The sequence below is a fragment of the Liolophura sinensis genome, chromosome 4 (assembly GCF_032854445.1).
Source record: "Liolophura sinensis isolate JHLJ2023 chromosome 4, CUHK_Ljap_v2, whole genome shotgun sequence".
NCBI lineage: Eukaryota > Metazoa > Mollusca > Polyplacophora > Chitonida > Chitonidae > Liolophura > Liolophura sinensis.
The window spans coordinates 15,669,799-15,811,275 of NC_088298.1; the positions used below are offsets into that span (position 1 = coordinate 15,669,799).

At 37.4% G+C, this 141,477-nt stretch overlaps 2 protein-coding genes across 2 annotated transcripts in view; one reads left to right on the forward strand and one right to left on the reverse strand.

Moving 5' to 3' along the window:
* Nucleotides 1-19,953: 19,953 nt before the first annotated feature.
* On the forward strand, nt 19,954-91,699 carry LOC135464965 (band 3 anion transport protein-like). The gene is given in 25 exon segments (XM_064742551.1): nt 19,954-19,974; nt 41,634-41,732; nt 58,707-58,940; nt 58,943-59,033; nt 60,141-60,358; nt 62,074-62,590; nt 63,163-63,256; nt 63,620-63,807; nt 64,508-64,647; nt 66,464-66,647; nt 67,373-67,508; nt 68,515-68,595; nt 70,770-70,947; nt 71,300-71,602; nt 72,129-72,318; nt 73,451-73,663; nt 75,608-75,756; nt 76,833-77,027; nt 78,730-79,002; nt 79,800-79,892; nt 80,870-81,036; nt 81,477-81,730; nt 82,574-82,743; nt 85,070-85,243; nt 86,735-91,699. Coding segments are annotated over 24 exon segments (4,380 nt in total). The 5' UTR covers nt 19,954-19,974; nt 41,634-41,678; the 3' UTR covers nt 86,819-91,699.
* Nucleotides 91,700-104,055: 12,356 nt separating this feature from the next.
* LOC135464444 (uncharacterized) overlaps nt 104,056-141,477 on the reverse strand; it is a 62,149-nt gene continuing 24,727 nt past the window's right edge. The window contains exons 6-17 of the mRNA XM_064741870.1: nt 138,372-138,479; nt 135,729-135,943; nt 123,166-125,288; nt 115,764-115,839; nt 115,286-115,386; nt 113,827-114,972; nt 113,513-113,599; nt 107,190-107,317; nt 106,918-107,068; nt 106,040-106,237; nt 105,467-105,541; nt 104,056-105,028 (exon numbers count right to left, since the gene is read on the reverse strand). Of these exons, the coding sequence (XP_064597940.1) occupies nt 104,939-105,028; nt 105,467-105,541; nt 106,040-106,237; nt 106,918-107,068; nt 107,190-107,317; nt 113,513-113,599; nt 113,827-114,972; nt 115,286-115,386; nt 115,764-115,839; nt 123,166-125,288; nt 135,729-135,943; nt 138,372-138,479 (4,498 nt within the window). The 3' untranslated portion in view covers nt 104,056-104,938. The remainder of the gene's footprint in view (nt 105,029-105,466; nt 105,542-106,039; nt 106,238-106,917; nt 107,069-107,189; nt 107,318-113,512; nt 113,600-113,826; nt 114,973-115,285; nt 115,387-115,763; nt 115,840-123,165; nt 125,289-135,728; nt 135,944-138,371; nt 138,480-141,477) is intronic.

Sequence of the window (141,477 nt, forward strand, 5' to 3'; positions counted from 1 at the left end):
AAAATGAACTTTGTACAGGTAACTGTTGCAATATGGTGTACATCATGGTTAAAGATGAAGTAGCTAGGTGTGTGTGTGTATATATATATATATATATATATATATATATATATATATATATATATATATATATACACACACCTAGCTATACACACACCTAGCTATATATATATATATACGCACGTGTGTGTGTTTGTGTGTGTGTGTTTGTGTGTGTGTGTGTGTGTGTGTGTGTGTGTGTGTGTGACAGGTGTAAGATTATCATGTTCATAAATTTATCTACACAATAAACCTGTTAATACCATACAGTGTGACATGCCTGCAAAAATTCTTGTCTAGAAGGTGAAGTATCAGTGGGTTAGGTCCACACTTACTTGGGAGAAGTCTGATTCTTGTTATGGACTTTGTCACTGTTCAATCAACCAATCACAAGCCTCTTTCCATGTGTAATTTGCATGTTGTGATAGGTCAGGGTTTTGGTTTGTTTTTTTTTTTCAGGTCTGATAAGCATTCATGTAAAACGACATGAATACATGTTAATATCATGAATAATTAAGCCAGATTTCATCTGATTACAGTGATAAAAACACCAGTTTTTTTTTTTTTCAGAAAGAAAAATTGTGCTTTCTTTGTTCTTTCTGGATGTTATACAGCTGGCTAAGGCTTACCCTTAAGGACATCAATTTACACGTCAGCCAAATTTGAAAAGCCGTAACATGATTATTTAAAGGATTATGCTAAAAAATATACTTTTATGAAATTTTGGCTAACCCTTGATTCTTTATTCTACACGTTGCATGAATACTCTTCAGCAATAACGTCATAAGCAAAGATAACTGTTCTATAGTTGTTTTTTTTTTGTTCCAGTTGGACATTTTCCCAGTATTGTAGCATTCAATATTTATGAACGACTCAAAACAGCCTATATTCCCTTCAGGTTATGGAGTTATTGCTACCACTTACAGGTTCATGATCAGAACATGACTTTCTGAATTGAAATTTTGAAACGATATTTTCTCCTTCATATCTTCATGAATAAAGCCAGTAGGTGCAAGTAAAATGGCAGGTTGTCACCTGCCCACAGTATCAAATTGTTGACAGTGCTTTTTGATCACAGTCGTGTTATTAAAATAACTGAACTTTAAACATCAGTTTTCCCTAAATATCATTAATGCAAACATTTTCAGTGTCACCAGTGTTTTGGGGTTTGTTTGGGGTTTTTTTCGCACACAATTGGTCGTTTTCCAGAATTGTAGGAGTTTCATGTTTTGGTATGCGGTCACAGGGATGGCTGAGATTCTGCAATGGTATTCGAAAAATGTTTTAATGTGCTATGGAACAAATGTGGTATGCTACGATATAAGAACAGAAAATTCTGAAATGCTGAGTGCTTCTTGTTGCTGTATATCATGCTTGATAATAGAGCCATAATAATGAATTAACTGATAAATAATAAATAATTAGAACACTAAATTCCTGTCAAGGTGCTCACTTTTTTTCCCATCTTATGAGTTAAATTGTTGAATTCAGAATATTTTTTTTGCAGTATATGTCAGCTCTACACTGGGAAGTCTATCTATATAACTTCCTGTTGCTGTACTTCCCTCCCAACTTCTAAATGCCACTCAAACATATGTCGGCTCTTTTATGTATTTTGCTCTGTCGGTGGTTTACATGTCGCGAAGACTGCTACAGAAGTTGTTGCTGTTGTTGATGTCATGTTAGTTTATTCTTAGTGCTACGATTCACATCATTTCTGTCAGTAGATTTAACTCTGGTTTGAAAACCAACCATGTTGAAAGTTATGCCTAACTTTTCTTGGCTAAAATTTGTCACTGGTTTGATGGGTAAAATTTGTCACTCGTTTGATGTGTGCTTCAAAAGTGTATAGAAAACTTTTCCGCTGATAATTATCTGTCACAGTTTGTACAAACGTTTAATATGTGTACAGATGTGTACATTCTATACAAAAAAATGTATGTTGTATAATTCTATACATAAATGTACATTGTATAATTCTGGAATATATGAGTGTGCTTTGTATAATGCTTTGTACAGGTCTAAATGGAATTTTGTTTAAAAACAAAAATCTGTTATATTTCCACTACCATTCCTCTGATTGTAACGTCAATGCTAACAGGTACATGTAGGAGGTGACAATGTTAACTTCCTGTAGTAAGACAATAAGAAGCTGCAGTGGTTAATTGCTTTGAGTCTTCTTGGGTCGCTTTCGCTCAATCTTTGGTTGTCAAATGTACATATCAGTAGTGTATATTTTAGTAGAAATATTAGCGTTTACACAAATTGCTACAATTATGTGGAAAATAAATTCAGTCCAGGTTTGGAAATTTTTTTAAGCACAGGATTGTGTTGAAATACTTAATTTGTATACCTTTTAAAGTAATTTGCATGTGCGTAGAAATTGACTTGCATACATTTAAACATCTAATTTGCATAAGCGATCCATTGATTTGCATATTCCATGCCTGTACTGAAAGCGCAATGCATCTATTTTTAATACTGTACAATACTAATGTTTCTATGTGGATCATATGTCCACTGCTACAATATAATAAAGTTTAGTGAAAATGTACCATTACCTAAAACGCTGTGGGATGTTTTCTTTCATTTTTCTTATAATTTGACCCCTTCGGTCAACTGCGTCCTCCTCGAAGTTCGGAGACCTGGGTCGGATCATACCAAAGGTTTTAAAATTGGTACTTGTTTCTGCCTGGCTTGATCCTCAGCAATGAGAGGTTAGAGGAAGAAATTAGGCCCAATTGGCCGGGTGTCAGCCTATTGTAATCTGGGTGGGGTGTCATGTCTGGTGTTTTCAGCATGATACTTCAGTGACGACAGCGTTTGTCGGCATGAATTGTCCCAGTCTCAAGAAGGTACAGTGTATATATATATACACCACACACCTGATGACTGAAAAATTGTTGTATAAACGGGAACGTACATATATTCCTTTGTGTTTTCTTCTTTTGTATATCTATAAATACTTATTTGATACACTATAACACGGGATGCCCTGGTTCACTCCCAGCCTGGGACAAAAGAAAAAAATCCTCTGTGTCTTATAACCGGCTTCCAGCAACCTGAGGACAACCTCCCATGGTCCTCTCCGCCCCCCCCCCCCCCCACCCCCGACTCTGCCCGCCAGTGAAACACCATAAATATGTTCGACCTGCTACAAGGTAACACGGTGGTGATTTGACCGATGTAACGCTGAGACCGACGTTTAACGCGAATTAATCCATGAAACTAACAAGCAAATCTGGACCTGGATGGCTATGCGTGGCAGGCAGATTCTGTGAGGTTCTTTTGGAAGTGAAGTTTCTCATTTGCTAGGCTGTCACTCAGATTTGTTCCTCCTCAGATAGTGAAAGCCGTCATACTAAACCCTAGTCAAATAAATGATATATATAGGCCTACTCATTTGATTGGTATTTATATGAGCCTTATTCAAGAATTTTTCACTTATGAGAAGTCAGATTGATGAGTGAAATAAAACCTATTGGCCCACTGATCAGGTAGCTAACAAAACCGCTCTACAAAGCTGTCAAAACGCTGCGTCAAGCCCATTTACCCACGTCACTGCTGGTGAGGTATCTCTTCACTGTATGTTGTCATAGAATTTGCACCAGGCGCAGTTTGCGACTTCTTCGGAGAACGGACCCCAGGGGAACAGTCGCAAATAGATAGCAGTTACCTGGCGTAACTTCCATGTCAATTTATAGTGAAGAAATATGTCGTAAATGTACTCGGCGTCTTGTTGCCACAACCTTGTAAAACGGGCTCCCGACGTCGTCAACATAACGAGAAGTGAATACAAACCTGCAATCTCGGTCTTGGCGTTACTTTACCAACACTAGAGTTGAGGTGGCGGTGTACAGTACAAACAACCCTTTCGATGGCCCAATGGTGAGAGCGTCCGCCTCGAAGCCGGGAGCCCAGGGATAAAACCCGGGTCGGGTCATACCAAAGACTTTAAAACGGCACTCGGTGCTCCTGTGCTTGGCGCTCAGCACTGAGAGGTTAGAGCAAGGAAGCAGGGTTGGTTGGCCCGGTGTCAATATTATGTGACTGGGTGGGGTGTCATATCTGATGTCATGTCCGGTGTCTTCGGCATGATTGTGCCTGTGCAGTGCTCCAGTGCGTGGGGGCAGCACGTTGGCGACAGGGGTTAGAAAACACAATATATGTGTACACGCACCTAATAGTTCCTCGTCGCCATATGACGAGGAATGATGTTAACGGGTTTCTTTTTCGCTCTGCAATAGACAATCCATTGAAGAGACTCCACGATCGTCCGAGTCGCCGGTTTCCTATATCCATTAAACTGACCCCCATCATCAATATTGTCGGAAGAGAATTAAAAGTGTATTCATTATTTTCATATACATATATATTAAGTGAAACATTGTTCAGCGCCGCGTTAAGAACCAATCATACAAATAAATCATCCGTGCAATCTGTCAATCAATAAATAAATGAAATGAATCTATAGTATTGATGACAATAGGTGTAATATTTGGGTTCTGACATTCTTAGACATAGGAATGCTGTGATGCTTGCTAATTATGCCGAATTTTCATAACTTTGAAAATATTTTTAAACCTCAACAGTTTGAAAAACATCCCGATCCGTGGTTAAGCTTTGCATATCTAATGATTTCCGGGATTCCCATGCGTTGTTTGTTGGTTTCCGTGTAAGCCCCTCCAAAAAATGTCCGAATTGTTAAGACTTTGCGTCCTGGAACTTGTTGTGTTACCTTTGACCCAGTTCGACCACCGGACCGGTGCATAAGTTTAGCATATATTTAACGATTTTGTTGATTCGGAAAAGCTCCATGCGTAAAGCTTAAACATGGTCGAATTGAAAGTTCTCTGAATTTCTGGTTTATCTTCAATTCACTTTGCGGGGAAATATCGTGCCCATCAACGGTTGCAGTGGTTTAGCAAATTTGCAAAATTGCCAGAATGTGGAAAACAACACTACACTACGTTATTATACATTATATAAAGAAAATATTATCAAACCACTATAGTGCACGGAAAGGTCTGACAGCAACCTTCGGATGGTCGTGGGTTTCCTCCGGGCTTCGTATAAATTCGTATCAGTGAAATATTCTTGAGTACAGCGTAAAACACCCATCAAATAAATAAATAAACCAAAGCACCATAGGTCTGCCAACAACCTGCCGATGGTCGTGGGTTTCCCCCGGGCTCTGTCCGGTTTCCTCCCACCATAATGCTGGCCCCCTTCGTGTAAGTGAAATATTCTCAAATGTTCTATACTCACAGCATTTATTGATAACCTCAGTGTTTCTAAACAAGCCTGGAGGTGTGTGAAAACCTTGCAGGAATGCGGTAACCCCGTCAGCCAACCGGTCCTGTAAAAAGATTTCTATATCAGGTGCTGCAAACATGCTGCAATGGGGTATTAATTCCGGCGCAATGGAAACTCGGCTCCAAACTGGCTTGACTGCTGTTCTCTTGTAATACACGAATGCTGCGTAACCAGTTTGCTCACAACAAATTGTCATCGCAAAGGCAAGAGAGAACAATTTACTGTACAGACTGGACCCGAAATACTTCAGGCGGGAAAGCTTTCCCCATGCATTCATGCATACCTTCCGAATCCCATTTTGTTTTCCTTGACTGAGAAACATGAACTGTTTTCATCCATACAGGCTCTTCGCGAGTTATGAAAGAATCATATTTAATATCCATTGTTAAAGTAAAAAAAAAATGCAGAAGTTAATGGGGTTTAAGCACTCCACCGGTAAAGGGTTCTACGCTGATGACATCACAGGTTTTCACGCCTTATATTAGAGATGTATGCAGAAAGTCACGCATCGGCAACCTGCGGATGGTCGTGGGTTTCCCCCAAGCTCAGCCCTGTTTCCTCCCCTCGTAATGATAGCCGCCGTCGCACAAGTGAAATATTTCTGAATACAGCGAAAAACACCGATCAAATAAATAAATAAATAAGCATAAATTATATGGGCATTTGCCTATACCTTTGATATCAGTGCGACGCATTAATCAAGACTGTATACTCTTTTACAATTTTTATGCCTACACGGGCATGAGAATTTTCCACCAATTGGCTAATTTCAGACTTTTTTTGTTTAAAATGTGAAAACCAAAAGGTAAAAGTAAGATTTCATCAGACGTGGTGATTGTTAATGAGGTAGAGTAATTTGGAGGTGAGGTGAGGTTTCTGACAATCAATTCCCAGGCCTGCTGAAAACACACGTATTCCACTGTGCATAATGTGACGCTTAAGAACAGACAGACTCAGTTTTAGTTTGATATTTTTCATGATGATGTCGCGTGAAAAAAGAGCTGAAATATCGAGTCAAAATGCATGATACTTTCGGTTTTTCGGTGTTACGCACCTCATGTATTTAAGTTAACTAATTAGCGTGACGTCTGTCCAATTATCGCCTGAAGAATGTTTACTACGTGGTTCTGGCGCGGATTGCCAAGAGTATTCGATCAATTCCAACCAGTAGTTTTCCGGCGCAAATATCTCTAGCTGTGAACTTTATTGTGTGCTTGATTTGTTTGTGGGAAATCCCGTGGTTGTTTGCTAATTCTCCTGTAACACGCGACTCCAATTACGTCACAGCGTTCCGCGCTCGTGCCTGGTACGTCAGGAGTGCAAATTAACGGCGAAGGTCAAAATTGAATACCTTGTGCGAACAAATTCTTTGAGTTGTTGAGAAAGGTGAAGACGTGTGTTTCTGATGAAAGCGGATGAACGTGACGTGCTCAATGAACGCTAAGGATTTAAAGTGGGACTCTTTTGAAAATACAATGCACTGAATTAAACCGGGATTTACTATCCGCGACGGATTTCTTGTCTTCTATCACACACTGTACACTACGATATGGTTATTCACAATGCAGAAGATAACGGCTTTTTGAAGGCACTGTGAATTAAGTTATTGGATTTAAAGTCAAACTAAGCCACCCATTAAATCGGTGGATTCACTGAGTATCAACGATTAAACACAGTCCGTTAACATAATCGGATTGCATTTGTGGATTTTCCTGGGAGTTTTATTTCAAACAAACATTATGATCTTTAACCTTGTATGTTCTTAAGACTGAAAACAACATAGACGTATATGACGTAATAAATGTTTGATAAGATTACAACAGCTTTTAATGGCATCACAGCGCTCAAAATTGTCCTCTTTGAAGGGTACACACACAAAAAAATCTTTTAATTTTAACAGAATTCCTAGCTGTTGCCTGAATGATGCTAGAATGTATTCTGTTATTGTAACAAAATATTCTATCGCATTGAACATAACATCCCCTTTGTATAATAGAAGCCTTATGAGGTGTTAGTACAATATACTCATTTAACAGAATAATCTGCTGCAATAGCAGAATACATTGTAGCATAACTCAGACAACAGACTTTATGATAAATTTATAACAGATAATTTGTTTTTAGTGTATCTGTACATACAATGTTCGTGCATATGCATATGTAACCCACCTATGCGATGACTGGTGTTTATGTGAAATATTCTATGAACGCATTCAATACAGGGCCTCCGTGGCTCATTTGGTTAGCGCGCTAGCGCAGCGTAATGACTCAGAAGCCTCTCACCAGTGTGATTGCTGTGTTTGATGTTTGTGAGTTCAAGTCCAGCTCAGACTGGCTTCCTCCGTACGTGGGAAGGTTTTCCGGCAACCTGCGGATGGTCGTGGATTTCCCCGGATGTAGCTGGTTTCGTCCCACCAATGCTGTCCGTCGTCGTTTTAGTGAAATATTCTTGAAAATACAAATCAAAATAGAATCAATGGATTAGCGGATTTTGTTCTCCTTTAGTACGTAGTCAGACGGCTCTCAAATACCACATCTCTGTATCAAAGAGACACGAGCGCATTGATTTTCCTTATTATTTATGCAATAAATTTGTCAACTTAACCTCAAGAATATATATACCCTAATTTCGCGTGGTGCCGCCATGGCCATGCCATACTTATACTTGCAGGTTGCACTTTTCTTAACAACATATCAAAAAATCAGCCTAGCATGACCACCATTTTCGGTTGTTGGAAGTGATGTTGCATTTTGTTACCTTGGTAAACTTTACAGAGTTTGGTAGTTACACTGGACAAAAAGCCTTCAGTTCTATCCAAAACAGACAAAATTCTGACAGATTTTAAATAGGTTCAAAATAGCAGTGCAGACATTTATAGTTTATCATCAAACTAAAATTAAAACATAGTATTACCCAGTCAGTGCTAGTTCACTCTTTACCTCGGACGCAAATCTTGTGCCCAATTACCCGAATTGCCCATGTGTAACCTATTCAAATGAGTTAAAGATGAATCGTTTTCAGTCCAGTATCACTATAGCATTGCCATTGCTGTGAAACCCATAGTTTTGTGTCAAAAATCATTATTTCCTTTCTAACGTTCGTTGTGCCAAGAAATACTGTTTCCTGTAGAAAACCCTGTAAATGTAAAAAATCATTGTTTCCTGTCAAAATTTAAGGGATCTCCGTAGCCGAGTGGTTAGCGTGCCAGCGCAGTACAGCAACACAGGAGCATCTCACCTAAGCGGTCGCTTTGACTTCAAGTCTAACTTATGCTGGCTTCCTCTCTTGTCATTTTTTGGAAAGGTATCCCAAGAACCTTCCTCGGTTTTCCTCGGACTCTGTCCGGTTTGTTCCCACTATGATGCTGATCACAGTCATACAAGTGAAATATTCTTGTGTACAGCGTAAAACACTAGTCAAATGAAGAAGAAAAAACACTTTTGTGTCAAAACCATTGCTTCACGTCAAACCCCTATGTTTTCTGTTAAAAAACGTGTTTCGTGTTGAACACCATTACTGTTTTGTGTCATGTCGATTACCAAAGAACCATTTTGTGGAGAGTTGAATACTACTATGCCTTTGCATTATGTCGAACACCACAACTGTTTTGAGTCGTGTCGAACACCACTATTGTTTTGTGTCGTATCGAATACCACTACTGTTTTGAGTCGTGTCGAACACCACTATTGTTTTGTGTCGTATCGAATACCACTACTGTTTTGTGTCGTGTCGAACACCACTACATTTTGTGTCGTGTCAAACATCATTACTGTTTTGTGTTATATCGGACAACACTGTTGTTCTTGCCGTGTCGAACACTACTGTTTTGTGCCGTGTCGCACACCACTACTATTTTGTGCCGTGTAGAAAACTCTTGTTTTGTGCCGTGTCGCACACCACTAATATTTTGTGCCGTGTCGAACACCACTACTATTTTGTGCCGTGTCGAACACTATTGTTTTGTGCCGTGTCCAACACCACTACTGATTTGTGTCGTATCGAACACCATTACTGTCTTGTGTCATGTCGAACAACACTACTGTTTTGTGCCGTGTCGAACACTACTGTTTTGTGTCGTGCCGAACACTACTGTTTTGTGCCGTGTCCAACACCACTACTGTTTTGTTCTGTGTCGAACACCACTTATGTTTTGTATTGTGTCAAACACCACTAACTGCTTTGCATCCTGTCGGACACCACTATGGTTTCCTCTGAAGCACTTTTGTCCTGTGTTAAACACCAATACCTATCTTTGTTTCATTTATTTGACAGGTATACTCGACGTATACTCAGGAATATTTTACTTATACGACGGCAGCCCATTTATTTTGGAAGAAATGTGGTCTTCAGCAAACAAATATGTCCATGTGCTTTCAGTATAGACAAGCAGCATACTGAAGACTGACCATGAAAGAAGGAAACGCGCCCGGACACACATAAAAGGGTGCGTTTTGCAGTCTTTATCACGTACGATATGTTAATCCCTGACTGAGTTCCGCGTGCCAGATTTCACTGGTGATTGCTCAGGGACTCAAAATAGATGTCTTAACAAGGCAGGGGCAAACCACCAAAATGAGAGATTCACAACTGATATAGAGAAGCTACAACACAGAGAGCAAACCCAGAGCAGCGGCGACTGTGACAGTTGACAAATGGCCACAGTGAATCGGTGAAATACGACTTCTTGTTAATTTATCTCAGTTAGGGTTTTGTTCTAATTGTTCATGTAAATTCCTAAATAGTAACAAACAACAAACAAGAATGTGAATCGGAAAGTAAAAGATGTTGTCATTCATTTCAATGAGCCTGTGTCATTACATTCGCCATATCTGCTTTAAGACTATTTTATCTGTCATGTTGAAATTTTCTTGAAGTTTGTCTAATATCCATTCATCCGTGTGTTTTAAATAGCAAAGTGTTACTCTCCAGAAGCAAATGTGACAAAAATACACAAGATCTCCACAGAGTAAACGTGCTCTACCCGGTTTCCACCCACCATAATGCTGGCCGCGGTCGTATAAGTGAAATATTCTTGAGTACGGCGTAAAAAAACACCAATCAATCAATCAATCTACAGAGTAAACTTAACAAATTTGCACAAGAACAATAATTTGTACCTTGTATACATCATCTTTACGCACAATTTTAATTGTACAAATTTAATGTGTACCTGTGATGCACATCTTGTTTACATCGCGGGCTACACAAACACGTGTGAACAAAAGGGTCCACATTTGCTTTTTGAGTCTGTATTTAAAACAAAATTTGAATAGCTGTGTCAGCTAAGAGGGTTCATAGCTTATCGCTTTATATTTGGCGTTTCCGGTTTATAAAGCCTGACACCTGAGAACTACTCGAATATACTCTACTTACTGTCAAAAAAATAATCTGTTAAAATTTAACAGAAATTCTTTTATCTCAGTGAAGCTAGGATGCACTTTGTTATTGAAGCAGGTTTTCATGTTAAATGTAACACACATGTTCTGCTAATTCAACATAACGATTCTGTTAGACTAATGGGATATTGTGTTAAATATGGCACAGTATTGTGTTATAATAACAGAATACATTCTAGCATCACTCAGACAACAGACTTTCTGTTAACATTAACAGATTATTTGCCTCAGTGTACTGAATGTGTTGTCCGGCATATAGCATCCTTCACCTAATAATGGCTTATTTTCTACGTTATACATTGCTTAGCTCGGGATCAATAGCGGAGAGATAATTAAAACTTTTAAATAGTTCATGTCGCTCTGATTCCCCAGCACTTGGTTGTTGAGTACGGCGTAAAACTCCAATCAAATAAATAAATAAATAAATAAATAAATAAATAAATAAATAAATAAATAAATCATTCTATGTCACGGCAACTTTAACTTTTCATGGGTACATTGCATGCAGGGTCACAATAAGCGGTCGATGTCCATACAGATTTCTTCCACAAGTATGGTATTATTTTAAGTCTGATTGTCACACGTGAGAAAGCTCATCTGTTATTTGTCAAAGGTCGATGCTTTATTCTTCCTATACAACCATACGCTCGGTCTGCACAACGCTTCTTCGACAATATTCGTCGTCGCAACTCTTCGCTGCAAATGGAATAAAATAAATAAAGTAATAGGCTGAAACTTCGAAAACGATAGCAGGGGCGTGGAGCTCGAGGTATGATTGAGACCACGTCCTCGGTGTACCCTACGTCCGCGGAACACACGGAACCGCGACCTTCCTGCATACGACCCGGTTCCGCGGGCACACGAAGGTTAAAACCGTGCCCTCGGCGGGATCACTAAAGACGCCGACGAGATGGTCTCTATCACGCACCATAATTCTCGAGAACATGGCGACAGAAGGCCGTTAGTGCTGCTCTGTTGTGTTGTCTTGCATGAAGTACACTTCGGTTTCCTCCATCCATAAGAATGGATATGCCATAGTGTAAATCAATCACCAATTGAGTCTATCACCAATGCAGTCGCTGTGAGTTCAAGTCCAGCTCATGCTGGCTTCCTCTCCGGCCGTACGTGGGAAGGTCTGTCAGCAACCTGGTGATGGCCGTGGGTTTCCCCCGGGCTCTGCACGGTTTCCACCTACCACAATGCTGGCCGCCGTCGAATAAGTGAAATATTCTTAAGTACGGCGTAAAACATCAATCAAATAAATAAATAAATAAATAAATAAATCTATTTTCTTTGTACGACGTTAAACCCCAAGCACTCACTCTAATTTTTTTTTGTCTTTATCATGTAGGTTTATCGACTCTGTATAACCTGTATGATCATGTCTGGATATTAAAGTGTTACATTTTGCTGTTGATCGCTTCCCAACACTAACACTTCTGTGACTCATTTGTCAACAGCTTCGGACATATTATAGTGACAACACTGCAACTTGCACAGATTTCGTATTATCAATCCGCGCGCTTGCGCACATCCTCTTTGATCTGCGCGTGTGTTTTCAACATGTGTCTGTGTGGATGTGTATCATATAATATTGTAGTATCTTGAGAAAACTACATGTTGAGGGCGAAAAAGTGTTTTATTATATATATATATATATATATATATATATATGTTTCTTCCATGCGTATCTTTTTCTTTTGTTTATGTCCATTTAACTTAATGAATTTCTATTTTTCTTCTATGAAATGCACTAGCAATGTCGTTGTGTTTTTTGGGGTGGCAGTTGGGCGGTAGGGGGTTGGAGTGTGTGGGTTGGGGTTTGGTGAAGGATGGATAAAAGGGAGAGAAGGGACTCTATGCAGAGGAAATGTTGTTTATTTATTTTATTATTGTTAAACACCAACTATACTCAAGAATTTTTCTCTTATATACGATATGCAGGTCACTTTTATAGGTGGTGAAGTGCCCGGGATAAACCACTGACCTTTGACAAGTTACTGACCAACTTGCTCACACGTGATACGTTATACAAGCTGGTAAAAATATGTTTGGTCAAATGACATCGAACCATTGCTGACCAAGATAGATATATCCGTGGCCGAGTAGCTAGTGTGTTAGCGTAGCACAGCAGATTGACCCAGGCACTTCTGCCCACTGCGGCGGCTGTGATTTCAAGCCCAGCGAGTAACACTGGCCCCATCTCTGAGTCGTGCGTGGAAATTTGAAAAAACATCAATAAATAAACATTGGTACATGTAATAAAAAAATTGGCATAAATATTTGTTTATTTGTGTCAATTACTAGAACACATACGGTGAGGGTACAATTCCGGTGTGTGGCAAGGAGTTTGTGAATTTTATCGCTCTCAGTGTTCATGAAGCCTCAGTGGCAATAGGCAAATGAACGAAGCTAATTTGACCATTTTGTGCTGTCAAGCTCGAGTCACGCCAGGGCTATGGATGAATGTTCTTTGGCGATCCGTGGAGAATCTTAGTCTCAAGATTCCGCCCTACTTTCGCACTTTATATACTTTCTTAGTTCTTTGGTGGTGTATATTATACGTCGTTTTGGGGAATTAACCTTGCGATTATTGACCTAGAAGGTCCATATTGGTTGACGGCTGGTATATGAATGCTCTTTCGACGCATAGATTCACAGTAGTTAAGCCAAATATAGTGATACCTTGACAAAACAAGGTGAGCTGAGATGGTTCGTGCATCGGTCCTGATGTTTAAACATCCGTGGCCATCCTGGATGGTCCTTGAAACTGTCTGATACCTTATGTATGTATGTTTTGGGTTTAACATCTGGGTTTTTCAGTCATATGAAGACGAGCAGTAAACAGGTCTTTGTACATACAATATGTCTTCTTGTGGCAGGGCGCGTCCACGTCACCAAATGCTGCCGCCAGTGAAGTAACATGTCTAAAACACCAGATATGACACCCCACCCATTCACATTATACTGACATCGTGCCAACCAGTATGACCCGACCTGGGTCTGATCTCGAGGTCTCCCGACTCTCTTATACCGTAGTGAATCCGTAGTAGCAATGGGGTAGCCGTAATAGGTCCGTAGTACCATGGTAGTACACTGCGGTGGCCATCCTGGATGTATCGCCTTTTTTGGAAGAGAATGACAACACGGTTTAATAATACGGTATCACAACATAGACACCGGATCTAGCACGCTAAGGGCCGCACTGGGCGAACCTACATATAATCCTTGGCCTCCCCATGTAACATAGTGAACACACATTCGCACATGTTGAGGACACATGCACAGATCAAAGCGGTTGTGCACATGCGCACGGATACTACGGAATCGGTGCATGTTGCAATGTTGTCAATACAATGTCCGAAGCTGTTGACAATTGAATCACGGGAGTGGAAGATTTGAAAGGTGATCAACAGCAAAATGTAACACTGAAATATCCAGATATGAATATACAGGTTTTACAAAGTCGATAAACATACGCTACAGAGACAAAGAAATTATTACCTTTGTGACAGTTTGTTTGTACCTTTCAAAGGTCAAAGGCATGGCTGACAGTGAAGATAGGATTTCCTGGGTTAAACCCCACCGCCTTGGTGAATAAACCTGCCATAACCTTGACTTGCCTATCTCTCACAGCTGCACCCCCGTTGACCATCAGTAGTAACACTGTGAGCACCGTCTCCACACCGTTTTGAATCCGGCTTGTTCACAGATATACAACTGACCTAATACAATCTAAAACAGGCCAACGTAGACGTTATTAGCCATACCTTGGTACCCCATAGATCACAATAACAGAATCGTACTGACGCCGTGTTCCTCGTAACGGATTTGATCAGCTTCCCCGACGGGTCCTGTCATGAACCCCGGATCCGCCGTGGGGGCAGCCGTGGTCGTCCCTAGTTCATCCTTCTTAACAGCATGTGTTTGACAGTGCCCGCAATCATGAAGCAATCATAGACTTAAGTCAAAATTTTGATCATTAAATTTGGTATGTTCCTTTCCTTTGTTTTAGCTGAAATTTGCTGTACAATGACTCACCCCAAATTTACGCTGATATGTAGTATTTTGACTTACATCGGAAATAACAATTTTAATGTGATTTTAAATTTTGACTTAAATCTAAGATCGCTTCGTGAACCCTGGACCTGGGGTCTAACTTTCTTTGAATAGTATTTGTCTTCCCACTAATGCGGTGTACATATCTGTGGGAAACAAATAAGTAGTTGATGTTTCCTTACTCAATATGGCTGAGATTTATGGATGCAGTATACCGGAATACCCGATATAAACCATGCACCCGGTGTAAACCACGCACCCTGTGTAAACCACGCACCCGGTGTAAACCACGCACCCGGTGTAAACCACGCACCCTGTGTAAACCACGCACCCTGTGTAAACCACGCACCCTGTCTAAACCACGCACCCTGTGTAAACCATGCACCCGGTATAAAACCACGCACCCTGTGTAAACCATGCACCCGGTATAAAATCATGCAGCCGGTGTATTTTGTTGAGGACCCGTGGAATTGCAACGCATGTCGATTATCGAAAAATTACGCATGCAACCGGCACAAACTTCGACAAGCTGGGTATAGGTAAACACAAACCTACATCCATGCATCAAATAACCACAAGACCTTAGGGCAGATATACAAACCCTATATCCATCAAATATCCTAAAGGGCTTCTATATACTGGCAGTAAAGGAGTTTCTGGCATAGCAGTCTTTTTAACGGGTACCACATTAGCTCATGTATATTAGTTCGCTTGACGCCATTTTACATATTAATCTCTTTGATTTGTTTCAAAAGAAATATATACTATTCGAAAAAAGGATACGATATTATATTCCAGACAGCGCATAAAGATACGTGTCTCGAAAATAGGATTGTATGTACTCGAAAATAGGATTGTATGTATGTAAATATAGAAGGAATACATGCAATATATATAGGCTTTTCACTACGTGCCGCGAGAACCACCAGAAGACACCAATATACATTGTAAAAATTAACATGTTAAATTTTAGAAAAAGTCTGTTAGCAGTGTGATGACAAAATGTATGCTGTCATTGCAGCACATTTTCAAATTCAACATTAGACTAACAGAATGTTATGTTGAATATGAATATTGTTATAATAATACCATTCATTCTAGCATCACTCAGGCAACAGACTTTCTGTTAAAATTCAACATTAGACTAACAGAATGTTATGTTGAATATGACAGAATATTGTTATAATAATACCATTCATTCTAGCATCACTCAGGCAACAGACTTTCTGTTAAAATTCAACATTAGACTAACAGAATGTCATGTTGAATATGACAGAATATTGTTATAATAATACTATTCATTCTAGCATCACTCAGGCAACAGACTTTCTGTTAAAATTAACACATTAATTTTTCAGAGTACACGTGAATCCGACTGAGATGTTTCCATTCAAAGTGCTCCGATTATAGTGCCCTTAATTCAGTTTTACTGATGAATGTATTTAAACAGTTATCTACGATTAAAAATATTAAACGTTAAGGAGTGGAATATCACCTATAGTGTTTGTAATATCGGACATGCTGATTAATGGGGAATCCAATTAGGAGTTTTCTTGTTAAAGATTACTTTTAAGTATTAATATCTTTTAAATACATCAAAAACTCATACAACCCACAACTATTTATTACCTTGTGTTTTTGTGAAATAGGCCTACGTTTGACACCTGCTGAGTTATATAGTAGATGTAACTGTGCTGATGGTCAGTAGAGGATGGAAAATGTCCTTACGTCTTCCACAAATTGGTGTTCAAGTGCGAACGAAAAGAATTTAAGGCATTTTGTTTTTCTCTTGTAAGAGTCAACACAAGCCTGTCCCTGTTAGGCCGCAAACAAGGATCGGACCCGTTTTGAGAGCAGGCATATTTCTGAGGTTTTCTTTCTCAAATTTGCACTCGAGACGGGTTAGAGGACAAATACTGAGTTCACATCACCGTTAGTTCATCCTAGCTTAGGGTAGCAGATTTGAAAGTAAATAAGAGCCATATTTAACCAAGGGACGCAACTCAAACAGTGGAATTTAACAGCCAAAGTCCGTCGCTTTGTATTAAAATGGCAATTATTTTTCAACGAGTTTTTCCTCACAGGCGAGACGTCGCACGAGTGGAAAATGACCATCACCTGTGTAACGCCAGAAACGTGGCCAAATTACGACGTTAACACTCAAGGTCGAAGGTCATTAAATATCTTAATTTCCGTACTTGAGGTCGATGAGACATTCTCAAAATGTTTTCGTCCGGCTTACCGAGAAGTTGTGGGGTTTTATTCTCTTACGGAAGCACGTCGATACACTGTTATGAGTAAGAAATCAAATAAGACACTGAACTTGTTGATAGACGCCTGATAGCTGCAGACGTTATATAGGCCGACATATACCGGGGATCGTACACGTTGAAACAAGCCTACGTACGGTAAAAATCGTACTACTTGAAGCCTCCATCGGTAAGCATGAGAAAAAGAAAATGTTTTTTTGTACAATTTTATTGCGCCAATTGTGATGAATGTATGTATATGTTTAACGTCTCTGTCTATGTACCCTCTACAAAAATATAAATGCACGACGCATTTTTTTTTGTTTTTTTTATTGTTTTCTCTCAGTATTAAATAACGTGTTAACTCGACAATTATAGGGTAAGTATTACTTATCAATTGTGACTTCAATTTACACCACATTTTCACACTTCAGGGCAATAATCCTATGGCAGGGTGAAAACAGAGTGGTAGGTCATCACCGTTCACAGCTCTCAGTACCGAGTGTGCCCACCGTTAGCATCATGAAGAGCTGTGATTACCGACCACTCTGTTTTCACGCTGCGGAAGCATGGTCGTGGGTATCTCCTGGGCTCTGTCCAGCAACGTCACACCATAGGCCTGTATCATGCTGGCCGCCGTCGTATAAGTGAAATAATCTTCAGTATCGGCGTAAAAACACCAATCATGCCGTAAGGTCGATCAAAAGAAGTACTTATGCAAGGACAGCAAGGTTAAAGCATCAATTGAATTGTTTACTTATATTGCAAATATTATGGTAAATGACTGAAAAGCATGTAACGACGGAGAGGACTACATACACACGGGCATGGCTTTAAATACAAATAATATAGGAACGTACAGAGGCCTGTGTGTATAAGCCTACACTAGTACTGCTATATACATGAAATTGTTTATAGTTCGTCTACCGCTTATAAGCATATCGTCAGAAGTACAATAAAAGGAGAAAATGAAATAGAAAAAAATGGCATGCTTACATATATATACAGAACTTCAGGTATTTATTTTTGTATTTCATTGGTTTTAATTTTACCTCGTTCTCGCGCGAGAATACGTCACTTATGCTGGTACATGCATTAACAGCGGTTAGGTTTATGAGTATCGGGTAAACTTGTCCCATTGGTTATAACATGCAATCTATGGTGTTTGTATACGCTATATTCAGACGGAGGTGAGAATGCATATAATCTAGCTCAATTGAAAGTCATTAGACTTAAATATCCCCTCACTTTCTAAATATAAATGGAAAAATGAAAGAAACATAATAACAATACATCCTATATCCGTGACAGTATCTGCCAGTAAACACTGAGCCTTATTATTTTAAATACGGTTCCTTGAACTTTTTGTTCCGCTTCCTGATCTTTTCGGTTATTTCTAATGACAGCTTTTTCCGTTTCAGGAAATCATGAAAGGCTCCACCAAAAGACACGAAATGTTTTTATTTATCATTGAAAAATTATTATATTATTTTTTTATTAGCGATATTACGCTCTTATTACTATTTAATCAACGTATAGGCTACAATTAAACAAGTTACATCCATCCAAGTTTTTCATTCGGCGGATAAAGGATATTACTCAAATCATACTTGCATAGTGCAGTATGGGTATTATACATCATGGATAAGTTGTAAAGTTATATATGACGTTTCATTTACTGCACATAAATTTTTCATTTCTAACACACTGGACACGTCACTTCACTGTTCCAGACTGTATATTTGACTTATTTTATATGACTATAAGACAAACTTGTGCAGGAAAAGCATGCTATAAATTATGCAGGAAAAGCGTGCTAATTAAGTTGGTGTTCGTAAAAAGTAATCGTAGTGATGTATCCAGTGATATATATCTAGGTCTATAGGCCCACATGTATTCTTTACGCATTCGTAAAGTAACGTACTTGTAGAGTAACGTAGCCTCTAACCAATGTAGCCTTTATCCAGGTCAAAATTTTAGCAATCACTCGTCGGTTTTGATCAGTAGCTATTGGCATTCACAGTCACGCGTATCTTTGCTGCCGTTTAATTTGTTTACCAGTGGTACCGTTATTTATTTAACAAATATATATATATATATATATATATATATATATATATATATATATATAAGGCGCGGGGGGGGGGGGGGCTATATTTTTTCTTCAGTAGGCCTACAGCTAGTACTCATGCAACTTTGTGTGTCCTCGTCCACAAAGATTTCAAGCTCAGACATGATATATGTCACGCTTGAGTTGTTCTCACACGTCGGCCGATATGCGTAGCTGCCGTGCGCTAACTATATCGTAACAGATAATTTGTCTACACTGGGTGCGCTCATAGCTTACAAACCCTGGCTTTGCACCTGTCTCGCGCGGCAGTAAATCAAGGCATGCACTTGGCGGGAAGCCTTTGTTTATGTCAGGTGAAAGAAAAACACATTGACTGCAAACGCACCAGGCTGGACAGCACCTTCATTTTTTTCTTTCTGTGAAGCGTTTTGGAATTAATATATTCATCACCCCGGTAGATACTTATCTTTCACAGAAAGCACGTGGTCTACGCATGCTCCAATGTTTACATCGCATCCAAAAATACAAACCGAAGATGGAATCGGAATGGGTGTATGGAAAGCGGAATTTATTATTCTATTGTCCCATTACGAATGATATTTATCCGTGATCAATTGTTGTCTTTGTATTTGTTCCTTAATTTTAGAAGGAATGCGTGTGCAAAAATGTAGAAATAATACCGACACAAAGTAGAATAAGAAAATGGGCCTTTGTGTTTAACTCCGTTCCGCCTTTTCTTCCGCCCCCATTTTTTGTATCAGATGCGTTACTTCCTTGGCAGAGATGTCTGCAAATTTTGCGTCAGAGGTGTAGAAAAACGAAGACAACAACGAGCACTTTCAGGTAAACATCTTTGTTTTCGACGCATGACCTTGCCGAATAGCACGTCGTTGTGGAGAACAAAATATTTACTTTCTCGTAGAGTGTAAACCAGATTGTGTCAGGGGTTTATGAGGCGAGTTTTTAAGCTGCAGAGAAACGAGACCGAACGAAACTGATTTTCGTCCCCTCCACCTCCACTCTCTCTCTCTCTCCTGAAGAATCCTTTTATCTGTCCTTTACACCCAGACGATTAGGCCTGTGCCCAAAATACATTTTTAGAGTACTATTAGGCATTCATGCGTAACGAGTGAGAAATGATGGTGTGAAGGTTGACTGGTCATTTTAGCGTTTACTTTACGTCCGCGTTTGACAAGTTGCCGAGTCATGTCTCCGTGAAATAAACACAGCTCTCATGCACTCGTGAATTCCAACCGTTTGATTGCACTCCAAACAAGGAAGTGCACTTTCACGTGAGAATTGTACGTAACAATTTAGGTCAATTTATATTTCAGGCTTGAAATTTATCCTCTTTATGGAGAAATTTCTCTTTTATTTGTAAAAAAAAGAAGGCATCAGACAAATGTTCATAATTTAATGCAGAAATACTAAAAATGTCAAAATTATGAGGATGATTTATAGTTTCCTCTTTTTCATCCCAGTGTCTGTCTCATCGCTGATATTTGTTTTACAGACCTTGCCTTTAACAACCCAAAGGAATTAATTTATGTAGGGTACTAATATTGTAGTTTTCTCACTTACCATTATGACAGAGCTTACAGCAACCAAATGAATTAGACATTATATACTAGCATGTAGCAATAAAACATACTGATTTGGATTTTCAAAACCCTGGGCATCTGTAATGTTCTCTATCTTACATTTTCTCAATGGGCATCCCCTAGCCAAGGGTATCACACTTTTGTTGGACCACAGTCAGCTTCTGTTATGCTCAAATCAGGCTTTTGTAGAGTGCAAACCTGAAAAAAAAAATTTAACAGGCAGTCATACTTGCCTTCTCAGAGATTTTACACAAGTGTGAAATTGGACTGGAGCTGTTGTTAAATGAAAAATTTATTACAGTGTAATTTATCTAGAATGTTACAATCTATCGGTTACCACGGTGAAGGTCATACAGTCAGTCAATGTGACAACTGCTGCTGGTGTTGGCTGGGCTCGTGTTGCAGAGTAGGGTAACTCTCATCTTAACCAATGCAAGGTTGCCATAGTTACAGTGTAAAATAGCTCCAAATATGTCTGATTTACAGGAAGGCATGTTTATCACTGTTCACGTATGAATTAAAACCATGCGAGAGGCACATGCAGCCACCAGGTAATATCATCATTGGGCTGAGACCCCTGAAGTTCATAGGTGTTATTCACCACTAAATGCTGAATAATAGTGCCAAATGTCATTCTGAGAGAACTCCTGTTTTAAGCCTAACTTTACCTTTAATGAAGTTTTGAGCATCTGACATCAGATGATCCGGAAGTACATGGCACACAACATGTTGGCAGACGTCATTTGGAAAGTGTGTGTGATAACAGCAATGTCATTATTACATTCACTATACTAACAACAGGAATCCAGTAATCAGGTTCTCATCATGACTCCCTTAATCTAAAACTATGGGAAATCTGGGTCCGATTCCACAAAACTATATTTCTGATGTAAGTCATAATTTGAAATACTGTTTTAGGGCTTATTTTGGGGCAGCAGAAATGAAAATATGGACCACTTCATGAGTGTCACCTGAAGGCAAATGTTTCAGAATCTTAACTTCAAGTGCTGAAGTAATCGGCCTCTGCATGTACGGCTCAGTTGGTAGAGCGTCCTATTCGGATGCAGTGGATCCAGGGTCAAACTTGGGTCGCGTCACACCTAAGATTTTAAAAGAGGAAGTTGTAGCTTCGCGGTTGAGGTTCAGCGGTAAATGGATATGGTATCGTGCAACACCCAGTTGACCCTTGTCAGTATAATGGGGCTTGTGGGGTGGCTTACTTTCCTTCGGTAAGTCGTCTCATTGAAGCAGCTCTAGATAAAAGAGCTGTAGAAATGCGTTCTGATACAAGGAGGTTCGTTACATGCACTCTAAGAACTCTGCTGTCGTCATATGATGTTAAACCCTGGGCAATCATTTACTCCAGTGCCGAAAACAGACCATTAGGATAAGAGTTTAAAGTTTGACAAGTCAAATAGCTTTGTGGAAATGGGCCCTGTTTAGACGCCTGTAAAAAAAAAAAAAACATTAACTGATATTATACCCATATTGGGAACCCAAAATCAGCCAGTGCCAGAAGAAACCCCAAATTAAGATGATTCTGTAATTCTTCAATCTTTTGGCATGTTTGCAAGGTGTTTATTCAAGCATATTCTGAAGGCAGTATTCTTTGTTGACTGATAAAATTATACTTTTTGTGAAGCCCTGAAACTGGCCAATCCAACCAATGTAGTTTTGTCTCCGAATCAAAGTAAAAATATGCATAAATTGCACGAAAAGTTGCTCTTTTATGTGCAAAATGATTGAGGAATTATAATAATGAAACTTGAGTTGCAATACCTCTGATGACTTTCAAATAGTATTTCTTGTTATTTTACACTCAGGCCCCTGGTTAATTTATGAGCCTATGTTAAAAAATAGGAGGCCTGTGTTAGAAGACGCGTGTGGAATGTCCAAAATTTGATTGACGGACACAGCGGCTGCCTTTATAGAGCTAGAAAATATATTAATTTGTTTAATTTGATATTAAAACTGTGTAACTGTTTTAGATTTTAGCCCAGATTTTGCTCCTCATAAAAGGGATTCTAAATAAACCAGTTTTGTTTTGCAGAGGTGTAAGGCATATAGAGTTATCTTTCTGGATTTGAGTGTGCTATTATCCATTTAGTTATTAAAGCAGTCAGTCAGTCTTCCCTAGGTTGAAGGAAATAGTCTATACGCCCAAACATTTACCAGGTTGTGTAAACAGTATGATTTGCTGAGGTGAATATCTAGAGCTGCAGTTTCTTTCTTTATCTATGAATTTTCCCACTGGAGGCAAGGTTGAATATCCAGTAACACAGTTTCGTGTGTCCTATATAAACGTGTTATTTAAAGTTGAGTATTGTATTGCACGTGGAATTCTAGGCCTTATTGGGCAGTGTTATAAGTAATCTAAACTTTTCACCTTTACCGGTCAACAAAACATTTCTATAAAACTTGACACACTTGCATATATAAGTTATGAAATTACATTTGTTTGGAGGATAAGTTTTTTTCTTCAGGTTGTCTGAATGCAGTGACACAAAAATCAGTCAAGCGTGAATTTCTTTTTTATTTGCAACTAACATGTGTGCATTTTAAGCAAAACATTGAACAGTGATTAACCTCTGAATGTATATATGTATTTAGGCCTGTAAACAATGTTTATAGAGAAATTAACACATTTAGGGAAGGGGAGGAGCTCACTGAATCAGATGGTTAAATTGAGGGCTGGCTAAGCCGCTTGATGAAAACATTGGGGTCACGTGTTCAAATCTAGCTCTCGCTGTTTCGGCTGCAACGTTGACAGGGGATTTTTAGGCTCATGTAGTAGGTAATGGTCAGTAGTTTCATACTGACCAGTAGAACCACCGTCTTTTAAGTGAATATTTTGAGGTGTAACCAAGCAATCAATCAATTGATCACACATTTGTAGTGTCTGAAAAATTTTAAAACTTTGGCGACATTTAAAAATTCTCATCTACATGTATAGTATTTTTTCACCCATAAATGTAATCACTATCTTGCAAGTGGAATATTCTTTATTACAGAGATAAAAAAAAACAAACTTTCACCAATTAAGTGTGTTGCATGGCTGTTATAACATTATTATTATTATGGGAATGGGATATTTCTTGACCTGGGAATAAGATCAGTTTTCACCCTCTTACATGCATTCATGTGTATTCAGTGGAGTTACCTTCATTAAAAAGTACAGAAAAAAAAAAGAGATGAAATTATCAGTTGAAAGGGCCTTTTTGTTGTACCACTAAGCAGGATCCAGCTGTTAAAATGCCTTATCTGTACATGTACATGTGTACATGTGCCTCCCGTATTATGGAAGGAGGGAAAGTTATTACCCACTTGAATAATAGATTACATGGTTTTTAGTTTGATAATCTGGACTCTGCACAGCCTTAGGTGATAAGAAAAGCTTACATGTCACTTCAATAGCTTGTTACCTAGCTTGTAGGCAGTGTTTATCAGCCATTAAAAAAACAGTGATAAGTGTTGTAGAAGTACCTGTACATGTCACGGTATATATGGATGGTAGATAACCTAATATTTAACCCTCAAAAATTTCATTTTTAGAGGTAAACAGATGTCATTAAATATAACTTTTTGTGCTGAAACTTAAGATATCAAAACAAACCTCATAACACCTCTCTAAGATCAATAGAACTCTCAAAATCAGGTGAAATGTGTATATTTAATGCAGCCCTGGGCAGAATTCTGGGTCATTATTAATATCTTCTGCATGAGGGGCCTCCTTGGGGGAGGGGGTTAGCATGCCAGTGTGGCGCAATGACCTCAGGATGCTGTCACTGTGAGTTAAAGTCCAGCTCATTCTGGCTTCCTCCCTGGCCACAGTGGGAAGGTCTACCAGTTTCCCCTGGGCTCTGCCTGGTTTGCTCTCACCATAATGCTGCTCGTCGTCGTATAAGTGAAGTATTCTTGAGCGCCGTGTAAAACACCAATCAAATAAATAAGATACCATTTGCCTGTATTTATGAAGAAACAGATATAGAGGTGCCGTTAAGCTATGACCTAAAATTAACTTCTAAACTGCTAGTAAGTATGATGTTGATTAGGTCTTTAATTCATAAGGGAATCCTGATGAAGTGGTTTGGATATAAAAATTTGACAAGTTTTTCAAGGTAAAAATAGTGAAAATTGATTCGGTACATTTGTAGGCTTGGATTTCATTAGAAGCTGTATGGTTACTAGCCTGCTACTTTGACGAAATCTTATATTTTACTTCATTTAATTCTGTGTCAGGAAGCTGGGTACTTTCCCAGAGTAGCTCTGTATATAATGGAAAACATGAAGGTTGTGAAAAAACAGTTCATTAGGTGTAGGATTCTGGGTGTAGGTAGTATGGTTTACCCCAAAATTTTATGAGGTTATTTCCCCTTGCCAAATTTTTTTGCGTTACATGTTTTTAACCTGGTAAGCAACTGCATAAAAATGGCTGTGCGTTTTGAACTAGAGTGAATTAAAGCTCAATAATTTAGTGTACGACGGAGTGTGAATGTATTGAATGTACATTCATTGTTTTTATGAAATTCCAAGGCGTGCAAAAGGGAGGTAACTTTTGGATGTTAAAATGGCATTTGCCTCAGTATGAAAGTATATAAGCAGTTACAATGTGCTCTCTTGCGTCATCTTTCATGAACATTTCGAGAGACCTGTTGACTTACTTCAGTTCACGTCCATCTACATCTGTGATGTATGTCTGATGATGTATGGCGGGCGCTCCCATGGTCAGCGCTACGCAATCACCCAGGGGCCTTTCCCCAATGCGGTTGCTGTGAGTTCAAGTCCAGCCCATGTTGGCGTCTTCTCTGGCGGTATGTGGGAAGGTCTTCCAGCAACCAGCGGATGGTCGTGGGTTTCCCCTGGGCTCTTCCCAGTTTCCTTCGACCATAATGGTGGTCGCTGGTGTACAACACCTATCAAAGTAAATAAATAAAATATGTCACATGTGGAAATTTGTCAGTAGTTTTCCAAAGGTTACTGATCTACTCCATGAAACTGGTAGCAAATTTAAAAACGAGACGATTTTGAGTAGGCCGTTGCTGCAACAATCAAATAAATTTTAAAATCAAAATCAGAGAAATCGAATATGATAGGGATAATACATATATAAGTTTATTTTCTCTCTCGTGATAAATGATGCATTTTTTTTTCTCAATCCATTCCACAATTTTTAGTCCTCCAGATGATAGCTTGAGTCTGTGCATAAGGAAATGTGTGTTACAACCTTTCTGATTTACACGGAGCATTAGAGAGCCGACCATGTACACAATGCCTGCAAGCACGACATTGCAAGATATATGTATTTATTTATTTGGTTGGTGTTTTACGCTGTACTCAAGGATGTTTCACTAGCTCCAGGGGAAACACAACCATCCGCCGGGTGCTGGCATGCCTTCCCATGTATGGTTGCACAGGAAGCCAGCGTGATTCCAAGATATAAAAGCTTCATGGCATTTATCTGGCTTGTGATATGCAGTATTCATTTGGGATTGTATAAAACATTGTCTTTATTTTATGCGCAAATATTTTCAATTAGGGCGAAATTGGTACTACTGTTTTCTCTTCCTGTAACACAAATGAACCACATACATGTTAAATAAGGGGCAAAAAATGCCATGTGATATCATCGGCGGCACCCAGTGAATTTGACCTATTAAGTCGGCCTTAAAATCGCCAAGAACAGATTACAGAGAATTTGTGCAAAAGCTACGGATTAAACCCTGGAAAGCTGCCTTAAAACTTGATTTACTGTACTTTGCCTGAAGATGAACATTTTGCTTGATTAATTCTGATTTTGTAAATTTGATTACTGTTCTTAACTCAAAGTTTGGTGCATATAAAAACTGCACTTTCAAAAAATCCTGAAAATGCCACTTTTGCTACCCACACTAAGTTTTGTTAACGAGAAGGTAATTATGATCAAGAAAAATGTGTCACTTGAAAAATGCTAAATTATCGTTATAAGGCCTTTTGATATACTGTGTTATATTAAATATTTAATATTATAATTAATATGTAAAGGTTCTTGTAAAAGAGGATTTTAGACAAACCAAACTTTAGGTTAAATACAGTACTGTTAAATTTCAGTCACTTTGTGTCTTGCATATGAAGATTGTCTCATGTACCACATGACTACGTTACTGGGTTGTAAACTCAGGTGGCTTCATTCCGATTGGTTGAAACAAATTCACGAGATTTACCGTAAGTTTTAGTTTCCATTGTGTCTTTTTTTTTTTTTTTTTTTTTTTTTTTGATCTGCATGTGTGTGGTTAACTTGACTAAGTGCTGGTGCATCTCTATGCGGACATTGCGTCATATAAAAAAAAAAAAAAAAAAAACCGGTGGGAAGTTCCTGTTTCTGCGAAATTTTGTTACATGTAACACTTGTATGAACATGTGTACATATGTCCTGTACATACGCCAGACCAGACTCTTACGTGTAGTACTGAGGTGGACAAAGGAAATGTTGCCGTGCCGAATGAAAAGAAAAACCTGTTTCTGAAAGTCATGTCAAAATAAGATTTATTATAATTTAAATTCAAACCGGAGTGAAATGTGACCTTGGCAAACAGTGCAGTAGCAGGGCTTGGTGACACACATATATAAATAAGCACGTGTGTACATATGATCTGTATGAGGTTCAGTACCATACCCAGTACATCTACCTTTTTACAAATACGACGACAGCGTTCATAGATCTGCAGCTTGGAGTGACGAGTTGATTGCCTACAGAGAAGAGCTGATTGCACGCTGACGTAAGTTTCATCAGCCAGGCCTCCCACCAACACCCCCGCCCCCCCCATCCCCCCGCCCCTCAATCGTGTGAAAAAGAAGCTCTTTTTTAATAATGGTGTAGGATCTATGTGGTACTGTAATTCACCTAAAGTTTGGCCTCTGTCCACTTTCTGAAGCACTTAAGCTCCCTGTTTTCTGACAGGAAATTAATTGAACTGCACAAAAAACATGCGAAATGTGTTGCATTTAGGTGAACTGAAAGTAGTCCGTGTCGTTGTTGTACATGTAGACATCAGGTGATTAATGGGATGGTTAGTGCAGACTTTCACGTTTTGTTTCCTGCTGAACATACAACTTCTTTGGTATAAAATAACCTAAAATTTTTGCCACAAAAATTACATTTTTAGCTCCAATGTGATGAAATATTACATTTTTTGCAGTGAAGGACATCATGCTGCCTTCCAAAGAAACTTCAAAATACATGTGCCTTTTTAAGATCAATAGATCTGTTACAATCAGGCAAAAATGCTCAACGTAGTTGAAGTGTAGGTCGATTACAGATGCACATGTAGTGTAAATTTTATCTAAAATTTTGTTCATGTTAAAAAGTCACTGATTGCCTCATTCTAAAATTTTTGTTCCTCTTATAAAGGTGTTTTAAGGTTTGTTCAATAGATTTTGTGAAATGAAAAGTCCAACTGGGAAAATGAAAATTTCACTGCCAAATGCAAAATTTTATAACATTTATGGCATGCTTCAAAAAATTCACTAAACCTGGCAAATATTAAGGTCAAATTCAGCAGACAGGGTTTTTCCCCAAAACTGTTTCAGATTTAAAGGATCTAAATTTGAGACCAACCCTTAATCAGTGTTTTGTGGAATGCCATGCCACAGCAAATCTTTTTGCATGTTTTGGATATTGGTTAATTTCATAAAAGCGTCTGAAGTCCGCATAAGACAAATTGTGATGTAAATGACTTTATCATCCAGATAAACAGTGGGATAGCTTTCTTCTCTGGGGTATAGTTTCCTTGTTAGCCACCTCAGCCTGTCGGAAATGACGTCAAAAGCAACGGCTCTAATAGGTTTTAAATTCAAGCAACCATCACAGCTTTGTCGTAACATAATGTCTCGATGGATAATGATGTGTTGCCTGTGGTGTTATAATGAACATTTGACGTCACAATTTAGCCAGGTCGTTAATTTTTCTTAGCTCCATCTCTTTGCGATTCAGAATAAAAATTTAGTGGAGGCCCTATAATACAGAGACACGACTTCTGCTCTGTTTGGAGGAATTACGTTTTTTATGCGAAGGTTTTTTTGGTGGTAAGAAAAATCTTTAGGATTTAGCTTTAAAATTGGCTAAAAATGACTGAAATATTGGAGTAGGTTTAGATGTGTGAGGTAGGCTTCTCTTTGTTTCAGTTGGTTACATCACTATTTATTACAGATTTTAATGTCGTACTATCCCATGTTCACCCCTCCACCCCTCCACCCTGCCTACTTTACCCTTTCTGCACCCAGCCATGTCTTAACAGGTCTCCGGGACTGAATACCTGAGATTTCCTAGCTATGCCATGTTAAGAGCCTCAAGGCTGTCCCACGATATGTTGATGAATTAGGCTGACTTGGGGGTATTTTTGGCGAAGTCTAATGTTGACCACACCTGACCCCGTGTTGACCACTTGCTGAATGTATTTACAACATCAAATTGTGTTATTATGGGGTTTTACTTGGTCATTCTAACAGACCTTATGTGTGTGTGTATATATATATATATATATATATATATATATATATATGATAGTTCTGATTTGGAGAACAGGTATATATATGTATAGATTATTGAAGAAACTTGCATTTTATTCTGTGAAAAAAAGTCTCCCAGAGGTAAATATAAAAGTTGAAAACATCAGTGTCCAGTCATTGGCATCAGAACATATCTAATGTGCATGTGCAGAGCATAACTTTTAAATCCAACATGTAATGAGCGAGGTCTGTCAGCACTCTGTGGATGGTTGTGGGTTTCCCCCCACGCTGTGCTAGGTTTCCTCCCACCATAATGCTGGCCATCGTCGTATAAGTGAAATATTCTTGAGTAAAACCAATCAAATAAATAAATATATAAATATAATGAGTGAAAAAAAACTTCTGAGCTGAATGAGTGAGAGCAAAATTGTACATCTATATTTGATGTACATGTAGTTCCTGATATCATACTCTATGGTTCTTCCACTGACTCACAATTAATGTTAATTGATTTCCTTTGCTCTATTAAATTCTTAGATCTGTAACTTTATGACCTTGGGGGGTGTGGTCTTTGTAACATGTGATTGGTGCTCAAGCCCTGGTGCAGGTTTAATGCTGTACTATAAAGGCTTGGACCGGAGCTGCCCTAGTGCCCACTACCTAACACAGCAGGTCCTGGCGCTTTGACATGGTCGCTCTTAATTGTCTGTAAGGTCATCTATTACGGTGTAATTGTACTAGTCGGTCAGGGACCAGGTCACGCTGTATGGCGTTGATTTATTGGATGTGCAGGTCTCGGCTTGTAACTGATGGCCATGGCGACATAACCTGGACATGTTGCCATTATTGCACGCAGCACGTGTCTCTGTCTCCCCTAAGGCCCTATAGTCGTCGTGTTTGAGTAGCTCTGAGCCGCCTCTGCTGTAGTCCTTCATATCTCCGCGCGGTGAAGTAGCCACTGAGGTACAGGTATGAGTACATGTGTGTCGGTGCTGTCTCATGTGACAAGACAATTAAGGTCATACTGAGGCGGATACCTCGTGTGGTTATAACTATACCCCTGTCTATCAGACACGCTTTATTATAACATGGCTACAACTGTATTCCCCCCCCATACCCCCCCCCCCCCAATTTTCCTCAAGTTGATATTGCATGCTTATAAATGTGCTCTCCCGCCACCCCCAAATTTTTCACCAACTTGTGGAATATTGCACAACTCTGTATGTGTAGATATGTTAAAAAAATTTCAGTGAAAAAGAACCCAAAAAGCAAAACCCTTCAAAAATATTCAGTTTTTATATCTTCTTTATTAAGTTTGCATGATGGTCAATGATGTGCACTTTGTATAGGCTTTAAACTTGACACTTAAAAATAACGAGCTATAATAACACATTCTGCTTGTCAGGCCACGGTGGTCATGGTTACAATGACTTGACAAATCTGAAAAAGTCTTCAAATGCATAAAATCCATGTATTAGAAGGTTGAATTGACAAGGGTCAGGGGTGCACTGCAGTTTGAAATGCTTGTCCTGGTTCTATTTTTAGAGTTGGTTGTTGTTGATTTGTGATTCAAAGAATTGCATGGTGAATGGATTGCGAAATTTTCTCCAAAAATGATTGGACCAAAAATGTGCTTATGTAGTTGAACCGCTAGTGCACAGGATGCTTTTTTTTTCTGTGTAAATCTTTCATGTACTTGCTCTCTTGGATATGTTTAGATAGTAGGATGATACCCTACTGGAGAAATATGTTTCAGCTCCAAAAGTAATATTTTATGCCATTTATTTGCCTGTAAAAATATAAAATTTTTGATCATTTACCATAAGCCTATTATTAATATATAGTCTGCATTGTAAGTCTCATTAGTTTTGTATTAAGATGAGACTGGTATTATCATTTGAGTTTTGCTTACCTTATAATATGCTTTTCAGTAACTGGTCCCTTTTAATTTAACAGTTTATGACATACATATCTTTGTCCTCATGTTTCACTGACACCTTTGAAAAGTACTTGTTAAAAAGTCTGTAACAAAACAAGCTCAGAGTAAAAATTGCTGGCACTGTTGGTGCCGTGGTATGCTTTTGCCTATTAATTTTAGAGGAAACAAAATGGTTGGAATGCAGTTTTATGCCTCCCTGGTACCAGCATTAACCTCATTTTATGGCAGATATGACACGGTTGTGATTTACATTAGCGTGGTGAGAAAATGGTCAGGCAAATTGTACCATTGAGAAAATAACAGTGGTGGAAGTAGGAGTGAACCCTGCATGATCCCTAGCTGCAGATTTGTACCTATCAGCATTAATAGGATAGATGGCTTTTCTGGCTAAAATTAGAAGCAGGATGAAAGCCGTATTGACTGGGTGGTGGTCAGAAATCAATCTTGTGATTATTGTTTTTGATCGTTCTAATGGTAGAAGAGGAGCCATTGACATGTACACATCGATTTGTGCTGGCATTTCACTTTCAACTGACCAGGTTTGCAATTGTTTGTTAAAGATGAATGTAGTGCAGGTGCATGCCATGATATTTGAAAGTAAAGAGCTGTGGAAAATTTGGTGAATCTTACATGTATGTAAGAGTTGCAGACAGGTAAGAAATGAAGTAGATATATAAATGTAATTAATAATGTAACATATATGTATAATACTTTTTTCACATTAAAAACAAATGTGTTGATTAAGATGGCAAAAACAGTGCAAAAAGGCATTATTTTTAGGGTGTGTCTAATATTCAGATAGGTCCTGCTCTGTCTGTTGAAAAGAAATGTCATTTGTGATAAGATACAGGATTCATTGCTGTCTACATGTCCATCGTATATAAAACCAATGTTTCCTCTAATACTTGTGTGTTGGTCTATGTGTCCCTATACCGTATGTACCTTAAAAGTCAAGTTGACTGCTGAGGTAGAAAAGACCTCCTGTCTCCACCATCCAAGTACTATTCATGGAAATAATTATAGTGGCTTAACACTTTATATAGTGATGGAATTAAGGAGATAAAATACTTTATAGTAATGGTCGGATGGTTGAACCCTGTCTGATCCCACAGAGAGCTTTCACGCATGACGGTTAGTTGACTCCAGGGGAATATTTATAGCATCGTATTATCCTCTGCTTTTGCTTTCGAAATGTTGGCACATTGTTCACTGGATTTAGACTACTTAGCCTTTTATTCTCAAGCCGGAAGTCTGCATTGAAATGGAAGGTAACGCCATGCAGGGATTCTAAAGGTGTCTTTATGGTTGACTTTCAACAGTCCCGCTGTATGCAGCGAAATGAATCCTGTTAAGATTTATGACTGTTGAGTCTCGACTGCAGGCTGATCTAAGGTGACCTACATGTACCCACAGAAGTAAAAAGATATTTTGAACTTGTACATTCATGTACAATACTGATATTAGTGACAAACACTACAGGACGTGTACTGTATAGTGGGACAAGTCATAGTGTGTGAATGTAATGAGACTGCATTGCTATACATTTTCCTTTTGAATGATACATGTTAGCTTTCAGCATTGTTCATTTTGGACTTTTCCTGAAAATATTTAGTTGATAAGGGGGAAAAGTTTTCAAAGTATAACCGGTAATATTAGTATTAAAGTTTCTTTTCCGTAGAGATTTTTACCTTAAATTGACTCATCTCAAGGAAAGCTTTTGTATCTGAAAATACATTTGTAAATCAAGGTGTTACAATTGATACTTATTTAAGGATTCTCTTTTTATCTGGTAGAGTATTGAGGTCACTCCAACAAAAGATATAAGGCGATGTATGATTCAGTATTTCAGTTTTCTTGAAAATGATTTAAATAAAATGGAAATATTTTAATCGTGCATCGCCTTGTCTCTTTTGTTGGAGTGACCTCAATACTCTACTTTGTGAAGCTTATCACTGGAAATGGAGACTTTTTACCTGGCCTCTTTTAATTTGAGCATACATCATGTAGTTCTTACCTCTGTGCTACCACAACTATTATTATCAGGTGAGGGCAGTGGGAGGGGGATGGTTCAGGTACAGTCACAGAAACATTGGTTACCCTGCTGATGAAAGTGCTTTATTTAGCTTAGTGGTGGTCAGCTGTTTGATGTCAATGATTTGACCCTTGCCTGGACTCTCAGTTGACATGTACTTGTGCCTTTGCTGAATCTTGGCTTTAGTTTATCCAAACATGGAGTATTTTTTTAGCGTTTTTACCTGGATATACATTTCACAGCTCAAATTGTTTGCAATTTCTTAAGGCTTAATTAGTCTTTTTCATTTAAAAAGAAATATATGTCGAATAATATTATAGCATTTGAAGGCAGGATTTCAAATGCTCATACAGTGTACGCCTCTTCGAAATGACGGTATTATACATGTAGATGTCAAATGAAAAGTTACAAACATTGTACATGTACCAATAAATTTCAGGAATTTTCGTGACTCAAAATTTGGGAGAGCATTTAATTTTAAAGTTTGCTTTTGATTCTGATTTTGTAGACATGCTACAAGATTTCAGATACGTCATACACGAATATCCAAATTTTTATACAAAAAAGTACAGTTCATTATGGGCACCTACTTGTAGGTTTGTGCCAAAAATACAGCATATATTTTTTTTGTTTATCTGATTGGTGTCCAACTTTATACTATGCTGGGTCATTTTTTCCTGGGTGCAGGAAACCGGCCTGTGTGCCTGGGATAAACCACCAGCATTTGGCAAATTACCGACAGACATTCCTATATAATAAAAGAGTAACTGTCAATATTGAAAATTTTTAGTCATAATTAAAATTATATTTAATCAACTCTTAAGTCAGTTCTTTGTGTTAAAAAAAAAGTACTGATTTTTGTGTCCTAAGTTGGTAGAGAATAGTGAAACATTAAAATTTACTCAGGAGGTCCCCCTGACTTGTTAAGAGAGCTGTTTTGTAACTTTTCCGCGTAGAGTATACAAGTATTCTTTTATTTTGTAATTCTTTCAAAATAAAATACATAAATACTGTGAATAAATTGTTTCAAAACTTTAAAAGGTATTGAATTGGAGTAGATTGCTGATAGACTTCATTTTATAAAGTAAAAAAAACAGTACCTATAGATAAATTTAAACCTCTGAAAGTATTTCTCACTTTGAAAGTAACCATTTTTAACTTATTCTATTTTATACAAAACTTTTTAAATGTACAGGTGGTGTGCCCACCTACCTGTATAGTTTGTGGGAGGGTGACCATTGCTCAGTAGGTGGTCACGCTGCTATATAATGAATGGGTCAGTCAGCTGATGCATTTGTTAGGACTGACCTATATCCACGCTCTATATACACACAGGTATATCTGCTAACCTGTAATCAACCTGTCCCAAATCTGCTGCAGAATTGTTTCTTCCACTAAAAAAAAAAAAAAAAAAAAAAAAACGATCAGCCATTGTTAAAAGGTAGGGATGACAAAGGTGTTTGGAGTCTCAGTGGGATAGTGCTAAATGTCAAGCATCTGTTTTGAATGGATGAATGAACATGTTGAAGTTTTGGTTTCCCACAATGACATATAAAGGGTCTTTGGTTTAATGGATCACCCACAGTCGTTTCACTTTAACATGGTTTGGCGGAGGATAAACTCTTTGAGGAATACTACAGGAAAAAATGCTCGAGAATATTTCTAGGTATTGAAGTGTAGATGCAGTTCTGGTGGCAGAAGTGACCTCAGAAGTGATCTCTCATAGTCTTCTTTGTGGGCAAAAAAGTCATGAGAAATGAGTGTAAGTACTATATATTAATGAACGTTATTATTTTATTTTATGATTTAACTTTTGTAAATGTTTTTCCTTGAGCATGGCATTAAGCAACCATCAGTCACTCAGTAAGCTGAACAGTTACTGAGCCTGAACATGTCAGGATACATGTACATACACATTGAACATGTCATTCATGTAAGACAACTTGAAGTATGTAAATCATTCATGGCAGCGAGAGTTGATTGATTACTCATCCTCACATTGTTCTTGCCCAAATTCAGGTTAGGATAGTGATCTGCTTTTCATATGCTTGCATGGTGTTTATTCAAGTATTTTCTGAGGGCATTATTCTGAGTAGACTGATAAAATTATACTTATTGTGAAGATCTGATATTGGCCTGTCCAACCGATGTAGTTTTGTCTTCAAAATCGAAGTTTAAAGGTGCTCTTTTATATTTGAAAAGGTTGATGTATATTAAAGTGTAATGAGCTGTTTTTGAGATAAGCAAGAATACCCTTTATGTACATGTATTGACGCAGCAAAAAATTAATAGCGCGTGGAAATTCACGTAAGTATTAAATAGTGAAGTACGTGGGAAGGCCTGTCAGCAACCTGTGGATGGTCGTGGGTTTTCCCCGGGTTTCTGCCTGATTTCCTCCCACTATAATGCTGGCCACTGTCGTATAAGTGAAATATTCTTGAGTTCGGCATAAAACACCAATCAAGTAAGTAAATAAATAAAAAAATGAAACTGTGAGGTAGTCAGATTACTTCAGAACTTCGGGTAGCTTATGGCACATGTACAGGTACATGTTTAATTTTAATACCTTTTTGGATTTATGTGAAAAAGTTGTTTTGAAAGCAGGTTCAACATGTAGTTAGGGTAATTTTAAACTGCAACTGTGCAGTAGTTTGTAGATATATGTAAATTATCATTATTCATTATGAAACGAACCTTAACCTCTAGACTCAGCTTTCCTTTGACATGGCTCTAATATGAATGTTTTCTCGTGGTGCATATATATATGTATAAAGGTCAGGGAAGACACTCGTCTTTTCATATTGGGTTAATGGCTCAAGTTGTAGCAAATAATAGATGTCATTTTTTAATCTTGTTTATGTTAGAGATAAATACTCAGTTAAATCGTTTTTCTGAAGCAGATGCCATATATTTCTCTCTAGTCAGTGGTTGTGTAAGTTGCTGGGAGCCGTCAGATAAAGATGTTTTATTGCTGTCCACAATGTAACAGAAGTACACATTGTTTGGTTTACAAAGACCGGGTTCATTTTTGGGTGAGGATCAGGGACGTACTGTGAACTTTGCAACTGAAAATTTATTGCAGAGGTCAAGGTATTGAGCCTCTCTTCACACTTGTGCAAACAAAATGGTATGGAAATTTGTGAAAATGTATTATATTGTATTTCTGTGTATGTTTGATATAAATATAGTGTCTTTCATACATAATACCTGTACATACAAGCATGTACTAGTAGAATTTGAAAGAGTTTTTATGTATAGAGTTTGCTTGCACCAACATTTTTATAAGATTCACAGTCTGGCCCTTTATGCTGAATCAGCAAGTCTCGATCTATTGATCTGCAATGAAGCAGAATGAAATACGTCTGGTATCATTGTCGCATTGTTAAAGTATGTGCATGTTTGTCATTAACAATCTTCAAGGCCTTATGAAGCCTATCACAATGTGTTTCATCTGTTTTGCATGCGTATGAAAGAGGAGGTTGAATTTAAAAATATGCTGCCCAATAGGGTTCTGGGAGATATGTAGGATAAGGGCGGACAAGGTCAAAATAAACAGTTGTCGCATGCAGGTGTGCTACTTACCAACTGAAATATATGGATCATAGAGAGGGTCAAAATGAAAAGTTACCACATATGAGTGTGCTACTTAGCAACTGAAATATATGGATCATAGAGAGGGTCAAAATAAAAAGTTGCCCCATACAAGTTTGCTACTTGGCAACTGAAATATATGGATTAAAGAGAGGGTCAAAATAAAAAGTTGCCCCATCCAAGTTTGCTACTTAGCAAATCATAGAGAGGGTTAAAATGAAAAGTTGCTGCATACAAGTTTGCCACTTAACAACTGAAATTTATGGATCATAGAGAGGGTGAAAATGAAAAGTTGCCCCATCCAAGTTTGCTACTTAGCAACTGAAATATATGGATCATAGAGAGGGTCAAAATAAAAAGTTGCCCCATCCAAATTTGCTACTTAGCAACTGAAATATATGGATCATAGAGAGGGTCAAGGAGAGGAAGCCAGCATGAGCTGAACTCACTTTGATTGGAGGCTCCTGGGTCATTACGCCGTGCTGGCGTGCTGAGCCTGGTGGCCACGGAGGCCCTCCGGATCATTCTGTACCAGAAGCATTAATAATACAGTACTGTTGTTTGACCGCACATTCTCGGCAGACGGCCAGAGCTATCAGGGTGTGTTTACACACGCCCTAGAATAATAACTCCCAGCTTACACATACACTACACACAGCTTATTACACTTATGGTTAATGCGCGTTGAAATGTTTGCCGACAACAGCTTCGGCGGCTTTATTCATGGGCCTTTCAGTAATTTATGGTGTTTTCTCCCCATTCATTTGTCAGTTTAATATACACATTTTATGTATAACAGTTACTTCATGCACAAACTACAGGGGTGAGTCAAAATGCAAACCAATAAACAGGTTCATGTTCAAATAAATCGCCCTTCAGTGATGTGCGTTCCAAACATTTTCACACTTCAGTTGTCATTTTATGGCTTGTTTATGGCTCCTGTTGTTTCTTATTGGCTGTAAAACAGTCGCTTGGAGAATATAAAAGTCAAGAGAGGTCAAAGGAGTTGTAGTTTTTTGGAATTTAGCAATAGATTCGTGGAGGGAGTGCCTGCAAGTTACATGTACATTTTGATTATGACATTATTTATGAAAAATAATATTTCTCAGTTGGTTAGCGCATTAGCACAGCGTAATGACCCAGGAGTCTCTCGGTCCCTGTGAGTTCAAGTCAAGCTCATGCTGGCTTCCTCTCTGGCCGTACGTGGGAAGGTCTGTCAGTAACTTGCGGATGGTCGTGGGTTTCCCCCGGGCTCTGCCTGGTTTCCTTCCACCATATTGCTGGCCGCCATCATATAAGTGAAATATTCTCAAGTAAGGCATAAAACACCAATCAAATAAATAAATAAATAAATAAAAATAGTATTTTTGATCCTACATGTGCAGTATGCACTATCCCATATACACAGGGCCACATCTAGAAAAAAAAAATTAAAGGTTCTGACTCAAAACTTTAAAGGTGACTTGGTGACAATGTGCGTAAAGAAATTTTCTGAAACGCAACAAAATGACTTCTGACAATGTGAATGAAAGAGATTTGTATGAATACTGAACTTTTTATCAGTTAACCATCATATCTACATGTATTTAGTAGTTTGAATACAGTTTCAATGATTAAAAAGTTAGGTCTCCCATCGGTTTGGGAGTCCAAACATTTTCCAGAACTAAAATGGCTCCAGATATGGCGCAGATACAGGTACTTTTTTGTACTCATTGTTGCTCTGGTCTTTGTGACAGTTTTAAAGCAGACGGTGACATTTGTGGAACGGTTTGTGCAGTGTTGGATTTGTTGAAGACCACTTGACTCGTCTTTAACTGTCTTCAACAGTGTGGCATGCAGGTACACCACAACCCTTTGACATATGTGGACAAGTGTGAAAACCTCACCTGTTTGCATACATTTACTTGAGCCTGCTTTTGTTAAAGGTGGAGAAAACATAAAATTAACATTAAGGTCAGATGAAAGAGTGTGAAAAGTTATTCCTAGATGTGGTCTTCAATATTTTTTTCTGATTTTCCTCAAGGAGAAAAAGACATTTGAAAATAATTTTTTGTGCAGTGGGTATTTGGGACCACCTTTTGGTACTTACAGTCTTTGTTTCATAATGTCATAAATGAGGATGTAACATAGGTTAATAAATATTTTTGCACTAGAATTTGTTCTTTTCAGCTGACAAATGTCTTAAACCTCAATTTAGATCATATTTATGTTTTTAATATATTCATAAATATCATAATTTAGGTTAAATGCATATGTTTCGGTATAAACAACAAATTTACATTCAAATAAATTTATTAGGCAAACATCACATCCTTATTTAGAACTTAAGAATTATTTAAAAAAATTCTTAAGTATGTCTTCTCTCAAAAATCATGAAAATAAAGCTATGGACAAGGTGATATTCTCTGAAAGTGTAGCCTTATACCCAATTAAATTGAATCTGAATGTGTATGACTAGAATAAACGTCAATAAGGTTGTTCCCCCCAAAAAGTACATGTGATCAGAGGAAAATCCATGCTTGACAAGTAACTACTATGTAGTTACTCTACATACAGTATGTAGGTATTACAAAAGCTTTAGTATACGAACTCCTATTCAGGTAGTGGTACATGTAGGTCCTCCTAGGAAGGTTCAGGTGTCTGTATTATTTGATATGCTAATTCGCAGCGGAACATCCAGGCATCCCAGGTAACCATTTATGCACTAGTTGGTGTTATAAAAGGTGTATTATACAGACAGCAATTCAGGTAATGCTAGGCTCTCCCAGAAAGGTACCTGTGTCTGCATCATTGATATGCTAATTAGTGGTGGAACATCCAGGTATGCCAGGTAACTATGATGCATTGGTTGGTATTATAAAAGGTTTAGTTTACTGACTGCTATTCAGGTAATGCTAGGCTCTCCCAGAAAGGTACCTGTGTCTGCATCATTGATATGCTAATTAGCGGTGGAACATCCATGTATGCCAGGTAACTATGATGCACTAGTTGGTATTATAAAAGGTTTAGTTTACTGACTGCTATTCAGGTAATGTTATGCTCTCCCAGAAAGGTACCTGTGTCTGCATCATTGATATGCTGATTAGCGGTGGAACATCCAGGCACTATGTACTATTGCCTATTATGTTCATGTATTTATTCTATGCCACATTTAGGTACATCATGTATTTAAAAAGCTTTGTTCTACAGACTGCAATTCAGGTAGTGTTTGGTTGTCCCAGAAAAAGTACCTGTCTCATTTGATGTGCTAATTAGCAGTGTATATATCAGGTATTACTGTTATGTAGTTTGCTCTGTAAAAGCACTCGTATTTCACCAATGTCCTTTTGGTCAACTTTGAACTTTTGCCCGTAGTTGTCGTACATGTCCTGGTCTGATTCATTCAGTTCATTGTATATGGGATTCTAACCAAATCTCCATTTAAGGACAGGGCTGTTGTTGTTGTTTGTTGTCTTGTTTTATTTATACGTTCATACTAGATGTATTATTATTCATACTGGTATCATAATAAAACACATGTTACTTGTAAAGCTGTATATTTATTTCTCTCACAACTCGCTCAGGGCAGGAGCATTCATGATGGCTGTACATAGAACGTTTGAAAACCTTTTTTTTGCATGCATACAGTGTACATGGATGATTTTTTTTGAGTTAGTACACTTTTATGGAGCGTATATTTTATGTATTGACCTTGACATAATATTTGCAGAAAATGTGAAAAGTATACATTGAGTCTCAATCTGAGCATAAGTACAGCTGTATAAAGTCCATGTAAAGTATTCCCTTAAATTTAGCTCCCAAAACGTGCATTTTTTAGGCAAATAAAGGTCATGAAACATTACCTTTGGTACTTATGAACTTGAATTTTCCAGTAGGATATCATCTTATTTTCCAAACAAATCTCAAAGCACATCTCTAGTATTAATAGAACTTTCAGAATTTATAGACTACAGGAATAAATTTTTTTTTTTCAAATACAGTGAGTCTTGTTATATAGTTTTCATAAGCAGAACAGAAAGCCTGAATCATTTTGCCAGATTCTTTGTGCAGGAATAACACCCCAGATTCTTGAAAAGGTGACACGTGTACATGTAGAAATGAACTGGTTCAAGTAGTGGAGGTCTGCATCAGGTGACGATATATGAGCACAGTATGTTATCTGCTCGGAGTTGTCGATTATTTCTAGTTTTATTACACTTTACAAGTTTAAATGCAAAGGAGCATCATTTGTAGTTTTATTTGCATGCTGTATTTCACCTGAGGTTTGGTATGTAATACTAGTACATATGTGTTTTTACTGTAAAAGGAAAATTTTGCGTTTAATCCTGAATTGAGTCATAGCTAAAACATCCCTTATTTGCCCCTCAGCTGAAGAGGAATGAACCAAGTACTGATTGGCTTGGTGTCAGAATAATGTGACTGGGTGCTTCATCATGTTGGGTGTCTTTGGCATGGCGTTCCAGTGAGGCAGCACTGTACATACATGGAGGTCAGCATTGGCTCCAGCCGGCTGCAAAGAGACACTTTCAAGATACGACAGAAATAATGTTGACACCAATGTTAAACCCCAGTAAAACCCCAAAGCAGACTGAGTTCATTTTGAGAAATTAGTGTGTGCTGATGTAATAATAACATGTGGCAAATTCATGCTGATGCCGAACATAAAACATGCATGGTACATGACTCTGTTCCACTTTTTGATTCATTTTGGTATTATTACTGTGAGTACTTAATCTATAAGACCATTAATATTTCATTTATATTAAACATTATCACAATGTCATTAGCCAGTCAGACGTCGTGTTTAGTACATTTCACTGCTTAACCAATCACCTCTTTTGTCTTTGTCTGCCAGGTGTGTCACATACCTGTAATTGGAGTAACAGATGTGAGGATTTCCATGGCAACGGCAGGTGGGTCAAGTCGTGATCATGGAGATCGTAACAGTCAAGAGGTAAGGTTTTACTAATATTTTCTAATTGATAAGTTTTGATTTACGTGCATATTTTTTTTATGGGTCTATTGGTGAGAATTGTCAGAGGCCCATAGAGGCATGAGAAAAAGTTGAAGAAATTGCCGGAAGTGGTTTCACCCAAGGAAGAGGTGTCAGTGCGCTTAACGACATAGACCTTGTGGTATTGTGAAATTTTAACTTCCTTTTGTTATGTTTTTTTTTTTTCAGTGTTTTGTTGGGATTTATATGTTATGATTATGGTTTGAATAAAAATGTTAATTATGTTTAGAGTCATTTATTGTTCGTTTATTTTCGTGTTACGAAAGGTTATCGAATTTTGAGGCGTGATTTAGCTTACAGTTAAATGTGACATACCGGTCAGTACCTTGTGAACCTGTGATACGGTATGTAGCGAACAGATTTGCACCATGTAAGGTAGCATACGTTCATGTATTTAACAGATCCTAATAATATTTACGCCTACTTTACAGCATTCAAGCACTTTGTTAGTCACCAAAATGTTGAAAAGAAAGAAGTTGTCAGGCGGCGAGTATGCCATTTGATCTTGACCCCAGTGCTACAGATAAGGGGCGTGCAGGCGTAAATGTGCTTAAAAATTAGATGATATGCTTCTAAAATTAAAACAGAGTGTACTGAATACGCATGACAATTTGTGTGTACGCTTAATTCCTGAAAGCTATATGGTATGTGCGAGATTTAAAGCAAACAGTCCTGTCAAAATTGAAAGTAGATCTCCAACTCAGTTTACGAGCACGATGGTCTCCACGACGTGTTAGTTTTCAGAAACTTTAAGTTACAGCAAGGGCTCATGTACCATAACCCACAGTCGTGGAGAATGACTTGTAATATTTGTATTTGTGACATTCTCTAATGTTTACCGTGAAGAAGATGTAGCAAGGGTTAAAAAAATAATGGTGATTTGGGTTAATATATAGCAAGTTCTGGTACTACATTAAATCGTCCTAATATTGCTCTCAATGTATGGTTTTAATTCTAAACCGATCGTCAGTTATTTATGCTATGTTAAAGTGTGATGGAGGGCCCAGTTTCCAACGTGTACATGTATTGGGTGATTTCTGAGGAGAGAAGCTAATGCAGTGAAATGCAACAATCATGAGAACAGCTAGTGTTCAGAAACACTTTAGATTTATCCTGTATACTGCCAGTAAATAAAGCATAAATTATAAATTTTTGCCTTCTAATGGAGGCCTACATTTTGATTTAGCATAACAAGCGGATCATGTTTTGATCCCAAAACGGCAGTTGTTCGTGTGTACAGAAATGTATAAAAATTACCAGTCGCATTAGGCAAGCTACCGTAGTATGAAATAATACTGCAACCCCTGCTATCAAAACAAAATGAAAAGGTAAAGTTGTCAGTTAGTGAGTTCTTGTAATAAACCCAGTAGGCCTACAGGTTGAGGTGTAATAAATAAATGTAGGCCTGTGAGCGGCATTCAGATTCATTCCTCGTGAGGAAGAGCTGAAATAATTAATCTATTCTAGAATGTTATGACAAGTCGTAATTCTGGACAATCGACATGTACATACATATACTTGTAGTCCTATATGTAACTACAAGAATCTCTGTACCAGTAGGTGTGTGTAGGCCTATACATGTATACACATGTATGCCTTTTGACTTTCTTGACCCCCTTCACTCCGTCAACTTCGCACTTTCCAGGTGTATTGCTGGGGACCCAAAATAATGAAGTTTTGAGTATTTTCAAAAAACGTGTGCTCTGCAGTAGGCTTACCCCGTACACCGTCTCTTGGAAAAGTAGGGAGTACCGCACTACCTCTGAAAATTACCTGTAGGACTGCTTGATCCCTTGGGCTAGTGCCCAATAGTTGATCTTCCTAATTGCGTGAATGCCAACATACTTATAAAATCAAGTGTTTCATGGTCTCTTGAAGAAGTTATCTGTTAAATTGTGGAATGAGGTGTTGATTATGCTTGCTATATGTGATGGACATTTGGATATAACTCTGAAAACATCGGAAAAAAAAAAAAAAAAGGTTGACAGATTGTGCACGTGTTTTATGTGTCCTTGCCTTATTTGTACTGTTGAGATACAACTATACAATGTAAGGACCAAACCTTCATATTGTATAACGATAAGTTGCCTTGATATCTTGCCTTGATCTGTATAACGATATGTTGCCTTGATATCTTGCCTTGATCTGTATACCGATATGTCGCCTTAATATCTTGCCTTGATCTGTATAACGATATGTTGCCTTGATATCTTGCCTTGATCTGTATACCGATATGTCGCCTTGATATCTTGCCTTGATCTGTATAACGATATGTTGCCTTGATATCTTGCCTTGATCTGTATACCGATATGTTGCCTTGATCTGTATAACGATATGTCGCCTTGATATCTTGCCTTGATCTGTATAACGATATGTTGCCTTGATATCTTGCCTTGATCTGTATAACGATATGTCGCCTTGATATCTTGCCTTGATCTGTTGTCACATACGGCAGTGGCACAAGTAATGAAAATTTTCATGCTCACTAACCGGAACCAATAGAAATGGTAACGACTTAGCTGAAAATAACTACATTTATTTATTTATTTGATTGGTGTTTTGCGCTGTGCTCATGAAAATGTGCACAGTATATTAAAATATAACGTTCTGATACGATGCATTCTCTTCAAAGTCATGTTATAACGAGGTGGGGCCTGGTCCTCCATTACAGACAGAATAACTGATAGGCTCTTTGTTGGTGGAGAATACCAATGAATTGTACTAGAAGACAATTGGTCACTAGTTACGAGAAAAGTAAAAATAGAAGAACAGTAGTAAACCCATTTCACAGGCCTTGGGCATTAGTTATCAGATTTTTGGGCCGTTCTTAAGAAAAATCATTGTTGACGTAACCTAATCCTTTTAGAAAAAAAAATGGGGTTAGTCTTTTTTTTTATATATTTTAAAAATATTTTATTGTTTTATTTTATGATTTCTTTTATGCTTTTATTATGAGTTCACCTGGTAGAATTGTCTTTATTGCCCATAATATTTCCCAGACATTGTGAAAATTCCAGGATGTCCTTCAGGAACCTGTATTTGTTGTAGTAACTGCCTCATTCATGACAGGATGTCTTACCTACGTGTACTGTACATATATTTGCTTTCATGGGTACCTGTTTCTTCTGAAATTTTGGGGCACCTGTCTTGCTCATTTTAGCCAGTATATATGTAATTGTAGCAGGAATATTGGGTTCTCACATGGTTAGACCATCTAATTAACAACATACTGATATCTATACTTTTCCAAAAGGCTGGTGAAGAAATGTAATATTATACTTTCAACAGTATTCTGTCTCAAAAATTAGAAGAATTAGGGTACGTCTACACACCCTCTGATACTTAATAGCGAGATAGATCCTAGTTACTCAATTCTGAAGTTAATGCAAACATAAAGTCTTGACTCCGGTTTAGTGAATTGAACGGATTGATTAAAATGCTTTCATTCAGCGTTTAAACCCTGTTTATTGCTGAGTGGCAATATATGTCCGTAATTCGATCCTCTCCATCGGGGTGTTGACAAATAAGGAGCAACTTGTGGCTTTGTTCAGGTAAAACTAGTGAGTTTCCTGTAGGTGTGGTCGCTTTCCCCAGGTGTAAACAAGGTTTGTTAGCCTGTGACAAATACTGGAAGAAGCCCTTTTATTATTTTCGAGAGTAAAACCCTGGAAAAGTATATATGTACTTAAAGCCAGTTACCAGGCTGAGAAATTATGTAATGTATTGTATGTATCAAAATCTACACCTGGAAAGGGCAACTATAGCTAAATTTCGGAAAGCCAGCACTGCGAAATATCTTTATACCTCAAGCACTCGCTCACTCACTCCTTGGCCTATGGTTAATGTACCAGGGCGGTGCAGTGACCCAGGAACCTCTCACCAATGCAGTCTCTGTGAGTCCCATGTCCAGCTCATGCTAACTTCCTCTCAGTTCGTATGAGGGAAGCTGTGCCAGCAGCCTGCGGATGGTTGAGAGTTTCCCTCATAATGCTTGCTGTCATAGTACAAGGGAAATATTCTTGAGTACGGCATAAAACACCAATCAAATAAATTGTAGTGTAGTTTGTTATAATGTGAGAGAGGTTTAGTACAGCATGACCTAATCAGGACAGTGTACTAATGGATATGTCTATTAAAGGAATAGCCCTGATGTATTGCCTGCCTATCAAATTGTCTGGCACTTAACTTGTACATGTATCTATTATTAGCTAAACAACTGGGCCCTAGCTTTGTGTCTGCGCTTATTTTTACTCTGATGATGTATTGCCTAAGGCAGTGAGAGCAAAGTACATGTACGAATTAGTATAAATTTGTTATCCTTTTTTTTTTTTAAGGTGACCTACTTACGGAAGATTTATGAATTGAATGCATACAACTGTGAGAGACAATCATCTGTGAGAGAATTATCTCCCTTGTTTAATGACTTTTTCAGTTGATGGTTATTGTTGAAATATTGTGCTAGACATCTTGAAAAGTTGGATGGAATATATATAAGTCTGAGAGAATTTAGTAGGCAGTGTGAATGTACAATTAGCAGACATACATACACATAAAAAGAACCTACAAAAACACATCACTTAAGAAGTTTGGAAAGGATCAGTTGTCTTAATAATCAGAAATGTTTATTATTGATATCACTTTGATTCTTCATAGTTCAGATATCTATGAGAGAGTTTTGCGATATTTATTTACTGTTGCAAACTCCAATTCTTGCTCACAGATGTTGGCGCACTTCAGTTCTTGCACACTTTAAATCTTTAACACTACCCTATTTCTTCTAAATTTTAGGTCACCTGGTCTGCTCAATTTAGCCAATATATATGTAATTCTAACAGGAATATTGAGTTTATTTTTTCTCACATGGTTAGACCATCTAATTAACAACATACCTATATCTTTACTTTCCCAAAAGGCTGGTAAAGAAATGTAATATTCTATTTTCAACACTGCTAACACCTGTCTCAAATTTTAGAAGAATTAGGGTACTTATAGCACATTTTTCTGTCCTTACCTGCAGAGTTTTGCACACTTTAATTCGTGCACACTTATTGTCACACACTTTTTTGTACACTCATTCTGGCACCCTTCAATTCTTGTACACTAGTTCTCTCAGAATGTGATTCTTGCACACTAAATGTCTCACACTTTGTCTCACACTTTAATTCTTGCACACTGACTCTTACACACTTCAGTACTTACACACTTATTATTGCACAAAGCATTTCTTGCACATTGATCATTGTGACAAATAAATGACAGATAAATATGCAATTTTGTCAGCATACTACTAAATGCTCCATGGTGATATACCCCATACTGTTTCTTGTACATTGAGATCCTACAAAAGTACATTCATGGGTTTACGTATTAAAGCACGATGTCCTAGAATGAGGACGAATTTGTTTACAAATGCAAATTAGCAGCAAATGACTGCATGTGGATGTAGAGTAAGTGGTGTTGAGTGTCAGTCGTATGAGGCTTTGCATATCCAGGGTGGTACATCCATATAAGATTAGGGATTCAGGTCAAGTGTCCAGAGCCTGATGGTAAGTGTGAAACTCATATGTACGTGTACATAGCATCACTGAAGAAAAACAATCTAGATTCATGCATTGCCCTTTCCAAGGGGAGTGTGCATGATATGCTGTCCCCCCCCCCTACCCCCCGAAAAAAATTGAGGATATTTCAGTTTGTGTTTATGTTTCCTTAAAATGCAGTTTATAAAAATGTTAACCAGCAAGGCATTCAGCTGTTTACAGTGTGATATGCAAATCCTCGAAGCAGGCCAGTACTGTGCAGGCTTTTACAAGACATGCTTGTGAATCAAGTTGGGGTGCATTTGCGAAATTTGCACAAAAACTTGTCCGTCAAGTTTCTTTATATATGATTGGTTAAATCACGGGTAAAACTTGTCCGAACATCATTTGCTTTCTTCAGATGTGTCAGTGTTGCTGATAAGGGGTTCATCTTGTTATATATATATATATATATATATATATATATATATAACAAATGTACATTGAATATTAATAATTTTGGCTCATTTAATATGTGTGTACACTAAAAATACCTCTTACTTGTTCGGGTCGGGGGTTGGGGGCTTCCTGTCTGGCCATACATGAGAAGCTCTGCTAGCAGTCTGTGGATGGTTTTGGGTCGATATTCTTGAGTAGATAAATGCTTTCTTTAGAGTATAAAGTATTTTTGTGTAATAGCCTGGTCTCCAACCAATTTCTTAACCAGTTACATTTTAGCTTGCTATTCACACGTACATGCGTAATGTATACATGTAAACGGGGAAGTTGTTAAACTTTAAGATCTGTATAAAAGCATTATTTTACTATTAGTTTAGATCTGACTCCCATAAATTCAACTCTCATGATCCCCCATTATAACTGGACACTCAGGTGTATGACTGTGTAGTATCAAAATAAATGAATATATATATAAATTTATAATGCTCATGATTGCTCGATGTTCCTCCACCTGTGCGATAGCCGGTTTCAAGCTGTCTGAAAACTCATCATTCTGTTCTGTTACACTGCAGTGAACTACGCTGTATGTCATTGCTTTGCAAGAGCATCCATATATACATGGAGATTCATCGAAGTATTGCAGGAAATAACAAAAGAGCACACCATACAGACCAACTTGTGTTTGGGGGGCAATGCACGTTCCCTATTAATGAGTATAATGTTGTCATTTGTGCTAGAAGAAAAAAGACAAATTAGGACATTTTAACCTTTATTATTGTCAGTAATTAAGAATATTTATAAGAAACTATTACACAATGGATACTTGTTTATTGCGTTATGTAATTTTGCAAAAATTAAAAAAAACTACATTTTTTCGAGGTAATATGGTAATAATGGAGATGGTTAATATGTGTTCTATTTGTTGGACTCTGGCAGTAGGTGGATAGGTATTTCCCGTGTTGCATAATTAACTGCTGATGAGTTTTTTTCTTTTCTTCACTTACATGGATTAATTCAGATAAACAATGGACGGATCAACCTTTATCATGTTTTTTTGTGTTTAAACAATGCAGACATTATTCTCCTTTGTTTTAGCTGAAATGAATGAAAATCCGGGTTGATAATTTCAGTTCAAATTCACCGTCTGTAGACAAAGTGGTTTGCTCCACTGACCTCATGGAGACGTTTACTGTGAATATACATGTATATAATTCATAGGTCATGGGAGGGTCCATTATTGATGAAGGGCAAGACTTACCTTCTCAGCCTTATTGTTTTATTTATCTTATTCTAAAGACTTTAAGGAGCATGTTTTTTTAAAACATCACTGGATGCTGTAAGTTGGCATCATTTCCTGAGCATTTCCCATGATTTTCATGATTCGGGAAAATGTGCGCTTATATCCTCTTTTGTATTAAAGTCTCAATGGACAGGAAATAATGGAATAGCAGCCTGTTGATGGACAGGAAGTGACAACTGCTAAACATGCACATACTTCTGTATCTGCTCTACCTCTGACATGACAAACTTGCCTGTAAACGAGAAATATAGAATTTTATTTTGAACAAGTATATTGTCCTGTAAGTGGACTTCTGAGTTGATCAGTACTCATCTGGTTGTAAGTTAGGGGTGTGTTCTTCGAATGCCTACTTAAGAGAGTAACACACTGGCTGTTGTTGTTGTTGATGCAGATGGTTATCTCGAGTGAGACTGGTAAGTACAATGTACACGTGGATGTAGCCATTGGTATATATTATAAAATTGAATCCTACCTGGAATTTTATAGCTATTATAAATGTATAATCAGCATTTCAAACACAGGTATGTGAATATTTAGTCAGAAAATATTTTCCACTTTAGAGTTTATGAAATTTGAAAATGATCCATGTTATTATAGATATGTAATAGGTGTATGTAGGTATAAATACATGCTGTACAAATATTTTTTTACCCTATTTCTAAGATAATTTTTAACTTGATGTATATTCCTTACTTACAAACTAAACACAGAATACATTACAGTTTTAAAAATCTTGAATTTTTAATAGTCATTTGATTTTTACAAAAAAGAAAAAAAAATTACCAATAGAAATTGTAGATTCCTTTGACGGAAAAAAAAATGTAACATTTTTAAATGAATGTGTTGTTGAAAATCCTACAAGTGTCAGTAAGCAAACCAAAATTCAGGGCTGAACATTAAAATTCCAATCCGGTTCTGAATTGTTGTACATGTGATTGTTTTCTAGGGCACCTGAAACTCTATGGTCATAACACTGTTCGTGTTGATAGAGCCACCTGAAAACTTAAAATGTGCGAAAATTCATCTTTTTTTCTTCACTATATTTCTGGCAATTCCATACCAGACGAGTGTTTACCAACTGTACTCTCTGTACACTTTTAAAATCTTGCGGCTAAATTTTTCAGGCACCCTTACATGTGTTAAAAAAAACAAAAAAAAAAGAAAAAACAGAAAAAAAAAACAAATGCTGTTTGAGGAAAACTTTTTAGTATGTTTACTTTTCTTGTAATGTAATGTGATACAGGGGAGGGCTCGCTGTGCGTGTTTATACATCGACTTGTGAACATGTCATTCTGCGGTAGAAATAGACACCTACACCCTCGTGTTATGTATAGACTAAGCACGCTCACCTGTGGACTGCCCCTCGTTAAGGAAGGCTCTTACCTGTTCAGGTCAGATTCACCCATTATTTCCTCACTGGCGAGTAGTTTTCACTGGCATCGTGTCTCAGTGAATGTACATGTTTTTTGGGGGGGGGTTCACGTGCTTAAAAACTTTTATCACGTTATCAAACATAGAAATATTGGACAGGAAGTTGTGTTGTGTTTTTCTTTGGTTTGTCAAAGATTGCTATTTGCAAAGTGAGTTTTTACACTTTAATCATCCTTAAAATAATACTTGCACGGAATGTAGCAATAAATATATAAAGTACACCTGTCTGTCCTTGATTTATTTTTTTTTTTTTTTTGTTGGTACAGAGATTTTATCTAAACACATGCAACTTTTCAGATGTTGGATTGAATAATATTTGGACTTGCAGCAATACAAAATAAAATTTATCTTTCTGTTAATATGTACCAACCTGGTAATAAAATGTTACGTTGTCACTTACTTGATACTTTTGATATGAAGAGGTTAATTGGTCAGGAGATATCATTATCTGAAATGTTATGTAAGACTCCCCTCCCTCCAGACAAATATTACCACTTGTCAAAAATAGAAGTGGGGGAAAAAAAAAAAAAACACTTTGGAATCTCTAACTATTTCAACAAATATGTGACCCTGTCGTGAAATCTGGTTATGTCAGTTTAACAAAGTTTTTCATAAGGCAAGTGATTCTCACGTACCAACATCCTCCTGTGGCTAATTTGTCTCATTCTCGTCCTTCGTCTCAGCAAGGAAACATCATAACTGACCAGGAAGGAGGCCTGTCCTCATGTTATACAGGTAGAGGCACTAACGAGTTTTTCAGGTAGCGCGCAACATACCTGGATAGGTGGATTTGGTATGGATGATATTGTCATGTCAAACTGGCATGTGGGATTTTAAACATTTTTATTTGTTATAAAGGTGAAAAGTGTGATACTGCATGTATATATTGAGTTCAGGTAAGATGCTTGTCCGATGGTTTGGTAGAAAATTATGAAATTATATTAATGAAATTGTTTTGCTTATAGAAATTATAAATCATAATGCCCCGATTCTTCAAACTTTCAGTCCACTAAACAAAAAATGTTTGCTTCTTTACGGATAATTTTACATTGTGGTTTGACAAGCAGGAAGTTACACGAATTCTTAACATGCATTGGTGCAGGCCAAGTTAAATTCCCTAATGACTTGTATTGTGAAAAAAATATATATGGAAAATTGAAAATTTTTTTTTGAATTTGAGAATTTTGGATATTAAGAACGTGAATGCATGGGCCTGTCTGGATGAACAGTAGATAAGCAGTTCACATGTTCAAATTTAATATTATGCGTCACTTCACATCACATATTTTCCTTTGCTGCACTCACTGTCTTGTCGGGAAGCAGAAATACCACAAAATACATAGTTGCTTTGATAGAAAGGTGAGAAAATTTTAAGAGTTTCATCTTGTTTTTTTTGGAACAGCTGACTTCAAGATATTTTTGTGTGGGATAAGACAAATTTATGTGAGTTTATGTATTTTGTTTTGTAAACAGTTTGTTGACTTAATAGAATTATGAAATCAATTCACTGACCCTTGTTATCTTAACATTTTGTTTAACTTTAAAAAAAAAGTATTGAAGTTTTGATTTTGTCATTTATTTTTTTACTACTATAGGTTAATTCATTTGTTTATTGAGCTTAATATGATTGAACATTTTCATTTCAGTCTTGTAATTATCATCTGTGAAGCTGTTCTTTTGCAAATTCTTTTGAAGGCTTCACATATAATACATGCATAATCAATGTATATGATTGCTAACAAATTAGAGGTGTAATGTTATATAAAATATTAAAAGTGCACAGTAAATACAAAAATATCACATCTTCAACCTTTTTGCATGTTTGTCAGGTGTATATTCAGGTATATTCTGGAGGGGTTATTTTGTGTACACTGATAAAATGACAGTTTTTGTGAAACCCTGAAATTGGCCAAACCAACCAATTTACTTTTGTCCCCATACTCAAATTACAAATATTCATAAATTGCTCTGAAAGAACAAGAAAGAAGAGTTAAGTACAATTGATTAACAAAGTTTTGTGAAAGTGGACCCAGTTTTGATTCCTATAGATATTCTGCCCTTCTGCATTAGGTAGTGGGTTGTGGAACCTGCGGGGAATTCCCAGTGATGGGGTTTCCCCGCCTCAACTGTTTTCGTCTGTGTTAGTGGCTACATTCAAGTGAGTGACCCATCGGCACATAGAGGTGGTGTTAGGCCCATAGGGGTGGTGTTATATGACGTTTGTTAGGGAGCATTTGTTTGCCTCTTATATAGCACATTGAACCTTCTCTTTGGGTGAAAACCTATGATTCCCATGTGGGAAAGTTGGTCAGTTTTGTGCCAAAGGTGGGTGGTTTATTCCGATCACACAGGTTTCTGTCCTCCATAAACCTGGCTGCAGCCGTCATAAAAGTGCGAAATTTCTTACTAAAGTCAACACCATGCAGTCAGATAAATAATTAATTTCAAGGATGGGAATTTTCAGCTGATTTGAGATAATCAAGAGTTTCAAAGTGTTACATGAAGTTTGCTACAGAGCTGGAGGTCAGCTAGTAAAAAAAATGAATTTCTACAGATTTAGATGGAAAAGATTCTCTTTCCTGATGATTAAATTAAAGTACACATTTCATTGCATAACTACTCTTAAAGTGGCGATCAAGTACACGCTCACCAGTGGACTGCCCCTCGTTAAGGAAGGCTCTTACCAGCTCAGGTCAAATTCACCCATTATTTCCTCACTGGCGAGTAGTTTTCACTGGCATCGTGTCTCAGTGAATGTACATGTTTTTTTGGGGGGGTTTCACTTGCTTAAAAACTTTTATCACGTTATCAAACATAGAAATATTGGACAGGAAGTTGTGTTGTGTTTTTCTTTGGTTTGTCAAAGATTGCTATTTGCAAAGTGAGTTTTTACACTTTAATCATCCTTAAAATAATACTTGCACGAAATGTAGCAATAAATATATAAAGTACACCTGTCTGTCCTTGATTTATTTTTTTTTTTTGGTATGGAGGTTTTATCTAAGACACATGCAACTTTTCAGATGTTGGATTGAATAATATTTTATGACTGCTCAGATACAAAAATAAATTTCTGCACATTTTGATGGAAAAGATTCTCTTTCCTGATAATTAAATTAAAGTACACAATTCATTGCTTAACTACTCTTAAAGTGGCAGTGAAGTACAAGCCAAACCAGCTAACTATCAGTAGAGTAAAGGCCGATGATCCTCATATAAGTTGTTTTCAAATTTGTAAGTTTGTTAGACTCAGCTGATAATTAATCTTTGCCAGTACTGTTTAATTTGGGTCATCCTGTAAACAGTGTTGGTTGTTTATGGTGGTTCTAAGGGTAGAGCCTGTGGACTTCCGATAAGCCTGGGTAAATGCTGACACAATTAAGCTATCTTTCATTGGGTGGTAGTAAAATGAAAATACGTGGGTTGCTGGGATTCTTGGCGATGAACTCTGAGAACTTGGAGATACCTGTTTGTTACCCTTGAACTTGTGTTGAACTAAACTTGATAGTTTTGAAAGAAGACTTTGAGTTTGATACTTGGCTATTTTTGGTAACGTTCAAGTCTGGGCCTACCTATCTTTGTGTTTATGGTTTTTTTTTTGTTTGATACAAGGTCATTGTCCTCTTACGCAATGTATATGTAATTATGCTCTGGTGCCTGCATCCAAGAGGAGATTTTTATCTCCAGTGGAAATTTTGAAATTGGATACATGTAGGTATACTCCAGGAGAATTGGAAGTTTTTTATACATCAGATTTAAGTAATTTTGTAGAAATACTCTGTCCTGCTGTAGAAATGGAATGTGAAAGGGTATTGCATGATCTTAAAAGTTTCAAAAGAATTCAAAATTTTGCTTACATTTATATTAGTATACCTGTAGCAATACTTATAAGGTGAGATATGCAGGTGTCATTTGCTTCATTCTATGGACATGCCTATTGTCGCAAAAATTCAGCATTAAATTGTGTCATTGATCTTTGTATAAGATGACGTGAAATCCTGCTATTGCTGATTCTGCATGTATTTAATGAGGATTTCTTTATAGGAATGCTCATTCCCTACCAGTTCATTACAGATTGCCACTTGGTATTGATTTCAGCCAATCACAGTCTTAAGTTTCCAAGTTACAAAATGAACTCTATCCTATATGAAAGTAATGTATATGGCTGCACTGACTGTATATTCATGTGGCTGTATATGAAGGATGTAAAACATGTTTCGTACATTTTGGAGCACCTCTGAGGACATTGCATGTTATGTTTTTACATCTTAATTGACATATATAAGTGTGTAGTAATTGGTTATGAATTATATAATAGTATAATCAATGAAACATTTTTTTCTGAGATATTTCTAGTGTAATAGGGCTCACCAGCCTTCTACAAAGGGAAGCAAATCTTGTAACTGATAAAGCAGCAGTGCCCTCTATCTATTTGAATAACAATGTCAGCTTTTATTATTCATGATTACTGGTGGTGGTGTTGAAATCAGTGGTATTGTTATTTAATTAAGTAGAGGGCACTGCTGTTTTATCAGATACAAGATTTGCTTCCCTTTGTAGAGGGCTGGCGGACCCCATTACTGCCCTTCTGTATAATTGGAATATTCTTGAGTACGATGTAAAACAACATTTAAATAAGAAAATTCGTAATACTAGTAATAATAATAGATGCACATTTATTATAATATTAATTAAACTCAAAATTTGACCTAATAAATAGCACTAATTCTTTAACCTGACGTCTGGAGGTGTGGTGCTTGTATATCCTGTTTAGTGTTGTCAATTATTGTTTGCTAGTGACGACTTGTGACTATAAATTTGGCTGGCCCAAGGTACATGTTTATTGTTCTGTTAGAGTCATACGAGTGCATGAATGAGGTCGGCTGATTTCTTTTCGCGCATGTGAAAGGATTTAGGGCAAATAAGAGGTGTGGCAATAACATATTCTGTATCTATTTCTTCTCCAGTTGCAGTCATGAGTTTCATGTGATAAATATGTGTAGGGTTAAATGTATGTACTGGTATTTAAAACTTTTTTACTTTAAAACTTTACATTTTTAGGATATAGGAGCCTCTCACCAATGCTGTCACTGTTATGTTCAAGACCAGCTCATGCTGGCTTCCTCTCCGGCTGTACGTGGGAAGGTCTGTCAGCAACCTGCGGGTGGTAGTGGGTTTCCTCCCACCATAATGCTGGCTGCCGTTGTATAAGTGAAATATTCTTGAATACGGCGTAAATCACCAATCAAATAAATAAATAAAATTACATTTTTAGTTTTCTCGCATGATCATTACTAAGATTTTCATATGCAAAATAGCCTCCAAGCATCTAACCCACCCACCTTGTCTGAACTGAACTCAAAATGCCCTTTATAATCTAGTCAGTAATGTTTACTTCTCAAGTTCACCTTGTGATGTAAACTTCCTAAAAGATTGTTTAAAATTAAAAGAAAAAAAAAAAGCAAATTCCATTGCGTAGCCGTTAAAATTTCACGAGGCAGCTCAAGCATTTGCTAGCAGACACTGTTTGTTTATTTTGATGTACATGTTGCAGGTATGGTGAAAAAGAAAAACAATTTTAAGAGAATGTTCAGCTCAGGTGAGAGATTAGTAGAATATTTACGCAAGTGTAATTGCCAGCAGAGGAGCAAAACATAGGGCTGTACCTGTTGGTCTGTACCTGTTGGTCAAGCCGGTACTTTTATATTTACGACAGGTGATCATAGTCTTAATCCAGTCTATCTCCGGGAGGAGAAGACTTAAGCCTGTCTCTCCCCAGGAGGGGAAGACTTAACGAGTGAAAATGTACCTGACACAAACAAACAGACTTTTACAATACGGATATTCGTCCGGCTGGGTTAGCTCCGGCTCCTTCTCCCCAGCATTTGAAGAATTTCCGTAAGCTCCGGGTTTGGGTGCATAGTTTGTTGTTCTTGTAAGATTTTTATCTGGATTACATTTAACACCTGTCCAGTGGACTGTAAACAGGTGAGGGAATTTGACAGGTACATAGAGTAGTTGTGACACTTGTATGATAACAGCTTTATCACTTGTGCAGATACCGTATTTCACGTAGCAGTTTTCAGGTGACACATTTTGCTTGATTCTTATTGATTCAGCCACTTTATAGGGCTTCAAATTAAGGGCTTTTTTGTGAATTTGATAAATTTTGTTATCGGAAATATAGAGTTGCTATCAAAAGTGTGATTTTGAGGTTTTGAGTGTCTAGTGCTACTGATCATTGCTGGTAGTTTTGTATAGCAGAAAGTTGTACTGTAACATATGATATCATGTGTTGAATTTTTTTTTTTCAGGTTACGTGTAGATTGTTTTAATTGTTATCAACTTGTGGGTTTTTGGTATATACATGTATGGTATACTTGGTGAAGCTGGTTATCATCATCATGTGTATGGAATTTATGATTTGTAGGAATAATAATTTTAGTATTATTGGACGATTCAATAGCCCAAGTACAATGTAAATGTCACAGCCCATATTTTTAACCTTAAATTAAAAGCAGGTATTGAAACTTTCGGCGTCAGGCTGCCTGACCATTTGTTATATGATGGAAACACAGTGTCAGGTGACATGGGGTTTAGAGGTACATGTACAGGGATACCTTTTCTTGTACTATCCAAGTTTATCAATAATCTCTCAGCATACCTTCAACAGGACATTCCTGGTCCCATGTTTCAGAGAAGACTGCTAGTGTAGCTTCAAGCTACAATTATTAGCACCATTGAGCTCACTATTACAAACATTTTGGGGTTCATTGCTGGCTGGTGATACAATAATGCCAGACAACAACATAAAGGCAATCATGAACCTATACATGTACTGTTAGTGATAATGCTAATTTATGTATTTATTTAATTGATTGGTGTTTTACGCCGTACTCAAGAATATTTCACTTATATGATGGCGGCCAGCATTATGGTGGGAGGAAACTGAGCAGAGTCTCGGAGTAAACCCAGGACCATTAACAGGTTGCAGGCAGATCACCGTAGGTTGCTGGCAGATCATCTGTAGGTTGCTGACAGATCATCTGTAGGTAGCTGGCAGATCATCTGTAGGTTGCTGGCAGATCATCTGTAGGTTGCTGACAGATCATCTGTAGGTAGCTGGCAGATCATCTGTAGGTAGCTGGCAGATCATCTGTAGGTTGCTGACAGATCATCTGTAGGTAGCTGGCAGATCATCTGTAGGTTGCTGGCAGATCATCTGTAGGTTGCTGACAGATCATCTGTAGGTTGCTGGCAGATCATCTGTAGGTTGCTGACAGATCATCTGTAGGTAGCTGGCAGATCATCTGTAGGTTGCTGACAGATCATCTGTAGGTTGCTGACAGACTATTGCTATTGTCCTGCTGAGGTTATGATGCCAGGTCCATACGTTCTGTCACGGATTTCCAGAAAACAAACTGTAATACTTACAACAGTCCTTATGTTTGTAGTCTCCTTTTTGATTAGATGTGAATTTAAGGGTCATTCCATCACAAAATGTGCTTGATAAGTCATTGTTTCGACAATTATGAAAGTTTTTGTCATTAAAAATGGTCACTTATTATGCACATGCTGTACATGTGTGTATATATCAACATTATAAAATTTAATTATTACTTTGAGCAAAGGAAAGTGTGTTTTTGTTGGCATTTTTCTGTGTCTGCCCATCTGCATCTGCACAAAGCGCAGTTTGAATTTGGATGGAATTTTGTGCTTATGGTCTGTGGACCAATCCATTGAATTTTGGTGGCAATCCAGATTGGCATCCGTACCCGGGAATAGTTTAAAATGATTCTTCACTGTTAAGACAAATGTAGAGTGCTCTCCCCTTTTAATGATTGAGGGAATCTTTACACTTTGCTTTGGTGTAAGTTTGCACTCTCCGACTGCCTTGTGTTAAAGGAACACAGAATTAAATCTGATTGACTGGTTTGAAAGATATGCCTAACTTTAGCTGGATTTTAAATATATGGCAGATTATTATTATATTGTTGTGCAGGGTTTAACTCTCTAGCTCTTTACAGTCAGCCAAACAGCATGGATTATTTATCCCTTTAAAGCTCGAGTAATTTTTATGTTTTTATTTTGCTGAGTAAATTATAATGGAATAAGTTTTTGTTATATACAGTCGTTCGAAATCATGTTACCCATGTGATTGGAGAGTCTCATGCTCATCATGACATCTGCCGTTGTTGTTGTTTTCAGAGTACTATGGATGAAGCATCCGTGCGATTGTTGCCGCAGAGCGAAAGTCACAAACTGCTGGGAGAAAATGAAAGCCCAGGAGACGGAGATGTTGAAATCAGCCAATCAGAGACTGTGCTGGATATGTCTACCATCGAAGCTGCCGAACAGTGTGTGCCTCATATTGGACACATGGACAAAGAGGAGTGTGTCGCGCATATCTCGACACTACACGATGATGTGGAGAAAATGTTCGTAAAAGAAAGGCCCCACGCTTTGATGTCATGTCACTGTCGTCCGATCCTGTCGTTTCAGATCCAAGAGGATTTGGTGAAGAGGACTTCAGAAGTAGGTTTATTTTGTTCTTTTTTTTTTTGTATCAGTTAACTAGATGTTAAATAGTACGAGAGGCTGGTTAGTATACCGTTTGCATGTAGTTTAAAAATGATATAGGCATAACAATAATAATATCTACAGTATGTGTATCGATCTCATGAAAATGGGGACCCTCCATCATATTTATGAGCGAAATATTCTGAGTATAATAACAGCGAAATAAATAAATGTATTTACTTACAATAACTCAGTCAGTTGAAATAAAAACTGTTCTTCCACAAGGCCTTCAGATACAAAGCAATATACAGAATCAAATTACATGTACTTCTGTATCACAGTAACATATATAGCAGATATAAGTTTGGCATTTTTCTTGGGACACACTTTGCTTGCTTCTGATTGATTCATTCACTTTATAGGACAACTTATCTGATTAATTTTTTATCAGGAAAACTTATGTGTTGACATCAAAATTTTCATTTTAACATCTTATTGTGCTGCTGAAGGTGAATTATTAAAGGCGAAACTTTAGATGAAATACAGTAATTGGACCCCCCCCCCCCAAATTGTCATCGTCATGTATTCTTAAATCAGGAAGTTTCAACAAGGTTAGCTTACATGTATGTCACTGTTATTTTGTGGATAATCTGTTAGGTACAGTATTAAAATGGGCATCTTAAACCTGGTTTTATTAACCTCAATTTCACAGATACATAGATATACTCTAAGTCTTCAACCTTTTCAACCACTTCTGCCACCAATATTTAGAGATAAAAGTAGAGAAATAATTTGTAGAGTTTTATGAAGCTTGCGTCTTTGGTGACACAAGCAAATCAGTTTGGCATCATTTTCATAATAATTGTATGCTGCAAAAAGATTTACAGTAGATTTGATGTTATATGCAGTTTTAGGATGTCAAAACTGACAACCCCCGTTCCTTTGCAGAGGATGTGCCAAAAGAATTTAAGTACAAAGAGTAATATTGCATGAAGTCATTTAGATATTTGATTGATGGTTTTGTTAGCTCTATCCGTGATTACTAACTTGCATTTTACATGAACTTTGTGTCAGAAGACATGAAATCTTTAATATGAATGTGATGTGATCTCTTGTGCCCAGGTCATCGTCAAATGACTTTTCCACATGTGCACCACCCACTCAAAGCACTACGCAGCCACTCCATAAAAAAATCTCGACCTCTCAAGGGAATAAAATCTAAAAAGAAAAAGAAACGGAAGTTAAAGACAGTGCGGAATTTTCCGTCAAAGACAGCTGCTCAAATTCCGTCGATTCCAGAGGAAAATGAGGACTATGAGTTTGACGACTCAGACTCGGAGGTATGAACTTATTTATTCATTTAAATGTAAATGACTTAAAATTTCTCCCAAAGAAATGAATTTTTAGAGGCAAATAACTGTCGTGCGGAGCCTCTCACCAATGTGGTCGTTGTGAGTTCAAGTCCAGCTCATGCTGGCTTCCTCTCTAGCTGTACGTGGGAAGGTCTGACAGCAACCTGCGGATGGTCGTGGGTTTCCCCCGGGCTGTGCCCGGTTTCCACCCACCATAATGCTGGCTGCCGTCGTATTAGTGAAATATTCTTGAGTACGGCGTAAAACACCAATCAAACAAATAGAGGCAAATAACTGTCATGCAGAGCCTCTTGCCAATGTGGTCGTTGTGAGTTCAAATCCTGCTCATGCTGCCCTCCTCTCAGGCTGATAATGGGAAGGTCTGGCAGCAACCTGCAGATTGACATGGGTTTCTACCGGGCTGTGCAGATTTCCTGGCACTATAATGCTGGCAACCATCGTCTAAGTGTATTTACTAAGAAGTAAATAAGTAAATGTCATAAAGCATTACTTTTGTTGCGGACATGCAACAATTATCCAGTAATATATTATCCTGCATTTACCTTGGATGCAAAGCCTCTAGATCAGTAGAACTCTCACAATCTAGAAAAATGTTCAGCTCAGTCAGTGGCGCAACTTTGGGTCATGTACGATACTGGAACCCGCTTTGGTGGCCTGATGGTTAGAAACGTCCGCCTTGAAGTTGAGAGACCCAAAAAGTTTTTTGAGAAAAGTTTTATTAAAACTTTTAATAAATGGTACTTGTTGCTGCTCGCTTGGCGCCCGGCACTGAGAGGTTAAAGCAATGAAACTGAACTGGTTGGCCCGGTGTCAGTGTAACTGACTGGGTGTCATGCCTGGTGTCTTCAGCATGACAATTTCGGTGGCGCCCACACTTTGGCGGCATGAACTCACCCTTCCACAAGATGACACACTGTATGTGCACACACCTAATGACTCCTCATTATTGTATGACTGAAAAACTGTTAAGTAGGACGTGAAACGTCAAACACACACACACACACACACACACACACACACACAAGTTTGTTTAGTGTGAAGGGGTAACCTTGACACCATTGTACATGTATTCCCTCAGAATTTGCAATTTAATTGCACTTTTGTGCAATTTACATAAAATTTTGTACTGGTAAATTTTTTGTCTGATTCTTTTTGACTCTTGAAACTTTACATGGACGCATGCATAGTTTCAAAATAAAAAAATTACTTTATTAAAAAAATTAAAAAAGGTAGATCTGAGCCAAGGGTGCAAAGCAGCAGCACACAGTAGGCATTGGTTTATCTCCCGTGAGACTTTTGACTTGAAAATACCTGTACATTTATCTGGTTTCTTGTACAAATTCTAATCTGTACTGTAATTCTTCAATGCAGGTTTGTAATATGTTTATTAAAAACAATTTGTGGATGGTCGTGGGTTTCCTTCTGGTACTGACTGGTTTCTGCCCATCAAAGTGCTGAAATATTCTGTCAAATAAATAAGAAAATGTTTTATTAAAGCATATTTAGAGGGCATTATTTTGTGTAGACTGATAATAATATACTTTTTGTAAAGCGCTGTAATTGAAGCCAACCCAATTAATGTTGTTTTGTCCCCAAATATCAAATGAAGAAAGGTGCAGTGAAAGGTGCTCATTAATATGCGAAAACATGGTAATTCAGTCTCGTGGCTGTGGTGTTTCCAGGACTCTGAAGAAGACTCCGAAGAAGACTTGGACATCCCAGAGGAAGAAATTCTGCGGATTCGCCAAGAGGAGGATGAAGTGGACTACAAGGAAAATGCAGCTCCGATGGAGCAGCCAGGACCGGCCCAGGGACCTGTGTCCCCCGGGGGTCACCCAGGCTCACCCCCTGGGACCAGTGTTGGTTTTTACATCGGGGATGAATCTCTCGGTAAAAGGTCGGACATGTCCGCTAAACCCTCAGGGCAGTCCATAACCCCAGCCGCTAGCGATGGAAGCCTTAAGCCGCCTTCACTCGGAGACCTGTCCAAGAAAGGCTCGTCCACATCTGTGGCGGCAACGAAATTCAAGAGACAGTCGTCCGCAGAACCTCAGCCCTCGCCGATGTTCGAGGAAATCGAGGACGAGCCGATGGTATCCCAGCATGCAGCTCAGGTGAATTTGGCCAGTGATCCCGACCCTAGTCGGAAAGGAAGCATGCAGAGTGCTGGCAGCACGGGAAAAGTACAGTTTTTCTTTGGTGAGTGTCAACGCATCAGATTCTGAAAATTGACTTACAACGTTTTGTTGCAGCATAGTGACCCAGAAGCCTCGCACCAATGTGGTCGCTGTGAGTTCAAGTCCAGCTCATGCTGGCTTCCTCTCCGGCCATACGTAGGAAGGTCTCTCAGCAACCTGTGGATGGTTGTGGGTTTCCCCTGGGCTCTGCCCGGTTTCCACCTACCATAATGCTGGCCACGGTCGTATAAGTGAAATATTCTTGAGTACGGCGTGAAACACTAATCAAATAAATAAAGTTTTGTGAAAGTGTGAACAAATGGCTTTGCTAGATCCTTGATTCAAACAACAGATTCTCTCCATCATTGTGCATTGAGAGGCTCTGTTCAGCGGAGTCGCATTTCACCTACATGTAAGTTCATTTGCTGTTTTTAGATGAAAAGGCCACAAAATTTACCACAATCTCTCAGTCAGTCATTTTTCAAATATGTTGATTACACCAGAAATGTTCACTGAGGATGAAACCTTTTTTGAAACTTTTTTTGTGACCTGCATAATTATGAATGTTTAACCTTTGCTCTTTGACCTTGCCAGGTAATGCCAGTGATACAGACCTTGTGGATAAAGGACAGACCAGCGACAAAGAAAATTATCCACCACGTACATCAGGCCATTCAGATCCAGTTGGGTGAGTCCATTTTACAAGATGATGTGTTCTCTTATCTGAAAAAAGTGATAAAAAGAAGTAAATAAGTCAGTTGTATTTGACCTCAAATTTCGTCCGTGACCTATTTTACTCTTTTTGCCAGCTGCTGAATTACATGTACCCTTGAAATGACTTAAAATTTCACCCACAAAAGAGCATTTTTAGAGGCAAATAACTTACAATTTTCCAGTAAAATAGCATCCCATGCCTCAAGCAAACCTCAAAACATCTTTCTGAAATCAACAGATCTCTCAGAATTAGGAAAAATGGTTAAGTTAGTCTTGGACGAAATTTATAGTCATTTAAGGTATATCCCAAAATGATATGAATTATTTGTAAATGCAGTCACGCACCAACAAAATCAAGATCCAAACACCGGCATCACCATCATCATGACCAGTTCAAAATGGAGGACCTGTTGATTCGCCGGCAGCCGGGCAGTGAGGTCAAGCTAGATAATCTGTTGAAGCGAGTTCCCACGGAGGTGGACGAGGCATCCATGTTACAGAAAGCAGATCTGGATGACATGGCCAGTGAGTGACATTCATCTGTAATTTACGCGCATTTTGTTAAATTGTTTATGTTAATCAGTTTTATTTTTTCATTGCTACTTTTGTAAGACAAAACAATACATCGTGAAGTTTCAGATGTATGTTTTTTTTTTATTTTGGGCACTTTGAAGGAAAGGAAGTTATTCAGCCTTGTTCATTGTATTTATAAAAAGAAATTTCTTAAATTTTATACAGTGTAATTTGCTCTTGAAACAGCCATAGACCTTTAGCCAATGGTATTGTGGAAAATAAAAAAAAGATAAACATGGCAGTATAAGATTATCAAGCTGTCCACAGAAGGAAAACAATTCTGTAGCAATTCAGAGTTGGTCAACAGAATGGATGAAATTAACAACTTTCCCATTGGAAATACATGTAACTATGCCAGGAGCCTACTACCACTGATATTATTTTGAATGGAAATGGGTTAACCACCAACCTCTCGCCTGGGAGGTCAAGATTTCAAATCCAACTTTTGCAAGCACCTTTTTAAGTTTATATTTGGAAGATACACTTATATGCAGTTTCCTGATTTCCGCCTACACATAAATCTGATGTCTTTGCTTGTGTGATATTCCTCAAAGTACAGGTAAAAATACAGGTAACCTATGCTATACATTTACCTCAGCGAATCAAGTTAGAAAGCAGCTGTTAAGCGACTTTGTTTTTTTTTTTTTCACAGGTCACAGATGGGAGGATGTCCGTGGAATCCGCCGACACAAAATACAGAAGCTTAGTGGGACTTCACACACAGGGAAGAAAGAAAAAGAAAAGAAAAAATTCCTGAAGTTTAAGAAAAAGTTTGACCACACTCCCCATGAGGTAAGCTGGTGTGGTTTTTTACTTGGATGTTTTCCTGCTTTTCTTCTCTTCCATTCACACATTCACATCTGCACCTCCAGTTTGTTTCTTTTTTATATCATATGAATACATTTACAAAAAATTTTCTTGGTTGTAATGTCTGTAACTTTATTTTTTTTTCATGTTTTTTAGATTTATGAATTATTACGTTATCAAAATGTATGTTATAGTTTAAGATCTGCTATGCTTTTCTTATTCTAAAAAGTACACATTTATTAGAGTATTTACTACCTTGTATAAGTTGTTTAAAAAAAGCAATGTAGACTTAGTAAACAGCAGATTGACTGTCTATGTGACGGTAATAATTAAGGTATTGCTGACTTTACAGCCTTAACAAAATAATTAATCTTAAATTCGTTGGAGTAGTTTGACTTGAAAATGGTATTTGAAAAGTAAAGACAACCAGATCATGTTTATTTACTTATATATATATTTGGTCTTAGTTTGCACAGGTAATTAACATATTTACTGTAAACAGAGGCTTTTTATGCGTCTCGTCATCATATCCTCAAATAGTTTAGTTTAATCTTCGTGTGACATACTGCAGGTAGCGTTGAACATTGTCAAAATCCGCCGAACAAAATTCTCCACTATGTCTGCATGTCACATGACCCATGTGGAAGGAAATAATTGGGCTAAGCCTGTGGCCAAGCTCAGACCCCCTGCCCGACATAACATTTTTTAACCAAAAAAATTAGTAAAACTTCGCCAGCATTGTGTTTGTGTATTTCAAAACATAAAGCTTAATGGCGACACGTTTATCTGAAATTTTTGAGAGCTTCTGTTTCGCTGAATAAGTTGACATTATGAGGATTGATGTTATAAGCTACAGACATGCACGGTTGTTTGGGACAATCCAAGGATCCGGAGATGGCAAGTTAATGTTTATTTGCGGAATAAGATGGTAGAAAAATTTGCTCGTCAAATCATATGGGGTTCAAGCTAAATTCATTACAAGCCTGGATATTTAAATCCAGGTCAAAAACGATTGTATTTTTTTTTTTTTTTCATTTTCTAATTGTTAGAAAATTTCACTGTTAATGTGTACATATATTTTTGACTCATTTCATGGACATTAGTCTGCTCACAAAGATGTTACTTGCAAGCCAGTTTAGCTCTGGCTGTCAAAGTCAGATTGCTTATATGAAAATGTATATTTTTTTACATACATAGATAAAGGGTTAGGAAAACAAATGTTAGATTAATTTAGCTTGCTCTTGGATTTTTACATGTATTGGACTTCTTGACGTTTGTAAATATACAAAACGACATGTAACTGATGTACAGAGAATGTGTATTGGATCTGGAAAAGTGAAACACAGAAATGTGAAAAACATAAGTATTTTAGAAATTTATCTATTAAGGCAGATGTGCAAGGTATTGGATATACTGTAATTCTTCTCATTTTTGGGACATCTAGTTGGTTTTTTTTAGCCAATGCACATGTAATTGTAACAGGAATAAACAGTTATTTTTTTTCCTCACATGGTTTAATAGTCTACCTAATGAGCAATATCTACATACATACATGTATCTTCACTTTTCAGTAAAAACTGAGACAGAAATGTAATTTTTTTGGTTTCAGCACTACTGATGTTTGACTAAAAATTAGAAGAATTACAGTAGCTTTGGTGTCGAAAAAAGCGCGCAACGAAGAAAGGCAGGCGTGTAAATCTTTACAGAATGTTTTTCGATACATATGTTTAGAATACTACTGTTTCAAAAGTGAAAATACATACTTACACCTTAAAGCTTACTGTGTTTTTTTTTTTCACAGGTTTTTGTGGAGTTAGATGTTCTTCACAGCGACGCGTCCAACTGGCAGTGGGAGTGGCGAGAAAAAGCACGCTGGATCAAGTTTGAAGAAGATGTAGAAGAGGGTGCTGAGAGGTGGGGTAAACCTCACGTCGCCTCGCTTTCATTTCACAGTCTGCTTGAGCTACGCAAACTCCTTGAAAGAGGTGTGTATTTTTTGAGCATTTTCCAGGTTTAGCTTTAAAGATTTCTTCAGTGACCAGTGCATATTAAATACAGAGCATTTATAGGCCATGTGCATAGATGTACCCAGAATTTGAAATCAGGCTGTCTCTTCTCCAATTCTCTTTTGTTTTTCCCGTCTCTTCCATGTGAATTTTGTCACAAATAGAGCGTCTCAGAGACACTGAGACACCACCCGGGCTAAACCTGTGGTCATGTGTGAAAAATTCTTGAGCGTGGCTCAAAACAATCAAATAAAGACATGTAAATAAATGTATACTAGATGACCTTAGGAATGTATAACTGCTAATTAAGAAATAAATAAATCATCTGGGCGCATATACTTTTTGTAAAGCCCTGAAACTGACCAATCCAAGCAATGTAGTTTTGTATCTAAAGTCAAATTAAAAATGTGCCTAAATTTGCACAGAAGGTTGCTTTTTCTTACGTGAAAAGTTTGAGGGATTAAGGTAAGTAAAATTGCGCTCTCAGTGTTTGTGAAGTCTTGGTGACAGTAAGCGTGTAATGACACTTGTATGACAGTTTTGCATCAGTTCTGTATCAGTGAAAAATTTTTGATTATGCCATTAAAATCAGCAACAAATCCAATAAATAAGTAAGTGAAATTGTCATGAGTTCATCAAAAAGAATAATCAGTGAATAAGGAAATTTATATCTCAAGAATCTAATTTTTCCTCCCCCCCCCCAGGTACTCTATTGCTTGATTTAGAGGCCACAGATCTGCCGTCGATTTTCCACAGTGTTGTTGAAAACATGATCATAAATGATCAGATCACAGAAGAAAATCGGGGCAATATTTTGCGAACATTACTGCTCAAACACAAGTAAGTTTGATCATTACATTTAAATGTTAACATGTCATATTTATTATTGTTAAGTGCACATATGCAGATATTTTTCTTCGTGGGTTAATGAGCCATTTCTATAGCGTGTTTTTGTCTTCGACTCTCATACCCTCATTATTTTTTAGGTAATACATTAGATTCTTTTGCGTGGCACATGTGGGAAAGTGTCATAGTTACTTGCCAAAGGTTTGCTGGATTAATCTGGGCTCTCCTGTTGTCAACATTCCTGAAGCAGAACACCAAGGCGTGTAACTTAATTTCTTTTCAGTACAACTTGGAATATCAGTCCATCAATCTATGTGTCAATGTGTTGTTGTTTTTTGTTTTGTTTTTTTGTAGCAAGGAGATAAAACAGTGTGGTCACGGTGTCATATTTCCAGTGGCACTTTGACATTGAAAACTAACAGCCAGTTGACTTGTTTCCAACAGCACTTTTAATGGAACATCAAGAAAGTTTTTAACCAAGTTTTGGCCTTGCTGAAAAAATTTTTTTTTTTTTTGGCTTTGTTGGCAAAGCACAAACTAACGTGGCTAGAAGGTGTGATTTGGCGGTGGCTGTTTGATTAAATTTATATGTTGTGAATTTAAGTCTGTTGGCATTTAACGTAAAATCACATCACGGCACTCCAGAAATATTGATTCAGCGAAATAAATAAGAACTGTCAGTCCTGGCTGTATCTCTGGAGCTGAATTTATTTTAATTTTTTTTACACATACTGTTGTAAACCTGATAATAAAATAATGTCCTAGAAATGCAGCCACAAGCTGTGATCAGATCCTGACTTCAGTTTAGGACAGCTTTGCAATTCTAGTGCCCAGTCAATCAATTCATCCTGTCATCTGTATACTTACTCACACATTTCATTCACCATTCATTTCCATTCCAAAGTTGTTGTTGTTGCACCACTGTGTATATATATATATATCATTTCACCACGAGTTGTCTCCCTTAGTCACATCCATGAACTAATCTCCCTGTTTTCAGACATGTCAGAGACAGAAATGATTTTATCCGGCGAAACATTTCGTATCTTAACCTCATGGGGTTGGAGCACTCAGATCGAAGGTTTGCTGTTGGTTGTCATGTGACTTGTTGTTGTTGTTGTTTAACACAAAAACAACTGGAATGATACTTCACCATCTGTAGCACCCTCTTTAGGTCACCCTCTTCATGTCACCCTCTTCATGTCCCCCATTGCTCGATATATATTTGTCCGGTCTCTTTGGGCCTATGGTTTCTTGAAACAAAGTTTCCCCTCAAAATTTGTTCCAAACTCAAAGATTAATCTTGTCGATCTTTGAGGCAGACATCAAAATAAAGTTTCAAGTCCAAATTTAAGTCCCTGCTGAATTGTGGAAGCTGTATTTCATGGAACCAAGCCCCACATTTACATTTGCCTTCACCTGTCCTGCATGCATTGCCTGTCCATCAATAAGTGTCTTTATTATTTGTGGACTTGTCTTCTGCTGTTTGTCATACATGTTAAAAAACATTGTATTGGTGCATTTTGAAAGTTATATTTTTATATAAAGCTGTGCTTTTGCGGAAGGTTGCAGTTTATTTTTGCATGGATGCTTATACTTTCTTTAATGTCGAAGTTCTTAGATTATTCATGGGTTTATGTTCTGCAAAGTGTTGGGTAGAAAAAAAAAGAGAAAATTTTTTTTTTATTTATTTATTTATTTGATTGGTGTTTTACGTCGTACGTGCTTGTGTTGTGAAATGCAAATATTACCAAGTATGGATTCGTCTCTTCTGAAATTAATTTTCAAACATTTATTTAGAGCTTTTATAAGCAATTCCATTTAACACATCTAGCAACGGCTTGAATTGCACCTTTGCCATGGCTAAGAATTAACAGCTATTTTATACATCAGGTGGTCCACTTTGAAGATGCCTAGACCATGCTTATGTTCCCTTCCACATTTATATAGGACTCCCGTTTTTAATATCCCAAATGTGTTTTCATACTTTCCTTTATATGCCTTATTCTAAGCATGAATGAATGGCCTTCATTATGCCCAGAATGGAAAAATATATGTACCCAAAAAAATATAACAAATATTGACCATCAGTTTGCAATATTTTCAAACAATGTAAAAAATAAAATGAAACAATGAAATAGCTAACATGAAATTTCTTTAAAGGAAAGAAGTTTTAAGAGGATTTATGTTAAAAAAAGTAAAAACTTTGGATTGAATTCAGATTGAATTCTAAAAGAAAAAAAAATAAAATGGGCCAACTTTAAGTTTGTTAGAAAGAATTTTAGTTCCTCCTCCATCAGAACTATGAATAAAAAGAAAATAATCAAATACCTGATTAGACTTATGAAAGAGGAGAGCTGTAAGATGATTTTCTTACGATTTTATCTTTAATTTGTCTCATTTGTTTTCTTAAAATGAAGCTTCTTTTTGTTAGAATTTACATTGTAATTAAGCTACTGTAGCATGGTGCATTCTTCCAATAGCTTTGTTATGGCATTTGCACCCACTTATACGTTGTTTTGCAAAATATCAGTATTTTTGTTGGTAAGTGTAGAAAGCTTCCTTCGTTTTGTATCTGATGTCACTTTTTTAAAGGTTTGAACTTTGTTGTCAGAGCATAATGTTTTTGTAGGTTCAGCTGGCATTTGAAATTTACACTCATGCTGTAATAGTCACTTGATGTCGTCTTTCGTTTTAAGAATGTAGTATGTTTTGTTTCTCAGATGCTGGATCTATATGTGCATTTCTTTTTTCATAAGTGCATGAAATATTCAATATTTTGAGCTTTATTTGGTCTTTTTAATTTGTTTAATATTTTCTGTATTTTGGATCAGCATTGTTAAAACTAAGAACATTTTAAATCAAATGGAAATATTTTATAATATTACGTAAATGGAGAATATTTGAGTCTTTAACAGTGAAGATATTTTAAATGTTTTAATTGTATATTTTGAAGATAATAAAGCCCAGTGATTTACATGTAATTATAAAACCACAAGTATCAGAAACGAAGTAAAAATTTTACAGATTGTTTATGTTATTTATTTGATAAAATTTCACAGTATAAGTCAAATTTAACTATATTTATAACAAAGATCAAATACAAAAAAACATTTGCTATGTTTTTCACAGGATTTGTACATGTGGTCACCATATATTTTTATGTCACAGTGTCCTCACAACTTTTTTTTCTTTTTGTTCTCTTCATTCGCTGAAAAAAAAAAAACATGTCTAACTTTCTCTCTTTGGTTTCAGGCACCACAAGGATCATTCAGTGATTAAGAACTTCTCGACAGCGAGTTTTGGGTCGATGGGTTTAACTGCCCGTGAAAAGGAGAAAGATCTCCAATCTGTGGAGAGTGGACAGAAATTGACTGAGCATGGAGAGTACATGAAATTAGAGCTGGTCAAAACGGATGTTGACAATGAAATGGTTAGTACAGAGTTCATGTTGTTTTATATAGCATAATCTTGTAAGGAGGATCTCTGAAAACCTAAATAGGGGCTGCTGATTGGTTAGTGAGCTAAAGCAGGACAATCACCGAGGTTTCCTCACACCATAGTGCTGGCTGCTGTTGTACTAGTGAAATATTCTTGAGTAAGGCGTAAAACACTAATCATATAAAATAAATTTATCTAAGCAAGAGAGAGAGTTGTACCTCATAGAGATGGTGTATACGAATTGATTTTTGCCTTAATTGACATAACTGTTTTAAATAGGCAAAACAAAAGCATGGGATTTTATGATGACACATGTAACGTTGTTGTTGTTGCTGTTGTTACAGAATAGTGATGGTGTCCACATCGGCTTCACATTACCTGAGTCACAACCTGAAGAGAAGACGAAACAAGTACAGGAGATCATGAAGCGGATTCCCAAAGATTCCGAAGCGGCCGCTGTCCTTGTTGGTACGGTTGACTTCCTGAACTTCCCAGCAATGGCCGTCGTCCGTCTGTCTGAAGGTCAGCCTCTCAATCTGACGGAGGTACCTCTGCCTGTCCGGTTCATTTTCATTCTGCTTGGGCCGCCGTTGGCCATGGATTATCATGAAGTGGGCCGGTCGTTATCAACGCTCATGTCCAATCAGGTAACTCATGGTGTTCATGATGATGTCTTTCCAGTACTCACAGCAATATCGTTTTCACTTTCTTCATCTTTTAAATTAAACTGGAAAATAAGTATATATATATATATATATATATATATATATACAAGTACTATTTGTTAATGCTTCTTAATGTATTGTTACAAAGGGCTGCAGGAAAGAACAAATAGTTCAATTTAACAGAGTTACCCTTTTAAAATATAGAGTTCATTTCAGTTCAATTCAATTCTTAATCAGTCAGTCATTCACTCATTCTCATACTCTTTTAATGTGGTTTTGCATGATTTTGGCTGAAGATAATATGGCTTTCTTTGCGAGTGTCACATGCGACAAATTAAATTGGTCAGAATAGTAGGACTGAGTGGGGGCGGTGTGCCTGGTGTCTGCGACACGATGTTCCATTGAGGCAGCACTACAGATATGTTGCCATTGAGTGGCGCTGTGGTCAAATGATCGAAATAACGTTGAAGGTGACGATAAACCCTACTCAAGCGAAAAATCTTTTCAGCACTTTCACGAAGTGGCATACAAGGCGGACAGCCGCCAGGAGCTGCTCCACGCCATTAACGAGTTCCTGGACGAGTCTATAGTGCTGCCCCCTGGAGACTGGGACAGGAAAACCCTTCTGCCCATCATGGATATGGCGAGAAGACGAGCTAATGTTAAGAGGAAGAAGAAGCAGAAGCAGGATGAGAAAGGTAAGCCAGGCCCCAGGCCCCAGGCCTCAGGCCTCAGGCCCCAGGCCCCGGGATCACAAAGTCAGCCACACTTAACTTCAAAAGTTTTTACTGCTCTGAAATAATGAGCTACTATAGAAATTTTCATTTTAATACATAAAGATATCATACACTTTCATAAAAAAAAAAAATAAAAAATTAGCATTTAGTATTAAACCTAAATTCAGGAATAATGCACCAAGTTAAACTGTGTCTGGCTTAAGTCTAAGACACTTTGCGATACATGGGAACATGTCCGTTAAGAACATATCTGTTGGGAACATGTCTGTTCCCATAAAATATGCTGTTGTGTAAGTGGTATTCGACCTCCATGGAAATCTCACAAGAACCACATGATTTTGTGAGTAGGCCGATCTCTTTACTGTCCATTTGCTATTTTTGTCAGTCGTTCACATTTGAGCAAATTTGGTCACACTTGGTCACAGTTGAAACTTTACATCGATTCAAGTAACCATATTTTCAGGTCAAAAACTTTTTATAAATACACATGAAAAATGAGAACTGAGCCAGGTCAACATTGCTGTTGTAATTTTCTCTTGTTTCTCTATCATATGACTTGCTCTGCGCTCGAATACTGATCCACGTACATACATTCATAAAGTTATAAACATCATACGATCAAACATGTGAGAGGCGTGATAATGGGTTATTTGATACTTGTTTGTTTGACGTCTGCTTGACAAAATGTGAAGTACAAGATCTTGAATCTGTCAAGTATTATAATATTCTACCTTTGCCAAACAAAATTTTTTGTTTCATGTTTCGGTGCATTTTTGTCAGTTGAGATAGACCTGTGGTAAGAAAGCCATTCAAGTAAGGTGATCTTACAAAATTTATAATATCAGTCTGGTCTATATCTAAAATCTTAATATTCCACCTTCATATATACAACCGTACGTGGGAAGGTATGGCAACAACCTGTGGATAGTCGAGGGTTTTCCGTGGGTTTTCCCTGGGCTCTGCCAGGTTTCGTCCCACCATAATGCTGGCTGCCGTTGTATAAGTGAAATATTCTGAGTACGGCGTAAAACACCAATCAGATAAATAAATAAATCATATAATTCAATTAACTTGACTGGACTTTTCTTTGCAGGTTTACTGGATGGTAAAGATGGGAAGAAACCCCCGATAGATCCCCTAAAAAGGACAGGCAGACCGTTTGGAGGGCTAATTAATGACATCAAACGTCGTTATCCACACTACCTGAGTGATTTCAAGGATGCCCTCAATCCGCAGTGTTTCGCGGCGTTTATCTTTATTTTCTTCGCATGTTTGTCGCCGTCCATTGCATTCGGAGGATTGCTAGGTAAGCTTGAATCACTGATTAGATGATATATGGGTTTAATTTCAGTCTCTGACAGGGTATTTATACATGCTTAAAGGAGAAGAAAACATAAAAATGATGCCAAAATCAGATGAGAGAGTGCCAAATATTTTTTGGGAATTTTTATTTTTTCAAGAGAAGAGGGCATTTGAAAATATTTTTGTTTGATGGGTATTTGGGACCAACTTTTGGTATTTACCGTTGTTTTAAATAAGGATCTGATGCTTGTCTAATAAATTTATTTGAATGTAAATTTGTTGTTCATATCGAAACATATGCATTTCTAAATTATAAATATGATCCAAATTGAGGGTTAATACATTTGTAAGCTGAAAGAACAAATTCTAGATCTAAAGAATATTTATTAAACCTGTGTTACATCCTCATTTATGACATTAAACAAAGCCAAAAAATACCAAAAGGTGGTCCCAAATACCCACCATACAAAAATTATTTCAAGTGCCTCTTTCTCCTTAAGGAAAAATTGGAAAAATATTGAAGGCCGCATTTAGGAATAACTTTTCGCACTTAGTGGTCAACTCTTATGTTGTCTGACATGACGTTTACTGGTTACTGGAGACCAATTCATACATGCTTAATACAATGTTGTCAAGACCTCGGTGGTAATTAGTGGTCAACTCTCATGTTGTCTGACATGAAGTTTACTGGTTACTGGAGACCACTTCACACATGCTTAATACAATGTTGTCAAGACCTTGGTGGTAATTAGTGGTCAGCTCTTATGTTGTCTGACATGAAGTTTACTTGTTACTGTAGACCACTTCATACATGCTTAATACAATGTTGTCAAGACCTTGGTGGTAATTAGTGGTCAACTCTCATGTTGTCTGACATGAAGTTTACTTGTTACTGTAGACCACTTCACACATGCTTAATACAATGTTGTCAAGACCTTGGTGGTCAACTCTCATGTTGTCTGACATGAAGTTTACTTGTTACTGGAGACCACTTCACCACATGCTTAATACAATGTTGTCAAGACCTTGGTGGTAATTAGTGGTCCACTCTCATGTTGTCTGACATGAAGTTTACTTGTTACTGGAGACCACTTTCCTTTCACCACTATGATGTGTGTCACTCACAAGAGAGTTTCTTAGTGGTTTTCCGAGGTTCTGTAGTTTGCGCAAGGCATTCTGGTTTCTTCCACCCATATATTTCACTTTTTAAGTATTTTGTGTTGATTTAATTTGCCACTGTATATCTATATATATATATATATATATATATATTGTTTTCAAAACCTGTTGCAAGTGGTTTACGCAATCCAAATTATCATGTTTTCCAACGCATATGCAATGTAACATATTGTTTCAAATTTGTTTGCGTCTGAGGGCCTCAGGGTAGATCAACCCAGTGTTGACTAAGTGTACGCATGGTATTTCACCCTCTTGAAATAAAGCCATTATTATTATTATTATAGCTGGCTGCCATGAGAATTGTACGGGTGAAGAAATTGTTGAATATGGAAACAAATAGATACAAAAATAAACAAATAGTCTGCTTTGTGTTGGAAATTTAGGTGGTGATGGATTCTGATAGCTGGTAGTGTGAAAATAGTTACAAGTTTTTGGAATCAGCAAAAGATTTTATCAAGTACCTGTGTCGTCCAGGTGTCTCACCTTTAGATATAAGTATAGCCCAGGTAGATCCACTGACAAGTTTCACATATTAATACACAAGCAGTGTAAGTGCGAAAAAACATATGCTTCATTTTCACTCGCCAAATGCTGGTGTTGAAATATTGAGTCAAAATGAAGCTTTTGTGTTTTGGAGTTTATTACAAGTGAAGCACTAATTAAATAATTAAATGCTGACTAGAATTTACCATGAAAATATAAAACGGGAAAATTTTTGGGTCAGAAAAGATAACGCTAAAGTTCGCATTTCTTTTGTGATTTGCTCTAGGTGAGAAGACAGAAGGCTACATTGGAGTTTCTGAAACCATCTTGGCAACGTCTGCTGCAGGCGTATTCTTTGGTCTCTTTTCTGGGCAGCCTATTATGATTATAGGTTACACAGGCCCAGTTCTGCTGTTTGAAGAAACCTTATACAAGGTAAGCATTTGTTGCTAAGGGACTTGGATTTCTGAACCACTTTTAACTAAGGGACTTGGATTTCTTAACCCTTTGTAGCTAAGGGACTTGGATTTTTGAACCACTTTTAACTAAGGGACTTGGATTTCTTAACCCTTTGTAGCTAAGGGACTTGGATTTTTGAACCACTTTTAACTAAGGGACTTGGATTTCTTAACCCTTTGTAGCTAAGGGACTTGGATTTTTTAACCACCTGTAGCTAAGGGACTTGGATTTGTAGCTATGGGACTTGGATTTGTAGCTATGGGACTTGGATTTCTTAACCACTTGTAGCTAAGGGACTTGGATTTGTAGCTGAGGGACTTGGATTTCTTAACCACTTGTGGCTAAGGGACTTGGATTTCTTAACCACTTGTGGCTAAGGGACGTGGATTTCTTCACAAGAAGTCCAAGGAAACTGTGGAACCTGTAGATGTGGTTTATGAATACATGTACAGCACAGCTTCTACTTTGTCATCTTGGGATTCATAAGACTGTGTATTATTTTCTGGGTTTTAATTATGTATCCTCTCTTGAGGCTCAGCGCTGAGAGGTTAGACCAAGGAAACAAGACTGGTTTTGTGGGGTCAGTAATAAAGTGATTGGATGGGGTGTAATGTCAGGTCATGTCTAGTGTCTTTGGCATGATACTTCAGGGGCAGCAATACTTTGGCACCGTGTCACAGGAAGACAGAGAGTACTTACACCCCTGATAGCTCAGTGGGGACAGCCATTCGGCATCCTAGACTCGCTCTGCCACAAGAAGACACAGTATATATACACACACCTAATGACTGTTCATCGTCATATGACTGAAACATAGCTAAATACATGCATGCATACATGCATGCATAAATACCCTTATTCTTATGAGTATGTTGTTCATTAGATGGTCTAACCATGTGAGAAAAAAGAAACTGGATACTCCTACTACAATTACATATAAATTGTCTAAAATGAGTAGACCAGGTGTTGCATATCGTGTGTCTCGGTTTGCCAGTCAGCGTGTTGGTACTACACACTGCTATAGCTAATCCTTGCTGATCTCTCTGTTGCAGTTTTGTAAATCCAATGATCTGGAGTTTCTACCAATGAGGTTTTGGGTTGGAATGTGGCTGTTCCTCATATGCATGGTTGTCGTGGCAACCGAGGCGAGTTTCCTGGTGCGCTACATCACGAGATTCACCGAGGAAATCTTCGCCACACTGATCTCGCTCATCTTTATTTATGAGGTTTTCAACAAACTCTCTGTAGTAAGTAGAATTATATCGTGATCTTTAAATCACAACTTTTGAGTGTTAAGCAAAGTGTTAAGCTTGGAAACCCATTTCAGCATGTTTTGGCTGTTTACTTATAATGTTTGTGCTCAAGGTTTACGAAAGGGTAAGTTTTAGCTACACCATTTTTTGCTGGAACAAGAATAACTTAGGGACTGTCCCCATAAATTGTTTGCTTCGGGTTCACTTGAAACAAATGGAATGAACGAACACTCAAACGATGTGTGTGGAGTTCGTTCGTTTTTGTTCTTGGAGCTGATTATTGGAAACAGCCGAAAAGTGAGCAATCCTGACGAAAGTAGTCCGGTTAACACAGCAAGAAATGTTGACTACAGCAACAACGCACTTCACTGATCAGAACCGTCAGGATACCGCCCAGCTGTATTAAATCTTTTCTACTCAACACCTTGACATTTTTCTTAAATTTAGCTTTCTCTCTTGTTTAGTTAGTTGGTTGAACAAAATGTTATGTATCCAGTGAGTCGATTGTTATGTAGCATGATTTACAGTGAAAGAGAATTGCTGTTTCGGCAATGAATAATGCTGCCTTTCATGAGAATAAAGCTTTTACAAAACACCTTTGAGGGTAAAACAGTTGTATCCGAATTACTGGTCACGTGACTAGCTTGGCGAGAGAATGACAACAATCTGACTGTTCATTCCCAAAAGTGGGGAGGGTGGGAAGGCTCATCGGGAGGACGTCAATTCGTCGAATATTATTTAACTTTACATACTACTTCACAAAAACAAAAAGAGAAGTCAAGAAAGATAGTTTCTGATTTATGTACAGGAGTACATGTATTTGTGTACAGGAGTACATGTATTTATGTACAGGAGTACATGTATTTGTGTACAGGAGTACATGTATTTATGTACAGGAGTACATGTATTTGTGTACAGGAGTACATGTATTTGTGTACAGGAGTACATGTATTTATGTACAGGAGTACATGTATTTGTGTACAGGAGTACATGTATTTATGTACAGGAGTACATGTATTTGTGTACAGGAGTACATGTATTTGTGTACAGGAATACATGTATTTATGTACAGGAGTACATGTATTTGTGTTGATCATGATCAGTGTGCACTTTTGTCATAATGACTTCAAAGCCCACTGCTTTCAAACAAGGTTGAGAGAATTTATCAGTCATTGATATCAGTCAGTCAGTCAGGGTGGTGGGTATTTTATGCCGAGAAGGTCGGGCATACATGTCCGACCACATTTTAGGGTATCGGTAGACTTTTGAATATCGTGAAAATATGTAAGTGCGAAATTGGAGCATTCTTTTGGAAAGGTTTCACAAGTTCAACCACTGTTGTTGTTATTTCTGTGGATTTGTTTCTTGTGTAGACTCATATTGAAAGCCTCTTTACCGATTGCCGGTTTACACAGTGGTGTTTGAACGTATCACTACGCAGTCGCCCACCAATACGGGGGATTCGTTGGGCAAATGAAGGGTGTAGATCGAATTCAGTTTTTCGGAGAAAAAAAAACAGGAATGCAAGCGATTTATGTGGACGGTTCCTGAAAATCTGACAGTCTGATTTCCTCAGAATTTCATACATGAGTTGTAAATGTTAAGTTTCTTCTTGTCTTCTTTAGTAAATGATACATTTTCCCTCCTACTATTTACAACATTTATGTGTTGATATTTACTCGTCTTTGTGTTTTAGATTTTTGCAAACCACCCCCTGATGGAGGAGTATTGCCCGTTAGAGGCAGACAACTCCAGCTTGCCTTCAAACGAATCTTTCTCGGATTACACTTATACATTGACTGGTTGGAACGCATCAAATCTGAACGACTCGTCTGTGAATTTGTCGCCATCGACGAAAGTAATCAACCAGCCGAACACGGCGCTACTCTCGCTGATATTATGTTTAGGAACTTTCCTCATCGCCTACTTCTTGAGGATTTTCCGCAACAGTAAATTCCTTGGGCGAAGTGTAAGTATCTTCTGGTGCACAGTGATTTGTCCTTGGTGCAAGATGACGCCAAATTTATTTGGTTTTTCAGCTGAGAAGAAAGTTAAGGTTTCAGTTAAGAGTGCATATTCTCATGTGAATCAGAACATTCTATATATTTCTCTTTTTGTTAACCATCCTGTTTCATTAGTTTGTTTGTATGGCTTGTCAACTTTAAGTGACTTGATAGAATTGTCTAATATAAACAATATTTATTAATATTCCACAAAGCCAGTTTTGACATGTGTGAATATTGAAAATTTGATTTTAATGCATACTTTTGGACCCAAGGATTTTTGATTGGGGGAAAGACACAAAGTGTTAAGATATATTTTTTAAGATATGAAAATCTAGGGCACAAAACCTTCTACCACATTAAATATTTAAATTCTGACATAAGGCTACACTGGTTTAAATTGTTGTTTTACAGGCAAAATAAAGTTTTTTTTTAGTGTTTGAGAAGTGTATAAAAATGAATATAAAACTTGAAAATCATCAAAAGTATGGAAAATGTGGACAATCTTAGCATTTTTTTTCTGTTTTTAAGATAGAGTTGATTGGAAAACCTTTGAAACGAAAAAAAAAAAGGAAAATCATAAAAAATACATGAATATTGGACAAAAAACAAAGGTGGATTTTCAGTTTCATTCTAATTTTTGATTTTCAAGTGTTGGCTCGCTTGTGAAATAAAATAAAAATAAGTGGTAAGTAAAACTGATATTGCCCAATGTGGAGTCGGCTGGATTATCTAATACCACTGTCCTTGCTCCTCCCACCAGGTTCGCCGTGCGCTGGGAGATTTCGGGGTCGTCATCGCCATTTTGATCATGGTGCTGGTGGACTTCGCCATATTTACAGATACTTACACACAGGTATGTGCCCGTGGACATGTCAGACTGAAATCAAGTTGTAAGCTCTAGGTGTTGAAGTGTTACCTCAGTCCTAAGAGAATCTAGGCGGAAATTTCGAAATGATATGAAGCATGCTGTAGAGAACAGAGCCAACACAACGGTTCCAAAAGATTTATGACGAGTAACCCTGTTTAACTTGTATGAGTTCGCAATCCTCAGTAAGAAAATCTGTGGTTTTACGGGAAATCAGTTTCCCTAAAATGTTACTAATGTGACATGTTTCCGTACTATCCCCCGAAACTATTGACAGTGGTTTAATGCATTGCAATATTTTTAAAATTTAGGAAAGTTCTCAATCCTTATCATTTAACCCTGCTTTTAAGACATAAAGGCCTGCAGAATTTAGTGGCTATTTAAGTACCATGTAGGGGAAGGGTTATTGGGCAAGCCACTTATCCACCACAAAGTCACCACAAAGCTGGGAGAGCTGGGATCAAACCTGACTCGGGTCATACCAAAAACTAACAAAAATGGTACCTGTTGGTGCCTCGCTTGGCACTCAGCACTTAAAAATTAGAGCACGGAAACAAGACTGGTTAACCTGGTTTTTACTCACATTCTAAGAGGAGGAGATTTTTGGCCAAAAAATATCAATCGGTTCAAATCCTATCAAATTTTTGCTTTGTTTTGGAATGACCCAAGTTATTGTCTTTCACAGAATATAAGCCTCATCTGCATGTTACTGATCAAAATCGGTGATAAAGTTCCTAAAAGTTATAAAGGGTCCTCTTGTAGCTTTCTTAAACTTTCAAATTTTTAAAACTCCATACTTGCATACAGTACAGTTACATACATCTGGTAGGTTATACTGAAAGGCAATAATTGAAGCTATTGTGGGTAAATACAGAAAGTTTTATTTGATTGGGGAATATAGCTTTTTCCAAAAATCTCTGGTATAGCCTCTTTGATCAACAGAAGTTCTGTTTTATCTTTTTCAGAAATTAGAGATCCCAAAGGGATTGAGTCCGACGTCGCCTCATTTGAGGGGCTGGGTGGTGAACCCAATGGGCACCCACAAGCCCATCCAGGTCTGGCAGATATTTGCAGCCAGCATAGCCGCTCTACTCGTCTTTGTACTTATCTTCCTAGAGTCTCAAATCACGCAGTGAGTAGAAGATTCAGTTGAGGAATGAATGATTTAAGTTTAATGCCATATTTTAATGGCAGTATTTTAACCATATTGTTGTGAAAACATGTTGGAAAACAGGTTATGGCTTTCGTTATTAGGATGAAGCCATGCAAAATCAAAAAAGAATAAGATAGACGCCTTTGAAACCAGCGAGAAAAACAAAACCTACATTAAATATCATAAACGTATAAGAATATATATATATATATATATATATGTGTGTGTGTGTGTGTGTGTATTCATTATCTGTTGATATGCCCATTTTCCACCTACCATAATGCTGGTCACCGTTATATAAGTGAAATATAATAACAAAAAAAAAAATATATCTGTATATATATATATAAGTGGAGTATTGCCTAAAACGATAATCAAATAAACAAATAAATAGAGTGACGTAAATTAATTATTTTCAGAATGATACTGAACAAGAAGGACAGAAAGCTTCAGAAAGGGAGTGGCTATCACTTGGACATGTTCCTCATCGGCTGTAATGCCGGGGTCAACTCCATTTTTGGCTTCCCCTGGCTGTGTGCAGCGACCGTGCGCTCCGTGACCCATGTGTCTGCGTTAACGGTGATGAGTCGCACTCACGCGCCCGGGGAAAAACCCAAACTCCTCAAGGTCATGGAACAAAGAGTGACCAACATTTGTGTCAACATATTTATTGGTGAGTCCATGATTACTATTTTTTGCGCTTGCAGGAGTTGAGTGTTTAGCTAAGACATTCATCAATGTGGGAAAGTTCATCAGTTATTACGAGAGGTCAGGGATTATCCTGGGCACTCTGATCTCCTCCAGCCGTGAACATGACTGACAGTCCGCTGTGGCCGAGGTCGTTAGCACCCCAGTGCGACACAATGACCCAGGAGTCCTTCATCAATGCCGTCGCTGTGAATTCAAGTCCAGCTCACCTGCGAATGGTCGTGGGTATCCCCCAGGCTCTACTCGGTTTTCCTCCACCATCAGGTTGGCCACCGTCGTAAAAGCGAAGTATCCTTGAGGGCGGCATAAAACACCAATCAGATACATAAATATGACCTTTCCACATACGAAAGAGCAACTTTGAGTGCAATCTTTGCACATTTTCAGTTTGATTTTGTATACAGTACTACATGGGTCGCCCAATTTCAGGGCTTAACAAACAGTATAATTTTATCAGTCTATAGCTACACAGAATAATGCCTTCAGGATATGCTTGAGTAAACACCTTGCAAACATGCAAAAAAGATGGCAGAATTACAGTTAGTGAAAACTTTATGAATATGGCATTAGGTAATAATGATAAACATTATACTTTTCTTACATGTACAGGTATGTTTCCATTTTCTGTTTCCGTATTCTTTTAATACTATTATTGTTCAATTTTTAGCACTAATTTAAGTTAGTAATTTCTGGAATTGACACTTAAAAGAGCTCAAAGTTTCAAGACTAATTTTCCTCTTTACCCCGTTATAATTTAATATGTTGATCTCTTTTCTCACCTGTAGCCATTGTTGCTGTTGTGTTTTAGGACTGAGTTTAGCTATGGGGGCTATTTTGCGAGAGATCCCGATGGCCGTCCTGTTTGGGATCTTCCTCTACATGGGCGTGTCCTCGCTTAGCGGAGTGCAGCTGTTTGAGAGGATCAAACTTCTTCTGATGCCTGTCAAGCATCATCCGTCTGTAGGATACGTCAGAAGGGTATGTTTTCATTAGTTGTCTCCCTTGGCAAGAGTGATTCTGAGGTGTCGAAGAGTGTCTGGAGAAAGTAAAGTTAAAGCTCAGAAAAGTGAGTTGAAAAAAAAAAACTTACGGTAAATGACATAAAGTTTTGCCCTGCCACTCCTAAAGTGTACCCCAGGATTCGCAGCGTTAGTTGTGGTTGTTACTGACTGAGCGCTGCGGGAGAGCATCAGGGACGGCCAGGGGATTATACTGACAGTTTAAGAATGTAGTAAACATGCTCACGCTTCACTGAGCAGTTAGTCTATGCTCATATCACCAGCAGATCAAGTTTTCCTCAGTTGTAATCATAATAATTGTAATACATGCACTTCGCAACAGGTTGATTGTTTCATTATCTTTATTTTAAAAATATGGGAATTAGAGAGAAAAACTCAAGCGATCAAGCGTGACTACCCCCAGTATATTTATGCCTGTGGAGTGTCATGTCAAATATCCTTTCTTAAACTGCAGGGCTCTCCGTATACAGAGCTGTAGCAGAATTTAGCACACCACGAATCCATATTTGCAAACTAGGCCGAGCGGCAGATGAGATGAGGATATTAAGTAGTGACCAAAGGAACACCTACACAGGTGCATTTGCACTGCTGCAGCTAAACCTTTCTTGTTCACTCTGGCTTAATTTGAAAGACTGTCAACTTGTGTAAACAAATTTCAGTCATACAGATTGGTTTTATCTACATGTAGATACAAGCCACTTACAATCACAGAACTCGAAATTTTCACGTCATTTTCTGGAGTACGGGACTTTTGTTGGCGATGAGGCAAAACAGTAATCTTGTCTGTCGCTGGCGAGACGTAAATCAGGTCGCACACAGTGCTACCGAAAAAGAGGTAAAAGGAAATCGTGGTAGTTTTCGGAAACCTGGTATGGAGTAAGGTTTCTGTGTTTAATGGAGGTTTCCGATACAAAAATATACATAATAAAATAATATATGATATAATAATAAAGACTCTTACCAGACAGCCGTTCATCAGGTAATGATATGAGGTGACTTCCAGGTAAGCTGGACTGTAAAGTTAAACCTGGAAAAGTGGCTGGGCTGTAAAGTTAAAGATGGAAAAGTGGCTGGACTGTAAGGTTCATCCTGGAAAAGTGGCTGGACTGTAAAGTTAAAGATGGGAAAGTGGCTAGACTGTAAAGTTAAAGATGGAAAAGTGGCTGGACTGTAAAGTGAAAGTTCGAAAAGTGGTTGGACTGTAAAGTTAAAGATGGAAACGTGGCTGGACGGTAAAGTTAAAGATGGAAGGTGGCTGGAATGTAAAGTTAAAGATGGAAAAGTGGCTGGACTGTAAAGTTAAAAATGGAAAGGTGGCTGGACTGTAAAGTTAAAAATGGAAAGGTGGCTGGACTGTAAAGTTAAAAATGGAAAGGTGGCTGGACTGTAAAGTTAAAGATGGAAAAGTGGCTGGACTGTAAAGTTAAAGATGGAAAGGTGGCTGGACTGTAAAGTTCATCCTGGAAAAGTGGCTGGACTGTAAAGTTAAAGATGGAAAGGTGGCTGGACTGTAGTTAAAGGTGGAAAAGTGGCTGCAATATTAAGTTAAACTTGGAAAAGTGGCTGGACTGTAAAGTTAAAAATGGAAAAAGTGGCTGGAATGTCAAGTTATAGTTGAAAAATTGGCCACAATGTCAAGTTATACTTGGAAAAGTGGCTGGACTGTAAAGTTAAACTTGGAAAAGTGGCTGGACTGTGAAGTTAAACTTGGAAAAAGTGGCTGGAATGTCAAGTTATACTTGGAAAAGTGGCTGGACTGTAAAGTTAAACTTGGAAAAGTGGCTGGAATGTTCACTTAAAGCTAAATGGAGTGAAAGCTTGGAAGAGAGCCTGGAAAGTTCAGTTGAAGCTTGAATAAATAGCTTAAAAAGTAATGTTAAAACTGGGAAAAATATCAGTGAAGAGTGATGTTGAATCCTGGCAAAGAGTCGGGGAAAGAACAAAGTTGAACTTTTAAAGTATGTCTGTAAAAAGTGAGCTGGAAAAGTGATTAGAAAAGTTAATTTGAAGCATTGAAAAGTGATTAGAAAAGTTAATATGAAGCATTGAAAAGTTAATTTGAAGCATTGAAAAGTGATTGGAAAAGTTAATTTGAAGCAGTGAAAAGTGATTGGAAAAGTTAATTTGAAGCAATGAAAAGTGATTGTAAAAAAGCAAAGCTGAAGTGTTTACAGCATTTCCACTCAAAGCTTTGTGCAATTTCCTGGTCTACTTTAATTACCCATAAAAGGTTTAAAACAGGAATGAAATGACTAAACTGGTACCGAATGTTTTTTTGTTGGCAGGTGAAAGCGCTGAAGATGCACATGTTCACGTTGCTGCAGGTCGGGTGTTTGGGCGTGCTGTGGGCCGTCAAGTCCACCGCCATTGCACTCGCCTTCCCATTTGTCCTTATCACATTAGTACCAATACGCCTGAAGTTACTGAAGTACCTGTTCACAGAGCAAGAGCTTCATGAGGTGAGTTTAGTAATAAACCTATCATATTATAGCGATTGAGATATTTTTCAATCAGGGGCCTCTGTGGCTCAGTTGGTTAGCGCGTCAGCGCAGCGTAATGACTCAGAAGCCTCTCACCAATGCGGTCGCTGTGAGTTCAAGTCTCCTCCCACCATTCGTCATCATATGATTGAAAAATTGTTGAGTACGACGTTAAACCCCAAGCACTCACTCACTCCTCCCACCATAATGCTGGTCATATAAGTGAAATAATCTTGAGTACGGCGTAAAACACCAATCAAATAAATAAGGAAAAATATTTTTCAATCAAGCAAATTTGAGTCGTTTACCCTTATTACACTGGTGCTTAATTACCAAAGTACCTTTTCACGGAGAAAGAACTTCAGTGAGGTGGGTTTAAAAGACGAACCGTCTTTATAAGGCTTTAGAAAAGTGCTCATGTTTTCTGACAACCAAATTCTTCCTTTTCTTATTTCAATGGTACCATTGCTCCTGAAAGTACTGAAATACATTTTCACAGAGAGAAATAAATTCATGAAGTGAATTTAGAAAATGAACCATCTTTATGAGGCCATGGTAAAGAGCTGAAATTCTCCAGCAACCAAATTCCTCCCATTCATCATTATCACCTGTATAGTTGGTTTAGTACCTGTTCACGAGAGATAATGTCTTGATGTGCGCTTAGAAAGTAAACTATCTCTTTTATGTTGTAGTGAAGTTCTGAAATTTTTTGTAGCAACCAAATTCTTCCTTTTCCTAATTTTTTTTCGTTGGTAGCAATGAGATTCCTCAATGAGGTGAGGGTTCAAACCTGGCCTCGGACAGGGAGTTTGTACCTTCCCTCATTATTGTTGTTTGTGAAGCCTTGGGGACTGTTTCCAGTCGACAGTTCCTGTAAAGTTATTTTAATTGTGTAACATGTTGGATGGCGATCATAAGTTAGAGAAAGTTTGTCAGTAATTTGCCAAAGGTCAGTGGTTTATGCTGGGCATTCATGTTTCCACCACTCATGAAACTGACTATCATTGTTTTAAGTGAAAAACAAAATACATGTGGATGAAGCTGCTCAGATTCAGCTGATGAACATGAAAGTCAGAAATTAAAAATTTGATGTAAAGCATATCTTCAGTTTATTTTGACGCATTTTGTGAACTTTCATATTTTAAGGGGCCTCCGTGGCTCAATTGGTTAGCGCACTAGTGCAGCGTGATGACCCAGCAGTCTCTCACCTATTGGGTCGCGGTGAGTTCAAGTCCAGCTCATGCTAGCTTCCTCTCTGGCCATACGTGGGAAGGTCTGACAGCAACCTGCAGATGGTCGTGGGTTTTCCCCAGGCCCTGCCCGGTTTCCACCCACCATAATGCTGGCTGCCATCGTATAAGTGAAATATTCTTGGGTACTGCGTAAAACACCAATCAGATTAAATAAATTGATATTTCAGTGTGATTTCAATGTTTGCACTGAGTAACCTTCCTTGTCCCCATTCTTCAGCTTGATAAAGAAGAAGAAGATCAGGAGGATATGGAAGAAGAGGATGAGCCAGACTTCTATCAGATGTCCCATATGCCATTTTAAAACCCCAGTGTGATTGGTGGAAAGGGGACAGCTTATAGAGACAGCCATGTTCATTGGCCCACTGGGTGTCAGCAAAACAAACAGGCGTTTTCATTTGATGTGAGGATTACTCCAACAGAGACTCATGATTTCAGAGACCGGAAGGTTGAAAGCAGCAAACACAGTTGTTTTAATTGGTTTAGGGTGTTAGAACCGTAGTTTTCCATTGACTGCAAGGTTAAAAGTCATTGACAAAGCCTTGCTTATTGGTGCAGTGATCTGAGGCAGGCTAGATCTGAATGAAATGGAAAAAGATGTAACGTGAACAGTGATTGGACTAGAGAAACACAGTGTTATCAAAAGAAACCACACATTTGATTGGACCACCAATTATTTTGTTATTTGGTTTTCATCAAACTTTTTGAATGTCATATATGAGGGGAATTGGCATTGTTGGACAATGGGTATTGAGTGCATGGAGCAAAGAGGCTTTTGCATACTCGGACAATTTAGACTTATCTTCAGTTAGGATATATATTTTTTATTTACCAACATCATTAGCATCTGTGATGATATCATTGGGAATGGCTGTGCTTAGGTTTCAGTTTTGTTGTAACCAGAAGAGAGCTAAGTATTTTCTGCAAGGATATTTTTCTACCAAATTGGTTGTACATGGTTGTAGCCAGAGTGAGGTTAGTTAATTAGATAGCATGCGCAGCTATTTTTTAATAGAATACTTACATGTAGAGTGGATAGCAAATTGACTTTCTGAGCTGTGGCCATAATTCATGTCCTCCCCTCTTCTCCAGGAGTGGTACAGCCCTCAAGAGCATTATAGTGTGTTCTTGTGTATACGGTCACATATTGTGGGCGAGTGTATTATTAATTTTAGGGTAGGTAGGGGTGAACAATAATTGAAATGTTGAACAGATCAGCTGAGTGATCATCAATTCTGATGTAATGTATGAAGTTGATCGAAGTGGATAAATATGCTTTGGTATGGATGAAATGCTTGCGTATACCGTATACATCGCTTTATTGTACATAAAAATGTGTGTTCTATATATATATATATACATATAACCCTACATGTAGCCATTAAATGTTTGAATTCGGGTTTACCCGTCGTTGTTGTTTAACCTGAAAAATGTGCATGCATGTATGTGGATCAACTGCCATAAAGTGCCATTGTCTTTTTTTTTTTCTTCAAAAATGTTGTTCATTTCTGTTATATTTATTTGGATTTTTTTCTCCTTTATTTGTCCTGTTTTATCCTGACTGAGTTCCTTATGTGCTTGATTTTTGTAGTGTTTCTCAGTGTATCAGTGATCAGTAAATCACGGGAGACATTTGTGTGAAATTTTACCTTGTCCCATCATGAAAAAAGACTTTGTTGCAACATTTAATCAAACAACATCATGTGGACACATAAACCAATCTTGTGTCCCAGCTATGGCTTTCATATAATTTATGCGATTTGGCTGATTTGATTTTATGCTATTTGATCTTCTGAAATGATTTGATGGCATTTCAAATAACAACATTGAGATTTGTGTACATTATGGCAATTGAATTTTTGCTGTTAAGGCATGGGATAGAATTTGAGTTAATGCTGTTCTGATGTATATATATTGGATCACACGAGATACAGTATGACAAATGAGTTCGCTACTCGGATGTTAGATGCCACAGGCATGACAATTGGTGCTAATCATGTCACATGACAGTTAGTTTGATTCTTCAGAATGTAAATGCCCAATGATGCTGTCATAATAGACTAAGATGAATGCCATCCCAGTTGTTGCCATCCAGCAGGATGGAAGCCATACCATTTGTTGCCATTCAGATGGTAACCATCCCAATTATTGCCATAAAGATGGATGCCATACCAGTTGTTGCCACCCAAGTACTTGCCATCCCAGTTGTTGACACAATGATGGATGCCATATTAATGGCTGCTATCCAAACAGTTGCCATCCCAAGTGTTGCCACACAGATGGATGTCATACCAATTGTTGCCACCCAGATGGTTGGCATACCAAAAGGATGTCTGCGGGTTACAAGCTGTCCCAGACAGCCCAAAACTGTGTAATGCTTTATTTCCGGACCCAGAACTCTGAAACATCACCTGTTCCCCCGTTCCCCAACAGGCACACCCAATCTTTTCCTGCCCCAAATGTACAAAAACCTGCTTTTTGGATCGAGTATGTAGATGAAACCTTAAAAGATGAAAAGTAAACATTTATGATTAAATATGCTGTAGTTGTTAATGACTGAAAACGCCTTCTTGAAAGCCCAGTGAAATGTACTTGTTTTTGAAATTATAGGAAACTTACAGAACAAGTTTAATTTACTTAAATCATAGTTGCTGCATACATAAACTTACATTTCTCCTCTCCATTTTGTTTTATGGTTATTTATTTCCGATTTCACTTTGTTTCATGGCTTTTTTTTTTAAAATATTTTTCTTTGGGATATATTGTTTGTGGTAACTTAGTTTTGTGTGTATATAGAGTCTTTAGGATCAAGTGACCAAAATGTAATCATATCTGTAGCAATTAAAGTGTATACATGTGTACGGTGACTGAAAACTGTGTGCTTGAGAATTGTTGAAAGTGTATAAAGAAGTGTAGATAGCTGTAAAAAAAAAAAAAATCAAAACTTAAGTTTTGTTCATTAAATCATTTTGTAACCCCATTTTTTTTTTTTTTTTTTCAAATGTCCATTTTTTGCCACAGATTTTGCAGTTGCCATGCTTGGTAAGGTTTGAAGCAAAACAATCCGTGTGCGTTAATGTAGAATTTGTCGGTAAAATTAATCAGATGATTTCAGTCTGTTTCTGTATATAATGATTATTACTATGTCTTGTGGGAAAAGTGAATGTAAAAAAAAAAAATATGTATTTTGCATTACTATTTGTGCATAGTTGGTTCAGCTAGATACGGAATTATGACTGTGAACTGTCACTGACTTCTCATTTGTCTGTTCATCAAAATATGGAATTATGATTGAACTATCACTGACTTCTCATTTGTCTGTTCATCAAAATATGGAATTATGATTGAACTATCACTGACTTCTCATAGTCTGTTCATCAAGATATGGAATTATGATTGTGAACTATCACTGACTTCTCATAGTCTGTTCATCAAGATATGGAATTATGATTGTGAACTGTCACTGACTTCTCATAGCCTGTTCATCAAGATACGGAATTATGACTGTGAACTGTCACTGACTTCTCATTTGTCTGTTCATCAAAATATGGAATTATGAATGTGAACTGTCACTGACTTCTCATTTGTCTGTTCATCAAAATATGGAATTATGACTGTGAACTGTCACTGACTTCTCATTTGTCTGTTCATCAAAATATGGAATTATGATTGTGAACTGTCACTGACTTCTCATTTGTCTGTTCATCAAAATATGGAATTATGATTGTGAACTGTCACTGACTTCTCATAGCCTGTTCAGCAAAATATGGAATTACGAATGTGAACTTACTTTTGTCAGTACGACCTTATGAAAATATCATACATGAAAGTAATTAACTGGCTATAAATCGCTTACTCGGCACATCACAGGACACGCGGCTTTCGACATAGAAGGGAAATATCAACTGCAGTGCTTCAAAAAACAAAAAAGTGAAAAAGAAAAAAAAAACCTGAATTAAAGTGAAAAAGATATATAAAATTCTGTTAAAAAAAAAATCCAGTGGAATTCATCTGTTCAACCAGTGTAACACTAGATTTTTACTGGAATGAGACATTGGTGACCATTGTGTCAAACTTCGATCGGTTACCAGATCGCAGTTAAGTGACCAGTTGTGCTCTTTTGGTGGCTATCTTAAAAATGGTCTTTTTATATCTTTAGTAAGAGTGTTCAAACCTTAAGTGTCAATCTTCTGTTAAATTTGTTGGGATTTAATGAGGCACAAAGTTTGTAGAAACTCAGATATCCATAATCAAGACAAAAAAGTAATCGTTTCAGTTACAGTTTGCTTTCATGTGCTGCCCTTTTGTTTCAATCACCAAATCAAATGTGAGTAGGGCCAATGGATTTCCACTATGTTATCTGTGATTTCTGCTTCAGCGTTTGGGGGAACACAGTGGCTATGTAAACTGACAGGGGTGGTCATCTCAACAAAGAAAAAAAAAGAAAAGGGTTACCTATATTCCAGAGTAATGTGTGTGTCCAGTCAATTTGAGTCGCACTGTCTTTGTTCACTGTATGTGGTGCGAATGCATTTGTGGTTGGGCCAAGACCGATGTGTACAGTTGATGAACGTTGAGGATTAAAGTCACTGGGTGGTGGGGGGGGGGACCATAAAATGTGCGATATTATAACTGACATGGTTCCCTTTTTACCTATCTGTTAGCATTTGAAGCATATTACTTTGCTGTAATACTTGTATGGCATAAAAACAAATGATTTGCATATTCCAGTGAACATTTTGGGGGGGTGTGTCTTGTCGGTTGCGTTTACAGAAATTTATATATTCATACTTTCATTGTGGCCGTGGTATTTCCTTGCTGTGCCGTGGCCAAATCCATTCTTTTTGATACATAATATTTTTAACCGTAAATTTGACTGAAAGATTTATGTAAAATTTTTGAAGGCATTTGCCAGAGATTATATAGTTTTTTTTTATCTTTCCAAGATTAACGATGTCTAATAATTAAAGTTAATTATGGATTCTTACTCAAGGATTATAATATTCCCCATAAGAAAAATGTCTTTTTTTTGTTATTATCAGAAATGCAGATAAATTAGTAGTTTTCACAGAATCTCAGACAATTTTAATTTACCCTAAATGACTTAAAATTTCGCCAGTGAAAGTGCATTTTAAGACATTGATCCTAATAATTCTGTCTTGTTGGGGTGAAAATTCAGGACAAATATAAAATTTTTTTTTTTTTTTTTTTTTTTTTTCAAATGACTCCATGCAAGACTTGCCAGGTTAAACCAATTTGCCCCGAAAACAGCAAAACAGAAATCCAATTAAAACAGCAGAATAAAAGTCCAGTTAAAAAGCAAAACAAGAACAGCAGACACTAAAATTAGCACTTTGTAAAATAGGTTTGTTCTTAGATGTAAAAACCTAGAACGAAAGACAAATTGAAAAAAAAAAAAGACATACGTTTAACTGCACGGAATCGCATTTCTTACCTCTACTGATAGATTGTTCTATTGCCAATGTGTTTGAAAATACATGCGGTTTCATTTTCAGAGACCATACTGGTTTTTCCTTAATTAATATGTCTTCTATCTGTGCGTATTCGTATGAGTTTAAGAAGCAGCAGCAAACATTGGTGATTTCATTTGAAAACTGTAATAAATGTTTGTTAACCTGTGAAAACTGCTGACTAAGCCTTCTCCTGCCCTAAGTACAGATGTCCAAATCTTTATGTTAACGATACGAAATAAAACAATGCCCTATAAAATGTCCATCACAGAAATATCATGTTTTCCATTTTCCATTCTCAAGAATTAGCACACCAGCACCTGAAAAGAAATTTTTCTAAATTTTCTTGCTGTCATGATGGAAAAGTGCATACCTCTGTTTTTAATATTTGTGAGGTTTTTCTTGGTTTTCCAGATGGGTTGTAAGTCAGTGCATAAATCAGAATGTCAGTCGCTACAATTCAGCAACCATGCCATTTCAGCAAAGTTGGCCTTTCATTCTAAAGAAATCAGTCAAACGATTTTTTTCTTGAATAATTTTTGACATTTTCTCAAAATGCCCAAATTCAGTGAAAAGGTGTATTCTCTGCTGCCGATCAGATCAGGTTAATTTGCATAAACAGAAAGAAGGCATCGTTTTGGGGGGGGGGGGGGGGAGATATTTTCTTAATATATAGGTACATATCATTCTGATAAGATACAGTTTTAAGAATTACAAAACACAGATTTTGTCTTTTTCATGAAAAATGAAGAAAAAATTCATTTGATAAAAAAATATCTGCTTCACTGTTATTAATCTCTCTCTGTCTTTCTAGGATTTATGAACACATTTTCACCTGTGTATAAGTGTGCAAATGCCGCAAGACTTCACTGTGTTTTCTTCCGACTGGTTTTTTGTAAATCCAAACCGTCTAACAGATGATCTAACAGATGATGATTGCCTGAACTGTGATCCTTTAGTACAAAAATCTCCATTTTGTGGTAAAGCTGTAAATGTTGTATATTTGAATTATTTTCATACCAAATTTTCAATTATAGATTTTGATTAGGTGTAGATATAGAAGCAACTTTTTAATTGTGAAATAGGCAAGGAAAAATATGTGGATCAGTTTTCCTACATGTATTTGTTTTTCTTCTACGCACATGTTGTCAGCTAGTACCCCAGTTCCTCCGCATTTTCGCAAGAGCAAACTTTCAGTGCAGTTTATGCACGTTTTTAACTTGATTGGTCGGATTGGTCAGTTCAGGGCTTCACAAAAAGTGTAATTTTATCGGTCTACACAGAAGAATGCCCTCAGAATATGCTTGACTTAAAGCCTTTTCTAACATGAGAAAAGTTTGAAGAATTTCAGTAAGATATTTTTGTGTTTTTTCATAGATTGTGCTTATGTTGTTGGGTATACCTGTACAATCTGATAGAAATCTTCCATTATTTCATGGAAATAATTATAGTACTCAGATATTTTGCCCCACTGTTTTTTTTTTTTTTTTTCGTTTTGAATATGTGCATATTATTATTATGGTTTGTAGTGTACGCAAATTACAGTTTTAAATATGTGCATATTATTATTATGGTTTGTAGTGTACACAAATAACAGTTTTCAATATGTGCATATTATTATTATGGTTTGTAGTGTACACAAATTACAGTTTTCAATATGTGCATGTTATTATTATGGTTCGTAATGCTCACAAATTACAGTTAAGATGGTTGAATATTGAAGTCTGTGCCACAAAATCAAAAAAGAGAAATATTCAGAAGATGGCCAGAAAACGATGGAACATGAAGGTTTACTTAATGCATGTTTTAAACTTTCTCTTCCATGTTTTTCAAGACTAATATAATTAAGATTAGTCCTGATTTGCCAAATACAAATATATATATATATATATATATATATATATATATATATATATATATATATATAATGTTGTCATAAGGCAAGTAATGTAATTTCAAAGTTTTTTTGTGTTATATCCATACATTTTGGTGTTAATTTTTAAGAAATACTGGTTGTAACTCTTTCATGCCAGACCTTGGTACATACCTTTTACCCGGTTGAGGTGTTGTTTGAACAGGGGAGGTAACAAGGGTTCTGATACTGGACTAGACTAACCTTGTTTCCATTTTGTCAATACATTATGTACATGTGTGGAAGAGAAACTGAGCTCTTCAGTTATGGAGGGGGAATTCAGCCCTGTGTGACAGTTTCACTCTTTGTACCTTGTACATTTGATAAGGTAGTAGGCCTGATATCAGCATGGATGGTGCTTCCATCAGGAATGTCTTTGGAATGTGGGGGGAAAAAAAAAAAAGAGAGAAATCTGTTGAACTAAACTTCTTTCCTACTTCATCAACTAAAATCTAGGGTTAAAACTTAACGTCTTAAATTTCTTGCTGACAGCTACATGTATGTTGTACATAGACACAAATTTTATTTTCACACAGGTGTAGGTGCCAAAAAAATAGGTGAAACTATTTTTTTCTTTATATGGACGGCCACTTGTGCCAATTTGAAGATCCTAATTCTTCAGCGGCATCTGGAAACAATATTTTGAAACATTTTGAGAGCACTATGAGGTCTAGAGAAATAAGTAGCACAATTTTATGAAGCTCGCATCTTTAATAACACAAACATATCATAATTTTAACGTCATTTTCTTGATAATTGTATGCATAAATTCCGCTGAAAAAAAGTGCTTTAGTGGTTGAAAAAGGTTGAAGATTTACATGATGTTTATCCAATGTTCACTGTAGTTCAATAATACTTACGGACCCTGTGTCATTTTGATGTGATCAGTTCTTCATACTTTACTACGCAAACTTGTGTTTTTTGTTTGGGTGGAATGGATATGAAATGTTCAGAGAACGCACAAACTTTTCTCGGATTTATTATTATTATTTTTTTTTTTAAAAACACCTGATAAATTATACTTTATGAGGTACTCTACTTATGAATACTGCATTTTTTTTTGTTATTTCTAGCTTAATCTTGGATATGATTAGACTGCTTTAACAATGTTAGTTGGCAAAGTTTTGTTAAAAAAAATACTGATAGGACATGATCCTGTGTTCCTCTTTAGGTAACAGTGTTTTCTATCTTTTGGGGAAAAATTCCAAGATTTAAAATTATATGGTTTCAGAATTATTTGGGAGAAGCAACCCAGCTCTCCGCTCTTAGAATACATACATACATGAATCTTCCCAGGTGTTGAATTGTTGTACTAGCCCAGACAGTTGAATGTTCCACACTGGAGCATCCATGTTGTTGTTATTGGTAAATAACATGTTATTCCAAGAACAGGACAGATATTTGCAGACCCTGATCTGTCTCTGTTCAAATAGTTTGTTATTTTAGAGATCGGCCTTCAACTAAAAGTAGGATAACAATTTTAATCTAGGCCCGTTTTGAAAAAATGTTATCTCCATTTAGCATAGAACTCTAGAGCTGTGCAGTTTGCACTTTCACAAAAGTCGCTTCAAGGAAAGGTAAGATGGGGAAAATTAAGCACATGTAAGCAATTCATTGTTTTTTTCTGTGTTTTTTTTTTTTTTTACGTCAGAGCTGAATAAGCTTTCGAAACACATAAAGGTTACCCGCCTTGTTATTAAAGGTATAAACAGTGTGAGGGAGTGTGTGCTATATATTTTATGTAGGCAGTGTACATATATTGATCATTAAATACCAGCAATTTGCTATTCTCTTGCAACAGGTAAATTTGTAAATGAAACAGGAAAAAAAAAAAAGAAAAAAATCGGCAGCATTTCTTTCAGTGAAGGTTTTCATTGGTCTTTAAGCACTTTATCAAAAATTCGAAATGGAAAAGTTAAGTTGGACTGAAGATTTTTGGTTTTTGTTTATTCTTTGCCACAGAAGGTTTTTGAGAGTGTTGATTTGGAATGTTCAATAATATACTGTTGGAAAAGTGTCAGTTTCTGAAACAAAAGTAGTATTTTATTAAATGTATTTCTCTGTAAAAAAAAAAAAAACGTAGCTTGGTCTTACTTGATCTTAAACTTAACTGTTTTTAGGTTTTAGCCGGTCAGAACTGATTATGTTTCACTTTATCCAACTTAAACTGTCAGGGAGTAATAATGTCAGATCAACTGTACTGTTTTGGGAAGTATTTTTCTATAAAACTGCAAGGTTCCTTTCTGTGGTTACATGATTGTTAAAGGGAATTAACTCTGAAAATAGTTAACTCCCCTTTACCATGACTTATCCAGATGTTCAGCTGAGTAGGCCTATAATCATGCTTGAACATATATTGATAATATTGTTATATATTCACCAACCTGTGACATTTCTGTGTCGCAATAAAGCATTGTGTGTGCTACCTAATGAACAGAAACACATTTAAGAAGTTTTTCACTTCATTTCACAAAACATGCCTCCCCCCACCCCCCCATATCCGCTTTTGAGCTGTGTATGTTACAAAAACATTCATGTATTGTAGAAATTTAATATGTTTACATAGTGTAAAGAATACTAGCATGTTTCTATATTCAGCATTATATGTTCATCGTATAAGTAAAGCATAAGCCCTGAACATTTAAGAATGGTGTTTTTTTTTGTTTTTTGTTTTTTTTCAATACAGGACTGGAACTTTACCCATCCCATTTGAAGCATAGTACTTCGCATATTTCTTAATTATCATAATTTAAAAGTTTGGTGGCTGAATAAATGGCTGTGTACAGTTTTGTAAACAGCTCCACGTTTAAATGTGTGCGTGACCGTATTGCATGTAAATGCTCCACATTTCTATATTTTAACTTTCGTTTGTTGTTTTCTTAGAACTATACGGATGTAGACACTTGTGAGGTTCCTTAATCAGGAGCTGTTGGAACCATTTTTTGTTGTTGTTGTTGTCGTTATATCAAACATAGAACCAAGAACCATGGCATATTTTTGTGGATATAATTGTATGCTACTGTATATTACAAATGCGAGAGACTTCAATTCTTGGAAGGAAATTATGTCCCCCCCCCCCATATATACCAGAAATAAATGTTGCTTAATCCTTTTTTTTTTTAGCATATTATGCCTTTTGTTATTGTTTCTTCTGCTTGCGGTTGGTATTTTGTTAACTGTTAATATCAACAAGTTGATGAGAACTCGTAAAACTTCTTCACGCCGGTATCAAGACGGTCCAGAGCTGTGGACTTTGTTCTTTTCTTTATTAGGTCGCAGTTATCGGTGCGCGTGTGCTCATAAAACCTTTATGAAGGGCACACGCACTGCAATATCACGGAAGAAAACGATGTCTTCTACTGTCATTTGGGCCTTCTGTGTAGCTCGTCATCAAGTCTCCCATTGCTAAGACACAGGACATGAGGAGCGGGGTTTAACCCTCCCTTAGGGGTCGAATTTGCAGATTTTCCAGCTCCAGAATGCCTTTAAACCCTATTAAATGGCACAGAAGAGGATGTTAACCCCCGTCCCCCCTGGGAGATTCCCTAGCTCTCACTCTTCATGGTCAGTGATGCCCCTATGGGCTATGGATTCAATGATACGGTACATATTTTTCTGTATGTCACGGGTGGAAAGATTCATCAGCAACTTGCCTAATGTCGGCAGTTTACTCCGGCCTCCATGTATAAAAGTGACTACCATGGTCTAAGTAACAAATTCTTGAGTATATAGCTTTTAACAACAATGAAATAATGAAAGTATTGATGGCTCTTTTGATCCATTGATCGTAAAGACACCTGTAGCGCGAGTTCAAACCTGGCCTCGGTCAGGGAATTTCTAGATTCTGTCTCACTATTACACAATTTATTTATTTATTTATTTATTTGATTGGTGTTTTACGCCGTACTCAAGAATATTTCACTTATACGACGACAGCCAGCATTATGGTGGGTGGAAACTGGGCAGAGCACGGGGGAAACCCACAACCATCCGCAGGTTGCTGACAGACCTTCCCACATACAGCCGGAGAGGAAGCCAGCATGAGCTGGACTTGAACTCACAGCAATCGCATAGGTGAGAGACTCGTGGATCATTACGCTGCGCTAGCGACTGCATTGGTGAGAGACTCCTGGGTCCAATGTAGTTTTATCTCCAAAATGAAAGTAAAATGTGCATAAATTGCACTGAAAGTTGCTCTTTCATATGCGAAACGGTTAAGGAGTTAGGGTAACTTCCTAGCACACCTGCAATCACACCTAGTACACTTGAACGGTTTCACCCCTGGCTTCACCATCCATCTCAGGATGGTAAGCTAGAGATAACTCCCTACTACACCTGCAGTCACACCAGGTACACTTGAACGGTTTCACCCCTGTGATGTTTGAGGTGGTGAGCTAGAGATAACTTCCTACCACACCTGTAATTGCACCAGGTACACTTGAATGGTTTCTCTCCTGTGTGATGTCTGAGATAGTTAGCTAGAGATAACTTCCTACTACACCTGTAATTACACCAGGTACACTTGAATGGTTTCTCTCCTTTGTGATGTCTGAGATAGTTAGCTAGAGATAACTTCCTGCCACACCTGTAATCACACCAGGTACACTTGAATGGTTTCTCTCCTGTGTGATGTCTGAGATAGTTAGCTAGAGATAACTTCCTACCACACATGTAATCACATCAGGTACACTTGAATGGTTTCTCTCCTGTGTGATGTCTGAGATAGTTAGCTAGAGATAACTTCCTACCACACCTGTAATCACACCAGGTACACTTGAATGGTTTCTCTCCTGTTTGATGTCTGAGATAATAAGCTAGAGATAACTTCCTACCACACCTGTAATTGCACCAGGTACACTTGAATGGTTTCTCTCCTGTGTGATGTCTGAGATAATAAGCTAGAGATAACTTCCTACCACACCTGTAATTGCACCAGGTACACTTGAATGGTTTCTCTCCTGTGTGATGTCTGAGATAGTTAGCTAGAGATAACTTCCTACCACACCTGTAATCACACCAGGTACACTTGAATGGTTTCTCTCCTGTGTGATGTCTGAGATAGTTAGCTAGAGATAACTTCCTACCACACCTGTAATCACACCAGGAAGTCCTCTTTGTGGCCAAGCTCACCCGAAATATGTGTTTGCTAAATACACACTGAAAACCTCAATATTATACAAGTAAACAGCTGGTAGTGGTCGAAGTAGGGCATTATCTGCCCCACTGTGGCAAATCTGAATGAATTAATTGTTACGCCACAGAATAAAGGCCGATCACGCGGCTTTGATAAACTTCAGTCGAAGATGACGAAACAGAAGGCCTTATACCAGGTGAAAAAAATATATTTGTTAAAAGATGCGTACAAATTTGAAATATTCATTAACACTAAGACAATATATGGTTACAATAAAAAACTTAACCACATATTAAGGACATCTTATAATTTCCAAAAGTAGCACTTAAAAAATAACAACTTGCCATTAGCACTTTTCATGGGGAATTTATAAACATTTGTCTGTCCAAATAAAAAAAAAAAGGACAGCATGCATTTCAATCTGGGATTGTACCATTCCATGTCAACTGTACAAACGGGACTTTCTAAAGGCCTTTCAACTTACAATCACAAAATGCCTTTAAACATAACTGAATGACTGTCAACAGAACTGAATGCCTTTCAACAGAACTGAATGCCTTTAAACCCAATTAAATGCCTTTCAACAGAACTGAATGCCTTTCAACAGAACTGAATGCCTTTAAACAAAAATTGAATGCCTTCAGCAGAAATTAATGCCTGTAAGGCCCCATTAAAAGATAACTGTATGCCTTTAAACCCAATTAAACGCCTTTAACCAGAGCTGAATGGTTGCCACCCAGTCCACAAGCTTGACTGTCCAGACGGAGCTATCAGCAAATTTATTGACCATCTCACACCTTAATGTCAGTTTATTTCTTTGACTGTTCTTTAATAACACACCCACAGATATTTAACTTGGACATCAGTTTTGTGGATGGATGAACCTGGAGCACCCGAGTAAACCACCTACCTTCAGCAAAGCTTCTGATGAACTTCCCGTGTGGCACACAAGTATGGAGAAAAGTGGTATAGTACTCGATGATCACACTTGCTTCGTTGACCATTTACTCTCAGCAAGGTAGCGCAAACACTGAGAGTTGGGAAAAGTTTATAGCTCAGATACCCCTATGCACTATCTCCAAGAAAGAAAATGGACCCTATCTTTGGAAAAAATTTCAACTGAAACAATGATTTCAAATTTCCAGGCTTTTTCAAGGCTATTCCAGATCAAAAATTAGCATTTTCCAAGTTATTTTGGGGAAATACACTTACACAAACTTTTTAACCCCAGTGCACTCTTTCACATCATTGTGTTGAACACCACTTTCTCCCACAGAAAGCCTACACACTTCTTGTACTCTGAGGAAAAACTCTGAGATGGCTGAACCATCTGTGCTTGAAAAGGTTACAAGTCTTGTCACAAATCTGTGACTGCAAAAAAACATCACAACAAAAATGGTTCTCATCACTGGTACCTGAAACATCTGACAGTCCAAAACATGACTGTACCAAACATCTGACTGCCCAAAACATGACCGTACCAAACATCTGACTGCCCAAAACATGACTGTACCAACATCAGACAGCCCAAAACATGACTGTACCAAACATCTGACTGCCCAAAACATGACCGTACCAAACATCTGACTGCCCAAAACATGACCGTACCAAACATCTGACTGCCCAAAACATGACTGTACCAACATCAGACAGCCCAAAACATGACTGCGCCAAACACCTGACTGTTCAAAACATGATTGCACAAAACATCTGTCCAAAACATGATTGTACAAAACATCTGTCCAAACATGATTGTACAAAACATCTGTCCAAACATGATTGTACAAAACATCTGATCGTCCAAAACTTGACTGTACAAAACCTTAGATTGCCCAAAACATGACAGTACAAAAATCCGGCCGCCTTAAATATGATTGTACAAAACATTTGCCCAAAAACGATTGTCTAAAATAACATGACTGCCCAAATCATGATTGTCCAAACACCTATGACAAACTGACATATCTATGACAGTCCTACAATATCTTACTGTGCAATACAAGATTGTCCAAACATTCTGTGACTGCCTGGAAACATCTGTGGCTGTCCAGAAACATCTAAGGTATATAGATGAAATGAATTCGCCATGAAAACAAAACGAACACCTTAACAGAGAAAAGTCCACCATAAGAACGCCAGAAATGTTTTTCCAGTGTGCGATAAAATGAATCCACAGCTAAACAGAAAAACTTCACGGTTAAGTTCACTTATATTACTGTACTAGACTTTTGGAGCATTTTTTTTAGAGTTACAGTATCACCTCACTGCATTGAAAATTTTGATGGAAAAATGTACAATACGAATGGCCAGCAATGTTATACAAGAACTCACAATCTCCCTTCTCCCCTCACAAAATCCCATTCACCTTCTGTAAATTTGCTGACATCTGACAATGCCTGCTTTTAATTGTCACGATATATATTTTGATAAATCCTTGTCATAAGGCAGCTCTTCTGATTTTGCCCCAGGAATTCAAATCCACATGTTGGAATACACCAAAAATCATACACTTTCAAAGATTTCGGATTTCCAGTTCCAAGGCTTTTCCAGGTCCAAAATTCACATCTTCGCTCATATTTGAAATAAACATTCTGTACCGAGACAGGCTCAGAGCAATCTAAGATGATCTTCACTCTCTGCCTTTCAAATATACAAACCTGCATGCAAAGCAATTTCAAAGATGTTGGAAAACAAATTTTTCCATGAGAATGTCAGCATACTGTGCACTGTAGTACAGACTGGTTTAGCAGCCTAAACTTCAAGGGTTTTCCATGCTGAACTAGAAATCCCCTTTATTTTCCAGGCTTTTCAAGACATGGAAGAGTTACTTTTTAAATTCCAGCTTTTCAAGGCCCAAAATGATCCCTGAATTTTTGGCACTGAACACCTGAATACACAGATTTGTTTATACAACTTTGGATGGAGCGCAAAATAAAGCAGCTCAACTTCACTGTACTTTACAATCAGAGCATATTGAACAGATCTATTTTCACCGTGTCCAGTAAGAATTTTCTGCAATTTCCAACAATGAACAATGAACCTGAAAGTTAAGCCAGCTCCTAACTGGACAAAATGTTTCAAGGCACCATGATATTTTGGTTTTAAGAGACTTTTTTTTCATAAAAAATCTCCTTTATTGTTAATAAATATGTAAGTAAGCAAGTAACATAAAAAAACAAGTCCAGCGGGTAACTGGCAAACAACGCATGTAATAAAAACATGACAAAATTGTTAAAATGAAACATGACATAATGTTTGGTTTCTCAGATACTTTGGAAGAAAAGAATCACTCAAATCGGATTACCTCTGAATGTGTGAAGACCTTGAGAATTGATAACATTGCAACCGGAATTGCACTAAAAATGTAACCAAAAATGCTAAAAAGCATGCCATATTGATCCCTTGTTGAATGTACTTAATATTCTACTGAATATAATAGTGTGCGAGTGCTTCATTAAAAAAATTGCATCTGAATAAAAAAATATGACCTAAAATATGACAAAAGTTACTGTAGAAATTCACAATTCTAAAATTAAACATGGTACACCCAACACCCACTGAATCTAACAAGTTACAACCAACAACAGTTCAACATGATTGTCCAAAAACGCAATTTGGGAATGAAATTTGCTTTACGAAAAAACAAAAAAACAAAATCAGTAACCTTTTCATCTACACTTTGTGATGTTACAATGCAAATGAATATGAACAAAATCAGCAAACTGGGCCAACTTTTTAACCATGATACAACCTTACTGTTCAATTAAACCAATCACAGACATCCTTACAATCCTACTTCATACAACCAATCAGAGACAGTCTTACACAGACCTTTAAGAGACCACGCATACATATATCTTGTGACCAATGAAACTGGTCTTAAAATCCTCACAGGAAAGCAGAAAACTGATAAAGAGTAGTAACTCTGATTCATGAAGTTTCCATATCTTCATATCTCATGAAAGCAAGTCTGTCAAAACAGCCATGAAAGCAAGTATGTCAAAATAGCCATTATGATGATTCCAGTTTCCTCCATGAACAGGTATGTAGCACAAGTTCATGATTTCCCCATTTGCAAGACAAATAAATTTTCCTCTGCGTGCAAGGAATGAATTAGATCAGCTCCTCATGACCTGAGTGTGTCGTCAAAATTGCACCAAAAAGTGGTGTTCTGTCAGAGCTTTAACTGTTCAACAATTTTCTCATGTTCTCCTCAATTTGTCCTTACAGTGTTGTCTTGGAAACATACAATTTCTTTCCACGCTGGAAATGTAAATTTTCCATCATCCTGGGCAAATGTGTTCTTTTCAAAACTACCTGTGACTATTTTCCATTGTCTTTGAAATGAGGTCTTCAGGGCACACTGCCAATATACACTTCCCATCATATGGAAATGCAACGACTTCTCTGTCACACTGCCAAACCATGCAGTCCACATTCTGTGGAAGTATGGAAAAAAAAGTCTTCATGGCATACTGGGATAACTGGTGTAACTGTTGCCATTAGATCATGATTTCGTTGCTGAGCATCTGTTTCGATTTAGCTCTCTGAAAAAAGAGACCTTAATTCACACAAGTGAAGAAATTACAAAGAAATTTTCATCCATCCAGTGCCCCCGTTCAAGGTAAAACACCCGAGTCCATGCCTCCTACAGTTTCTTTCATTGCCACTTTTATGCCTATTTTTGCGTCTTCGGGTTTAAAATGGATTTGTTCTTTGAAGAATGCTAACCACCATTTGAACACAGGCCCATGCAGTGATGTATAGCATCTTGCACATTGTCCTTGTTTATTGCCATTTGTTTGTCTTCTTGCATGATTGGTGAAAGTCCTAAACTCTAGTGCTGCCAATCTCCAGGTTCCTTGGATATTCCTGAACACCATGCTTGTTGCAGTTCGACAACCACCGATTTTGATTTACACTGTCTTTCTACATGTATCCCACAATTCCAATGACTTCTATGATTTGTTGACACTGCACGATGACCTTGTTTGTCCTTGTTCACTTTCCTTAGCAAATGCACACTTCCACTTGCAGTTCATGATGCCAATGTGACATTCAATGCTACACTTTTGCACCGCTGTTGTAGATAACGCATGCTGCATGTACGACACTGATTACTGACGCTTGCACATCCTCATTGCAAATAACAACAATACACAATACACATGTGATACTGAGACATCTCTTGCAAGTCCTTGTTGCAGAGAATCAATAATGCAAGTAGGGAATGGCTAGATTTTGCACAAATTCGCAAAACGATATTTTTGTCATCTTTATCACAGCCTCAATTTAATCTTGGAACACAGCACTCTGCCACAATTTCCTGTCTTTGTCCAGTAGTAGCGTTTATTACAGTTCAAGGTGAACTTTGCAAATCTGCAATGATACTGGCAACGTAGCCATGATACCGGCTACGTAGCAATGCGCATAGGAACCGATGACTTTCACAAGCACTAAAAGGTGTGTTTCTACTTTTTTATTCTTGAATATGTGTCTTTACACCTGCAAGGTTCTGTCAGAGACTGGTAGATTTTTGTGAATCACTTCTTCAGTCCACATTTCCTCAGAACCAAACAAACTGGGTGTTCCCTTTCGCCAAAAATCCTCTGAAGTACCACTGTGCACATCTCATTCAAGTGCTATATCTGTTTTCCTCCAGACTATGAATTACCTCCCTTGGAGTATAACAAGTCCTAGAGCGGACATCACCTTTGACCACAGGATAATCAGCCAGTAGAAGGCCTTTCTCCAGTTCAGGTCCACCAATGAATACGCAAGGCTCTCATCCAATCATATCGCACATCTTAATGTTATGCCCATATATTAACTGAGATGACCCAGACATGCAGATCCACTGGTAGCTGTTGACCAATCACATCTCTTGGAATAAAGCCATTTAAATATTCATCGAGGTGGCAGCAGTTCAGCTTGTAAACTTCGTCGCCTTAAGTGTCGAATTTCTGTTTGAAGAGCGTTGATTTTCTGATCTTTGGACTGCAACACAATTAAGAGTTGGAAAATTAGGCATCTTTCATGAAAAAAAGAAAAAAAAAATAAAATATACAAAAAATCAGTGGACTATTTCAACAAATTGAATTTGATTGGCAGCACTCCCCCATTGCTACTTAACCCTTATTGCTATCTGATAAATAATAAAAGGAAGTTAAAATTAAAAGTCATTTAATCTGTATTTGTACTAGATCTGTTTTTGTGCAGTTTGGGTGTAAAAAAACGTATGAAAAACCAAAAGACATTTATTCTTACATTTTTTTTTTGTAAAACAAAAAAAAAACAAAACATTAATGATGACTTAGGCAATGACTTAACAAAATGCGTGAAGACAAAAATGAAGAGTCCACTGACAATTCTGTGTATCACCAAGCAGCTGGTCTTAATCTTTGACAAAATGTTTATACAGAATTCCCTTCTTACCTGAAGTTCTTGATACAGTGACTGTGTTCCTGATTTCAGCTCTGTCCGCACTTCCTCAAGCAGAGAAATCTTCAACTAGACAAAGAAAACAAATAGTTCAGAAATTAATGCACAAATGGTCATGTTGAGAGTAAACTTTATTGTTGGCAAGTCAGGCTCAGCTTGCCACAGAGTTTAAAAACTCAAGTCACACTGGTGTACATTTACATCATGCATTCAAAACTATGAAATATTTCACATCAGTAAGCAAATAAATCCAACAATTAAAGACAAAAATTATAACACATCTTTTTTAGGATCTCATCATCTGAATTCCATGTTTCTGTAAAAGTGAAAATCATAATCTAGACTTTGAAAAAACTAAAAGTTTGAAATAACATGATATTCAATAGCACGATATTCAATAACATGATATTCCCCTAAACCATTTTTTCAACTGCATGCAAAAGCTCTATGGTCAAAATTCCAGTTAAAACATACAAATACCAAATGTGAAAACCAGTTAAGATTTGTCCCCCACAATAAACCTCCAGGCCTTGTGACGAACAAGTTTTATTGCCAAATAGTCCTTACATCTTCAAATGACTTCTCCAGCTCTCTCTGTTGTTCTCGCTGCTCCCTCCGCAATTCATCCTTCAGGTCGGACACTTCCTCTTCCCATGGCGACAGAGGTAAAGAGGAGGAGCTTGAGTCCAGTATCTGGTCCATCGATGAATCCAGATCGTGCACCACGGTGCGCTGATACATCTGCTCCTTCAGCAGCTCTATCATCTGTAACGGACAATTTGATTGGATGATTTATTTATATGATTTATTTGATTGGTGTTTTACGCCCTACTCAAGAATATTTCATTTATACGACGCCAGCCAGCATTATGGTGGGTGGAAATCGGGCAGAGCCCGGGGAGAAACCTTCCCATGTAAAGCCGGAGAAGAAGCCAGCATGAGGTGGACTTGAACTCACAGCGACTGCATTGTTGAGACACTGCTGGGTCATCACGCTGCGCTAGCGCGCTAACCAACTGAGCACCCCTTTCAGTGTGACAGAGAAATATGGTGATAATGGACAAGTTGGCAAATGAGAATGAGGTGGTAATTGGAATCAGACTTTTAATGCACATTTGTTTTTGGTTTTTTGTAAGCCTACTAACAGTTTACAAATGTCTTTATAGTACCCTAACATATGTCTGTTAATAAGATGAAAAAGATACGAAAAGTATAAAAAATTTATACTTATATGTTTTTAGGAGCAAAATCTATCGAATGAAATTTATGTCTCTGTATAACTTCCTATCCAGATACATAAAGGAAAAGAAAAAATAAAAGACATGAGAATTTTTTTCTCTCTGTGTTGAATTACAGAAAAATGCTGCTGAATTAGACACATGATAAACATTGAATACACAGTTTCAGAATTACGAGCAAACATAAAAAACGAAATACTGTCTAACCTGATGGACGACGTCTAATGAGGCTAAAGGTCGGAGCGTGTCTGGCCGTTTCCCCGCCAGATGCGCAGAGCGACTTAACATCAGCTTCTCCGTCTCGCACACCTCCTTGTACACCTCTGCTCTTAACAGCTGGAGCTCTTCAATTTCATCTCTGTGGAGGAAAAATTGTGAATGAATAGTATTTCCCCAAAATACATTAAGTTATTATTATTTTCATCCTCATCATTATAATAATTATTATTATTATTATTAAAAAAAAAACAAATACTCACCTTTCTTCTTCGGTCATCATATCATAGACCTTGCTGTAGTGGGCATTGAACGAGCTTTCAAGATGGCGTAGCTCCATCTTGTATCGGTCAATTGCTTGCTGCATTAGACGAGTTTCTTCAGATAGCTTCTGAAATGATCCAAACATCAAATATACTATTAACATGGTGAACAACTTATAACATTCCAAAAAAAATCAGGAAAATGATGGTGGTAAACAATCTGAGAATACTTTAATGCTGTTCCTATAGTCACACACAATATGACCAAAAAACCTGCTCCAGCTTAACAGGGTTAAGTTTAAAATTTGGACCAGATATCTCTGCAGGGAACAAGATGCAGTCACCACACCCAATCCCAACCCCCCCTGGGACTTCAGCATCTCACATGGTCAAATACATATAGTCAAATTCTTCAACCTTTTTGCATGCTTGCATGAAGACAAATTTAGGCACCTTTACAATCTGATTTCAGGCAAAACAGCATTTGCTGGGTTAGTCAACCTCAGGTCTTACAAAATGTATACATGTAATTTCTTCCCTTACAATAATGGCCTCAGAATATGCTTGAATAAACACCTTGCAAATATTGCCGAAAGGTTGAAGAATTACACTGAGAGATTTAAATCTCACCAGAGCAATTTGTAATAACTCCAACACCGCTGGCTTTACATATCTTCTGGCTGATGACTTTGCAGACAAGCCGTTTTCAACAGCAAAAACTTGGCTAGATTGCCAAATTCATGATATCTTCGACCTGTAATTCAGCCCAGCCTGTTATGAAGGTGAGCATGAACGTCAGCGCACTACCTAAAGCAGATTTGCGTCAACAAAATACCGGGGCAGTGCAAAATCAATTCTGCCGAACTCAAATGCTTTGTGCAGTATTTAGGTCCAGTGTGCCGAGCCTTTCACATATGGGCCTGATGGGATTGATTAATGTAATCTGCCTAAAAAATTGTTCGTAATAATATTACATACATTAATGAAATCTGGAGAAGTATCAATCTGGAGGTATCAACGTGTAAATTTAAAAGGTTTCACAACCTTTTGACCCTCTCGTCTGGATCTTTGTCCAATGTATCAAAAGCTTGTGAAACCTTTAAAATTTACGTGCTAACGGCTTAATTTCTTCCCTATGATCACTGAACCCTTGAATTCTATACTTGCCCTATATGAATCAAATTTGTTTTGAAAGCATTCAGTATTCTTTAACCTTCGCAGAAAATGTAAATTTGTCTATGGACAGAATCTTACCATAGTATACTTTTCTAAATTTGAAAAATTCATTTTCTATCCATGCTGGTACATCTCTTATTAAAATTATCTCTTATCAAAATTATGAAACTTGTGGTAAATACATATTTGTCATAAAATGCTATTTCTTTTCCAAAATTAAGTACAAGATGTTTAGCATTTGTATGATGTTCAAAACTGTACCAAGTAAATGATTTAGCTAAGGTATTAAAAACAAATATTTAACAAGATATCAAGCAAAACAGGATGGGTCAAACTTGGCAAAAGATATTTTATCAAACTTTAAAAATGCCTACTGAACACTTCATGGCTTCTTGAGATAAGTGACACCCAGACAAGCTGTAACAAAAACAAAGGTTGGCAAAAGTTTGCAAACATCTAACAGCAGGTTGCTGGCTACCAGGTGTTGTTATTAACATTATATCGGTTTTCTTTTGGACCCAGGAGGGATTTGGGCTATATGCAACAGATGGCGACAAACTTGTTACACAAGGTATGATATTTTAAACAGACACATGTGCACAGCATGTGCATTGATTGATGACTGATTAGCTGTCAATAAAATTAAAAAATTTCAGTATTTCTCAGTATTTTATTTTATAAAGTACATGCTACACTTAAAACTCATCGATTAGAATGAAAACTTGCAAACATTTTCGATGAAAACAGAGTACCCCAGTAAATACCCTTGTATATCAGAGCTTTCCCTTGTGTTTTTTTTTTTTTCCTTCCACAACTTGAATCATTCGAGAGAACAATTAAATCAGAGAAAGCAGAGTTGACAAATACTTGAAGTTAAATTTCCCTTGAACTGTTTGCCTGACCATCAAAGGAAGCTTATGGACGGTTAGCATTTTCCTGTGTCACATTTTCCTGTGTCACATTTTCCTGTGTCACATTTTGCTTGATTCTGACTGATTGGCCACTGAAGAATTTCTTGTGAAAATTGATTAATTTCTCATCAGAATAACACTGGCATCGAAAATGTCAATTTGAAGGCCTTGATGAGCTTCAGAAAGTGAATTTCTACCAGCCAAGCTTCACATGAAACATTTCGAAAAAAAAAACTGAACAGAAACTGCTTAAAACTGAAGCAGCCATGGAATGTCTGAGCACCTAGATACTAGCTGCCTTCTACATTTTCTGATTTCACCACAGTTTTACTAATTTCACGGTCCCAACTAACCTCTTCTAATGTCTAAATTTTTACCAAAACCACACTAGAAACAAAATCATGACCTTACCAAGAAATAAATGCACAAAGTCCCCCTTCCTGGATAAGGACACCGGCAAATTAAAGCTCCAAAACAGATCAACCTGATCCAGTTCTATGCTACTACCAACCAAACACCACGACCTTGGCCAGCTGAATTACACAAGGGTCAGTTGCTAAGCTGAAGTTATATATAGAAAAGCTTGATGACACCCTGGTGCACTGTGAGAGTGCCTTCAGCCCCCAGACCCCTATTGTGCCCCAACAAAGCCCCTTTTAACAGAGCTGGCACCCAATGTAGGCTGTCCAGCAAACCCAGACAATTTGTTTTTGGAAGACCCAAGCCCACAGCTCTACAGTTGCCCACAGGGGGCCCTAAACCATGGGCATTTTCCTCTTACCCCTCTTTCCAAGCTTAAACTTTAAGCAGATTACATCTTGTTTTTTGGAGCACTACTGTCCACATGTAGGTCAACTAAGAGAGCAGGCAAATGCATTAAAGTTGTACTATCCTATCGCAGGTTTCCTCTATTGGGTGTTTGAAAAAAAAAAAAGAGAGCTAATACTGTAAATCTTCAATAATGTCAACCACCAACACTTTTTATGGTGGAATTTATGCACACAGTCATTAGAAGAATGATGTTGAAAACGATTTGTTTTGTGTCATTAAAGATGCAAGTGTCATAAAACTGTACAAATTATTTCTCTACACCCTCATTGTTCTCCCAGAATGCTTCCAAATACTGGTTGCAGAGGCTGAAGAATTAGGGTATTTATGATATTTACAGTAAACTTTATCTTTTGTAAAATCGAAAAAAAAAACTTTTGCTACAGTAACATAAGTGTATACATGTTTAACGAGAAGGAAGCTTAATTAAAGTATAATACAAACGTTAAATATGGCACATAAACGATGATGAAAATCTAGGTATAATACTGACTTTTTTTTATCAAATGTGGATCAATAAGATATTGCCCTTCTAAAAACAACTGACAGATTTAATTTGGGGGTCAACATACTCTAGGTTTCCTTTGTTATGCATGGATACTACGCTGGTGACATTTTAACTCTGTAGGGAGGGGCTTGCTAATTGATTGTGTCACAACTCAAGTATTCCTTAAAATGTGAGTGTGAATGTGAATGCCAAAATGTCAAAAGGGCAAATGTGATAAAGGTTTCCGATGACAAAATTGATGACTGCGACGAGAACAATGAGGCAAAAACACAATAAAGCTTTCAGGGTAGAGAGCCTTATCAATGATGTCAGCATGCAGATGAAAAGATGAGCTTGTGTCAAGTCAGGAGACAAGCAGAGAAATGAAACCATTTTATGTGTCAGGTTAAGTCAGATTTTGACATCCTTTTTCTCCCACAATTATGGAAGATCATTTAGAACTGTGTTAGTTTCTCTAAGCTAATAAAGGCTTATGTAATCTTTGACTATCAACAATTTCCGGACATCTGCAGCTAATGCAATTCTAGTTTGATGAGAAAATTTCAAAAGCCAAGACTTTGCAGACAACAGCTGATAATTACACACAACAGATGTCACATTCAGGTCATACTTGTATTTAACTGGGAAGAAATCAACAAAACGTGCGAATTATTTGGTGGTCTGCATTATCTTTAAACCATAATTCTCACTTAATTTTCCTTTTTTTTTTCCCGTCCCCCTACAAGCAGGTTAATGTATGCATTCAACTATTATTGACTTATACTTATGTACATGTTACGTATATATTTCATAACAATACCTAATCTGCAGGCGAGTCTGACCAATGTATTACAGAATTATGCCTTTGTTATTCTGTAAAACCACCTGTCAATCAATGTAATTGCATAACCACACATTCAACAACAACATGAAGGTTCTTACGCCATGCATGAAAGCTTTCTCTAATCTGTAGGCAATGAAATTATGGTATCAAAAACATAATTATGAGCTCACTATAATTTTGGTAAAGCAGATCAAAGGGAAATCCACCTGCCAAATGAAAGAGATCAAAGCAGTTCAGGTGATTTAAGAGGAGTCAGGTGAGATTGGGTTGACACCTTATTAAGTTTAATTTACAGGTATTTAAATCACTGTTTTAACTTAAAAATCAGCTGAAGGTCTCTCTTTAATTAAGGTATAAGCAGGATAATACCTGATCAGAAAATCAACCAATTTGTGTCCACTGATGGCAAAATATACATGTAGCTTATTAACATTTTTTTCTTGGGGAGGGGGGGGGGAGGGGGCACATTCTGTAAACTCATAGAAAAGAAAGCCCCTTTATTCAACATACACTGGACACTATATCAAGGTTAGGGACAGCAATTCGCTGGTAACTATTTGGTTCCAAAGCTTATGAAATATACCTTAATTAGAAAGAATGTAATGTCCAAAGACAGTTAATGAAAAAAAAAAAATCCTTTCAGAGCATACATGTAATCATTATCAATCTAGTCTTTTGAATTCTTTTTGAATTTTTTTGGGGATCCACCGGAATTTGGTACATTTCTGAGAAGAATTGTAGATTGTGAACTCATTCTTTTGAAAGGCGTTCATCAAAAGCATGCGCATACTGTTAAAAAAAGCCCTTAGCGAATGTTTACAGAATGCATGTGTATATATGAATTTATAAAAAATTGAAGTTATAAACTATTTAAAAAAAAAAGAAAAAAAAATGCTAAATTTTTGAACCACCTGTCAGTCAAGTAATTCAATGTTCGCCTTTATCTCCCAAAAGCGTCTACCTCCCAATTACAACATGCATTGTTCATGCGTGATCATATCTTAAGATGAATTCCCCAAAAAGATTTCCCACTCAGAAAAGCAGATGTATTCCTTGACAATGAGCTGTCTTGAATAGGGCACAACTTGATGAATCAAAATCACAAAATATACATGTGAACAGTTTTCACATACTGCAAATTGGTTATCAAATCAATGTTTTTCGTGTTCCGTACATGCGCTTGAACAGTTTACAGTGCAAAGATCTGGCATTACACTTAAAGAGTTTATTCTGCAGGACTTCCTACAGATTTTTCACAGATTTGATTTCAAAGTCAACAAGGATTAGCTTATTATGTGTATCCTTTGCCCCTCACTCAGCCAGAGAGTACATGTACCTCCCCCATGGGAGAGGTGTCAGCTACAATATTAGGTGATAGTGGGCAGGAAGCGTGTGGGGGGTGGGGCACCAGAAGGGTGTGAATACATACTCTAATGAGAGTCAGGAACACTCTTGGGAGGTATTATGTAATAAACGTATCAACAGATGTGAAAGAAACATCCTATATGTGAAATAAACACCCTACAGGTAAACTAACAGGAAGGACAGCCTTCCTAAGGAGAAAAACATACCATGCCTTTATTAAGGTACATATTGTAAATCCGGTAAGTTAAAAAAATAAGGTAAAAAATAATGAAAACTTCCTGTGAAATGTGCAAACTTACTTATTTGTTAAGGAAATTCAAAAGTTGCTAATGTAATGTTACTCAGAATAATATTAATATTAATGAATTATTAATAAGGATACTTAATTAGTCTGATCTTAAAATCTGCGTAACGATCAACACCAAAGACCAGTTGTAATTTTCCATAAATTTTATTCAGGTAAAAATATACAATTTCTATAAAAAATGTCCAAAAGCTTAAAACAAATATAGCACGTGGACATGTATCCGAAAAACATCCTAAATTTGTAATATGTGAGCACTTTCAGCTAAATTTTAAGCTTGTCACTTAACTTGGGCGCCAAATTGGAAACAACAACTTTGCAAATTCCACAAGAAAGTTTCACAGGAAAAAGCGCAGATTTTAAAAATAAACTAGTAAGTATCCATGCTAATGAGGTATTGTGACGAACCTGATCTTGTCGGAGTGCTCTCCACTTGTCGCTATGGGTGGGTCCTTGGTAACGAGGTGTTGTGACTGGACCTAAGCCAGGTCGTTTCTGAAGAGGAAAATATTATAGGGTAAAAATTTCATAGGGTAAATTCTTCATTTTAAAGTCAAAGCGCATTTTATACTGTATTTGATTTTCAATTATGCAGACAAAATTTGAACTAAATTTTACAGAGAAAGCTTGAACGAAAGAGAAAATTTGAACTAAATTTTGCAGGGAAAAATCCCAACTAAATTTTGCCTGAAAATTTCACCCTAAATACCATCAACACTTACCCGTGTAATAGGCTGATTTATCAATGAGGCAAGTTTCTGGTATTCAAAGATGGCTGCCTCAACCTCCTCTGACCTTTGCCTTTTGACCTCCGGAGTGCTTGCGGCCTGGAGCTGGGAACACGTGAACTGTCCGTTTGGACTTTGATGAGCACAAAGGTTCAAGACGGCCATGTCACGCCGGCAGAAAGGTACATGTAACGCACGGGCTTCAGGTCGTGGGCCGGTCTTCGGTGTTGACATTCCCACGGGCGACTGTTCACACGTTTCATGGACGTGTGAAAAATTGCAGAGCGAGTAGTCAGCTTCTTCTACCAGCGATCTATCCTCGCTGATCGACTTATTGCAATCCTCTACAGGATAGTCTTCGTCCACCTCATCCTGAAAGTCGCGTGAATCGCGCTCCTCCTGCCTCATCTCCACATCGCTCAGTTCCTCGCGCAAACTCTGCACTTTGCGCTTCGAGGTGTGAAGCTGTGTTGTGGTTGAACTATCTGAGCTTCCGCAGCTATCTGATGACCTGAAACGTCCATTTTTCAGCTTCAGTGAGAGTTGTGAAACTTCTGATTTCTCATCAGCATCAGACTCACTTGTGAGTCTTTGTTTCCGTGGTGATATGTCTATATAATATCGCGATACTATGTTTTTCTGGGGGGTAGGGTTTCCGTTCAAGTCGTTGGACCGGTTACTTGCCGCTGACCAGCTTTCGGAACCTATTCCAAAGTCTGACTCGTACATCGTCGGAATGATGCAATAACTGGATTCGTGAAATCGACAGGACTTTTCACTGAATCCGGACACAATGTCATTATTCCACTGCGAGCTCATCCCTTCCAAAACAGCATCAGAGCTCTGGTTATCAACCGTAGTCTCCCCTTGCGCAGGATGATACACTTCACCACTGGGGGTCAGCACTTGAAAAATAAGATCCAATCCCTGGATGTCCGTCCCAATGCACTTATCCTCGGTGAAACTGGACGATGAAGAAAATGAAGGCGGTGACATCTGGTCGTCTGATGATGTGGTCATATGGTCAGAACGTTGACCAATCAGATCGGACTGTTCATCGCTGCTGTGTGGGAGAACGGTGTTGACGCTGCTGGCCCATGTGACGTCACTCTCACAGCTACTCCCCATTAACGAGTTCACCTGAACGCAAAGTAACCAGAATTTAACAATAAAGACTAGAAACCTAAAAACTAGATGCGACAACTATTCATGTGAAATCCTTAAACATAAAGCAACATCATAATTATGCCCACATGTGCTTTTTCTACCTGACTTGTTGACAGTTGTCTTTCCCGCAGGTCAGGAATACAGGAATTCATTAAGTTTTTTAAAAGAATAAATCTAAGGTCGAGAGGTTAATATGTCTGATATGTGACACATGGGTTGCAAAAGGTCTACTAATACAAGCAATTAAACCATAAATATTTTAACTTTTTGTTACTTTTTTCCTTACCTTAGACATGGCTAAGTCCAGCATGTTGTCTGGTTCGGTATCTGCAAACCCACTACTGTCAGACTGAGCACTGCTGGTACGGGCCAGGGGATTGGTTGATACTGTGAAAATAAACCAATCATTAGAGCCCTTCAAAAAATGATGGAAATTCACATTCTCGAAGCTCATGATCTTCATACATATACAAACCAAACAAGGACAATTATTAAAGTACCCCACGTGGGTTGCGTTGTTGGCAAAACTGAAAACTTATTGAATGACTAAATGTACATGTGAGAAAACATTTTTAAAAAAATTGTTCAGTTTTTTAATGTATGAATTTATGCAAGATATTAACTATGCTGTCATCGGAGCCATGATGTGTGCTGTGAGAGTTCAGACAGATAACACTGGCATAAAACTGGATGACTCAGAAAGAACCAATCAGCAAATCTAACAGTTCTAAAATTTGGGACGAAAACTTCAAAAGACCGCTTACCTGACTGGTTCTCTTTCTCCAGGTCAGAGGTTAGCTGGAGCAGAATATCTGGACTCATGAGGTCAGAGGCTAAAACCTGGAAACATAAGGAAAAGGAAAAGAAAATGAAATTATGCTTTACCTTAAGCACTTTCTTAAAGGTAATTATAGGAGCAAAAAAGATCATGAAATATTACAAAGGGTGCTGAAACAAAGTTTTTCAGCCCTACATGCATACATGTAACATCCGGATAAACCACATTTCCGTGGTTAACAAACCACACAAAATCAGGCAAAATTGTGACTGATAAATGTAGGGTCGTGCAAGTACAGTACTTCATGTAATATCTCATCACCTGGATGCTTCATTCCAAACTGTGTCAGCTAAAGACTAGAGCCATATTGTAATCACAAGTACTTTATCAAAGTCATACGGTGCAGACATCTTACCGAATATAAATGTAAATTATCCTTAGGCACACTAATTTCATTGGCTAGAAACCAGATACATGCAAAAGCACTTTAAAATGACGAATAAATTAACTTCAGATCTTTCAACAGGACTATCTTTCCACAAGACCTCCAGTAGAATCCCTGTACCATTAGATTTACTCAGCAAACTTCAGTAACACATGCTATGTCCTGCTTTGGTTCAGGTACAGAACTGAAGTGATGAACTGATGGGTTGTGTGTGGTTATATAAGGGTGCCAGGCACCCCTGGGGTGCCCAGAAGATGACAAGGGCAGAGTGGCTGAGGGTGGGAGGTCTCAAGCCAAGGCAGGCTAAACAAGAGTGCCCCCCTACTGGGCCCCATCAGAGGTTCCTTAAAACCCTAAAACCTCCAGTTTTGTTTGGCTGGATTAACTCATGATTGAGCCATTGGTCTTTGCCCCCACCTAATCCAGGACCCCTGAGGTGATTTTTCACCTGTGCCCCAGGACCAACCTGTGGATTAAGGAGCTGAATCTGTAAATTTGAGGGTCAGGTGTTTGTAGGGTGTAATAAGTACTGAAGCCCTGGACCCTTAAGCTATCACACTTCTACCGAAGATTGTACAATAGCATTTTGTTGTGGGAAAGTTGCTAGACTGTAAACAATGCATGAGCACACCCCTAATCTAGGAGACATCATTGGCTCAAAATTGTCAATAAACTTTTGAAAGATTTGGCAAACCAGATTTAGATCACAGTCTAGACTTACAATGACAAACATTACAGCTTTGAAGACACTGTCTGCATAAGTTGAACAACTACAGGTAATGATCAAAAATGAAATCCAGGTGAAAGATGCTGTAAACTTTGCATCAAGCAATATTCATGTATATCTTTTAGGGGATTACTGTATAATCTAAATAATGATAAAGTGCATGACTCAAAATTGTCAATAGAATTATCTGTATCAGTGAACTTTGCCAAAGTTAACTCGAGAGGAATTACTTTTTCTCTTCGACTTTATCCCAAAACGAAACATAGCCAAACAAAAAAATTTCACTGCCATAAAATCTTGTCAGTCATACATGTACCTTAAGATTTACCCAGAGCTAAAGATCACTTTATCCCAAAATGAAACATGGCAAAACAGTAAAACCAAGCTCCAAATAATTTACTTGCCATTAAAGGAGCTAAGGACCACTTTATCCCAAAATGAAACATAGCAAAACCGTACAGGCTAACAAAACAATTCACAAAACAATTAGACTATGCCTGATTCCCATTAGCACCTTTCATAGAATTAACTTGGCAATAGAAGCTTGTCAGATGATGAGTTACTTAGAGGATATAAGGATTAACTCGCTCCATCCCAAAAAGAAACATTGCGAAACAGTAAATCTTTGAGACAAACACAAAACCTTCAAATAATTAAAGACATTTACCTTTAGCAAATTACATGCATAGCTATCTTCCATCAGTTTGATTCTCTGACAAAACACAGTGTTCAGAGATAAATACATGTGAGTAAATAAACAGAAGGATTTAGTTCAGAGGTTGCAATTTTATACACCCTTTCTAAACAAAACCACGGAGTAGATGTAACAAAATATTGCAAACAAAACCGGTAAAGAAACTTATTCAGGGAATAAATTTGCAGGTGTTCATTTCTTTACACAAGCTTACAAATTTTACACTGTACATGTACTCTGCTATCAGGTTTAAGTATTTCTAACTTTATTCTTTGATAAATCATTAATTCAACCAAAAGACAAAACAGTGCTTCTGGCCATTTAAAATTTTTTTTTATGAAGCATCCAAGCAGATCTAGTGTAATTCTTCAAATTTTTCACATGTTTGCAACGTGTTTATTCAAGCATATTCTGAAGGCACTATTCTGTGTTGACTGATAAAATTACACTTTCTGCGAAGCCCTGAGACTGGCCAACCCATCCAAGATAGTTTTGTCTCCAATACCAAATTAAAAAACTGCATAAATTGGAAAGAAGGTTGCTCTTTCATATGAGAAAAGGTTGAGAAATTAGGGTAAGTTTGTACATGGTACATGGCCTAACATTTTGTCCATCACCAAGTTCTACCTTTTAACACATTCTATTAATTTTAGGAAAAGGCTCTAACAGAACAGATTTGGAAATTATGAATATTAGTGGTGTCTTTTTACTAATTAAAATGACATAATCCTTTTATCTGGTAAAATTCCGATTTATAACCTAATTAATATTGTAATTAATGATTAATAATTCAAAATGTTTAACTCTTGCAATGACATGATAATTTAATTTTCACATATATTTAATTTAACATTATTAAAAAAAAAAATTAGATTAATCCTTTCTCCTTTATACAAAATCTTGACATAAACATCCTTTAAACTCATTGTCATTAAATCCATATTTATAAAAGGATCTGTAAACTATCAGTACAGGTAATAAAATCTGTATTGTGATAATCAGTCCTGATGACCAATACCAAGCCATGGATGTCAAAGCGTAGAAAGAAGCTGGGGACACCACAGTAGTCCTGAACATACAATCTCCCAAATTAATCATCACCTCTCTTCTTCCCCCCGCCCCCCACCAACCCCAACCACCAAAAGTCACAAATCTCAACATTTACTATATATGTCAGAAAATATAAAATCAATTTGGTCTCCATAGTAACTGTGTATACTATCCTGATTTCCATCCTATGTGTTTTCACATCACATACACAGACTTGAACAGATATTCATAATGTGTCGAAATAGATTCGATCCAACTTTAAGAGCTTTAAGAGAGTGCTTTCTAAAGTCATTCAACCCACATGTGGCAAAATCATGAACACCCCTCCCTCCCTTGCCCATTCTGCTACATGCACATTGATTTATCATCCCCTGAGATACACATGATTTGACTGAATGGTACTGGGTGAGTGAATGAGTGCTTAGGGTTTAACGTTGTACTTAACAATTTTTCAGTCATATGACGATGAAGGAATCTTTAGAGTGCATGTAATGTGCCTCCTTGTTGCAGGACGGATTTCCAACGCCCTTTTATCTAGTGCTGCTTCACTGAGACGACATACCGAAGGCAATTAAAATTAAGCTGCCCCACCCCAGCCATTATACTGATACCTGTCAACCTGTTGTTGCACTATCCCCAAGCATAGAAGTTACATCATTTTTTAAGGTCTTAGGTCTGACCCGACCCAGGATCTACCATCTCCCGAAGAGAAGGCTCTACCAACTCTGCCATCGGGGCCGGTTCGGACTGGTACTATAGTTCATGCCAACCTCAATAACATCAAATCTAAACATTGCTGCTTACTGAGAAAACCACTGGTCTCTGGCACATGAATGACAGACTTAACATGGACGTTTGTATTTCATGCCAACCTCACGAACATCAAATCTAAACAGGGGCGCTTTTATAACTGAAGGGAGGCAGACTGACAGTGCTGCTTACTGAGAAAACCACTGATCTCTGGCACATGAATGACAGACTTAACATACATGCAAGACAGAAATCAAATAGAAAAAAAAAATTAATAAAGATCATTAACTGCATAAAATATTAAGTACTCCAAAATTAAATGACTTTCTGTTCCTCTCTTCGAAATGAATGAATGAATGCTTGGGCTTTAACATCATACTCTCCAAAATGAAAGAAAACTTACTAATAATCTGTTGGTTAAAGAGGTGGTAGTGGTGGGGCGGTGGGGTGGTTGGGTGGTGGTTGGGAGGGTGGGGGGAAGGGTGTAAGTCATTGCCTATGAACCAAGGGACAAGTTTTTATTTATTCACATCATCAATGAGCACTTTTTTTAAAAATTAAGTTAATACAGTTATAGTTAATACAAGTTAAACCCAGATAAAAGAGACAAAACCCTGTGAAAAAAAAAGAAATTACTCAGTAATAAAATATATAAATACTATACAATCAATGTCCAAGCTGAGGAGAAAATGTAGTTGGTGGGGAATTAGTTGTTTTGCCAGGCTCTACCTGAAAGCCTACTCCATTACCCCACTCCACATGTCAAAAAAACAAAAACAGGTAAGAGTCCTGACCTCCTCTCCCCCCTCCCCTACCCCCCCCCCCCCCCACCCCCACACCTACAGTATACTTGTGGGTTAAAGACACTGAGGGTGCTCTTGCTACAGAGCTGTCATGTTATGATACTCTTTACATGTAGACTGGACAATAGGGTACAGCAGTAAGAATTAAGAAGAATGTTAGAGTGCACATGAACTTGTACTCACTGAGCAACATAACAGAGAGCTCCACATTTATTTATTGATTTATTTATTTTATTGGTGTTTTACGCCATACTCAAGAATATTGCACTTATACGACGGCGACCAGCATTATGATGGGAGGAAACCGGGCAGGCCCCCGGGGAAACCCACGACCATCCACAGGTTGTTGTCAGACCTTCCCACTTACATCCAGAGAAGAAGCCAGCATGAGCTGGACTTGAACTCACAGTGACCGCATTGGTGAGAGGCTCCTGGGTCATTACTCTGCGCCAGCACGCTAACCAACTGAGCCACGGAGGCCCTTTCGAGCTCCACACAAATCATATACATGTACATTGTATGTGAATTCAGTTACAAGAGATACAGGATCATTGTTGACTGGCTGCTGTGCAAAGCTGAATTTTTAGAAAAGTACATTGTTTTTTTTGTTTTTTTTACAGTGTATTAAGGTGTGATAGTGATTAGATGCTCTTACACAGTCTATATATTAAATGTCAGGCAATCAGAGGCGGCCAGGTAGAACTTTAAAAGAATCATCAAACATAACTTAATGGTGACAAAATTTCCAGTTGTTAAACTAAATGCAGAAAAGAAAAAGTTGAGATCATTTTTGTTTCATCTCTTGGAGATATTTTCTATTATGTATTTAGAATGCATGTTAATAGACAAAACCTTTTTTTTTTTCAAAAATGAGTTAAGGTGCGAATCGAGCCGAATATAATACATGTACTGATACATGTTAGGTCATGTAATAAATTAAATACAGAGAACTAAAAAAAAATCCCTTTTTTCAAAGGATGCATAAAACATTTGGTTTTTAAGATAGGGATATGCTCTAACATAGAAAGGTACACGAACATGTTTAAAATAACTTTCTTCTTGGGGCACAAACATGGCTTTAAACTACAGTCTTCAAAAGACCTCAGGGTCACTTCAAAAATTAAGCAGCATGCAGTTCTTTACTTAAAATCATAATCTTTGTTTTAGAGTTCTTTTTGATGTCCTTTTTAATGTTTGTTTTCCCTGTAAGGGAGATAACTCTGGGAAGCTTTTGAGTAAACGGGACTTCAGTTCTGTGACATTGTAGTGGTGTGCAAGAACTGCATGCCCATGTGCTGTGCAATGCATTTATGCTGAATGGTTGCCTAGCAACAGCAGGGTCATTATGTAACTACAGCATTGTGTACAACAGATAAACAAGTTTATGCAACAGGTAACCATACAAACTATTCCTCAACATTTTCCCATGTTTGCAAGGTGTTTATTTCAGCGTATTCTGAAGGCATTATTCTGTTTTGACTGAAAAATTATGACTTTTGTGAATTCCTGAAAATGACCAATCAAACCACTGTAGTTTTGACTCTAAAATTAAATTAATGATATGCATAAATTGCACTGAAAGTTGCTTTTTAATACATGAAAAAAGTTGAGGAATTAGGGTTCATCAGTTGAATTTAGCAAGAGTGCAAAAAGTTTCTTTTCGTTTCCTCTCAAGACTGCTCTTTTTTCTTCAGTTTCTTCATTTATGAAGAAATATGTGCAAAACCTTACAAGTCCGACATTAAACCCCAAGCATTCATTCATTCATTCCAAACCTTACATCTATGTGTGTCATTTTACAACAAACTTTGGTTTTATATTCTTCTTCTGGGAGTTGTAATATGTAACTCACATCATATTCTCTACCCCTGGTGACCATTTTTATGATTATTCCAAACATTCTTACTTTAATCTGGCTGATATTTATTTCTTGTGCACAAAGGATTCTTTGGGAATTTGATAGTTGAGGGTTCCATCACATGGTAAAGGGACGCCGATTCACTTAAGAACTTTTTTTCAACAATAATCCTTTAAGTAGAGGCTCACTGACTAACAAAAGGGCAAATCCAGTCTTTACAACTGCCGGACTGTTGTTTGATGAACAGCCAATTCAGCCCTAGTCTCGGATCTAGGTATTCTAGGATAAGTTTATTATAACTACCATTGTTACAATCAACTTAGCTTAGAACAGCTTTGTGCCACAGGGCTCTGGCTGCTTGCATTGTAACTATCATAGCAACATATGTCTTTAACATAGGTTACCATGGTAATTACAATATACTTAGCTTAGAACAGCTTTGTGCCACAGGGCTCTGGCTGCTTGCATTGTAACTATCATAGCAACATATGTCTTTAACACAGGTTACCATGGTAATTCCAATCTACTTAATTTAGAACAGCTTTATGCCACAGGGCTGCTTGCCTTGTAACTGTCACAGCAACATATGTCTTTAACATGGGTTGCCACGGTAGTTACAATCAACATAGCTTACAAAAGCTTTATGCCACAGGGTCCTGGCTTCTTGCATTAAACTCTAACCTGGCTAGGTTGAAGTAGATGTAAGCTTGGAATCTGATTCACAAACAGAACTGGTTCATAGTTTAGTAAACAGGATTTGAAATCTGCCTATCCAAAATGTAGCACATCCATTTCATCATTCTCTAACATGCTGAGTACGCAACAGTATTTGCTCTTAACTTCACCCAAAATGTCCATTTTTAGAGGCAAGTAAAGGCCATAATATATTACCTCTGGTGCCCAAGCTTACATTTTCCCAGTGAGTTAATAATCCTACCTCCTAAACACTACAGAGTTCTCAGAATCAGGGAAAATGAGTAACTTGGTCATGTTCAAAGGTCAAATGTTTAGGTCAAATGCAGAAAATCTACATAATCAAATGAAATGAAGATTAAACTCACCTCATGCTGAGCTGGGCTTTCTTGACCAGACAGAAACCGCAGCCGCCTTCGTTCTGGGGGATGCACCGGACTCTGCCATGATCTACCATCGTCGTTGAACGACAAACCCTCCATGGAATGACCACACACCATGTCTGGAGCAGATGTCGAGCTGAGAACAGCACTGGGGTGAGAGTCAGACAAACTGACATCAGATACACCAGAATTTCTGCCCAGGTTGACCAAATCTGGCACATTTTGTAACCTGTCCCCTGATTGGTTCACTGGGAAGCCATTTGCATCTTCCTGGCCAGTCAAATGGCAGCTTTCATACACTTGGTCCCTGGGCTTCTGCCATTGGACAGATTTGAATCTGTCTTGACCAATCACAACTGAGCAGTTGTTATTGCTGTTTTCTGTTTGGCTGGGCTGGGTGTCAGCAGGCCTACCAGTATCACAATCAGGTATATCATGATGAAGCAAGGCCTGTGAGCTTACTGTACTCAAAACAGACTCTTTCACACTCTGAGTTTTACAAACAATAGGCTCAGAGGAAAGCTTTACTTCTTCACTTTCTTCAGAAGCAAAAACAGGCACAGATTCTGTCTCAGAAGTGCTGGCAGCCTGTTCTTGAAAAATAAAACAGCCTGCTGGGAGTCCCAACTCTGTGGACATTTGCTCTCCACTGTCTTCAAAAACACTTGAGCTTTCAGAAGACCTCAGTTCAGAAACATAACTATTCAGTTCTACATCAGACACTGTCAGCTTTTGTCTCACCAGTTTTTTGCGTTTTGGGCTATACCTAACATTATCACAGCTTTGTTCTTTGGTCATATCACTGTAAACTGTATTTTGTGCATGTTCACTGAGGCCTTGCCATGAAATTTCAAATTGCTTTGGCACAGTTTCTACATTAACCTGGAAGACATCTCTTTTTTCAAAATCCTCTGGATTTTCGTCAGCTTTTGGTGTAGTTACTTTGGTTATTTGTGTATTGTCAGTGAGTTTCATTTTGGCATTTGGCACTCCTTCCACTTTGCCTTCATTTTCAATCACATTATTGCCTAACATTCGTTCAAAATCTAATGAACAAGTATTTTCTGGCATTTCCAGATTTTCTCGCTGACCTTGCTCAAGTTTTGAATCAAAATCTGGTTTTCCTCTGGCCTTATTATTGCTAATATTTGCTAATATCACAGTTTCAGCACCTGTTTTGTCTGGAACTCCTGCATTATCACAAGGGCCTGAGATTTCTGACACAATATCCTCTTCATCTTTAAAGGAAACACTTTTCTTTTTCGACAGTGATGGGTTTTGCTCTTTTGAGGTAGAAATTATAGACCTGATTTCTGAGCATGGTTCTGAATGGCTAACAAACGATGTCCCTGAGCCTCCTTCATTTTCATTGGACAAACCATCCACCTTATTCTCATGTTCTTTTACCTCAATCCCAGAAAGCACTTCCTCGAACACAGAATCATCCCCAACTGATGTACACAAAGATACGTCCAACAGTGTAGAAGAGCTCCATACGTCCTTAGGACTACCTGGTGGAGGGGAACTAGGTGGAGTGTACCAGGTTTCTGATTCTGTGTCACCATGGAAACAGTTACCTTCTGGTTTTGATTTCTCAGGGAACAGATAAGTGAGAACTTTATTTTGAGACAATTCCAAACTTTGCGATAAAGTCAGGGAGTCAACATCTTTCCGTCCACCCGCGTTCCAGAAGGGACTCAGACTGCCGTCTGAAGAGTCTAAACTCATTGTGACTCTGCTTCCAGAAGATGTGACGCCTCCTGTTGACTCCGAAATCTGCGGACTTTCCGAATCAGATTCGTCGTCCACTAGATTCCAACTTCTGTGGCTTTTTTTGAACAGTCTTCGTTTGTCATCTGCAGAAATGTGATTCTCAGACTTACGCTTGTGTTTTGCACGCTCAGAGCTCTTCCCACCATCTTGGTCATCATAGTAACCTTGGCTGGCCAGAGCATGCTGATTGGCCGGATGCAGGACGCTAAAGGGGATTGGGACATTTGGAGGCGACAGAGGACCCTTTTGCTCAACATTTGCATGGACGACGTTAATGAATGACTGTGCATCAGACACCGTCTTGGCAAACTGCCAAGGGTTGAACTGCACCATGCCTAAATGTAAAGAAGAAGAAAATTAATTACAGCAACTAATCTATTGCTGGTAAAAACATTTACATAAGTCATTCTTACTTCAATAAAAAATATATATTTACATGTATATCTTTACGGAATTACACCTTTAACTTTAACAAAATGATTTTAGTGTTTGTAGCTTTGACTTGCTGAAACATTACAGTAGTACGGTGGCCAACTTTCTGAAGCAATTTTAATATCTTTCAATTTTCTCTTTAAAAAGGTTATTTTAAAATAGTATTTTTGACAATTTTCCATATATAGGTAATTCTGACAATTTGCTGTGTATAAGTATATTAATAAGTGCATGCAGAACACAAAATCAAACATCAACTCTAGAAATGCTAATAGACATCATTTTACAACAATCACAATTTGTCTTCAACTTGTTCTACCCAAATAAATCGTTTTTCAGCATCTTGAATAAAGTTTCATTATATTTTTTTTATCAGTAAAGGAAGGTTTATGAACTAAAACAGAGTCCCGTTCTACGAAGCAGTCGCAAACTGCACCTGGTGTAATTTCCATGACAACATACAGTGAAGAGATACCTCACCATGGTAACTGTGATAGATACAGCGTTGCTACAACTTTGTAGAACGGGCCCCTGTTGTCTCTCAAAATCAAGCCTGTTATGAAGTCTCTTAAAGCTCTCCAAATTCTAACACTTTATCATGGCAGAAAAGGTCTAATCTCACCCCATACTTTAGTGCAAATACCTGTACCAAATGTGCAATGTATAAAAAAGCCAATCACCTTAGGCAATTCAAAACTGGACCCGCTAATATTATCTTATTTATAATTCCATAAATCGATTTAGTTTTTGTCAAAAGGAATTGAAAATTTCCATAAGTTATGTTTTTTTTCTCTAAATATTTTTTTCTAGTCCTAAATTTTTTCTCCACTTAATCTAAATGTAAAAGACAATGTTACAGATTCCATATACTCAAAATAAGTCAGGATTTCATCAATATTTGTTGTAAGAGAGAGAAATGGTATGTTTTTCTAAATACAAATACACAATCCCGTAGTTTTTACGGTGTAAGAATGATGTAAAGTGGTTTATTGTGCTGAAGACAGTGAAAACGATAATTTAAATCCAAGAGAAACCCCCCCCAAAAAACAGAACATTAAAAGATCTCATACGATGGAACAATGAACAAAAACGAAAAATTATGTTATAAAACACAGTAAAAGCAACATCAATATGAAAACTGAAACTGCAAATACTGACAATGTGAAATGTTCAATATTCACAATATTCAAACACACTTTTATTATAAAACATGCAATAACTGACCTTTCAGGTAGAGGGTACATATATGTGTACATCCATTTATGTTTTTTATGGCCTTTAAATATAAGTCCATTACATAATTTCAAGTTAAAACATTTCTTTCAAACATTATTTATTAAACAAATACAACAAAGGTAACAGAAAGGAAAGTTTGTGCATTACGAGGCAAATTAATTCTCTAAATCATCATAACTAATGTAAACAGCATTAAAAAAAAAATAAAAACAGTTTACCATCATGCATAGAGATGGCATGTTTAGCAAAGAACATTCAGAGAAAGTCAAAAAAAAAAAAGTACATAAGCCTAGGGGTAACAATTGACAACACCATGAAACCAGGGGAGAAAAATGAACAGCAAAAAAACAATATGCAGGCACACCAAACATTACCCAGACTTAACGATATAACACGCAGAAAATTTATCTTTGTATACTGTATGTCAAAACTCTCCCATCATTGATGATTCTGTTAGCCACTTTTATTGCTGGCTTATTTGAAGGGTGTCTAAGCCCATACTCGAAAGTTTTGGGTTCTATTTATCTGTTTATTTATTTAGTTTACTGTCAATTAATGCCGCACTCATGAATATTCAGGAGCTGGAGTAAACCTGAGTGCTTGAGCTAAAACCACCGAGCTTCAACAAGTTACTGATATATGTATGACGCTGCTTCAAGCTGCCAAAAGTAAAATTAAGGGAATTAAGGGAACAAAAGTTTATTTTGTTCCCTTATTTAAGGGAATTCAAAAATTCCCTGTCCAAGGCCCAGGATTGAACCTGCATTACATATGTCCTAGCAGTTCTAAGAAGATTTCAGTGCAATTTTTCAAAAGTGTTTGGTATGACCAGACATGGAATTGAACCCATACCCTCTCAGTGAGGAATGTATACATGAATACAGTGTAAACTGTCTTTTTGCAGGAGTAGAGAGAACAGCTACAGTTCAGTTGTTAGGAGACATTATTTTCCAGAAAGAAGGAAAAAGACCCAAAATTAACATTTTCCAGGCTACTCACAAAACACATTCTACAGATATACATGCATAAGCTTGGACCAATGCTGTACAAGGCTGTAGGAAACATCAGTGTATGATATGTATGGTAACATGATCTGTTTCTTCAAACAGCAGCTTCTTAAAAAAACAAAAATGTGCATTGCCCAGAGAAAACTTTGCTGTAGCTAATGTGTAAGGTTTTTGCAATCCCAAGTAGCAGTACTGTATGCCAAGAAAAAAAACGAACATTGCTAAATGTAGATATAACCTAAAATGAAACCCCACTTATTTCAAGGTTGTTAAAGAATTTTCCCCCTTATATGATGACAGTCAGTTTCATGGGTGGAGGAAATGGGAGTACCAAGCATAAACCACTGACCTTTGGCAAGTTACAGACCAACTTCCGCACGTGACATACAGATATGCACACCACACTGCTGGAAGACAAGGAACATTTACATATCGCGCAAACAGTCACATGAGCATCGTTGAGCGCTTACTATCGCCAAGGCCCCACAGGTAATGATGGCAGGAGAACCAAAATTATATGTAATACCTTCTTGCAATACAATTAATTCTGACCTTAAAACAGTGAGTAACAGAAAATTTAGTTACATGTAGGTGGGCACGGTGTTCAGGAAACACCATACTTAAATCAAGAAGATGTGCCTTCATTGTGATCAGGGTACAAACTAGTCACTGTGAAGAGACACCCAACATGACACCTCCATCCTGTCAGATTACAGTCTCCCCAAACCTGACGATGAACCGAGCGTGTAAAACTCAACAAAATATTACATTGGGATTGTCGCCTTTGTAGCATATGTCTCCACTTGTTTTGTTAGAACTTGGCTCAGGCTTTCACCATGGTTTACCTTTGGGAAATTATAGTCTTCAATATGATCCTTGATGCCAAAATCATCAAAGACGCTTTGGTAAAAGATTAAACACAATATCTAATGACGTCATTTTTCCAAATCTGCATTGTCACCGGCCATTATGAATTTGACGTGACAAGCACTGGATACAAATATTAATGGAAAAAAAATATTTAGAACACATTTCATTTACCAGAAATCTTCATTTCCAATATTTTTTTTTTAAAGATGACATTGCTGTGACACTGCTAAAGTGCCACAAATGCCATAATTAATGAAATTCACCTACTGTAAAAGTTTTCAATTTTCGGTTAATAAACTTGATTATCACTGATTCACCCACATAAGAGTATTTTGTGATCACTGATTTATTTCCGATCACAAAATTACACCAAAGGCAAAACATTTTGCAAAACCTAAGGAAAGATCATGAGCTAATTTTAAATGCACAGATTTGAAGTAAAGCACATATTGGATCACAATGTAATAAAAACTAAAGAGTTCAAACTAAAAAAAAAAAAAGCCTCGAATCGTTCTTCACCAATATCTTTTGTTTATTGCATGCTTAAATATATGAAAAATGTAACGAGCGACCTAATGGCCTAAAAGCGATAACAATGTTAATAATAACATCGATAACAGTTAATAAATCTAACAAAAAGTTTACTTTAATTTCTTCCATCTTTTCGCATGCTTAAATATGGCATTGTTTTAAGCATATTTTGAGGGCATTTCTCTGTCTAAGCTGAAAAGGAAACTGTGATGTTCGCTATATCACATGACATGAGGTCTATTAAACAATTACCTGCTGCTTCTTTGTCCTGGAAAAACATAGGACATATAAGCACAATCTAACATCTTATTTTATGTCACTTTGGCATGATGCCAAGATTTGCGGCTGTCATGGCGTATACTCAAATTGGATCAAATAAAAGGCGGATTGGTTACTAATTTGTCTTCTGTTTCAATCAAAATGTAAACAAATTAGGTCCGGTAATAAATGAACAAGATTTAATAGTAATGTAGAGTTAAAATATTTAAATAAAACATTCCCAGTAGTCAAAAGTCTGCCACCCACGTTTCACCACATTAGAATTGCCCTCTTTGATTCCACACTGATTCTGGTCGGGGTATATGCTTAATTATTACGTGGGGGTGAAAGCTTATTTGTTTTGCGAATAAATTAATTAAAAATGCAACAAATTAATAGCATTTTGGTTTAATTCAAGTGTGTTAGAAAAGAAGGAAAGCTTTGCTGTTTTGCAGCAAATGCAATAGTATATTGTGGTATAAAAATCGAACTAACACGCCCACTGTTTTCAGGAGTAGGCCGCAAAGGCTTCTCCCTTTTTCTGATATCATATTAAATTAATATCACAAATAAATGCCATAATCAAAGCTACTCTTCAACGTGCAAAAAAAGGTTGACGAAATTGGGCAGTTTGTACTTCAAGACTAGTTTTTCTTGACCAATGCAAGCCTATAACAAATGTAATAAAACAGATTTGTAATGAAGTCTATGTTTGTATGTACATATGCCAATAGCTTGACAGGAAGTACTGAAGATAAGAGCTCCAGTACATCTACACAGCTGGCAGTTCTCTGCTGTCATCAAGCTAATACTATTGTCAAATATTTATTTACTTTATCTTCTGTTTAATGCCGCTTTGTGTGTTTGTGGAAGATACGGCTGACCTTTGACAAGCTTATCCTGATGCTTAACCTTCCCATGTGTGACATATTGATAAACACACCTACTGTCACCAAGACCCCCAATAACAATGGGAGCAATGGGAAATAAAAAAATTCCCTCTCCAAGGCTGGGATTGAACCCTCACCTCAGGAGTCATTGAAAGACAAGCATGTGAAGCACTCAGCCACAATTCTACTCTGCAGGATTAAAAAACTTGACCTCATTCATCATGTTTTGTGAGTTGATGGCATACCAGACTATTAATGTATCAACACACTGTGTAGCTTAGGACCATAATAATGTACATTTACATATCAAATTCTCGCAAAATGTATAACACTTCCAGTAAAAAAAAACCCCAAAAAACAAAACAAAAAAAAAAAAGAAACAAGGTACACAAACTTGTGCAAAATGTACAAGCGTCTAAGACACATTGAGCAATAAATGTGGCTTGCATACAACCTTTGGAACAAATTCATATGTTTACAATATGAAAAGGAGATGAGTGATATTATTGATTTAGCCTATTTCAGGAAACAATTTACAACCTTTGATGAATACATATGCCTATGTACATGTCAAAATGTGAAGTGCTAATATCAATATAGCCCAATCTGTGAACTGACTCGCAGGTTCAACCTTCAATGCGTATATATGTGTACCTTTGTAATCTTCAACCTTTTCAACAATCATTGTGACCAATATTTTGAAATACCCCCAAAACCATGGGGCTTACTGAAAAAAAATTGCTTAGTTTTATGAAACTTGCATGTTTACTGACACAAACAAATCATTTTTAGAATAATTTTCATAATAATTGTGTTCATAAATTTCTCGGAAAAATAGTGCTTTAGTGGCTGAAAAGGTTGAAGTATATATATATAATATGATATAAAGTGCACTGTATATCTATATCGCATATTTGGCGAATTCACTTACAAACCTTCAATACATACACATGTACATGTATGAAAATATGAACATAGCTGCTGGTATCATATTGCATACCAATTACTTAATCTAATAAACTTACACAGCCGGTGAAACTTTACAAGCTATCGAACAAACTTTCGTTGCAAAAGTCAATTGGCACATTGAAATAGTCACGCATGCATATGTATAATCAATGCAAATTTTTTGATTATTTTAGATTTTAATTCTCAGAGTTATAGCAGGAATGGTGAAACGTTATAAAATTTGGTGTAGGGAAGGGTGCTGGGGCAGCAAAAGTAGTATCCCAGCCCATTAGGCAAGGGTAGAGGGTCCGCTTAGGCCTCGGCCAGCTCTGCCCATTTACATCAATGGAGAAGCAATTTAAGCGACTTTTGGTGAAAAAAATTGTGATAAATCTGGGGTAAACTGCTCGTTGTCCTTTATTTATAATGAGCTTTTGTTCCAACCGCTCAGCTGATGTCATTTAGTCTACAGAAAAAAACATTATTTCAGCGGGGGACTTAGCTCCCCACTTCAATTATAAGGGGGTGGGCGTGTGGGGGGTGTGGGTCAGCCCCCCCAAACCCCTTCGGTTCCACCACCTAGGTGAAGTGATGTTAAATCTACCTACCTTGACTCATTACTCTTAATAATTTTCAAACTGAGTGATATTTTTATGGGTGGTATGGAAGTCATAATATCATATGTGCATAGAGTAATTTCCCTTCGTGAAGTTTAGTTGTTTGTTTTATTTATTTATTAATTTGGCAGTTAACTCTGTACTGTGGAATATTACACCCGCATGATCGTTAATTTTTTGAAAGGCTTCTCAAATTTGTGAAAAGGCTAGATTGAATTAAAACCTAATCATTACACTAATGAAATATTGTCACCAGACATATTTCCGAGGTCATAGCTATATGGAATTCTTCCCTGTTTTCGCATGTTTGCATGGTGTTTATTCAAGCATATTCTGAAGGCATTATTCTACGTTGACGGATACAATCATACTTTTTGTGAAGTCCTGAAATTGGACAATCAAACCAATGTAGTTTTATTTCTGAACTCAAAATAAAAATGTGCATAAATTGCAATGAACGATGCTCTTTCATATGCAAAAATGTAGAGGAATTAGCTTGCATTGAGCACACCAATTTATTGGTTGGCTGTCGATTGTACTCTTCAGTCAAAAACAAAAACAATCTTTTTTTGTTTATGGCTTGGCAAAAATGTAAAAAAAATGGTCCTGTACAGTGTAAATTTAAAGAATTTTCAACAAATTATAACTGCTTTAGGAAACAATTTAACACTTTCTTGCTGAAGACAGCTTTTGCATCTTAAAAAAAAGATGGCATTTCCATGTAACCGTGTATAAAACATTCTTTCAGAATTCTAAATTTTATCATTTTACAAATCAAAAGATACACATGTACCTGACGATTCTTATTTCCTCATTGTGACCGTCTCTAATAAAATGGTTACAAAAACTTTACACATAATTTTCACATATACCTGTAAAATAGTTGTCTATCAACAAAGAGACAAATATACAACTCTACATTTACCTCATCTAAATTCTGAACTCAAAAACTTGATATAAATCTCTTTCACAAAACTTAACAATAAAATGCAGCATGTAAAAGATTATCGTTGACATCAAGTTTGAAACATGCAGTACCATATTTCCAATGTACCATAAAATTGTATAACACATAATACATAAAGTATATAAACGACAGATAACAAAGTGTACTAATTGCCATATAATGAGGCACAACATTTGGCACAACACAATTAATATCTCATCTTTAAATTTCAAATCCAAACCGGTGCAGTTAACTCACTGTGCTATAAGAAGTAGCTTTCATGGTTTGGCCTCAACTGTGAGTTTGGAAATCAGTGCACATTTTTTAGGCAGTAAGTACTGGTTTGTTCGTTGGACATCATATATTTTGGACAAACGCTTCTCAAGGTCAGAAAGTGCTACATTAAGGACTACATCTGCTAAAAGAGTTCCCCAAGATACCTCTTTAATGCTGTTTACATCCAAGTACCACTCCCCACTCCAAACCCTCAAAAACTCTTCAAAGATTCCCAGAACAGCTGCAATCAATATTGTATTACAATTTGTACAATCTGCACCAGATTGTATAACAATCTGTACAATCTGCACCAGACTGTATTACAATCTGTACAATCTGCACCAGACTGTATTACAATTTGTACTATCTGCACCAGATTGTATTACAATTTGTACAATCTGCACCAGACTGTATTACAATTTGTACAATCTGCACCAGATTGTATTACAATTTGTACAATCTGCACCAGACTGTATTACAATCTGTACAATCTGCACCAGATTGTATTACAATTTGTACAATCTGCACCAGACTGTATTACAATCTGTACCAGACTGTATTACAATTTGTACAATCTGCACCAGACTGTATTACAATTTGTACAATCTGCACCAGACTGTATTACAATTTGTACAATCTGCACCAGACTGTATTACAATCTGTACAATCTGCACCAGATTGTATTACAATTTGTACAATCTGCACCAGATTGTATTACAATTTGTACAATTTGCACCAGACTGTATTACAATCTGTACAATCTGCACCAGATTGTATTACAATTTGTACAATCTGCACCACACTGGGAACAACATACCAGAACAGGTTCTAGGTCATGAATGCTGCAAAATTACAACCAATCATATTTACAGTGAGGTGAAAATTTCAAAGCCAGATTTACATTTATGATGCATCATGTCTACATTAAGGTGAAAGCTGCAAATTTAAAAGTCAGATCTAGGCTGTATCACATCTACAGTAAGGTGAAGGTTGCAAATTTAAAAGCCAGACCTAGGGCTGTATCACATCTACAGTAAGGTGAAAGCTGCAAGTTTAAAAGCCAGACCTATGCTGTATAACATCTACAGTAAGGTGAAAGCTGCAAGTTTAAAAGCCAGACCAATGCTGTATCACATCTACAGTAAGGTGAACGGTGCAAGTTTAAAAGTCAGGCCAATGCTGTATCACATCTAAAGTAAGGTGAACGCTGCAAATTTAAAAGTCAGACCAATGCTGTATCACATCTACAGCAACCGAACAATGCAATTTTAAAAGCCAGATCTATGCTGCATTATAACTACAGCAAAATGAACAACGAGAATTTTCAACCAGATTTACATGAATGGTGTATCACATCCACACTGAAGTGAAGACTGCAAACTTAAACACTTCAAATTTAAAAGCCATATCACATCTACGTGGACTGAAATTTAAAGCCCGATCACACCTACAGCATTTAATGAACGTTGTATTCTTGACTGATCCTCACTGCCCAATGAAACCTTCGAATCAAACTACATAATTCTTTAACCTTTTCAAACACCTCTGCAACCAATATTTTGAAATATTCTAAGAGAACTATGGAGTGTGAAGAATAATTTGCACAGTTTTCTGAAGATTGCATCTTTTAATGACACCAACAAATCATTTTTAGTGTCAATTTCATAAAAACTGTGTACATAATTTCCACTGAAAATAGTGCTTTAGGGCTTGAAAAGGTCAAAGATTTACAGTATGTATAAAGTGTAGCTTTTTTTGAAACAAGTTCAGAGGTAAAGAGACACATGACTATGGTAACAGCTTTTTGACCAGTGATGATCGAGGAAAAATAACACAGTTGTTTCTCATTAGTGATTTTAAATATAGATAAAGAGTAGTGTAAAAAAAAAAAAAAAATTTGTGTTAGCAAATATCAGTTCAGTATATATATATACTGACTTTCTGCTTCTCTAAGCTAATTGAAAAATTAGTGTAAAGAAGCCAAAAAATAAGTGTTATAAAATGTCAGTTAAAGCTTTGTGTTAAAACTGGCCACAAAGGACTGGAATCTCCACCTAGGAAGCTGGAAATAAGGAAAACTTTGATTGGTCAAAAATAATACATCAACTGAGACATAGCACTGTTATCTCTGAAAAGATGACTTTGACTTTATTTGAGGTCACATGAAGACTATCTGTTATACAGGTCTTTTTTTCCCCAAGGCTGAGCAATCGCATTAAAGGGTTGGTTTAACTGAAAATGACAGAAATATTATGAACATATCAAGGGGATAAAATAATTTTGGCTTTGACTAACTATACTAAGGATTCGTCTGGGGAAAGGCGAACATTATATATTGATGGTACAGTGAGGGTCGAACTGGACGACCAGCTTTTCAGGTGTATGTCATCGTCATAATCATCCTCTTGGTTGTCGTGGAAACCATCGTCATCGGCATTATCGGAGTCATCCCCTTCTTGAATAACACCCAGGAGATAATAACTGCTGTCAGAGTTCTGGAATTGTTTGGCCTTTTCGATGTTCGCAAGAACTGCATCAACATCCTCCTCAGGCGAAGAGTTCCTGGAAGATTTCCCAGAAGAGTTGTCTCCCATTGGAGAAGCACTCTTCTGTGGATGTTCCAGGTCTAACTGTAGCTGACCTGCAATGCGCTGGAGGTCCATGAAGCGACCGGGGACCAGCGACTCTTGGAGAAAAGTGGCAATGTCCTGCAGAACGACAGAGAGATCATTAATCTGGTCAGGAGTTGCCTCCCTTGACGTACCGTACTGTTGTTGTTGCCAGGCGTTGAGGAGATGAGACAAATCCTCATGTTCCTCCAGGAAGTGGTCCACATTGATGCCTTTCGCTCCCGACGTCTGCTGCAGAAAGCGCAGCGGAATGCGACAGTAGTTTTCATCGTCAGTCAAGCTCCCAAAGCCGAGATTCGTCAATACAACTTCAGGATCTACCTTCCGGTCCTCCAGCAATGCTTCCACACTGCAAGGTTACAACATGGGACAGATATTATTCATTTATTGAAAGAACCAGAGACTAGAAACACAGCCATGAGAACTGATGGCCACAAAGAAGTCTTAGATTTCTCAAAAAAAGTCAGAAAATACCGTACCCTACGGTCTCATGAAATTGCTTTTTTGCCTTTCAACAAAATCTTAAAGCAAAAAGGCAGAAATCAGCCAATTGGAGAAAAAATCCCAAGTCTGCAAACATACATTATTATTTTGTGATTTTAGATCAAAACAGAATGACAAATTAAACAACCTTACTGCATGGTCACACCTCACTGCAGGTTATGCCCCAATGCAGTTATTCACTCATGAAGTTTCCAAAGTGCGATTTTGTGACAGATATAAACATATAATAAGAACCCAATTTTAAGTCATGAAACAATATATGTGCATTCTGCTAGCTCTAGTGTTCATAAGACAACGTTCTCTTGTGTCAGAGATCTATTAATCATCCTCTCATTTAAAACATCCAAGCTCTGAGACTGTAGCAGTTCTTAATGGTTAAGTGGGGGCTGACAGTTCTTAATGGTTGTAGGAGAGAGGATAGTTCTCAATGGTTAAAGGACAGCTGACAGTTCTGTATGGTTATAAGACATGACATTTCTTAAAGGTTAAGGCACAGATGGCAGTTCTTCATGGTTACAGGACAGAGGACAGTTCTTAATGGTTAAATCACAGATGGCAGTCCTTAAAGGTTAAAGTACAGATGACAGTTCTCAATAGTTACAGGACAGTTGGTAGTTCTTAATGGTTAAAGCACAGTTGGCAGTTCTTAATGGCTAAAGCACAGATGACAGTTCTTAATGCTTAAAGCACAAATGACTACTTTATGGCTAAAGGACAGATGACATTTCTTAATGGCTAAAAACACAGATGACAGTTCTTAATGGTTAAAGCACTGGTGACAGTTCTTAATGGTTAAAGCACAGATGACAGTACTTTATGGCTAAAGCACTGGTGACAGTTCTTAATGGTTAAAGCACAGATGACAGTACTTTATGGCTAAAGCACAGATGACAGTTCTTAATGGCTAAAGCACAGATGACAGTTCTTAATGGCTAAAGCACAGATGACATTTCTTAATGGCTAAAGCACAGATAAAGTACTGGGGCTGATTCCACAAAGCCAATTTTGACTTAAGTCAAACCTAGAAATATGTTTATTAGTTTACAAAATGTTGACAACCTCATCAGTGGTGGTCTTATCTTAAGACAAATGAGTCCAAAAATTCCATTACCAAATACTAAACATTGTGACAGGGTTTTAAATTTGGACTTAAGTCAGAACTGTATCTGTGGAATCAGTTTCAGATGATTGAAAACAAGAAGCAAGTCTACCAGAAATCAAAATGTTTATCATAGAAGAAACCAGAAACAATACATTCAGGAGTAACCTTATCATGGAAGAAATCAGACACAATACATCCAGGAGTAACCTTATCATAGAAGAAACCAGAAACAATACATTCAGGAGTAACCTTATCATGGAAGAAATCAGACACAATACATTCAGGAGTAACCTTATCATAGAAGAAACCAGAAACAATACATTCAGGAGTAACCTTATCATGGAAGAAACCAGACACAATACATTCAGGAGTAACCTTATCATGGAAGAAACCAGACATAACACATTCAGGAGTAACCTTATCATGGAAGAAACCAGACACAATACATTCAGGAGTAACCTTATCATGGAAGAAATCAGACACAATACATTCAGGAGTAACCTTATCATGGAAGAAACCAGACATAACACATTCAGGAGTAACCTTATCATGGAAGAAATCAGACACAATACATTCAGGAGTAACCTTATCATGGAAGAAACCAGACACAATACATTCAGGAGTAATCTTATCATGGAAGAAACCAGACACAATACATTCAGGAGTAACCTTATCTATATACACTGCACCCTATATGTTTGATTTATTATTTAGATAAAGGGGAAATTTCAGGATTTCCATAATAACAAAAGTGATATCTAACTTTAGTCGGTGAGATATCACTTTTGTTATTACACACCCCTACACCATGACGTTACAAAGAAATATTTTGTTTCATGACATTCCAATTCAAGCTTAGCAGAATGATGTCATATTACAAGTTCAGTCAACTTTAACATTTCTTACCTCATGCAACAACACACGACATCATACAAGATGTCATGTGCGGAGTCATGCTATACACACAAGTCTGCAGCTACAGCATCGCTTAAACTTGTTCAAATACACAAATCATGATGTCAGAGATTGCTTATACAAACTCATTGGCTTTGGTTTATTTATTTGATTGGTCCCAGGTATGACAATGTAGCAACTTGCTAACACTTTGATGACTAAACCACAAATGATGACAAAGGCTTTTAGGTGATGCTCAATAAGTTATATCATTTACCTGGACACAGTCGATTGGCTGTTCTGAGTCATGTCGCTATGGAAACTGTCCTGTGGAATCAACAGCTTTGCTAAAGCAGACTGGCCAGCAATGGAATGATTGCCTGGACTGTAAAGAAATCAAACATACCAGATATCAAAGACACTTACATGCATTTGAATTATTTAATTATATAATCGATTGGAGTGCTCAAGAATATTTCACTTCGGATACAACGGCAGCCAGCTGTATGGTGGGAGAAAACCAGGCAAAGCCCAGGGGAAATCCACGACCATCTGCAGGTATCCGGTAGGCCCCCACATGTGGACTTGAACTCACAGCAACTGTATTGGTAAGAGCCATTGTACTGCTCTAGCATGCAATAGCCCACAGCAACAGCTTCCACTAATATAATTTATTTATTTTATTTGATTGTTTTTTTACCCAGTACTCAAGAAAATTTCACTTATACAACAGCGGCCAGCATTATGGTGGGAGGAAACCGACCAGAGCTCACAACCATCCACAGGTTTCTGTGCAACTAATATAACAGATATACATCTGTTATATTAGTCCCAGGCCACAGCTGCTCCTGTATGTATTTCAACAGACTCTACCCTTTGTGACCATAAAGAAACTATTCCTTGTTATTTTCAAATGATTTATGTATATATTTATTTGATTAAAGTTTGGGGCTGTACGAATAGCAAATTTCACATAGGTGTAACTGAAGGCAATGATGATTAAGGGTGAAGGAAACCAGGCAGAGCTCAAGGGAAACCACCACACCAAACAAACCACCTGACTTAAAGCTACTGCTCTATCTGCAAGGGCTGTTGTGCAGCAGTGCGTAACCTTATCAGTTGAGGGCGTATAGACAATTATGACATGTAAGCGTAACGAGTCACTGATGACACCGTTAAATACATGTATATTGAGTGACTAATAATAATGTAATGGTTCACAAAACACATCAACATCATTCTATTTGTTTCTATACATGGTGTTTGGTCAGTCAATAATTCTTCACTTATATGATGGCAACCAGATTGATGAAGGGCGGAAACTACAGTGTCCAGAGGATACCAGAGTATCTAGAGGATACCAGAGTGTCCAGGGGAAACTACGGTGTCCAGAGGAAACTAGAGTGTCCAGAGGATACCAGGGTGTCCAGAGGATACTAGAGTGTCCAGAGGATACCAGAGTGTCTAGAGGATACCAGACTGTCCAGAGGATACTAGAGTGTCCAGAGGAAACTATGATGTCCACAGGAAACTAGAGTGTCCAGAGGAAACTAGTGTATCCAGAGGATACCAGAGTGTCCAGAAGAAACTACAGTGTCCAGAGGATACCAGAGTGTCCAGAGGAAACTAGAGTGCTCGGAGGAAACTAGAGTGCCCAAAGCAAAACACTGCCCGAAGTTGACAAAGAATAAAACTGACAAATCAACATCATTAAAATACAAAAATAAACTCTTTAAAATAGACAAGCTGCTATTCACAGCTGGTATTGATTATTCTCTTCATTAAAGAGAAAGGTGTGATGGCCAGGAAATCCGCAATGGCCAAAAACAGCCACACAAGATTACCAAGAGTGCAGAAAATCCCTATTGTCCTTTCACTGACCTCAAGCCTCCATGTAAATTTGACTATGATCTTGAGTGAGTGAGTGAGTGCTTGAGGTTTAACGTCATACTCAACAATTTTTCAGTCATATGACGACAAAGGAATCCTTAGGGTGCATGTACGTGTAATGTGCAGGATGGATATCGACCGCTCTTTTATTTAGTGTTGCTTCACTGCGACGACTTACCGAAGGCAAGTAAGCCGCCCTGCCCAAGCCAGTATACTGATACGGGTCAACCAGTCGTTGCACTATCCGCTTCATGCTGAACGTCAAGCGAGGAAGTTACAACTTCCACTTTTAAAGTCTTAGGTTGACTCGATCAAGGATTGATCCTAGATCTACTGGTCCCGAAGCGGACGCTCTACCAACTGTGCTATCCGGGTCGGTGCTTTGATCTTGAATGTACGAATGCTGTTTACAATATCTTAATCAAGGCTTTGTTCTATAAAATCACCGTAAGATAAGTTTATTGTTACCATCATGACCACATATGTTAATGACATATGTTGCTTGACTGTTATACTGTAATTTTGTTCGCATGCTTGCAGGGTGTTTTTTCAAAGATACTCTGAAGGCATTATTCTGTGTAGACTGACAAAATTATACTTTTTGTGACGCCCTGAAATTGGCGAATCCAACCAGTGTAGTGTTTGTTCTAAACTCAAAGTATAAATGTGGAGAAATTGCGAATTGGTTGAGGAATTAGGGTAGTCACATTCAACTTAGTACGTAAGTAAGTAAATGACCTTCGTCCATGACTAAGTAGATCACGAGAATTCTAATGACCGTGAAAGGGTGTTTTGGGGTTTGTTTGGAGGATAGGATAATGCCCTACTGCAAAAAGGGATGCAGAGTCGATTCTGACTGGATGGTGCAAGAGATACATGTAGGCTATGCCTAGCCTTAGCTGAATTTTAGGCATGGCAGACTTATTCAAGCGTGACCAAGGCCTCTAGGATTTAACCCAAGAAACCCTATCTCCACTGTTAGCCAATCAGCTTCCACTCTGTATCCCCTTACGGACCAAAAGAAATATTTTATTGTATTTATTTCCCTGTAAAGAAACAGCTTTTTGCGGAAGACAATAAGTCATTTTAATACCCATTTTTTTGGAACGCAGCAGGGGAAAAGCAAAAACTGGCCAGGAGCTAGAACTCAATCAATTATTCTGCAGTGAGTAACCGGATGCCTGGAGATTAACATTGTACTTTTTTTTTCTTCGGTCATATGACGACGAAGGAATCTTTAAAGTGCATGTAATGTGCCTCCTTGTTGCAGGACGAATTTCCACTGCTCTTTTATCTAGTGCTGCTTTACTGGGACAACTTACTGAAAGCAAGTAAGCCGTCCCGCCCGAGCCATTACACTGATACTGCTCAACCAGTCGTTGCACTATCTCCTTCATGCTGAACGCCAAGGTGACCCGACCCAAGGTTGACCCTGGATCTACCACCGCCCTAAGCGGACGCCCTACCAGCTGTGCTATAGTGGCCGGTATATA